This window comes from Neovison vison, chromosome 12, assembly GCF_020171115.1.
Source record: "Neovison vison isolate M4711 chromosome 12, ASM_NN_V1, whole genome shotgun sequence".
Classification (NCBI taxonomy): Eukaryota; Metazoa; Chordata; class Mammalia; order Carnivora; family Mustelidae; genus Neogale; species Neogale vison.
The window spans coordinates 19,047,047-19,191,225 of record NC_058102.1 but is presented as its reverse complement, the minus strand read 5'-3'; the positions used below and the strand labels follow the sequence as shown (position 1 = coordinate 19,191,225).

General features: G+C 38.3%; 1 protein-coding gene across 4 annotated transcripts; it reads right to left on the bottom strand.

The window, feature by feature from the left end:
* Positions 1 to 62,668: 62,668 nt before the first annotated feature.
* Positions 62,669 to 140,089, bottom strand: IGF1 (insulin like growth factor 1). Of its 4 annotated transcripts, none has more exons than XM_044227608.1 (4): positions 139,765 to 140,089; positions 134,809 to 134,965; positions 84,345 to 84,526; positions 62,669 to 69,045 (listed from the first exon to the last, which is right to left on the bottom strand). In XM_044227608.1, exons 1-4 carry the CDS (start codon positions 139,825 to 139,827, stop codon positions 68,986 to 68,988), a joined length of 462 nt encoding a protein of 153 aa, XP_044083543.1. In that variant the 5' UTR covers positions 139,828 to 140,089; the 3' UTR covers positions 62,669 to 68,985. The 4 variants fall into 4 exon arrangements, with proteins under 4 accessions (XP_044083543.1, XP_044083544.1, XP_044083541.1 ...); XM_044227609.1 differs by lacking the exon at positions 139,765 to 140,089 and adding an exon at positions 137,880 to 137,924; XM_044227606.1 differs by lacking the exon at positions 62,669 to 69,045 and adding an exon at positions 82,076 to 82,864.
* Positions 140,090 to 144,179: the final 4,090 nt, after the last annotated feature.

Sequence of the window (144,179 nt, the reverse complement as noted above, 5' to 3'; positions counted from 1 at the left end):
AGTGAGTATCAATTTCATCCCAATTGTCTTTCACTGCACCTAGATTGCTTTTGAGAGCACCTTTAGACTTGAACTTCTCATGCTCTGTTGGAACTGAAGTCAGTTCCTTTGGGGAACTGCTTCACCCTGTGTGCAAAATCTCTGAGCTTCTCCCTGTGGACAAAATCTCTGAGCCACAGGTTTGGTGTTGAGGGTATACTTTTCTGAATAACTCTCCCACTTTAGGAGCTAAGCTCTTCATGGATAGGGAGCAGTAGTCCCGGGTCTCCTTGGCTTTCCCCCTCTGATGTGGGACCTCCACATCATAATCCATGGAGAGGGCAACTGGTGTCCCAATATTCTCAGTGGCCTTGAGGTAAAACCTCCCTTTCAGGAGTGGGGTCTGGGCAGAGGAACAGAGCCCCAACTATCAACTCGAGTTTGGAAAATATGTGGCATATCTTCCATCTTCAAGGAGATGCATTTAATTTCTAGCATCAAAATCAAGGCAAAGTTGGCAAGACTGGTCTATAAAAAGAATTAGCATTCTGAGGAGTTCTTAGATTCAGGAAATGGGATCCCCAGGAGACAGGTACTAAAATTTCTGCTAATCTGGGTAACTAGGTTTTAGTGTTACATTGGAGCTGTTTCTAGGATGATCAAGACTACTCTACTCTCTTCCTCTAATAGGTACCTCTTTTTTCATAATCACAAGTAGATTATTGTTCACATCCCAGACTTCTTAGGACAATTCCAGTTGTAAAAGATTGTTGCATCCTCTTGATTTTCTTAACTTCCTACCTGCTTACTACTAGAATCCTTGTATCTTAAGCTGGAAGACTAGCTGATAGTCATAGCCCCTTATGTATTTTCCAGTATATGGCTATCTTTTATTTCATATGGATTCTGATTGTGTTAAAATGAATTTCCTTGTCCCACTATCTTGTCTCATTATGAGATGTAGAGTTCGGAAATGTCAGCCCATAGAGCTCTTCTCATCTGTCTCTACTCCCAGTTGAATAACATTGCAGAAATTGTAGCAGTACTAATTGGGAAGGGAATAAAACATCTCAGGTTGCCTTTGAAATTAACTCTGCATCAACCAAGTCAAACTTCAGAGGTTTAAAACCTGGTCTGTTCTAATATATTTTGTCCTATGACTTTGCAATTGTTTATAGATTTTTATCTGCCATTTGGCTGGTAGAATTTTTCATAGAATTCATATCATAGATGAATACTGCGTGTTTTTAGGATTATTAAAACTTGCATTTCTCAGTGGATTTTCATTAAGGTTTCCATAGTAGGGAAAGGAGGTAAAAAAAAAAAAATTAGAGATTGGTAGTTTTCTACCATGCTAATTATAAAATCTAGATTTGGATACTTTTTTATGGCAGAGATGAGAGTATTCCCAGGAGTCTTACAGTTCAGTTGAGTCATGTGGCTAATTATGGCCAGTGGGTTATGGGGTAGAAATGACATGTGTCACTTCTGAGATGAAGCTTAGAAGAGGCCACATGAAAAATCTCCAGCTCTTATTTCTTTCCCATGTTGACCAAGAAAGCCATATAAAGGAGTCTCCATTACACAATGGACTCCTGGAGTAAAGGAGAAAAGGCCCCACTGACCCAAGTGATGGGAGCTCCCTTTCAAGTATTGAGTAACAATAAAATTTTTGTTTTTTGTTTTGTTTTGTTTGTAGAAGCCAATGAGACTTTTGGGTGGTGTATTATTGCAGTTACTTTTTCTGACTAAAATGTCTTCTTTCTACATTCCAAAAGTCAATTTCCTTCAAGGAGTTGATGATAAAATAAAAATCCAGATGATCTGGTAGCTTTGAATTCAAAGTTGAATATGTTATGTATCTTTAGTAATTGAAAATGTGAAGAGTGGTGACTGAGTGTGTCAGTCGGTTAAGCATTTGACTCTTGATTTCAGCTCAGGTCATGATCTTAGGGCCCTGAAATCTAGCCCCACATCAACCTCCATGCTTAATGGGGAGTCTGCTTGAGATACTCACTCTCTCTTCCTCTTCCCCGCCTGCCACTTGGGTACTTTCTCTCTCTCTCTCAAATAAACAAACAAACAAATAAACCTTTAAAAATAGTGAACAGAGATGGCAGGAAAGTTATTCTTAAAAGGACAGGATAGTGTTTTTTTTTAACATGCCTCTTGCTATATACTAAACCTTGCTTTTTAACAAATCCAGTAGTGAGGTAAGTATGTTTATCAGAGTTTATTCTCCAAGTATAGGAGGGACCTCTTGGTTTAAGTGATGAGATTCTTTTACTTGAAAATGTTTGAGTGATTGCTTTGATTTTGCTGGCTAGTGGTTATTATTTATTGACATCTCCCTATTATGTCTAGTCAATATGTGATGAGAGATTGCATGGATAATCACAGGTATTAACCAAAATCTTTACTCCTCTCTCCATTTTTTTTTTTGTTTGTTTATTTGCCTTTTGGTGTTTATGTTTATTCTGTTTTTATTTTTTAATTTTTTTTTTAAAGATTTTATTTATTTATTTGACAGACAAAGAGCATAAGTATGCAGAAAGGCAGGCGGCGGGGGAGGGGATGCAGGCTCCCTGCTGAGCAGAGACCACCCCTCCCCCATATGGAGGTCAATCCCAGGACTCTGAGATCATGACCTGAGCCGCTTTTAACACCTCTGCCAGAAGGCTGGAAAGGAAACGAGAGAAAATTAAACTCTTTTCCTATACACTGATTGTTCTGATTTTTAAAGGGTATACCTCAAATATTTAGGAGTTCCAGGAATGTGTGAGTGTGTGTGTGAGAGAGAGAAAGAGGATTAAACATTGATTTTAAAGGTATCCACATTCTCTGAGCCTAGAAATTTAGGGTTGTTTCTTTGCTAAAAGAGTTAAATGACTGTCAGGAAACAAGAACAATGAAAAGAGCAACAAAAAAGAACATCAATTTAATATTTGCAAAATATTGACCCCACTAAATTTGAAGGAAGCTGAAATTGATAAATATGAAAGTTTTAAGAAAAATGCTGATTAATTGTATATAGAGAGACATGAAGTCTGATGGCTAGATATGTAGTCTATCTAGTGGATGGTAATGTCAGTCAATGATATGAACATGGTTGAGAGATGGGGGAGGTTTTGGGGGGTAGGTCAAGAGTTCTGTTAATATTTGTTAGCTTAAGAAGGTATAATTATAGGTGGTTATTTCATTTTAATCCTCTATTTTTTGGTCCTCTAATTTTTTTTAAAGGATGCTTTAATAGTAAAAATAAGTTAATGACCAAAGAAAATATGTAGGTTACATTCCGAGTTCTGTGTCTGGGACATCTGCTGGTTCTAAGGCTCCATCCCAGCCTGGGCTTGGCCCTATCCAAGAAGGAGGAATGTTGCTTGAGGAGCCTGGGATGAGCTTCCTGTGGTTTTTTAGATGCTTCTTGCTGAGTGGAAGGGCAGGGCATATGGCTTAGGTTGCCAAGATGGTGCTAAATACCTCCATTTGGTACAGGGTGGCTTGATGGATGGTTTTGAATTTTTTAAAATGTTTCTCAACTTGAAAATATTTCCAAGTTCCATCTTTTTCATGGGAATTTATTGAACATAAGTAAGTCAAATGTTTTTCTCATTAACTGGAGGACTTAATCATGTAGCATGACAAAAGAAAGAAAGACAGAAAAGATTCACAATTCCCAAGAGTGGGCAATTCCCTTGAAGGGGTGGATTTTTCAGTGAAGCTGTTTGTTTGGCCTGGGTTTTCTCTGAGTTTATTGTTCTCCTCTCTTTGGAGTGCAGTTGCTACCTTGAGTGTTTCTGACTACCTTCCTTAACCCTATCACTTTTTCTCAGGCTTGTGTTCAGAATACAGGGCCATCCAAGGGGCTTGTGGGACCGCCAGCAAATGCCCTTTGCCTCTCAACTCCTTTTTAGAAAGGTAAATTCTCTTACAAGGAAAAATGAAGTTATGTAAGGATAGCCTGTGTACAATGTAGACTAACTCAGTTAACTCAGGTCATAGTGATTTATGCTTTTTCGTTTGCTTGCTTGTTTCAACTGTTGCTGTTGAAAACTCTTATTGAAGAACTTAGTTATTTTCCTACTTTGGTAAATAGATTGTTTTTTTCTATGGCAAACGAGAATTGTGCTTGTGCAAAATAAGTCAATCAAAGAAAGACAATTATCATATGATTTCTCTGATATGAGGCATTTGAGAGGCAGGGTGGGGGGTTGTTCAGGGAAGCGAGGGAAAATGAAACAAGTTGGGACCAGGGAGGGAGACATAAGAGACTCTTATTCTCAGGAAACAAACTGAGTGTTGCTGGACAAGGTGGGGAGGGATAGAGTGGCTGGGTTATGGACACTGGAAACTGTGTGTGCTATGGTGAGTGCTGTGAATTGTGTAAGACTGATGATTCACAGACTGGTACCCATGAAAAAAATTATACATTATATGTTAATTAGAAAAATTTTAGATCCACAAAAAAAAAGAGTTGTGCTTGTGTCACAATGTAAATACGTAAGTGGTAGTCAATAAGTAGTGATAGGACATACACAAAACATATTTTTAAATATTTCTTCCACAAACTATTCATTTCTGTATTCCTAAATGCTTGCCATATATTGCTATTCAACTGTATAGCAATTCTGAATTCAGAATTATTTTTAGGAATGGTAGAGAATGTTAAGATTAACTATCTGATCTTGGATTGCTTATGAACCAGATGGAAAGAAGACTTGCAGTTGGGAAAATAGCTACCAATACCTGGAAAAATATGACAAGTGCCATGTGATCCAAGAAGAGAGAAGAGACTACACAAGTTCAGTAAGTATATAGTCCTGATGCACAGCATGATCTGAGAAAACTTCTTGGAAGAAATGGAATTAGACTTGAGATTTGAAATCTGAATTAGTGGACTGGACAGTGGGGAGGAAGTTTTCAGGGAAGGAAGAAGCAAAGGCATTGAGATGATAAAGTACAATACATGTTTGAGTGGGGCAGGGCAGCACTGCAATGAACAGATATTCTTGTTTGGAGCAGAAACCCTCCCACCCTGGTCACTAATCCTATTAACTGAAGGATTCATGGAATTAAAGTAGAGTAAGGTCTACTTACTCTTAGAAGGGTTCCTTACCCTTCTAAATCTGAATCAGATTTTTTTTTTTTTTTAAATGAAGTTAATCCTATCGACCAGTCATGGATGCTGTAAGGATGAAATGAGATACAAAACTAAAAAGAAGGTTCTAAGCAGGGTTCCTCACACTATATCATCCATCTTCACTCAATTCCTTGAGTTCAGCTTAATTCCAATGCCACTACACCATAAATAAATCTGCTACTCCCTTTTATAGATCATATAAATTGGACTATTAATGCATTTCTCTAGACCAATGTCTAGTCATTTTCTAGTTTAGGAGAATTTTCTTGGCATAAGTCATCTGTATGTGAAAGGATACCAATGTTACAGTTAAGAGCTTTCAATGAATAAATAACTAGTGCAGGATGACTAGAGCCTAACAGCTAATAGGGAATAATTGGAGATAAGAAAGCATTCTTTTCTTTTTGTAGTTATATCAACATCTTCTGTGATATAAATCTCCCTGTAAACAATAGGGAAAATATATGTCATTACTCTGAGGAATTCATTTAAAACCAATTGCTGTTACATTCGATCCATAGGGGAAGATGACAAAGGTCTGGGAAGAAGTGGCACCATATTATGTCTAATCTCCATGCCATATTAGAATGTTTATACCAGCTGCAGTGGTTGTGATGGGGTCGTCTACATCATTTGGTTCTTGTCCTTGTGACTCACTGTTTCTGCTGTGGGGTTAACTCCCTGCAGCGGAAAAGGGAGGAATTACTTGCCAGACCATATGGAGTATAAAAGAGCAGATTGACTGAGGTTTAGGTAGAAGCTGAAAGCACATAACTTAAGCTTCCCAAAGGATAACCTTGGAAAACTCTTTTAAATAGCATCTTCACAGAGGTGTCTAATTTTCAAGATTTATCTTGAAACCTTAAGATTCCAAAGTCAGTTTATGCAAAAACGTTGAGAGGACAAATGATACATGGGTATGTAGTTTCACTGCCATTTTTAAAGTTTCCAGTTTGGAGAATCTAGAAAAAAGAATGCTTTCCTTTGATTTGTTGTAATTCTGCCTAGACTAGGGGATCTGACCATGGCCATAGGTGCATTGGAGATTCTTGGTCTTCATCTCTGTAAACTGGGTTTCTGTAGTCCTATATTGGCCAAGCTAACATTAAAGATTGTGAATGAGCCAATGAAACTGGAAAACTGGAAATGCATATGTTTCCAAGTGGGATTAGAGAATGCTCCTCCTGGCATCTAACCCCAACAACCATAGATTTACTGATTAATGGTGGCCTTAAATCTACAGTGTACCTGGATTATATTCAGAACTATTACAGAAAATGTATCTTCTTTCTCTAACTTATTAGTGAATCAGTTATTAACTTGCTCAAACTTATTGAGCAACTACTGTGTACCACGTGTATTTTAGATGATAGGAATAGGAAAATTAACAGGACAGAGTCTTGTGGAAAGTTATAGTCTAGTGGAGATCTGTGTGTAAACAGCTATAGAGCTGTGTGATAAGTGTTATGATAAAGAAATCTGTAGTGAGTTATGGTAGCAAAGAAGAGAAAGCATTTAAATCTGCTGATGTTTGGAGGGACAGGTCAGAAAGGGTTCCGTAAAAGAGCTAATCCTATAGTAGGTCTGGTAGGATGGGTAGGAGGAGGCAGGTACTAAAGACAGATGGAAAGGCATGAGCCCATGGGTATGGATTGGAGAATAATATGTTAGGTTATTAAATGTAGTAGCCCTCACTTCTTTTAATTCCTGTAGGGTAAATAATCCAATTCACAATGAGGCAGAAATATCATCAGAGAGATCTTCAAATTAATTGGCTGATAGGTCCCAAAAGTTAATGAGGAATGAGAAAGCAGAAATAAACTTCAAGTTAGAACACAAGCAAGCAAGAGTGGAATGACTTAGGGGGTCCTTGCAGGAAACCTAGCATACGTGGAAGAGATGAACTGATTTATAAAAGGGCTATTTCAGGTCCAAGTTAAGGGAATCAACAAAGGATAGTGAAGCACCTAGGAACTAGTGACAGCAGGAAACCATTACTGCTGTGGGGTCTGAAAGGACAAGGTGAGAAAATGGTGTTATTGCAGCCCAGTGAGAGCTAAAGCCATGCGAGAGAAGAAACAGCTGTTCAAGAGCAGTGCCTGTGAAGAAACACAGCTTCTGTCAAAATTACTAAGAGGCAAGAAGGGAGCAGGGAATGAATACCCCAAACTCAGCTTCCTCTACCCTCTGATATTGGTCAAATCAGTGGCAACCAGGGGACAAGAGAGCCGAGATGACAAATTCTGTAGACACTAGCCCTTAGATTGCTTCCCAGCCTCCAATACCACTTTATGTGTTTATTTATATGTATAAATTAAAGTTGTCCCAATGACACATCATTGGATCACATTGCCCCTGGCTAGAACCAAACTGAATTCTCTGAATTCTCCCACAACAAACTTTCTGTTGCTACTATTAAAACACTAATCTCATTCTTCCTCAGGGTCTAACTGGTCATATACATGTCAATGTCCCCATTAGGTTGTTAAATTTTATAGAGAATGCTTGTGCTATACCTCCCTGAGTCCCTGTTCCTCTTTAGGACCAAGTCATTCATTTACCTAGATGCTGGAAATATTGGGGGTTCACCGCTCATAGCTGTGTTCTTCATTGGGAACTGTCCTCCTCCTAGTGGGCAGCTTGGATTCAAGGACTGGACAATGCAGAGGTACAAAAGCTTAACCCCCTTGCTTTAATTGGAACCACTCTGTAGGCCCATCCATCTCCAGAATTCCCCATGGAATTGTCAGGGCCTTTTTTTGGGGGGGACTGTGTTCAATCTTGCTTCCTGTTTGGAAGCAAAGTGTTTCATAATGTTACTCTCAGGAGCACTTCCCTGTAAATCTTCTGCAGGTAATAATTCCTTATTTACTTGTGTTTTCTTGAATCCCTACTATAGTGTTTTGCACATTCTAAGATATTAATCAAAGATGATTGTTGAATCAATGTAATGATTCAACAAACATTGAATGATTCAATGATTCTTTCACTTATTTACTGAGGAGTAATTTACATAATAAAAATTCGGTTTTATTAAGTGTACATTTGATGTGTTTTGAAAAATGTATAAAATCATGTAACCCCTGTCAAAATACAGAACCAAAATATACAAGCAAAATAAGGGTAAATTCATCACCACAATTTCTTTCATTGTTCTTTGCAGCTAATCTTTTTAACACCAAACTTCTGACAATCACTGATCTGTTTTCTGTACCTGTAGTTTGACTTTTCTAGAACATCATATAATGGAATCATATAATATTCAGTCTTTTGTATCTAGCTTTTTCACTCAGCACAATGCTTTTTATTTTTTTAAGTCATGAGGTACATATACTAAAGTTTACCTTTTTTTTTTTTTAATTTTTTATTTTTTATAAACATATATTTTTATCCCCAGGGGTACAGGTTTGTGAATCACCAGGTTTACACACTTCACAGCACTCACCAAAGCACATACCCTCCCCAATGTCCATAACCCCACCCCCCTTCTCCCAACCCCCCTCCCCCCAGCAACCCAGTTTGTTTTGTGAGATTAAGAGTCACTTATGGTTTGTCTCCCTCCCAGTCCCATCTTGTTTCATTTATTCTTCTCCTACCCACTTAAGCCCCCATGTTGCATCACCACTTCCTCATATCAGGGAGATCATATGATAGTTGTCTTTCTCCGCTTGACTTATTTCGCTAAGCATGATACGCTCTAGTTCCATCCATGTTGTCGCAAATGGCAAGATTTCATTTCTTTTGATGGCTGCATAGTATTCCATTGTGTATATATACCACATCTTCTTGATCCATTCATCTGTTGATGGACATCTAGGTTCTTTCCATAGTTTGGCTATTGTGGACGTTGCTGCTATAAACATTCGGGTGCACGTGCCCCTTTGGATCACTACGTTTGTATCTTTAGGGTAACATCAAAGGCAAGGGAAACAAGGGAAAAAATGAACTATTGGGATTTCATCAAGATCAAAAGCTTTTGCACAGCAAAGGAAACAGTTAACAAAATCAAAAGACAACTGACAGAATGGGAGAAGATATTTGCAAACGACATATCAGATAAAGGACTAGTGTCCAAAATCTATAAAGAACTTAACAAACTCAACACCCAAAGAACAAATAATCCAATCAAGAAATGGGCAGAGGACATGAACAGACATTTCTGCAAAGAAGATATCCAGATGGCCAACAGACACATGAAAAAGTGCTCCATATCACTCGGCATCAGGGAAATACAAATCAAAACCACAATGAGATATCACCTCACACCAGTCAGAATGGCTAAAATCAACAAGTCAGGAAATGACAGATGCTGGCGAGGATGTGGAGAAAGGGGAACCCTCCTACACTGTAGGTGGGAATGCAAGCTGGTGCAACCACTCTGGAAAACAGCCTGGAGGTTCCTCAAAATGTTGAAAATAAAGTTTACCTTTTATAGGTGTAAAGTTCTACATGAATTTTGAAAAACAATATAGTTATGTACCCACTGCCATAATCAAGACAGAATATTTTTATCACATCAATTATTTTATTTATGTATTTATTCATCGAAAATATGCCATATGTAAGTATAAAATGCTATCTCATTATAGATATAATTTGCATTTTCCTGAGAAATAATGATATTGAATATTTTTTCAAGTGCTTATTTGCCATTGATATTTTTTCTGTAATGAAGTCTTGGTCCAAATTTTTTGTTTACCTTACCTATTTTCAAATTGTGTAGGGGTGGCATTATTTTTCTTATTTTGCAGCTTTGAGAATTAATCTCAGAATTAATTTGTTGAACAAATTTTGACATGCTGTACTTTCATTTTAATTTAATTCAAATATTTTCTAATTCATTATTTTACTTTCATTTTTGACTTGTAGGTTATTTAGACATGTGTTGTTATTTTCCATGTTTGGAAAGGGATCTTTAGATCCCTTTTTAAAAATTTTAATTTAACTAATTAGTTAATTAATTTTATTTATTTTAATTATGTTTAGTTAGCCACTGTATAGTACATTGTTAGTTTTTGATGAAATGTTCAAAGATCCCTTTCTTCTATGGATTTCTAGTTTCATTATTATGTTTAGAGAATATTCTTTATCTTTTTTAATCCTTTTAAATTAGTTACTCTATGGCTCAGAAAATGATCTTGGTGAATGTCTATGTTTATTTGAAGAGTGTGTATTCTACTTTTGTTAGGTAGAATATTCTTTTTTTAAAAGATTTTATTTATTTATTTGAGGGAGAGAGCACAAACAGGACAGTGAGAGAACAAACTCCCTGCTGAGCAGGGAGCCCAATGCAGGGCCAATCTCAGGACACTGAGATCATGACCTGAGCCAAAGGTAGAGGCTTAACTGAGTGAGCCACCCAGGTACCCCAAGCTCTAGTATTTTCTTTCTTGGCATCCTATTTGTTCTCTTCATAGCATTCCTTAAATAGATGTTTGTTTATTTGGTTTTTGAGTTTCTCCCTTACTAGAATGTGAGCTTTATGATGGTTAATTTAGTGCTCTATCACCTGTGTCCAGCACAATGGCTAGAGTGTAGTCAGTACTCAATAGAATTAGGTTTCTTTTCACCTCAGTTTGTCTTCATTCTAACATATATCAAAGACAAGGGTGCCCCTTTTCTAATTTATACGTGTGGACTCAGAATTGAAATATGTGACATTTAAATGATGAAAAGCAGATTTCAGTCTGGTAAGTCAGGAGAGACTGGTTATGACCTCAAGAAGTCTGGCTACCCTTAACTCCATGGTGGTCCAGCTGCGAGATGCTGTAAAAACCACTAGCCTTCTCTGGACTTTTGTTGTCTTGTTTGTACAATAATACATTTAAATCTATTAAAGGAGGCCAGAAATTAAACAGATTACTTATAATCACACAATTAAACAAACATCAGAATACAAAGCAGAATAAAAATACAAATACAAAATAAAAATATAAGTGTTTAGAAATTTATCTCAATGCAAAGTGAGTTTAATAATAATATATTGCCTGGAATTCATGTCTAAATTATTGCCTTGGTAATTTTTCTAGAGGAGACAAAAATGCTTTTTTCCATAGTTTACAAAATACCATAAGAGAAAAAAATCTGAACTTATAAAGTAGATGGGGTACTGGTTTTTAAAGTGATTTATAACCAGATACTATTATTAACCTATGTCATTAAATATATTTAAAATACCTTATTGTGAAGATTTTATCTATGCAATGCTTTATAAGAACACATATCGAGAGGCATTCCCAACTTATGCATGTTTGAAGAATCAGAGCATCCCATGAACATAGCCCTGAACTCTGAAAACTTTAAAAATATAAAATACTATTCAAAAAAGAATTCTGAACTATATTTTTGAAGAGATATCTCCTTGTGGTTAAGGATTCTAAACTTTAAATCATTTTATTTCAACTTTGCTTATTTTTTGACCTATATGCATTATTTTCTTCTCTTTCAAGCCTGACACATATTTTTCACAGTTTATTTTTGCAAACAGACCATTGACTCAAAGCACTACATTTACTGATAACAGTGGATTCTTCTGAATCTTTTTATACCCTAATTGATAAAATGTCCCTTTGGTATAGAGTGCAATGCAGTTTGCTCAGGGTAGGCATGAAGAAGTCAGGATATCTGTCTTTATTCAGTTTCCTGGCCATTACACTTCATTTGGAAATAAGTTTCCTACAAGTAGTTAAATCTTTTCCTGGGGAACCACTCTTCCTTTATGTTTTCTTTATTCTTTCTTTCTTTCTTTCTTTTCCTTTCTTTCTCTCTTCTTCTTCTTCTTCTTCTTCTTCTTCTTCTTCTCATTCTTCTTCTTCCTCCTCCTCCCCTTCTTCTTCTTATCCTCCTCCTCCCCCTCCTCCTTCTGTCCTCCTCCCCCTGCCCTCCCTGGCCTTCTCCTTTTCCTCCTCCTCCTCCTTCTCCTCTCTCTTTTTTTAATTACATCATGCACATAGTTTGACATGAGATCTTGAAGGCAATGGTTTCCTGTGGCAATGGTGACTTCCCTGTCACAGGAAGGGTTTAGTTGGGTGTAGATGCATAGCCATTTGGAACCATTCTTCCATTCAAGAATAAATATTTATTAAAATACTTCCTTTGCCGGCACTGAGATACTCACTAGGAGTTCAAAGGTAGAACTGCTTGGGGTGCCTGTGTGGTGCAGTTGGTTAAGCATCCAACTCTTGGTTTCTGCTCAGGTTGTGATCTCAGGGTCTTCATATCCAGTGTTGCTCAGTGTGGAGTCTGCTTAAGATGTTCTCCCTCTCCCTCTGCCCCTCCCCACTGTGTGCTCTCTTTTTCAAGTAAGTAAGTACATCTTAAAAGAAAAAAGAAAATCATGCTCTTAAAAGGGTCCATTTTAGGTGTCAGACATACACCTTTAAATCAAGTGCTGATTATTCTAAAGGAAAATAGAGAGTTCAACTATCTACCTATTACATGGTCTAGAAGACCTTTTAAAAACACTGACTAATTTCTGAGAGTCTAAAAAGTCCCCTGCAAGCTTTCTAGAAGGATTATTAAAGAACAAAAATGAGAATGGTCTTTAAGCCCAGACAAACCTGGACTAGAAATCTGACTATACCACCTCTTAGCTTTGTGAATCTTGGGCAAGTCCCTAAACTTTCTGAAGCTCAGTTAGGTTTTTTTTTTAATATCTTTAAAAAGGGAATATTTTGAAGAGGACTAAATGGGATAATAAATAAATATAAATCCCCAGGACCAATTAGGTATGGTAGAGTGGAGGCATGTTTAATGAAATTGGAGATCGGATTTAAGCAGATACTTCAGGGTCTTCTTTTTTACTCTTTCGAGAGAGAGAGAGTTGGAAAGATGTATTAGGAAGGATGTTTTATACTAGAGAAGCAAAAGGGAAGAAAGATGTGAAGATCTAGGGGAACACTACAATGAACTGTGACAGGCAATAAACTGTACAGCCTGGACCAGCTCTGAAGGCAGTGAAGCTCAAGCAAGAGAATCTTGTATGCACACAAAGAAGATCACGACATTCAGTACATTCATCCAAGTATACGTGCCTGATGACAATTTTAAAACTGCTCTCTGTTCGCAGCCTCAGAGAACCTGTAAAAGTTAATCTCAGTAGTCTTTATTTTGGAGAGAAAGTTTAAAAAATACTTTATTGCTTTATTTATTATTTCTCACTAATGAAAGGACAGTACATTCCTGACCTAGTCTTAACTGGTTAGCAGCTAGCTTTCTGTGAGGCACTTTAGTAATAGTAATGAGTTTTGGGAGCACCTGGGTGGCTCAGTCAGTTAAGCATCTGCCTTTGGCTCAGATCATGATCCCAGGGTCCTAGGATCCAGCCTTTCATCGGGCTACCTGCTCACTGGGGAGTCTGTTTCTCCCTCTCCCTTTGCCCCACCTCCTGCTTATGCTCTCTCTCCTCCCCTCGCCCTCTCTCTCAAATAAATAAATAAATAAATAATCTTTAAAAAAATAACCCACTTTGTAGCATTGTAAGTTGCAAATGTTTTTACATGGGTGATCTCATCTTTGTCATTCCCATTTTACAGATAAGGAAATTGAGTTTCAGATATTACTTGTCTGAAGTCATGTATTTGGTATGTGTTAAAGTAGAGATGAACTCTGGTCTTTCCCATCATACTGCACATAAATGGTCCATGCCTCAGATTAGATCAGAATTTTCAATGAAATAAAATTAAAATTGGATTAATATCTGTCATTCTATTTTATATCAGTCTTAAATATGATTATATAATCTTACAAAAGATCATTTAATTTACCCCTGCTGATCAATTTCTATTCTCAGTTTTTATGTTCTACAAATATGATATTACTGAAAACTTATGGAATTTCATGAGCTAATGAGATTGGACAAACAACCCACTCAAAACTCACATATGAATGCCCCTAGGCACTTATTTAAATATAAGAACTGTATCAATAATTAATTTAAGCAACTAATATTTGCTTATTATATTATTAGTAAGTTACTTTCAAATACTCCAAAACAAATGGTTTGATATAAATTAATTCATACCATAGGGATGATCAGTTATAGAAATGTAGTGGCAAACAGCTCTAGGGAGGGACAAAGTTCTGATTTGTATTGTTTGCTGATTTCTGTTGTGTAATTATTCCTACCATAGCCAGTTTCAAGCAACAGTGTGAGGTCACAGAATGCAGTGTTGGGAAGAGATACACGCAACTGACTCACAGCTAGTATAATCCAACTCTAGCACACACCTGTGACCTTACAATTGTCTACTCAGGGCTCCAGATCCAAAACACTTCAAATGTTGCTGTTTAAATCTGCACCAGAGGGTTCAGTGATGAGTGCAAGGGATGTTGGACATAATTTCTAGTGTGTAAGTGAATGATGGTGTGCAAGCATATATCAGACTGAAAGAAGATTACATAAGCATCTCTGTCCTTGAAGGAACAAAATTGAATGATACAACAAAACCCAGAAGCCTAACATCTTTAGTATATGTTCTAGGTCGAGAATTTTGATTCTGTGCCTCCCTATTTAATCAAGTCTGTGTCACCTGATCTAATTAGAAGTTTTCCTAATTTTTGTATTCAACTCTTATTGTAAAGCTTGTTGGTATGCCTAAAAGGTAGAGAGCAGAGACTTCCTCAAGTCCATTGGAATAGTCTGTATGGCTATTTTGAAACTTGTCTGCTAATAAATATTTCTATGTAGAAAAATTTGGTCCAATATTTACTTTCACTACACTTACCACCTAGTGGTGAGGTAGGGGAAGAAGTCATAGCTTCTACTTGTCTTTTATATTGCCAAATATTGAGGCAATCAGTACTTACTAAAAGAATCTGACAGTTGTGTAGGGTCAACCCGGCATATATCAATTTTCATTATCACTGAATAGGTACTATGTTTGGGGCATTGTAGCATGATAAAGTTCTGTCTACAGAGAGCTTTTAGGTTGACTGTATCATGAATCATTTCAAAATGCAATGTTACCATTTGTATTTGTAAAGAGTGAAAACAAATTGGATGCCAACATCACACATGCCAGCAAAGAATGGTTTATTCATAATATGGGGTTGTAGTCAAGGTGAATATACAGATCCCTTCACTTTCTTATAAGATAACAAGGGCTTAAATAAAAGGTAATGCAAGTGTGTAGGTAATATTTAACTCTAGTCATTATGTGGCACCTTGGTGTAATGGGTTTAAAATATGGCCTCCAAATTTCTGACCCTCCTTCCGTCTAGATGTGGGAGGTCTGTGTCCCTTCTCCTTGAGTCATTATGATTGCTTGAGGATTATGATTGCTTGACCATTACAACATGACAGAAATATTGTTGTGCCAGTTTCTTAAATATAGTTTGGGAACTGGCACTAGATCTGGTAAAATACAGGACCAGGTTTTAACAAATTGCTTACAACCTTTGTAGAGTGAGGAAAAAGGCTCACTCTAATAAGGAGATATGTACTGGAGGAATATAAAAACGTGACCCCCACACACTACCCAATAACCAAACAATGTATAGTCTTTTGCACCAGTGAGCATTCTATTAGCCATGACTACTTGGAAAGGACTGGGCTCTGAATAGAAAACTCTGAGGGAACTAGATCTAAGGCTTGATGGTCTGTGCACCATGAGTTGGGGTTAGGAGATGTCAATAGGACATCAATAAGAGCCCATCGATCTAAAAAGATTAAACTCAAGTCCTGATTACCATTCCCTTCTGTGTGTTTCACTCACAGCCTTTCCCATTTCAGTGGAATGGAAACTCCATTCTTATTGTTGGTCAGGCCAAATCACCATAGATGACTCTTCTTCCTCTCACAAGCCCTGTCTGATCCCTAAGGAAAACCTGTTGATTCTACTTTTAAAATACATCCAGAGTGGACAAAATAGATCCGTTATCACTGTCTCCACCCTTGTGCACACATCCACTGCCTCTCACTTGGATTGTTGAAGTAGTTTCCTACTGGCTTTCAGCCCGTACCTTTGACACCCTACCTCCTCTCCATTCTATTGTTTAACACAGAAACTGGAGTAAGTCTGTTGAAAAGTCCAGTGGATGTTGAGGTGTAGATTGACAAGCAATAAACTGCACAAATTTAAAATGTAAAATTTAAGAATTTTTGATACACTTATATACCCATGAAACCATTGCCATAATCAAAATAGTAAACATATCCATCATCCCTACAAATTCCCTGTTGTCTTTGGTAAGGCTTCCTTTTCACCCTCCTCTACCCCATGCCCCAGACAACTATTGAGCTAGTTGTTTTCTGTTACTACAGATTAGTTTATATTTCCCATGATTTTATATAAATAGAATTATAGAGTATATATCTTTTTCTGGATTCTTCCACTCAACATAATTATTTTGAGATATAGCTATGTATTAATTGTTCATTTGTTTAAGTTGCTGAAGAGTATACAGTTTTATGGTTATCCATTCACCTGTTAATGGATATTTGGGTTGTTTTATCTTTTGGCTCTTATAAATAAATCTGCTATGAATGTTCATGCATAAATTCTTATATGATGCTATGATTTCATTTTTCTTAAGTAAATACCTAGGATGGAATGGCTGAGTCATATGGTAGTTGTGTGTTTAACACTTACAGAAGACTTTCCAAAGTGGTTGCACCAATTTTATGTTCCCACCACCACCCTGTGACAGTTAAACCCTCACCAACATTTTGAAAGACCATTAAAAAAATTTTTAGCCATTCTAATAAGCATGTGGTGGTACCTCATTGTGGTTTAAATTTGCATTTTTCTAACAACTAATGGTGTGAAAATCCTCTCCTGTGCTTATCTGCCATCTGTATATCTTCTTTGGTGAATGTCTGTCCAAATTTCTCAACCATTTTTTTATTATTGAGTTTCAAGAAGTTTTTAAAAATATATTCATGATAGAATTTCTTTATTGGGTATATAATTTGTAAATATTTTCTCTCAATGGCTCATATTTTCATTCTGTTAATGTTTACTATTTTTTTAAAGAGTTTTAACACATGTGAGTTATTTTACAAACTGTTTTATGCTTAAAGAGGAGGATAGAGTGGATCTGAGAAGAAAAAAGTAATAGCAAACAATTCAATGGTTTGACATTGAATGCCTTTTGTATGATTTTCTTTATTTGGAATGTATTGAGTACTTGAATTCTGGACCCAAAACAAACTTTTAGAAACACTCTCCAATTTAGGGGCACCTGGGTGGCTCGTTCAGTTAAGCGTCTCTCTTGGTTTCTGCTCATGTCATGATCTCAGGGTCGTGAGATGGTGTCCACTCCACTGAGTGTGGAGTCTGCTTGAGATTCTCTCCCTTTGCCCCTCCCCAACTTTCTCACTCTCAAATAAATCTTAAAAAAAAAAAAAGAGTCTCCAGTTTGGAGAAGACCTTATTCTCATGATTCTAACTGTATTATGTCTGGTATGAAGACATAACAAACACCCATGCATTCTATCCGTATTTCTTTGCCTATATTGTCATCTGTATCTATAACTATTTTTACTTCTAAATATGTATGTATGACTTGCAAAAAAAATCCAACTTGCATTCATATTCAACTCATGTCTTTGGTCAGACATAACCATTGGGAACACAGTTATGAACTCAGAAGTAAACTAAGTGATAACATAACATATGTCACGATACCCGTATACTTTTAGTCCACAGTAAAAACACAGATCTTCTCTTAGGCCCTTATTCAGACAATTATTTATAGAGCAAGATAGATTATAACCAGTGAGGCCACGCTGATGGTATGTGGAATAATACTTTACAATTGTGGGAAGAGAGAGAGGGAAAATACACCTCCAACAACCACAATGCATAGAAGTCTTATTTTATATAGCTACAGAAAGCCTTATAAGCACGAATTCTCCAGAGGACTTATAATAATTTATTTCCAAAATGGTTGAAATAAATTATAACTTCTTAAAAGGAATAAAGTTTTGAAGAACATATAATGAAATCATTGATAATACAAAAGGATTTATGTTATGAAAGGACCTGAGGCTATATAAAAATTGTAAGACTTACAAAAGAATGGTGTCAGAAAGCTAAATGTAGCTAAGGTAGAGAGTTTATCTTGAAAATGCTTCCCCTTTAAGTATTCTAAGTATGGAATAGAAAGATACAGTTAATTGGAAGTGAGAAACTAATACTTAGTGAATGGGTTTCTGCGTGGTGGCAGTAATTGAAAAGGGATATTTCCATGTAACTAATTACTAAGCCTCATAATATCAAAATTTTATCAAACATTTGAAATATTTGACCTAGAGAATTAAGAACAGGTAGGATCTGAAGGAAAGAAGTTTATTTCCTGTGTTGGAGCTTTTTAATGCTTAAGAGCTTAACTTTAGAAATAGCCTAATCGAGGTCTGAGTCCTAGCATGATCTCTGTGTTGGTTTCCGGAAACCCTAGGGTTCTCATCTGCAAAATGGAGCTAGAAATCCCCATCTCACGGGATAATGGTGAATATAGACATGGAAGGCAGGCAAAAGGCTTAGTACAGTACCTGGTCCAAGGTTTCAGACACTCAATAAATATGAAATATTACAATTATCATTCTCGATTCCTTAGACAGAAATTTGAAAGCAAAGAGACACTGGAAAATTCAAGCAAAGAGTATCAGCTGTTGGTCCCATAATTTGGGATTGAGGACTGAAATCAGAGTGTTTTGTTTTGTTTTTTGTTTGTTTGTTTTTTCTGTGTTGAAATCAGGTTTTATTTTCATCTGCTTTTGTTTCTTTGATTTTAGTACAAAACTTGAGGAAACCCCCCAAATAACTGACTGCTTTTTGAGGGTGTCCCTAAATGCTTTGTGGGCTCAACCTTGGTTGCTGCCATTATTCTACCTACTCCAGACAAGGATGTCCCTGAGGTTAATTTTTCTTCACAACTATACCCAGGTTGAAGACAGAGTTAAAGTATGCCCCAGGTCGCATAGCTCATTCTCTGTTCAAGAATCTTCCCTAATCCCTGGTGCCATTTGGGAATGGTTTCAAAGGCATTCCAACAGCAGAATCATGCCAGTGCACTGGTTATCAATTATTTTGTTGATCCTTTAGCAAATCCTCAAACTGATTTTTCTACCCTCCTGGGACACAAATCACAAAGCTGACCTTAACCGCTTTGGCATCCCCCTCCATTCCCAAGGCACACAAAAGAGCAATGCGGGGCTAGTGATTTACTGTTTTCCCACACAGGTCACCCTCTAGCCCAGACAGATAGAGAAGATCTGTCTTTAATGAGAGAAATGTACCATTACTTGGTCATAAATTCAACTTAATGGTAATTTTAATAGGGCAGCTTGCCCAGGCTTTGTAGAAACACAAATCAAAAATCCCAAATTCCAGGCATATCCTCCTAGAAACTCTTTTGGCAACTCTATTCGCTTTGCTTTTTAAGGAACTCCATTTCCCTAGTTATAGTCTCTAGTTGCTTAGGGTAGATTTGTACAAAGTCTAGAATCACTGTGGCAGCAGAGAGGGGAGAGGGTGGCATGCTGTTCAAATTATTTTTGCCAAGCATTAGGCCCTGACTTCTGTCGTCAAGGAGGCACAAATGAACTGACACACAGATCCTGTATACAGCCCAGGAAAAGTAGTTTGCAGTGAGTATTCACACAACTCTGTCTAAGGAAAGGTGTTTTTTTTTTTTTTTTAAGATTTTATTTATTTATTTGACAGAGAGAGATCACAAGTAGGCAGAGAGGCAGGCAGAGAGAGAGAGAGAGAGAGAGAGAGAGAGGAAAGCAGGCTCTCCGCTCAGCGGAGAGCCCGATGCGAGACTCGATCCCAGGACCCTGGGATCATGACCTGAGCTGAAGGCAGCGGCTTAACCCACTGAGCCACCCAGGCGCCCCTAAGGAAAGGTTTTATTTTGTTCAAATCCTTATGTTCTTGACCAGTTCTAAACCAACTAATAGTAGTCCTTACCAGGATTAGATTGCAGAACAAGTTTTTATCCCCAGAGTTGACTTAATTTGAGTTGCTGGGTTAGAAGTGTATATAGAGCACTGGGTATGGTGCAAAAACAAAGAATTCTGTTACGCTGAAAAGAAATTAAAAAAAAAAAGATATTGAGAGAAGTTGGTACTTAACCAACTGAACCACCCAGGCGTCCCGAGAAGTTGGTACTTATACATTGAGAAGGCTGCTCTCCCAACCCCCACTGTTTTGGAACTACAGGGAGGGTAGAAATGGGAGTGAGAGAGCAGTGGAAGCTGGACAATGAGTCAATGGGGTACAAAGGAGAGAGGACGACCTCTTTTATGTGTGCAGGTGTGACCTTGGCCTCTGTGGAAGGTCAGGAAGCTGAGAAAGTTGGACATTGTTCTCTGGAGTGGCCCTGCTCTCCCTTCTCTGTCTCAGAGTTGGTTGTGGGGGAAAATTGCTGTCAGTATACCACAATATCTTCTCTTTTGGTGTAACGAAGATGTAGGTGAACCTCAACTCAAGGTAATAATTGAGAGAAAATGGGGAATTATTTGGGGAAACAAAAACTCTTTAAAAACAGAAAAACAAATTGATCCAATGATTAATAGAAAAGTTATTGCTTTATTTTCTATAGCTGAACATTTTTTTAAAGTACTTATGTTGAGAAGAATGCCTAAAACTGATTGCTCTTTTTTGGGGGAAGAATACCCACTTCAGCAGTTGAATACTTAAAAGTGTAATTAAATGATTAAATGTGGAAAAAAATGTACATAGAACAGGTTCAGGCATAATGGTACCAGACACCTTGCCACACTTATAAGTAGACTTGAATGTATATTCTTACTTTGTGTCATATCCTGTGCTCACTTCCATTTTAACAATTAGCAGCTCCTTTTGTGCTTAATTCATGTATGCTGCCTTGGACTAAACTATGTCCTCTCAGGTGTAGGATTAAATCTGAGTATGTCTTTCTAGTTTCTAGCCCAGTACCTGCCAAGTGACAGATGTGTAGTTAACATTTGTTGAATGAACAGAAGTACGAATAATCATACCTTTCCAGTAAGGGCTGACTTTTAAGTAAGGGAGCCTGGTAAATGGCCATTTCTTTCTATTTTCAGGATGATATACTTGGCTAGGTGAGGCAATGCTATGGACGACAGAGAAAAAAACATAGCTGAGGACAACTGCCTCCCATACATAGGGTAACTGGAATCTATTAAAAACATTAGTTGGTTAATTTAAGTGAATATGTACAGATGGCCTTCTAAAGCAAGTGTGACAACTACTGAAGATCATTCAGAGTAACCAGAAATCAAAGAGCTTATCATCTTTTAATCTTTAGTACTAAGAGCCAATGTACAATGTTATCATAAACTATTTTTTCCAATAGCATAACTCTATCCAGAGAAAAGACATGAAATTCCAGCTCATTTCCTCTGATTTGGTATTATAGGTAGGTCTACTGACACTCCTCTCTTCAGTTGTAGAGAGAAGTTTAATTGGCAGTTTATTTGTATTGCTATTCATTCATCTAGCATATGGGAGGGTCAGGATTAGAGCAGGGAGGGAGGCCTGGAACACCCATGGGATGGCACGTTTGGATCCTTAATTCTCCAGGAAAAGTGATAGAGAGCTATCATTTGTACACCTTCCATTTACATAATGTTAACTTACATATGGCGATTATAGCTCAGTAAAACTAGATAAAAGGAATTCAGCGATAATGACAAAATACAGTGGCTCTCAAGCTTAGGCAAACATCAGAATCACCAGGAAGCTTTATTAAGACACAGATTGCTGGGCTCCACCTCCAGAGTTCCCAAGTCAGGGGTTCTGGGTTAGGATTCCAGAAGTTGTATTTCTAAAAAGTTCCCAAGCAGTGCAGATGATACGGGCCAACACCCGCTGATCCGAGGTAAGCCCTGATACTTACCTGATGTCTTTTTCTGCCATTATCTTGTGCAACCCCATAGGGTGATTCTATTTTTATGGTTTTGTCAGGGTAGCCTGGGGTGAAAGAAAATCAGTTTGAATTATTCTGTAGCTATTTCTTAGTGACCCAGGGCAAGTTTTTAAATGTCAGATATTTTCCTTTTGCCATTTATCCTATGTACTTATGAGCTGCCTCTCCTGCCATTTAGTTGGAGGTAAAAACAATGATAGTATCAATGAAAGCAACACATAAATGTACTGTTAGCAAAGACATGTATACATGTGAAGTATTTTACTTATGCCACTGACCTTGTGTGAATGGCTACCTGAAAGGATGAATTTAACATTAGCTCTTGGATTCTTTCTTCTTTCGTTCATCTGTTCTAATTAGGAAAATAATTGTAGTTTCAGTCTAAATGGGGAAATATCAGCCAGGTCTTTCTGTCTTCTAGATAGTTCCTGTAGTCCAGCCAAACTATCTGGTTTTCTGATTAGACAGTTTTTCTAAAGAGAAAAAAAAAATTTTTTTTCCCAACAATCATTTTTAGTTATTTTCCCATCTCATGATGAAAGGCTTATCTAAAAGCTCAAACTTCATTCAGGATTCTTCTGCACTCTTTGTCATCACCCGTCCTTCCCTGACCCAACTCACCCCTCAGACAGCCAGGGATTTAAAAATATGTTGGAAGATTTTAATGGTGTCTGCAGAGTAGAATTATATTCTTCTGTAATGTAGCATTTGGACACTGAGCAGGAAGATAATACAGTCTGTCTAGCTTTTTGTAATTAGTTTCATGATACTGTTTTAATTATGGCACAACTTAATCACTGGCTATGCACAGATTATGCCACATAGTTAAAATAATTATGGGGGTTTGATAAGATAATTCTTTGAATTCATAAAATGCTTCTTTTCCAATGGGCTCCATACTCTAAAAGGAAAGAGAGCAAGGGAGGATAGCCAACTGAAGCTAGTATTTGTCATTTCCTACACCTTGCCAGAGCTGGTTAGGGGAATATTATTCATTTATTTCAGGTCATCTTCCACCTTCCCAAAGCAACATTTTATCCAGTACTCAAAGATTCTGAAGATACTGTGAAATGATACATATCCTGTTTGCAGGTAATACGTAATACAGATTACATACCTAGTAACCGACACAAGCCTGTGTGGATGCATTAGTTCTAAATCAAGTGCTTTATTAACATAACTGATGGCTGCTGTCTTCATAAGCAGTTCTTTACTATCAGAAGAGTGCAGTCTGATCTCAGGTCTTTCTTAGAAGCACTCTACAATTTGTATGGTTTATTGAACATTCATTCGTTCACAGTAGTATGCCTCCTATGTGCCAAGTGCTATTCTAAACCCTAACAGTTATCAAGATAAGCAAAATTCCTACCCTCATGGCACTGATGTAGGGGACATTCCAGACGTAGGGGAACTGACAGTAAACAAACAATAATGACTTCAGAAATGATTAGTCCTATGAGTACAATAAATCAGGGTTAGGGAATAGAGAGTGTCTAGAGTGGGGAAATTTTAGATAGATCAGGAAATAACTTTTTAAAAAGATAGCAGTTGAACAGAGTCCTGATGATGAGAAGGAATTAAACATTTGAAGATTAGAGGAGAAGGAATTCTAGGCAGAAGGAAGAGAAAGTGTAATGGGCTGAATCTATATTGAGCTTAGTGGCTCTGGGAACAGCAGACAGAGTAGAGGGGCTGGAGCAGAGTGAGTAAAAAGGAGAGATGTTGGGGCTGAGGTAGAGGCAGAGGCCAGGTCAGAGCGCTGTGCCCAAGGGCTGCAAGTTTGAATTTTAAGCTGATAGTAGGTCTTAGAGGGTTTACATTGCCTGATTTACATTTTTTGATTTTTGATTTCTAATCTGGCTGAAGAGATTAGATTTATGAGCAAGAACTGAGATGGGAAAGATAAAGGATATAAGATTTTTTTTTAGATATTTGAATTTGAGATAGGCAGTATAACATCCATAGGTCCAAGTGGAAGAGATATATGTGGAGTCTTTCTATATACATATAGTATTTATTATCTAAGCTGGATGCAGGGCAAGTGGAGAAATGAGGTAATACAAAGGAAAAATATACATCGTTGCTCTATCCTAAAAGAGATTTTTAGAAAAAAAAATATATTTTTTTATTTGAGCATAGCTGACACACAATGTTTTATTAGCTTTAGGTGTACAACATAGAGATTCAACAAGTTTAAACATTATGTTATGCTTTTTTATGATGCTTTTAATGAGTAATAAGAAGTAACAGAGTATGACTTTAATACATTTTTTATTTATCTGTTTGATAACAAACAGAAAAATTTAGATACTCAAAAAAATCTTACCCTTCAAAGAAGCCATTTGGGAGGGCTAGCCAATTGTCCTAACATTGCTGTCATTTCTTAGAACTTTCTTGTAAAGATTGGGAGCCAATTCTAGTTTGGCTTATGCCACATGAGAAAGTCAGCGTAAATTTTCATAAAATTTTATCTCATTTTTTTTTGTTTAAAAAATAGAACTGGCTTAAAATTGACCTGCTATTATACTTGTAACATTTTTTAAAAATAAAACCAAATAATTCACCATAGGGAGATGAGTTGACATCATAGATGATTTTATTTTATTTATTTTAAAGGTTTTATTTATTTTTTTGACAGGTCATAAGTAGGCAGAGAGAGAGAGAGAGAGAGAGAGAAGCAGGCTCCCTTCCGAACAGAGAGCCGGATGCGGGGCTCGATCCCAAGACTCTCAGATCATGACCTGAGCCGAAGGAGGAGGCTTAACCCACTGGGCCACGTGGGCATGCCTCATTGATGATTTTAAGATGAATTTTCACTTGCTTTGGGGATTTTCTGAACATTTGGATATGTTTTGAGCAATGAGGGCATGAGTGGGCTATGTACACTCTGTGTATCTGTGGTATGTGATAAATTTGTGATAGCTTGGAAGGAAATGCTGTTTTGGGGGTCTGAGGCTTTAATCATTCATGAAAAAAATGTTTAATCTGCCACATGGCAAGTGGTTTTCTAGGCAGTTAAAAGGCAGTTATGAGCAATTAAAAAATAAGAAAATGCTTATTTTCAGGACTTCATCTTCGGCCCAAAAGATTAGTATGTCTTAGCCTTCAAAAATCTCACTTCTGCAAATGGATCCATTAATCAATTTATTGAAACAAAAACATTTACGTGAAGGAATAACATTTAATTTTACCTTTGCCTTCCCCATGTTTTCCTCTTCCTATCATATTTCCAGAAACCTAACTCTTAACCTCTGATTTTAAGTTTAAAGTAATCTGTGCACATATGCCAGAGATCCCCTTCAGACATGGAACACCTTGTTATTTTCTTTGTCCCTCATTTTGTTACCAGGAGATGTTCATAAATTTCTGAGGTAGGATTCTAATTTATTAATTAATTCATAGTAAGGTGTAAATGACTTAAAGCTGATTTACTATGGCCTGAATTTTTATTTTAAAAACAGAACAAGATTCAGACCAAAGAAATACATCTGTATTGATAAGTAAAGCATTTGCAAGTAGTAAAATGATATATTTCTTGGCTGAGAGTTTTCTCCATGTCTATGAAATCACAGCCTATACAGCTTACTTAAATTGGCAATCATAATCTCTAGGAACAAGAAACTTTCAGTTTCCCCTTGTTGCTACTATTTCTTTTTCTTTTTAAGAAATATTCTGTAGCTTTTTAAGAAATATTCTGTAGCCCTTCAGTGTCATATAATAAATTGGCAAGCCATCCTCATAGCTTTGCTAGAGCAATGGACCAAATTTTGCCTTGGCCTTTGTTTAGCTGGAAGGTGCCTACCCACTGAACTGGGGCTCTCCACTACCATTCCTCCTTCAGCCTTGTGCAGCATATTATTACAATCAGCTTCACTTGTTCCCAGTTCTTTCAGCATCTGTAGTGGCAGCTGGCGAATCTCCCACTTCATCAGGAAGTGCATTCAAGGGTATCCGGCTAGAAAGCTCCCCCAACAAGCATTTCTTCATATTACAAAATGAAGAAACAAGGTTTCAGTTGGAGGTATTCATATTTGGGGTCAAGTAAGGTAGAGTAAAGTTGGGGAGATCTTCCATCATCAAAATGTCTTCATCATGGGTGAGACCAAACCAGTAATAATAATAAAAGTCTGTTATTTTTTTTTTCAAATGGACTGGCATTCCTTTGACCCTGGTTTAATTAGAAAAGGGATGAGCAGACTTATGTGATTGGCACTGCCCTTGTTTGTTTTCTAAATTCTCAAAGAGAATTGTTCTCATACCATGGGTTTCCCTCAAGATCTACAGTTCCGATTACTGTGGTTCACTTTTGTGTGGAGTTTTCTGCATTTTGCCTTTGGACACCCATATTTCTCTTTATTCCAGCAATTAATAGGAAAATTCCATTGTGCCACTTGTGGTTTTGTTCTTTTTTTTTTTTCTTGAGAAAACAACCTCTATTGTCCTCCACTTGCCTTTACCTGCTGTATTCTGTACTAATGTGTAATTGCTTGTTGGAGAGGTGCTGATCATGTCAGAAAAATGTTCTGGTTAATTAGAAATTCTAGAGCTACGGTTTCAGAAGTTTAGTTCATGTGAAAATAACTATGGCCCAGAGAACTAACTTGTATATTTTCTCCCTGGGGAAGAGCTTTGGGACAACATCTCTCAAGGTCACTCACTTTTGCCTTTTAATTTTTTAGTATGCTGTGCACCTAGTAGTGAGCACTAGAGCCAGAAGTGTTGCCAGCCTTCAACACTCTTTGACAGATATTGAGATAGATGTGTCTCTAAAAGAAATACTAATTGGAGCCTGATATATATAAGGAAACTAACAATTATTGAGTACTTACTTTGTGCCCGGCAATATGCTAGGAATTTCTACAGGTATTATGTCATAAAGCCTCAATGTTCTTTTTTTTTTTTTTTCCCCAATTTATTTATTTTCAGAAAAACAGTATTCATTATTTTTTCACCACACCCAGTGCTCCATGCAAGCTGTGCCCTCTATAATACCCAGCACCTGGTACCCCAACCTCCCACCCCCCCGCCACTTCAAACCCCTCAGACTGTTTTTCAGAGTCCATAGTCTCTCATGGTTCATCTCCCCTTCCAATTTACCCAAAAGCACATACCCTCCCCAATGTCCATAACCCTACCCCCCTTCTCCCAACCCCCCTCCCCCCAGCAACCCACAGTTTGTTTCGTGAGATTAAGAGTCACTTATGGTTTGTCTCCCTCCCTATCCCATCTTGTTTCATGGATTCTTCTCCTACCCACTTAAGCCCCCATGTTGCATCACCACTTCCTCATATCAGGGAGATCATATGATAGTTGTCTTTCTCCGCTTGACTTATTTTGCTAAGCATGATACGCTTTAGTTCCATCCATGTTGTCGCAAATGGCAAGATTTCGTTTCTTTTGATGGCTGCATAGTATTCCATTGTGTATATATACCACATCTTCTTGATCCATTCATCTGTTGATGGACATCTTTCCATAGTTTGGCTATTGTGGACATTGCTGCTATAAACATTCAGGTGCACGTGCCCCTTTGGATCACTACGTTTGTATCCTTAGGGTAAATTCCCAGTAGTGCAATTGCTGGGTAAGCCTCAATGTTTTGTGTGTGTCTTAGTTGGAATATAGATTTTACTTAGGTTTTTTTTTTTTTTTGAGATTTTACTTATTTATTTGAGAAAGAGTGAGTGTGAGAGAGAAGAGAGAGAGAAGGCACAAGCAGGGGAACAGCAGGTAGAGGGGGAAGCAAGCTCTCCACTGAGCCAGGAGCCCAAAGCAGGGCTTGAAACCAGAACTCCAGGATAATGATCTGAACTGAAGGGAGACACTTAACCAACTGGGCTACTCAGCGCCCCTGATTTTACTTAGTTCTTTTTTTTTTTTTTTTTAAATCTTGTTTTTATTAATTTGGTCTGAAATGTTACCTATGTAGTTTTATACTAGAGGGAAAGTGAATTTGGTGTTCTAAAAGAACAATGGTGGTAGTAAATAATTTGGAATTAGACCTGTTTGTGAAATATATCAACTCAAACAAATTTAAATTACAGTAGGGATAGTCCATACAACCAGAGTCAAGTGAGTAATTCCAAGGATTTGGTACTATGGTAGTTATTGAGACTGTTCTTCATTATTCCCCAATAACCCCCCTGAGGAATGCCCTGTGTCCTATAACATGTTAGTAAACAGTCCTCATAGTTAGACTCTACTTTCCCACATCCTTAACATTAGGTGTGGCCATGTAACTTACTTTGGCCAATGCAATATGAACAAATTGATGAGTATCATCTTCAGGGAGAAGCCTTTAAAGCCAGTGCACAAATCACCATCTTCCCGTTCTTCAGTCATTATGATTAACAGCACTCCAAAGTGGGAGGCTCTGCCAACTGAGTTGTGAGTGAGGATAATACTAAGCCAAATTCACTACTGACCCAATACAGCATGAATGAGAAGTCACGTTGTTCTAAGACATTGAGATTTGGGGATTGTTAATGGAACACAACCTAATAATGTAGGTTTCATCCATCCAGAATGTAGAAATTCCAAAGTCCTTCCTAAATGTATCTGCTTTCCTTATCTGAGTGGTTTAACCAGAGTTTTGAATTGGCTAGCCCCTTGTGATAATGGGATAGTTTAGAGGTTAAGAGGTCTGTGCCATTAGGCTACCTCTGTTCCTGTGCTGATCCTGCTATTTTCTACCTGTAACTTGATGGAGTTACTCCAACTCTGAATCTCAGTTTCCTTATTTGGAAAATCAGACAATTAAAATTCCTACCTTATAAGACTATTGTGAGGTGAAGTAAAATATTGTATAAAAAACACTCAGCTTGGAGGATACCCTTTTAAGGTCTTAGGAGGGAGGGAAGTGGGGATTCACTAAAAATGGGCATAAAGTTTCTGTCAAGTAAGATAAATCAGCTCTAGGGTCTGCTGTACAATGTAGTGCATACCGTCAATAGGCACATATTGTACACTTAGACATTGCTAAGAGTGAATCTCACTTTAAGTGTTCTTTCTATGATAATTAAAAAATCAGTGTTAGCTATCATTCTATTATCTGATACCATTTGAGACTGGCTTTATAGATTTGATCTTCTTATAGCCTAATTGTTTGGGTGAGTGATCCTTAAAGTTCCTCACAGCTTTAAAACTCTGTGCTTGCATGAAATACCTTGCTTTCTAGTCCCCTAACTTTACTTAAAGTAGCTTTAGCTGTGGCTTAAATTTTGTGGTACATGAAGGAACAGATGCTAGCAGAGTTTCTTTGGCTTAGGAAGAAATTATCTACCAAAAAAATCAATTTATTCTGCTTCAACTTTCTCCTGTTAGTCCACTCCATCATTCTTTGAAGTTGCTCCAGAATTCTATTTAGCTTTCTAGTTGCTTGCTTCTTACTCATTCTGAAATATATTTTTATTTTTGGCCTTTGACCATGGACAACATAAACTTTTCTTTTAGTAGACTTGCTTATGTATATAGTAAATAAGTCTAGGAATATGTCGAGGAGACTTCCCCAAGAGATTATGGAGGTTTTTGGTAGTGAGTGTAGCATACTAAGATCTTCTAGAGATACTGAGGAGGAGAGAGGAGAAACATTGTTAGACACATAATGACTTTAATATTATACCAAAATATTTCATATGCACAAATTGTAGGAATATTTCTGATTTGCTATGTATATTTGCCAGTACTCGCTCTGGGAAAGAATGCAGTGTCCCCCGAAAAAGTAGTCATCATTGGCTAAAAATGTTTTGTTAAAATAAGAAAGTGCAGTCTTTAACTATTTCAGTAGTGTGTTTGGGATCAATGACTGTGCTTTGAAATGCAGATGTAGACTGTGAAGCTGTGGACACAACTGCACAAGGAAAACGGCATTGTCTAGGATGGAGGAAAAGGGCAGGACCTGTGTCAGATGTGTGCAGGTAGTGCCAAGTTTATGTGTAGAAAAGATGATGAGAGAGGAGGATGGTTGTGTTCCTGGGACAATAGCCTGAGAGTTTGGGGAACTGGAAGAGAAGGGGGCAGGAAAAGTGACCCTGGGTGTGGGGGAGGTGAGAAAACCTCAGCAGGAAGAGGGAAAAGATCAGAGAGGATGTAGAATCAAGGCAAGCTGCCGACAAAGCCCTCAGGACCAAAAGCCAGAGAGAATCCCAGTTTGTTTAGTCCAGAGACAGGAAAAAGGACATCCTCTAAAAAGACCTAGGTTAAGGGCTGGAGGGAGAAGATAGATAACAGGAAAGAACCCAGCTTCTCTGGGGACCCAAAGAGCAAAGCCTGCCCCTCCACCTCCCACTCCCTCTGTATCCCTGCCCTTGTAACAAGACAATAGCTTGAATCCGAAAGGTAGAAATGGAACAAACTGCCTGAAAGGAGAGAGAACCTGAGGCCCCCAGCCAGGGGACTGCCAGGGAAGCGCTGGCAGGAAGGCCAGCATACTAATGAAGCCGGCAGTCACAGGACATGCCAGGAAGAGCTTGTCTCATACTTTGAAAGCATTATTTTATTGAATAAGTGAGTGTGTGGAGTGGGAAGCATTGAGCTTGAGTTGAGCTTACCAGCAGCAGGGCATTCAGTTCCAACTCTAGAAGCTCAGAGCCTGCAGTTTCCTCACAGGTGGGAAAGTGCCTTGTCTGGAGTTGATGTCAAACAGGTACTCTGTGAGGGAGATGACTCCTTCCCAGAAGCTGAGTCAGATGTGAGTGGGGGTGGAGAGAAGGAGGAGGAGAGGTACCCTGTGCTGGAAAGCAAGTGCATTGCGGCAATTCCCTCTTTTCTACTGCTCTCCCTCCCCAGTTCTCAGATTAGGTGAGTACTGGGAAACTCAAATTGATAAATCCATCACCCTAAATGGCATTGTATAATTTACTGTAACATTTCCATCATCCAGTCTACATAAAGGGGTCACTGAAAATCCAAAGGAAATACAGGAAGCGTTTGGGAAATAACTAATGTTAGAAAAATTTCCAGAATCCTCTGTTGATTTGGTGTCTTGAGTCCTTAGCTCTTTTTACTTTGCAGTCTTAATGGATTCCAGTTGAATCAGATCTGATTTAACCTTAAGGGACTTTGATTCCCCTAGTTCGGGTAACTAGAGCTTTGATTTGCATCTTTTCTTCTGAGGGGTCTCAAATATTTCCTGGGAAGATAGCCTTGGGTGCTAGTACCTCGATCTCTGGTTCTCCACTTGTTAGCTATATCTTTGGGAAAGTACCTTACTTCTCTGAATTCTGTTTCCTTATATATAAAGTGAAGTACTAGCACTACCACAGGGAAGTTCTATGAATAGATTATGTGATATATTTGAAAAGTGCCAAGGTGTGTAGCATCCAGAAGGCAACCAGTAAACATTTCCCTTTTCTCAGAAGGCCAGACATCTAGTATGTCTTACTGGGGGTTTTGCTCCAGCAAAAAAGCAAGACAGCATGGTGTAAGGGTGTCAGAGGCTGCTCTGAAGAGGCAAACTTTCTCCTAAACGGATGAACAAGCATGAGTAAAGGACAATCTCATGGCCGCTTTCACCACCCTCAGCAGTAGACCTCTTGAGACTAGAGACAAGAACTTTGCTACTAGAGACAAGAGCTTAGAACTGGGTGAGCCACTCCTTCATCAGTACAACAGAGGACTGGGCTTGAGAATAGGTGAGAAGGGGTACAAGTACATGAATGTTTTATGTGAGTTATACTTATCTGAGATCAGCTTAAAGGAAGTAGGTTTTCCTTTAAGGTCTTCAAGCCTGAGGATGATATCAAATAGGATCATTTGCTAAATTTGACCTTTTAGGAGCTTGCAAGTCTTAACAGGAGATCCAGTTAGGTGTTTCCCCAACCTTCAGCCACATTACCCTAGAACCCAGTGTGCTGATCTCATGATTGCACTAACATTGTATTCCTGTTTTCGCCACAGGTTATAAAATAATTTACTAGATGTCCCACAAATGTGACCTTAATGACTTCTATGTTAGCCCTCCACCTGGGAGAGGCTGAGTACCTCCAGCCTGGCTGGGACCTCTCCAGGCCTACAAGGTTAGTGCTGACGGCTGCTGTGATTCAGAGGGTGAGCAGTGTGCGTAATGTGGAATCCTTTACCTTCTGGTGGACCTTGAAGAGTTCATACCATCTGCATGCAGGGAGCTACATTAACCAGGTTTCCTTGCCACCTCGTTTGCAGGTGGGTCTGGCCACTGTGAGGTATTGGTGGAAGTAGGACAGACCAGAGTATTTCTCCTCCTTTTTGCTTCAAATGAAGCCTCCAGCACTAGCTGCTTTTGTATGCTTGTTTATTTACGTAGTTTTCTATCAGTCAATCCCATCTTCTGTTTTCCCAGCTACTGTGGCATGTTCCCTACCACAGTTCCAAATCTCAACCACTGGCTTCAGTTCCTGGCTCTGGTAATGCCCCATCTTCCCTGGGTCCCTTCAGCCCTAGGCTGGGGGCATCTTTCTGTTCTTGCTAATAGCTGAGTTACCTTACCATCCTTCCTTGACTTCTTAGCTCTTTCATCACCTGTGTAACCAGCTCCTTTGACATTGTTTCTGTCTGTCTAAAATTCTTTTGGCATGTCTGTTTACCTTGCTAGACACCAACTGCTACACCTCCTTCAGTTAATGTTATTTTATCTTTGTGTTGGAACTGAGGCTCTCAGGCAAGGTTTGTAGTCTCCCAGGCCATACACTGGGAAACCAAGCAATGGTTCCTTGCAACAATTAGGTGCCTGTGAACATGCCCTGGGTTTCACATGCTTTGGGCTTATGACCCTCTGAGGAAGACAGGATGCTTGTCCTTTCTTAGTGAGCTACTTTATACAAACACTGGTTAAGCTTCTTGAGATTGCCCTTGTCCTTAAAAAACTTAAAAAAACTGCTCTTAGCTCATCATTCATTTTCCCCTTTTCCTTGGTTTATGTTACACACTCTGTTTTTTCTCTAGACTTTGCTACTAGAGACAAGCCTTTATATAAAACAAACACACACGCAAAAACAAGTCAGGGATGCAGAGCCTTGGGGATGCACAGATCCATTACAGTGATCAGTAGGTACATTTGATTTCCAGGGACAGCAATGACCTCAGGGCTATCATCAATATACAGTGGTGTTGGTAGTGGCAATGGTGTCTTTACCAACCAGGTTCTGTAACATGATTTTGAACATGATTACTGAATGTGTAGCATCTGAGCCTGGTTTGCTGACTTTCCTAGAGATTTTGTGAGCTACCTAACATCATTTTTTTGGTAAGTCATAAAATTGTTTCTGATACTTATAGCTAAATAAAAGATACAGAAATTGGAACCATGCACAATGTTTTCTGATCCATAAAACCCCTACATTCTGGTGTGCCCAGGTGTACTTTAACCTGTTGTATTTTCAAAATGGGTCCACAATATCTGAGTTCCATATAAAAAGTCACTAAAAGGGTTTGTGATAATTAGGTGATTGATTATGATCTGTCCTTTGAATGCCAGTATGTTTTTGACCTCAGCTGTGCCAATGTGCTGAGTGGACTCATTAGTTAAGTGGGCATGGCAGCAGGAACTAACCTACTAGTTTAATTATGTGGAATTCCCTTCACTAAGGATTTCCCAGAATCACCAACTTGTCAGCTCTAGTGACCAACCCTAACCATCTCAACTAATACCATTTCAGTCATTCATTCACATGGTGGCAGGTTCATCATTTTTTACTTCTTTTGTGGAGGCAGAAGCAGTGTGTCCTTACTAAAATAGATAATATTTGGATTTGGATTTGTTTCCCTTCCCTCCATGCTTCTGCCAAAGCCATCATCTGTAGAGACTCTGAATGCCTTGTTCACTGTCACAGTGTCTCACCCAATGTTGTTTCTCACCATAAAACTCACATTTTAGGAAAGGATGCTGATAGGCTGATGCCTATGGAAATTTGTAGTCTCACCATAAGCTCTGTCCTGGAAGCACCTGTTTTTTTTTGTTGTTGTTGTTGTTTTTGTTTTGTTTTGTTTTTTAACAGTAGAATGTTTGAGATAAGACCCAGTTACTCTGCCAACATAAAGTTAACATCTTGAAATGTTGGGGTACCATTTTAGAGGTGAGACTTACATTTACTTGTGTTTGATATGTGGTGCAGACCCTTACAGAAAATATGGATCCAGGGACCAAAGTGAGGAAATGGGAGTGCCACTTCTCATAATTACATTTAATATTATCATCATTATACTATGACTTCTGGGCAATAGTTGTATAGCAACTTTAGTACGTGAAGAAGACATTCCTCTCCCAGAGGAAAAAACAGAGACTGCCACTCTGTCATCCCAGGCTCCTTTTACCCTGAGCCAGGAAAATATAGACCATAATGTTGGCTGGGGTGACTAATGTGACTGATCCTGGATACCAAAACATTCTGATACAGTGTGGTCAGAGAGGAGTATGAATGAAATCCTGAGGAAACTCATAGGACTTCCCTGTTCAATCATAAGTTAAGGGAAGCTATTTTAACTCCCTATAAGTGAGAACCACTGAAAGCTCATATCTTTCAGGAATAAAATTTTGGGTCAGTCTGAACACTGGCCATCTGAAGAGAAAGTAAAGGGATGAGTAGTGGATGAGTAGTGGAGTGGATGAGTAAATATGGTAGACCAAATATGGTAGACCATATTTACTATGGTCTTCTTATCAGAGGAGTCATGGTTTGAGAGTAGACATGAAAAAGAATAGGAAGTAATACTCATTTTCAGGAACATAAAGGAAACCCTCTGAATATTTACTTTTGCAACAAGAATAAAATCCAAAGTTTACTCTGATTTACTGTGTGAGTTTGCCACTGCCTAACTCTCTCACTTCATTCCATTCTAACCATTGCCTGTCCTGTTAAAGCTTACCAGCGAAGTTCATTCTAGTCTCCAGGATTTGTACTAGCTGTTCCCCCAACCTGTAATGATTTCCCCCCAGATATCTACATAATCTCATCTCTCACTTTATTTGGATTTCTGCTCAAATGCCCCTCATCTGTGAAACTTTCCTTGCCCACGTTAAACTTTCCTTCCACCTCCTCATCTATGCTTTAGTTCTAATGACTATATTGCATATTAGATAGTAGACATTATCTATGTCCATTATCTATGTCTATGTATATTAGATAGTAGGCACATACATATATTTATTGTTTGTCCCTCTCCAATGGAATATGATCTCCATGAGAACAAAAACTTTTTGTTTATTATTATATCCATAAGGCCTAGAATAGTGGAGGTGTTCAGATATACACTGAATAAGTGATCTAATTAATTAATTAATTGGATAAATTATTATCTAAATTAGATAAAATGTATTACCAGATAATGGAAAGCCTTGCAAATCAGATTGTATCTCTCAAAGTTCAGACAACTTCCTAAGCATTACATAAAAGATGTTTGAGAGAGTTTTTGAAATTGCTCTGGGTCCTTTGCTATCTTCCAAGTTCTTTAGCCATTCAGAATTGTGCTGATGGCTTATTCTACTCTGAAATGCTTTTATGTATTATGTACCTATTCTTCCCAAACTACTCCCAATTCTTCCTTCCAAATCTCCCAAATGAGCATCCTCATTTCCTTTTCCAGGAAACTACTGACTTCTGTTTTTTTCCCCCAACATTTTCTTCTCAAGTGATATATCTTGATTATCTGGCAGCTGGTTCATAAAGATGGTGGGAGGGGGCCTTATATCTTTGTTATCACCCAGCATCCTGATTAATATGCCTGTTTGCTTCTGTGTATCAGCTTTTGAAGTTATTCTGAGCTTTTGTTTGGTATTTTCATTATCAGAATGTCCACACTGCTGCTCAGATGACTGTCTGTCATGAAATATAGTATGGAGTTAACTCTTTACTTTCCCATCAGGGTGGTCAAGGTGGCCTTCTCTCCACTTGCTCTGTCCACACTATACTGCAGCTTCAAGATTTGTCCAGTAATTTCTGCTCCTCTTCCATGCCTCACTGCTTTTTCCCTTTGAGCTCATTTCACATATACAGTTTCTACCTCACATTTATGACCTTAATTACATACTGTTTGGCATTTTATTTCAGTGGGGGTTCAAAATCTTTTCTGTCTCCAGACAGTTATCAGATCCCACATTCTCATTATCAAGATCTCTCTCCCACCAGTGATCATCAGTGTGGAGAATTTGCTATGCCCCACTGCTTTCTATTTGAAAACTTCTGCCTATTTCAATTGTCTCCGTTATTTTTCTCAACCAGTTTGTAACTTCTGGAATTCTTGATTGTGTCTCAATTTTCTATAGTATTCCTCCAAATAGTGACTTAACATCTGGGATAGTGCTAGGCACATAGCAAGTGCTCTTTTCAACAAAAAGTAATTGATTGATAGATTTTTTTATTGATTACTAACTGAGGGTTATACTGAAATTTAGGTGAGCCATTATATGTGTGTATACACACACATGCACACACACATACATATAATGACATGTATATTATATATATATATATATATTATGTATATATATAATATACAATGACACACATAATATATTTGAATACTTTTACCTCAATTCCAAACTTTCAGGAAGGCTGTTCTTGGATTGATGCCATGATTGCCATGATTATGTATTATGGATGGGGGTTCTACAACTCCTTGGAAAGTCCAATTTTAGTTCTGCAAACCTTACCTTCCATTTCAAGTATGGCCAAGATCGGGCACCAGGTTACCCTCAGGCCTCTTAGTCCAGCATCTGGGGAAGTGATAGTGCCATTAGAGACTGCGTTCAACAATGTGGGCAATCAATCAATCAATCAATCAATTCCTAGCTATGTAATAAAAGCCAGTAAAAACTCTGGACACTGAAGCTGAGTTTCCCCAGCTGGAAATTACTGTATTTGTACTGTCACACATTGATGCTGGGAAGGCAATGTGTCCTGAAAATGACACAAGCTTTGCATTTGGAGCTCTCTGAAACTCTGTCCTATATGAATTTTCCTTTTGTTTGTTTTAATCCCTGTAATAAGTTATGACTCTGTATATCATAGGTTTCAATGAGTTCTGTGAATATTTCTAGTGAATGATCAAAACTGAGGTGGTGTTGGGAATCCCCCAAACTTATATTTAGTGTCAGACGTGGGTGAACTTTGAGAGACTGTGCCTTGAGACTCTGCAGCTTGGCTAACTCTGGTAATGACACCCCCCATATTTCCCTCCTTTCTCAGAGTTTGATACATGACCAGAAGTATTATTTTAGCTTGAGAGAGACAGGGCTGACCTTTGCTTTTGTTTTGATTTATCTTTCCACCCCCTCAGTCTGTGATGGTTTTATTTCTACAGCCTTTCTCAGCTTCTGTTTCCATTTTCCACAATGTCCATTACCTTATACTCAAACTTGCTTGGTTCTTTACTTCACAGAGGTCGAATGGATAGGAAGAGCTTCCTCTCAGCGGGTGTAATTCACTATAGGTTCTCTAAAAGTTAGACATGGTGTTCAGGGATCTAGGGATGACCCATGCCCAGTGTTCCCCAGACTTCAAACTTTCCTCATTCCCCACCGCATAGAGACTTAGTACCACAAGGACAGGTCATCAGGTGCTTGGGGGTGCTGACTTTCCTTTGCATTAAAAACCTTTTCTGCCCATTCTCAGCACTTCCTAAATTTGCTTAGCCAGATGTTTCATAAACCTGAATGATTATAAGTATTAGTTGAGACTCTTGTTAAACTTTCAGATTCTCAGCATATCTCGTGAAGATTTTGTTTGTAGGTCTGGGCTTTGGCTTGACAGTCTGCATTATTTGAATTTAAATACTAAGTGTGTCAGTTATTCTTATGATTACTAACCATATCCATGAGTCTGGACTTCTGCTTCATATATACTTCTAACTTTCAATTACTATCCTCTGTGTTTTCCTTATCCCTGCTGGATAAGGACACAAACCTGAATCTGTTTTGTATGCCCTCTGTGTTGAAGGAGTCATGCCCTAGCCTTGGTCCTGGGCCTGGCAGTCCTCCGACCTCACCTTGTTATGGCCAACACTCCTCTTTGGCACTAGGATCTTTCCTGTTCCATATCCCAGCGTCTGTAGTCTTGCCACACATGGATGGATGGATATCAAATATGATGACCAACTCCACAAACAACTTCATTTAATTCAATAAACATTTACTGACTTGAATTATGTCCCAGGCACCGTGCTAGGTGCTGATGAGATGAAAAAAGGAAAATATTCATAGTTTAAAGACACGTAAAGAAACAGCCATAATACCGTAAGATAAATGCTTTAGCAACAGCATGTACAAAGTGCTATGGAAACTCAGATGGGGAAAGTGATTAATTCCTCCTGGGAAGGGTCAGGAAAAGTCACAGAGAAGAGTTTACATTTGGAAGGTGACTGAAAGTTCTCTTAGAAGTCAGGGTAAGGGGAAGACATTCCAAGGAGAGAGCCAATCCGAATCAAAGCCAAAGAGAGTGAGAGTGCTCTCTGTGCTCAGGAAACTTGGACTGAGTAAACTGGTGGACAAAGAGCAGTGTTTTTTCCAAGTGTGGTCCTCATGCCATCTGTACCATCATTCTCTGGGGAATATGTGGAAAATGTACATTTCAAGGCTTTTACCTCTTACTGATTTAGAATCTCAGGGGAGGAAGCTAAGCCATCTTTCTTCTTAACAATCCTCCTAGATGATTCTTGAACCAATTAATGCAGTGATTCTCTACTTCGGTATGCTATAATCACCAGGGGGCTTTACAACATATTAATGCCTGAGTCTCACCTTCAGAGAGTGTCATTTATTGGATCTTGGGTGTGGCCTGAGCATTACAGCAAGCTCCCCTGGTGATTCTAATGTGGAGAACCAGTCCACCCCACATTGAAAACCACAGCACCACAGCCATCAGATTCAAGAAGGTGAATGATGGAGATGTAAGAAGTTCATGAAGGAGTTTTGCAGAGATTGCAGAGTTTGGTTTTGATTTTACGAGTGATAAAATGGGGGTGGGGTGGGTGGCTCCTACAAGCTCACATTTTTCTTTTGGTCTCATTAAATACCAGTAGTAGGAAATAAGACCCAGTCTGGTTTGTATACACTTTTTGTTGGGGGAAGAGATGTTTTCCTGGGAGCTTGTCTATATGAAGTGGTTCAGCTATGTGTGACCGTGCTTTCCTGGTAACTGGGCACTGAGTATTCCTGTTACTTTCTTCAGAGATGCATTGGGCACCTATATGTTGCCAACTGTTGAAAAATCCCTGTCTGTATCCCAGGTGAATTCTTAGCCATGCTAAGCTTCAAGGAGGCAAGACTGCAAGGAGATTGGTAGTAGGAGATACACATTTACATAGTCTCCTTTAAGCTCAGAGGTTAGAGGTATAAACTTCAACCAAGGCCTTGAGATTAATGAATAGAAAGAAATGTGTGGATTATGGTGCCTTTGGAACACAGAGGAGAAGTTTTGGAGTAGAGCAAAATAGCATGGATGAGGGAAAGAGAGGAGATGAGGGAGAAAGTACAGGAAAACAACCAGTCACCATCCCAGGTTAAGATCCTAGGAACTTTGTGATCAACTTGATCAAGATAGAATAAAATATTTTATGGGTACAGGTGTGAAGGCAAAGGAAAGGGGGTCAGAAGTACAGGAGCTTACCTAGCAGCTAGTCAAGCAGACCTCTATGAAATCTCTTCCTCTTAGGGTCTGCTCCAATTACCCCCTTTTCTCTTCTGTATTCTCCATGCTTTCTCCTCTTCATTAACACCTCTGCTTCCTCATTACACATAGAGCTCCCAGGAACAACCAGCAAAACTTTCCTAACTCAGAAATTTTTTATTTTTTATTTTTTTTTAAGATTTTATTTATTTATTTGTCAGAAAGAGCACAAGCAGGCAGAGGCAGAGAGAGATGCAGCCTCCCCGTTGAGCAAATACCCCCATGGGAGACTCAATCCCAGGACCCTGGGATCATGACCTGAGCTGAAGGCAGCCACCTAATTGACTGAGACACCAGTCAGTGGTAGAAGTGAGACAGGCCACTTGGTGTTATATGTAAGTAATAAATCACTAAATTCTACACCTGAAGCTAGGATTACTGTATGTTAACCAACTGGAATTTAAGTAAAAACTTGAAAAACAAACCAACCAATGAGCCACATAAATAAAAGATAGACCCATGTCTTCTGACTTTCTCTCTAGGACTGTGTCTGCTTGTACTAAGCTGTTGTCACAATGGTGAATTCTTAGGTTTTGCATGCTTTGAGTGAGAAATTTTATATTCAACAATTTGGTTCCTATAGCCACTTTATAAGAAGGCTACAGCAATTAGCTCCCCATGTTTGCTAAGTCAACTGAAGAAGAAAACTACCTTGCTTAAAAATACAATTTTCTCTGGAAAGGAAATACAAATTTACAAAATAGGGAATTTCAGGCTCATATAATTTTAGGCCATATGATCAGATTTTTCATATAGTAGATTCTAGAATTACAGTTTGCCATTATCACTATTTAGAGTCCCAGAACCACTATCCTGGGACAGGGAGACACTTTTTTGATTCTGTGGTTGAGTGCAAGAAAGGACATTGTGTGATTACATTATGTGTGACCTTTGTCTTACTTTCTTTTCAAGTCTTCTGACCTTATCTGCTGCTGCTCTCACACTAGGACGTGGGAAATGAGCTCATTGCTTCTTTCACAAAACAACACAGTGGCGCCTTTGGCTATGGCTTTATGGAACTTGGGAACCTAACATAGTGTCCGACTCAGGGCCTGACACTTAGTGAGTACTCAGGTTATTTGCTGAACTGAGTTGAGATGACATTTGCAGAGTTGCACAGAATTACTTTCAGGGCAACCTTGGACAAGTCGTTTCCATTCTCCAAGTTCACTCTTTGTTCCTACAAAATAGCAGACAAGAACCAGACACTTTCTGATGTTTCTCCCCACTCAGAGATTATATATATTTTGGCATCTCTTTAAAAAAATCCCAGAAATTTGGACCAAGAGTGACTTTGAAGGTCAATTAGCCCAACCCACAGCTTGTTCAAGGCAGAGCCAGACTATTCAAAAAAAATGGAGATTTGGCAACTTTGTGGTTTGTGTAACAGTGAAAGTCAGCCAAAAGGAATAATTCAGATTAAAAATCATTTGAGGGCCAGAATTATTCTTTTTTTGCTCAATATCCATCAAGTCAATACGAAATAGTTAAGTCTCTGCTTTGGTTTTCTTCTTTGTTTTCTATGAATGTATACCTTATATACAATAAAATGCACTAATGTTAAATGTACAGCTTGGTGAATCTTTACATGTGTATCCATCCATGCAGCTACTTTCCACATCAAAATATAGAACATTTCAACACCAGGGGAAAGCTCTCTCATACTGTCTCTTAGTCTTTGTCCTCTCTCAAGGAATAGAGATCTAATTCCTACTACTACAGGCTGGTTTTGCCTAGTTTTGAACTTTACATGAATGGAATCAGAGAGTACATGCCTGTTATGTCTGACTTTTTCACTCAGCATTAAGTCTGAGATATATCCATGTTGTTTTCACATGTCAGTAAGTTGTTTTGTTTTTACTTATTATATATGAGTTGTAAGATTATATCACACTGTATGACAGTCACACAACTTAAGAATTTACCAGTGCAGAATATTAGCTACAGCTCAGGAGAAAAAAATCAGAAGACTTGGGTTCACATCTTAATTTTACCACTAAGTAGCTTTATAAACTTCTCTCTGGGCCCATTTTCCTCATTTGTAAATGAAGAGGTTGAGCTAAAGAACCGCTAGTAATTTTTCTAGCTACAAAGTTCAACAAATAGTATGAGTCACAGACTCCATAAGGAATTGGAAGATAGTCGCTATATATATCTGACTCATATTGAGAACTCATATCAAAGAACGCATATCAAGAATGTGTAAGCAAAAATGATAGATAACACAACTGAAAGCAGGAAGTATGCTTATATGCTGTGTGTGTGTGTGTGTGTGTGTGTGTGTTACTGTTGTTACGATGGAGTAGAAATTTGTTGAGTGGGGAGTCTTGAGGGTGCTATGACCATGTAATGAATATACTTAGGCACTCAGAATCATTTTGTCATCTATACGCTGCAGAAACTGATTTTTCAAAAAGTGTCCCTTTGTATTATTTTCTGTAAGGGAGGTACCATAGTTAAGTGAATGCATGAAATGTACATAAAAGGGCTTCATAGACTGTAAAACGCTCTGCAAATGAAAGGCACTGTTATTATTCTAGATATAATATGAATGCAGCTGACATCAACCTCCATTCATCCCATTTGCAGGTGTAACAACCAACAAGGGTATTTTCCTTTGTTCCTTTGCCATGGCCATGGGAGAGTTTCTGAACCCAACACACAAATAACAGCTGTGATTTTAATTGAGACTTCTGAGTGGATAAGCAAGGTGTACACTGAATGCATAGCAACAGATAGACTTTCACTTGGGCAGACACATTATTTCCTCAGACTTTGAAAAGGGAAAGTTTTAACAGACCTCTTGAAAGTTGACCCTTATTTTCCCCCCAACCTGTTCACATTTACTGTCACAGAATGCGTCATCTCTCTCCCATGCACACAGTGGGAAAACAACATTGCCATGTAGAGCAAAGAGACTTTTTTTTTTTTTTTTTTTTGCCGTGTCAGGGATATGAGAATCTGCATATGGTTCACTGTCCATTTCCCAATTAGGTTCCCTCCCTAGGCACTGGAGTTTCCTGCCCAGAGAGCCTGTCTGGGATCCTTATCATTTCAGCAGAAATAAGTCATCATGAGAGGCCCCTGCAAATCAGAATTTGCCAGAATGCTTGTGGTCTCTGCCTTGCCCTTTCTAAAAATTTTGCAACTCTATTCTTGCCTTAGAAGGGTGAGAAGTTGTCCCAACAATGTAATCAACCCAGATTGGTCAACCAAAGGGAATTTGCTTGTTCACTCATATTTGCTTTCTGTATCTTCTTGGATAAAGATATGCCCAGGGCCCTGCCCTTTGACTAGAATGACTAGCTATTGGGTGTTTCCAGTAGTGGGCATAGATGTGTTTTGGAATGTGTATTTTCTGATTAATGTTTCCCCTATCATGGACTTAGAAGCTGTATAGTCACACACACACACACACACACACACACACACACAGAGAGAGATGTAGAGTGAAAAGGGCTTCAGAGTTCGGAAAACCTGGGCTTGAATGTTGGATTTTTCACCACACCTGGATGATAAGCCTCAGTTGCCTCATCTATAAAATGGGGATGAAAATACTTTCCTCTCTCTTAGGATCCTTGTGAAGTCAAGAGAGGCAAGGCATATACTCCTTCCCAGTGAGATTTGCCTCATGGTAACTGCCTCATAAGTGGTGGATTGTTCCATAGGTTGTGCAACTGGAAGAGATTATCCAGTAGTGCAGGGAGGAGGCCAGCCCAAGTTTTGCAGTAAGTTAACCCAGACTTAGGACAAAAGTTAAGGCCCAGAGCTCTTTTCCACTCTGAAGCAAATCAGGCCATGTACAAGAATTGCTTCCACAGGTTTTGAGAGGAGGCAAAATGAAACAAAAGAAAATGAACGCATGGAGCACTGGGTGTGGTGAAAAAATAATGAATACTGTTTTTCTGAAAATAAATAAATTGGAAAAAAAAAAGAAAATGAACCAACATATTTCAATGAAACAAATTTTTAAGCTTTGATGATTCTTTTTTATGTGAGGTTTTATTTTTTATTTTATTTCATTTTTTAGTGTTCCAAGACTCATTATTTATGTACCTCAATGTTTATAGCTTTGATGATTTCTTAAATTGAGTAGACTATGGTTGATTGGCATGAAAGGGAGTTTTTTATTTTTATTTTTGTTTTTGAAATACTAACCTCTCTTAATATTTCAGCATTTCCTCCCTGTTTAGCCACAGACATCCATATTGCTTTGAGGAGAGTTAGGATTGTTAGATAAGGAAGCAAAAAGAAAGAAACTAATAAAATATGTCCGTGCAGCCTACAACAGAGGCATAGATTCGAATGCCAGAACTTTGGATTTGGAAGAGACAAGTTTTGTTGACAGAGGGAAAAAAAATCCTTGAGAATCCTAAGGAAAGTTCCTTAAGGAAACAGTCTATATAATCTATGGCATAAAATCAGGTGCCATTTAGGGGAGGGCCGTATTAGCTGTTTCAACCTTTTTTGTTGAGGACCTTTCATAAACAGCAGCCTGCATGTCACCTTTGCATGGCTCTCAGCAGAAGGGAAACCCCACAAGGTCCCGAGATTTGCTAAGATTCCATAAAAGCACCTATTTGGATATTTCTCCTTTAGCGGCCAACGACACTAACAAATAACCTCCAACACAGCCACACTTCTCAGAAGGTGGGTGGAGATGCGGAGGGTGAGCCCCTAGCACAAGTATCCTGGGTCATCGGCTATCTTCATTAGGTTTAACATTAATTTTGGGAGTTAACAGAGCACAGTGATTATGAGTATGTGCCTAATATCTTGTTTCTCTCCCCTTTTTAGATGAGGACATTTGAGAAAATTTATGAGACTCTCAACCCATTAGTGTCTTTGTCTGCCAGATGGCATAATCGCAATGTCTGCTGCATAGGTTTGCTTTGGTTAAAATGAATTTATACCAATGAAGGACTTAGTTAGAACAGTGCCTGACACATAGAAGTGTCCACTAATTATTATTTCTAGTTGTTCTTACTATCTGTATTCAGCCACACCAGAGCAAATTTTTGTGTGTGTAGTACACATCTGACAAACTGACACTTTTTTTTCTTTTACAATGACCCAGAGGTAAGTTACATTTCACTGTCTCAATTTCTACATTAGGTTTTTTGATTTTCTATTTATTTATATGTGCTTTCAAGAAACATTTATCCAGCCGCTTCTATCTGACTGCCAGGTGGTGTGCAAGGTGGTGAGGATAAAATGACATGAGAGACATATTTCCACACTTGTGTAGTTTGCGACCCCAGCTATATTTTCAAATAACTTCTTTCCCTTTATCTGATCTGGGGACACAGGACAATCTCCTGAGCATATTCCCTAGTACTGGCAATCTGGGGTCCTGCAGCAGGCCCTAAAATGCATGGTATATGGATTTAATAATGTCAGGGGAAATTTTCAGTTAATCCCTTGGACTGTGGGTACACTCAGGATTCAAAGGCCAGACCAAAATGGCATGAAGAGAAACAGAGAACTGGTAATTATCTGGTGAATTTGGGTCATGTGGAAAGCCAAACTAAATTACTTTAGCCAAGGAAAAAATGATTTTTTTTTCTCTTCACATGAATTGGTAGTTTTGGTAAGATTTTGCAAGGGTCTCCCTTCTTCTCTTTGCTTTTTATTCCACCAGGTATTTCCTAGAAACCAGCATATTGTGAGAAAGATCTGAAGACAAGGACTTTGAGGGAAAGGACAGCTGTCCATTATGGGATATTATTTAGGGAGCACTGGTCTTTTCAGTGCATATATGGAAAATCAAAGCAAGGTTTTCAGTCATACTAAGTCGGCGGTACTATCAAAAATCCATTCAACTATTAGGTGCTCTAACTTTGAACTAAATCTGACAAATGTTTTTCATTTGTGAAACAAATGTTTTGAGTTAGATGCTTTATGTTAGTTCTAAATTGTATTATTAATTTGCATTTCTAAGGCAAGAAAAGCAAATGAAGGGAACATGCTTTAATTTTTATGTTTTGAGTCATTTATCCTTTTAATAGAGATTTCAATGTATTCCCCATTCAGGAAATGGTAATGGAAATCTCCTACTTCAACATGTAATCTAGAAAATCTTGTTAAATGGTATAATGAGAATTTGTCACTTTGTCACCTAGCTGAACTTTTACAACCCTGAGACCCAAAGTGAAATGACACCTTCCCCAATTCAGATGAAATGCCCACATATTTTACTGTGTTCTTACCAAGAAAACCCTTCAGCCAAAATCCAACTAGTCCAAGTCAATTTTTAAGCAAAGTGCATAACCAGAAATTGGCACAAACATTTGTGTATCATCCTTTCCATATTCAAAAGCTGTCTGAGACTCATTTGATTAAGCATAAAAATAACTCTGTGAATATCATTAGAAAGGCTGATGAACATTCCATGGCTAGTCCCTTGAATTTGTATTCTGAAGGTGCATTATTAAGTCACTGCTAAATACTTTCTCTTGTAAAAACCTGATCATGCTCTCTAAAGCCTGAAGGAATTATTTTTATATTGAGTTTAGGAGGTTTAATTTTTCTATTTCCATTCAACAGAAAGGAAACAGCTGGTAAATTAGGGACGACCGTTACAGTTTATTTGACTACGTAATCTCCACTGGCTTCTTTGGTTAATAGAGCATCTTTATTCCAACCAGGGCCCCCTCCCTGCCAAGTCTCCTCATTAAACTGAGTTGTGATTAGAAAAGAATAAATGACATTTTATTTCATATGTGGTTCCTTCCAAGCTTCATACTCCTCTTTAAGTTTTCCTCTTACACTACTTTTCCTTGGCCTTAAGCATTTCTTCTCCCTGGCAGCTCTTCAACACAGGATGTGCAAAAGTTTTTGTCCAGTCTTATAGATTCCTACTGAATGTAGCATCTCCTTGTCCCCTCCTTGGACTCAACTGTTATCCATTCATTTATTCATTCCACAAACAAATCTTACACACAAAATGTTCTTATGTACTTTAGACTCAAGCAGTCATCTCTGAGGGTAATTTATTGGTTCAGAGATGGAAGTCTTCTTCGTTTTCTTTCTCTAATAGAGATTTGTTTCTCTATTAGGTGGGGCAGTGGTGTGTGCGCGCGCATGTGTATGTGTGTGTGCACGCACACACGTGCTTGCTTCTTTCCAGAGTCAAGAAAGACGAAAATATACCTTGCATGTGGTAGAGTGTGTTCCGTATGTGGACAGATGTTGATTGAAAAAGTATCACTTGAGAAGTTTGACTGAAAAAGTATCACTTGAGGAGTTTGTTAAAAAGGGAGATTTTAAGAGCTTAGCCTGAAGATGGAGATTTTAAGAGCTTAGCCTGAAGATGGCTTAGGAAGATCCTGAACTTACCTCCCAGAGACACAACGAATCTATAGCTAATGATTCCTTCGGAAAAGACCTGAAAACCTGCTGAACAGCATCTTCACAACAAAGGATAAAAGGACCATATCAAGTTAAGTAGGAGAGGCAGAAATGCAGCCTTGCTAAAATCCCACTTCTGGCATGATGACCCACAATTGTGAGGGATCTCACAAATATGGAGCTTATCCTTAAGGAACCAAGGATTTGTGCTCCACATCAGACATCCCAGCCCTTGGGATCTGTCCTGGAGAGACAAGTCACCAAAATATTTGGCTCTGAAAACCAATATGGTTATGTCCAGGAGAATCAGAGTGCTGTAAGGAATGAAGATTCCACTTTTAACGAGCTCACATAAAGACTCATTTAGCCTGGGACTCAGTGAAAAACCAGCAGTTTGAACAGCACCCAGACCAAGTGATAAGATTAATTTGCTAATCTTAAAACATCTATTAGAAGGACAGGAGCTTGTTAAAACTCTCTGGGGTCTGAGCCACTGGCAAATGCCATTTTTGCATTCTCCTTCTAACCTGCCAGCAGGGGATCCACCTCTGTGCTGCTCCTATGGCCCCTTCAAAGCCATACATGCAGGTCATATAGGGGATGCCCCTTGAGCACTTAGGTCTGGTGGACAAGGGAGTAGTCGTCTTTCTGGGCCCCATGGATCTGAAACAATCAGGGAGATGGTTCCCTGTGGGCTAACACTCCAAGGTACTGCACAGATAGCAGACCAAATAAAATACCCTAGTCTTCCTGTGAGAAAGGCCTATATACTCATCCTAGAGCTTCAGTCTGAGGTGCAGGCTTTAAGCTTACCACACATCTAGAGGCTCTCAAGAAACACAGCAGGGGATGCCATTTTTGTGCTCTCTCTTGACCTTACTACATGTCTCCATGACCTCCCAGAAAGGAGCTAATATACTTGTCTGGAGTCCTGATTTTTGCAACTGTTCTTGAGGGGACTTCTCCAGGTCACATGGTTTGAAGGCCAACTGGCTTTACAGTTGTAACCCCACAGGACAGTATGTATTTATATACACTAAAAGCTGCTTCCTGAAGTTCTAGCTTCCAATCAGCCTGAAATTAGGTGCTGATGAGATCCTGTCTTCTGGAACATTTGACATACCTTTAATAATAGGGTTCTATCAAGAATAAATCAGGCTTCTTAGCAATCTCAAAAGTTCAGGAGACAAGATCTAGGGCTAAGTTGAATGATAAGGTTCATCTTCTATACAAGGCTGCTCCTTCAAGACTGGGTGAGATGTTTCACCTAGTACACAAAAATAAACACAGAGTCAAGCAAAATGAGGAAACAGAGGAATATATTACACAAATAATAACAAAATAAAACTCCAGAAAAAAAACCATAGTAAAATATGAATAAGTAATTTATCTGGTAAAGAGTTCAAGTCATCATAAATATGCTCACTGAGCTAAAGAGAATGGATGAACACACTGAGAACTTCAACAAAGAGAAAGTATAAGAAGGTTTTGAAGGGGTGGGGGGTGGGAGGTTTGGGGAACCAGGTGGTGGGTACTGGGGAGGGCATGTGTTGCATGGAGCATTGGGTGTGGTGCAAAAACAATGAATACTGTTACACTGAAAAGAAAAAAAAAAAAGTACCAAACAAAAGTCATAGAGCTGATGAATACAATTATTATATAAAAAGCAATAAGAGAAAAACAACTTATCATGTACAAGGGAACCCCTGTAAAACTGTCAGCAATTTATCAGCAGAAACTTTGCAGGCTGGAAAGAAAAAACTTCCAAATAAGAATATTCTACCTGACAAAGTGATCATTCAGAATTGAAGAAGATAAGCAAAAGCTATGGAAGTTCATAACCTACTCAACTGGTCTTATAAGAAATTATACAGTAAAGGGTACAGATCAATAATTTATAAAGCTAGTATGAAGGTTAAAAGACAAAAGTAGTAAAAATAACTGTAACTATAATACTTAAGGGATATACAAAATAAGATGTAAAATGTGATATCAAAAACATAAAACATGAGGGGTTGGGGAGTAAAAATGTAGAGTTTTAGAATGTGTTCAAACTTAATACACTATCAATTTAAAATAGACATATGTATTTATATGTAAGCCTCATGGTAACAACAGAACAGAAACCTATAGTAGATACACAGAAGATAATGAGTAAGGAATCTAAACATTAACATTAGAGAAAAACCACAGGGGAAGAAAGCAAGAGGAAAAGAAAGGAACAGAAAGGAACTACAACAACTAGAAAACAATTAACAAAATGGTAGTAAGTACATACCTATAAAAATTACTTTAGGAGGGTATGTGCTTTGGTGAGTACTGTGAAGTGTGTAAACCTGGTGATTCACAGACCTGTACCGCTGGGGCTAATAATACATTATATGTTAATAAAAAAGTGTAAAAATTACTTTAAATATAAATGGGTGAAACTCTCCAATCAAGACATAGAGGGACTGAATGGAAAAAAAGACCCATATATGTGCTACCTACAAGAGACCCACTTCAGATGTAAGGACACACAGATTGAAAGTGAAGGAATGGAGAAAAGATGTTTCATGCAAATGGCAGCTGGGGTAGCTATACTTGACAAAATGACTTTAAAATAAAGAGTGTAATAGAAGACAGAGATGGACATTACAGAGTGATAAAGAGCTCATCCAATAAGTATAACATTTATAAATTTTTATGCTCTCAACTTGGGAGAACCTAAATATATAAAACAAATATTAACAGACTTAAAGGGAGAAATTTATAGTGATATAATAATAGTAGTGGACTTTTATATCCTATTTACACTGATGGATATATTACCTAGACAGAAAATCAATATCAGCCTTAAGTGACATATTAGACCAAATGGACTTAATACACACACACACACACAGAACATTTCATCCAAAAGCAGAATACACTTTCTTCTCAATTGAATATAGAACATTCTCCAGGATTGAACATATACTAGCCCACAAAATAAGTCTCAAAAGATTTAAGAAGATTGAAATCATCGCACATTATTTCTAACTACATTGGTAGGAACCTTGAAAAGAATTACAAGAATATAATGGGAAAAACCTCACAAATATGTGGAGATTAAACAACATGTTACTGAACAATCAATGGGTCAATGAAGAAATCAAAGGAGAAATGAAAATACCTTGAGACAAATGAAAATGGAAATACAAGAGGCCAAAATATATAGGATGCAACAAAAGCAGTTCTAAGAGGGAAATTTATGTTGATAAGCCCTACCTCAAGAAAAAGAAAAATCTCAGATAACCATCTAGGTATACACCTAAAGGAACTAGAAAAAGAGGAACTAATGAAGCCGAAATTTACTAAAAGGAAATGAGAAAGATCAGAGAAGAAATAAATTAAATGGAGACTAAAAAGACATTAGAAAAGATTGATGAAACTAAGTGCTGTTTCTTTGAAAAGGTAAACCAAATTGACTAATCTTTAGCTAGACTCATTAAGAAAAAAAGAGCAGAGCAAGGATTCAAATAAATAAAGTCAGAACTGAAAGAGAAGTAACAACTGATACCAAAGAAATACAAAGAATTTATAAACAAGTCTATGCTAACACATTGGACGACATAGAAAAAATGGATAAATTTCTAGAAACCTATAGTCTTCCAAGACTGAATCCTGAAAAAATAAAAAATATGAACAGACCAATTATTTGTTAGGAGATTGAATCGGTAATAAAACTATCTCCAACAAACATAAGTCCAGGACTGCACAGCTTAAGTGGTGAATTTTGGCAAACATTCAAAGAAGATTTAATATCTATCCCCCTCAAACTCTTTCAAAAGAATCGGAGAACATATCCAAACTCATTTTATATGGCCAGCATTATCCTGATACCAAAACCAGACAAAGATACCACAAAAAGAAAATTACAGGCCAATGTCCCTGATGAATATAAATGCAAAAAAAAAAAATCCCCAAAGTCAACAAAGTATTAGCAAACCAAATTCAGCAATGCATTAAAAGGATCATTCATTATGATCATGCAGGATTTATTCCAGGGATGTAAAGATGGTTCAATCAATCAGTGTGATATGCCACATTAATAGGATAAAGGATAAAAGCCATATATATGATCACCTCAGTGGATGCAGAAAAAGCGTTTGGCAAAAGTGAACATCGTTTATGATTAAAAAAAAACTTTCAATGAAATGAATATAGATTAAATGTATCTCAACATAATTAAGGTCATATATAACAAGTCCAAAGCTAACATCAAACTCAACGATGCAAAGCTGAATGGTTTTCCTTTAAGACAGGAACAAGACCAAGATGCCTTCTGTCACCACTTTTATTCAACTTAGTATTGGAAGAGTAGTCAGAACAATTAGAAAATTTTAGGGGAAAGAAATAAAAGGCATTTAAATAGAAAAGGAAGAAATAAAACTGATACTGTTTGTAGATGACATGATTTTACATACAAGTGATCCTTCAATAACATAGGGGTTAAGGATGTAGACCCTCTGAACAGCCGAACATCTGTGTATAACTTTTGACTCCATCAAAACTTCATTACTAATAGCCTACTGTTAACCAGAAGCTTTTCCAATAACATAAACAGTTGATTAGCACATATCTTGTATGTCATATTTTGTATACTGTATTCTTACAATAAAGTAAGCTAAAGAAAACATGTTATTAAGAAAATCATAGGGAAGAGAAAATGTATTTATAGTACTGTACTATATTTAGTGAAAAAAAAAATCCATGTATATGTGGACCCACACAGCTCAAACCTATTTTGTTCAAGGATCAACTCTATAGAAAACCCTAAAGTCTCTACCCAAAACTTTCAGAGCTAATAAATTCAGTAACATTGCAGGATAGAAAATCAATATAGAAAAATCTGTTGTGTTTTTACTCACTAACAACAAACTACCAGAAAGAGAAACTAAAAAAAATATTACATTTATAATCAAAACAAAAAGAATAAAATACCTAGTAATAAATTTAACTAAGGAAGTGAAAAAAACTGCACACTGAAAACTATAACACTGATAAAAGAAATTGAAGAAGACACAAATAAATGAAAAGATATTCCATGCTCATGGGTGGAATAATTAATATTGTTAAAATATCCATAATACCCAAAGCAATCTACAGATTCAATGCAATCCTTATCAAAATTCCAATGGCCTTTTCACCGAAATATAACAAATCTAAAATTTGTATGGAACCAGAAAAGATCCCCAAAAGCCAAAGCAATCTTTAGAAAGAACAAAGCTGGAGGCACCATACTCCCTGATTTCAGAATATATTACAAAACCATAATAATCAAAACAGTGTGATCTTTAGAAGTTTTGAACCAGTTTGGATAGAGCTTGTGGATTCTTATGCTCAACTAGCTTCTGCCCCACTGATATGCAGGGCTAAAGTAATAGTAGTAACTATGGAACACATTAGAGAAACACCCAAAAGGCAGAATGGGAGGGCTTGCTGGCTCGAGGTAGCTACAGGAAGGAAGGAAAGAGAAGGATCAAAGGTAACTCATTTATACCTATTGTTTCTTAGTTCATATATTTACAAAAACAAAAAGAATACTTTTCATTTAAGAAACTTTTGGAGAAGTTTTTGGAACAGCTTTAATGAAACAACACTAAACAATATTCTCCAAATAATTCTTTGATTTCAAAAAATAAATGTCTGGTAGAATGCACACTTTTTGATTGACTATAAATTTACTGAAAGTTGAATGAAAGTAAAACTTAATGCTGCTCATTTTCTCTAGAATATTTAACCTATAGTCACAGACAGGTGATCATATTGGCATATATATTTGTAATCTTCAACTTCAAATAGATCTTCTCTGCTAATACATTTCAGTACTAAGGTTGTCTTCCTACCTACCACAATAAATGTATTTTAGACCTTTTACTCCCACCTCAAACTTTGACTTCCCTCACACCCTACACTGTCCTCACTTTTTTTTTATTATATATGTTTCAGGTATATAGCATTATAATTCAACATCCATATACACTAAAAAGTGATCCCTCCAGAAAGTTTAGTTACCACACATCACCCTACGGTTGGCTGCATTTGCCCCTTTTGCCCACCTCTAACCCCTTCCCCTCTGGTAACCACTGATCTGTTCTGTGTACTTATGACTTTTGTTTATTTGTTTGGTTTGATTTGGGTTTTAGATTCCATTCCATTTGGTGAAATCATATGGTATTTGTCTTATTCTTCTGATTTATCTCATTTAGCATAATACCCTCAAGTTCCATCCATGTTGTTGTTGATGAAAACGTTTCATTCTTTTTGTGATGACCTTGAATCCTACCTACTTCACAGAAAATGTAGACATCCTCAGATGTGCACACCCCATTTTTTTCTTTTGTTACCAATGTTATAAGCCTATCTGAAGCTTCACATTTTTCCTTCCTGTTATCATTGAGGAAGTAGTCCCTCTCTTATCAAATATGACTCCTCCCACCCCCACAAGGGTCTGGATCTTATCCCTTCTCATCTTTTCAAGGACTTTGTTCCTCAAGTTTTCCCTTTCTCTCACTTTTGTCTTTGATCTTTACCTTTTTACTGGGTTCTTTCTGTTATCATACATGCCTTCTCCAGTATTTTCCATTAAAAATAACTTAGACTCACATCCCCTTTTGTCTCTGACACCTTCTTGATCAAAAGTTCTCTATACATTTTTCTTCATTTCCTCACATCTCATTGATTCTTTACCTTCACCTTAATGTGTGTTCTTTCTCTTATCTACCAATATTACTCAAGAAAAGTCATAATCTACTAATCATTTTTATCACCTTTCAATCTAGTGGAACACTTGACAGTCTCCTTGTAACATTTTGTTGACCTCACTCTGTGGCACCTCAATGTTTTTGTTCTCTTCCTATCTTTGGCATCGCAGCTTCTCAGAATCCTCTTCCTTTACCCAAACTCTGAGTAATATAGCTCCTTGGGATTTAGTCCCTGGCCCTTCATTCTTCTGCATACTCTTTCCTTAGGTGTTTTTATCCATTTTCTTGTTCTAAATGATCTTCCTTTCTTTCCTTCCCCCTTCTTCCACCCTCCTTTTCTTACATCTATCTAACTAGTCTATTGATGTGGTCTGAATATTTGTATCTGCCCAAAATTTGTATGTTGAAAACCTAATGGTCATTGTGTTGATATTAGGAGGTGGGAGCTCTGGGAGATGCTTAGGTCATGAAGGTAGAGCCTCATGGATGGGATTGGGACTTTTATAAAAAGAGACTCCATAGAGCTTCTTAACCCTTTTGTCATGTGAAGATATAATGTAAAGTCTGCAGTCCAGAAAAAATCCCTAACCCGAGCATGCTTGCACCCTGACCTCAAACTTCCAGTTTCCAGGACTGTAAGAAATTAATTTCAGTTGTTTATAAGACACCCAGTCTGTGGTATTTTGTTATAGCAACTTGAATGGATTAAGATATTTATCATCTATCTATCTCCATAGAAAAATGCATTGTTTTGTTTTCTATTGCATATATTATGTGCCACCATAGATATCATTCTAAATCTTGCTTTAGACATCTATTCATGTAGTGTATAGAGATACACCCCATTTTTAATACTAAATGATAGTGTTCATTACCTGAAAGCAATCAGAGTTATTTAATCATTTCCACACTGTTGACATTGATATTATTTACATATTTTTGCTTTAACAAATAATGCTGCATCAGATATCCTTATGCTTTCCTTTATGCACAGACTTGTCAGGGAGTCCCTAGGGTAGTGAGTTGAATTGGTGGAGGATACAGACATTTTAAATTTTAATAGTTACTGCCCACTCACCCTCCAATGAACTAGAATATACATCCACAAGCAGAATATGAGAATACCTGTTTTTCCATACTCTTGTCAATACTTGATATTAACAAACCTTAAATTTTTGTTTGAATACAGGTTTTAGGGGGATTTTATTTTGGACTAAATATGCATTAGATGGTCAAATGTGTTGCTAAGGTGAACTCCAAGGTTCTGAACTTGGTTGATTGAGTGATGGTGCCATAGACAGAAGTTCCAAACGGTAAATTCCTTACAGAGGTGGGAGCCGAGAGAGGAAAATGGGCTGAAGTCAAAGTGATGGAAGATATCCAAGTGGAAATTTCCAGTAAGCCTTAAGATGACTAAGGGATTCAGAGACTGTAGTCTCTTTCCAAATCTTCTTTTCTATTTTCCTATATAGAAAGTGTTTACTTTATGTGTTTCCCTGTGGCTCTGTTGATTACATTCTTATGTGTGGTTTGAAGCCAGAGGAACTTCAAACCTGTATTTGTTTTGGGCATGGTTGGAGTAGAGTGCTAATGAGCCCAAGGTCAAGGGTTTGATTCCCCAGAAGGGCCAGTTAGTTTCAGGGAGAAGAAAACTGTGTTCTGTGGTTCATAGACTTCACCCCTAATCTTGTCTACTTGTCTAAACTATGTAGCATTGGTCCCAAGCGGGTCCATGAGAAAGTGTGATTTGATTGTGTACAATCCATTAAAATACTGAAAGAATGGCTTCAAGTGGGTTTATCTGGGTTGCTTCTTCAAGAAATTTTGTCTGCCTTCCTCTTTGAGCTTGTGGACAGAGAACATATTTTCAGAGACAATGTTATGACCAAAAGCACATGGAACTGTATTGTTTAAGGCCACCCACATCTGTTTTTCCTCATTTATTTACTTCTCAGGTAAAAGGCAGTGTGATGATCTAAGACTGGGTTGTTCGGTGAAGTGTCTTCTTGGAAATATTTGAATATTATCAGTCTGACTTTGCGAATCAGCTTACTAATATTGCACAAATAAACCCTGGAGAGCATGAATGTACCCAAAAGACTCTCTTAGCAAACCTTTAACTGACAGATTTTCCTTATCTTATCAGGCTGCTCTAGCTTGCTGCATACTCTTACTGGGAAATAAAAGTCTACTCTCAGAATTCTTGCTAAATAGTCATACACCGATACAGCATAGAATGTCCTATGTTTAAACGAGTGACAATGTCCATAGAACAACCTTTGGAAAAACCCACAGGAGACATCTTCTACATAAGCACAGAATTGCCAGGATTTGCTGGGATAATATCTGAAGTCTGTTTTTGGATGCTGCATTTTCAAAAATCAATCCTAGAGGTTCTCAAATTGCTTTTCCAGTTGAATGATACATTCCTGGGTCCTACAGGAGCAACCCCAAAGAGGATTTGGAATAATGTTTCACACATATTGAAAGATTCAAAGTAAATCCTCACAGCTTAGGAAGGACTTGAAAATAGGTTCACTTTTCTTTCAGGGACTCTGTGTTTGCCACATCAGGGATATTTCTATTTGACATTATGGAAAATTTGAAAGGTCGAGGAGTAAGAGACCAGACCATCAAATGTAATTTAATAGATTGCCAAAAATTACAGTGATGACTTAGAAGAATATGGTGTAGAACAAATATGACTAAAAGTAAGAGGTAGAATAACAAAAGTTATATGCTGATGAATCCAGGAAAAGTGGTTAAAAAATTAGTGGAGTTTGGGTTGTACATAATGACACACAAGGGACTTAATTACTGTTTTCTTGAATGGATTATAGCGACACGAGGAATTATTTTGTTACTACTTAGGGATAGCCTGAAAATACCATATAAGTAATTAAAAATCATTATTTGGAAAGTTTGTAGCCCTGATGGCTGGGCTGGGGTGAATAAAGAGGATCGGTGACACAGCATGAAAATGCCAGATTTGAGATTTTACATTGCCTTTGTAGTGCAAGGAATTTTAGGTTCAAAGAGTACTTTTCACCTGGTTTTGCTAAGTCAGAGTAAAATTAGGGAAAAAAGTGACACTGATCACTTGGTCACTGTCAGAAAAGAATGTACACAGAAAAGAATATGACAAGGGACACCTGCGTGGTTCTGTCAGTTAAGTGCCCGACTCTTGATTTCAACACTGATCATGATCTCAGGGTTGTGAGATGAAGCCTCCTTGTGATTCTCTCTCTGCATCTCTGCTCCTCCCCCTGCTCTCTCTCTCAAAATAAGTAAATAAGTAAATAAATGAACAAATAATAATTAAAAAAGAGTGTGACAAGCCAATGGAGATGTTCTACCTTGGATATCTTAGATCTTTAATTAATTCTCTCGTAACTAATAATAACAATGGAAGTAGTGATACTGAAAGTAACTGTACAAATGTTAGGAACCACACTACACAAGAGCTGATAAGCAGACCAATGCAGAACTGCACCAGTGTTTTAATCTAGCCATAAAGAAACTAAAAAGATGAAAAGAACAAATTAATACAATGTGATGAGTTTCCCTAAAGGTTAATGTATTAAACTTCCCTTTATTCTGAGATTATATCCATGTTATTTAAATAAATTCCCTTGTAATGACATAATGATCGATGTTTCTCTAAAAGAACTCCTTATTTAGCCAAATATATTTTCCCACCGTAAGTCAATTTATAGTTTTATTTTTAGAAATTTCACTATTTTGAGAAATCTAGAAGTTTAGGGACTTGCATGATCATGTTTAATCTTCAAATAATAGGAGGTAGATTATATTGTTATTATTATTATCACTTTACAAAAGAGGCAGCAGCCTCACAGAAATTATTTTAATTTTCCAAAGCTTCCAACCAGAAGTGTCAGAACCACAACACAACTCATGTCTGCCTGATTTCAGTGCTCATGCTTCTTACCACTATGTTATTCCTTTGGGTATTAGTTAGGGTCCAATGAGGGAAACAGAAATCATTCTAGGTATGTAAACAGAGGGTATTTAACACAAGCGATGGAAGAAATGATTAGACAAATTAGAAAGGGGAGTCAACCCAGATATCAATATCAGGAATTCCCCACCATCCCTAGGACTAGAGACCCAGAGAGGAGGTGGTGTTCCCAACTGAGAAAAACTGTATGGATAGGTCTAGATTTCCTCCAGGGACAGAGTGCTGATTCTCCAGAGACAGGGTCCATGAGGGAGGAACTGCCATTGTTGCCAAAGATGCTACTTGAAGCAGAGAGAGAAAACGGGGAGGTAATACCCTGACTTCTTCCCTCCCCCTGCTCTGCTTCTTTCCTTAGTGCCTCTTATTATTAAGCAAACCGACTCAGAAACCAGAGAACACAGTGACTGGGAAATGTTCCTTATGAACATAGTCAAAGAAGGGAATGTTGGGAAATGGATAAGAGAGCAAACAGATAAATGACCAGTGTATTATAGCCTAAATATGTAATAAATTATTTCAGTGTACCTTTTACTATGGCAGTAAGGTCTAGAGATACCAGAAGGGACTTATCAGTATTAACAGTGAGTGTAAGAAAATTTATTTGGCCATAGGAGGGGGATGGGCAGGTTTCCATTTCCAAATGACCTTTAAAGCAGAGAGAGACAAAAGAAATAAAGAGAGAGTTTTGGTCTTAAGGTAACCCTGCCTTTGAGTATTTTAGGTTTTATAAGGGTGGCTAAATTAGAAGTTCTGGGTCAAATAAGGTGGCAAAGCCCAACTCTCTTATCATTTCTCCCTCTGTCATTATGTCTCCTTTCCTCTTTAGAGGAACAATCACTTTCTCTTTACTCTCTCTCTCTGTCTCTCAGAGATTTGGAGTTGGAAGGACAGTTCCATATTTGTGGAGTAGAATGATGGATTTGGCCATTGCACTTATATAGAGACTAGTCATAAATGGAGACTAGGACCTCCCCACCCCCACTCTCCAATTGCCATTTGGAGAAAGAGATTAGTATTTCCCCTGGAGGAGGCTGGGGCTAAGCCGGAGCCATTGAGCTAAATAAACAAAATAGAATTAGGAAATTATAGGACAGGTATTCCAGTTTTAACTTTCCTGTTAGTAGCCATTAGAAAGAGAAACCTCCTGGGGTGCCTGGGTGGCTCAGTTGGTTAAGTGTCTGACTCTTAGTTTTATCTCATATTGGGATCTCAGGTCATGAGGTTGAGCCCTACCTTGCTCAATGTGGAGTTTGCTTGAGATTTTCTCTCTCTTCATCTCTGTTTGCACCTCCCCCTGCTCTCTTTTTTTCTCTCTCAAATAAATAAATAAAATCTTGAGAGAGAGAGAGAGAGAGAAAGAGAGAGAGACCTCCTTTACAGGTCACATTTCGTACCTTGCTTGAGATCCAAGGTCGAATTTTACTTCTGATGTACTGTTCCAATTGTCTCAAATCCAATTTACATCTGTTTCTGTTTTTACTGATTGCTTTATTCTTTTTAGAATCATCTCATCCCATCACAGGGTGAAGGAAAGAACATTTAGAAACCAGATGTTATATTAGCCATAACCATTATCCTTTATTGGATCCCAAAGAGATTTAATCTCTATCCATAAACAGGTGAGGAAGATACCAGCTTTCAGCTCAGCTTTACACTTTAAAGATGCCTCACTAAGAAAAGGACAAAGGCTCTGCTATCCACCTGTCATTATGACCCAGGAAGGTTCATAATAGGTATGTATAGACCAGTGGTTCATTTCTATCAAACCCAAGCTCTCCTTTATGTAACAAATATTTTATGATATAGCCTCTGGTGTCCCGAAGAGAAATTTATAGATAATGCTGACATATACAATTTCAATAAAAATCAAAATGATGCCTGAACTATAATATAAAGGAGAACTAAAATGAAAACAGTTTATAATAAGAAAACATGCATTATAAGATAAAAAGGCTCAGACACAACTCTATTAGAACATGTAATGAAGTGGTCAGATGTTTACACTTAGGTGGAGAATCATGAATGTGACAGCTGCAAGTAGACTGATCTGCTCAGAGAATGGAGAGATTTAAACAGCACAATTAGCATTGTCATCAATGATGTTTTTTCTAAAATTGTGGACAATACTTGGTAAAGTTCCAAGTGAAATAAAGTACCACCTTCTTCTTAATTTACATGGTAATTGCATTCCTGAAAAATTCTGTTTATATTAAAATCACGCAGAAATACTTTGAGTTTGTAAGTAAATTAGAGTTATAGCCTAGGCCTAGGCTATATATAAGTCGATGACAAATAAGTTTGTTGTATAATAAGTTTGTTGTATAAATAAGTTTGTTGACAAATAAGTTTGTTATCTACATGAGATTTCTGAAACCCTAAACCCTGCCCAATTAAATGCCAATAATGCCTTCCTCAGTTACCATGAATGACAACCCCAAATGTCCCTACACATTTCCAAAATGTCGAGTAGGGCTAGCCTTATACCCTTTGGAACTCCTGAGAGTGGGGTAACTAAGCCCTTTCGAAGGGCAGAGATATAAGAACAGGGTCTCATGAAAATGACTTTCCAAATTTACATTTTTAATCTGTGGAAGCCATGATTCAACCATGTTCCTTCAGACCACACTGGCTTTGACAAACAGGCAAGAGAACAACACTTGGCAAGCTTCTTCATCATCAGCTTCTAGTTTTACTTATGTAGAAATGGTTTATTTTTGGACTGTAAAGACAAAAGTCATACCTCCTCACTGAGGAATTCTGAGATTGTTTTAACATCTGATATTACATACACCATGTGAAGGAATACCAAGAACTGACATTGCAGTGTGAAGGAGCCGAGAAATGGCAGCAGGTAAGGTTGGAAGCCCAGTTAGATACATGGGTTATTGAGCAAAAATGCTTATTTATCTTGATAATGTAATATTCATAAATAGTTTATCACTCAAAGGTGCAATTACCTGTATTTCTGCCTATACCATATAAAAACACATTTTAATAGGAATGTATCTGTCCTTGTGTCTGGATTGGGGCATGAAAAGGCAAAGTAGTAAAAACACAGGTTTGATGTCCTTAAACGCAGATTCAAGCCCATCCTGCCTATCTGTGACCTTTAGCAAATTATATAATGTCTTTGAATCTCCATTTCCTCACCTGTAAAATAGGGTTCATAGTAGTGCCTGACTCAGATAATTTTTATAAAGACCAGTAAGATAATAGAGGTAAACCACTTGGCATAGTGACTAACCCCTAGTAAGTACTCAGCAAATATGAATACTATTTTTATTTTATTTGTTTTGTTTTGTTTTGTTTTCCATGGGAAGGGGCAGAGGGAGAAGGAGAGAGGATCTTAAGCAGGCTCCATGTTCAGCATGAAGCCTGACATGGGCTCAATCTCACAACCTGAGATCATGACCTGAGTCGAAATCAAGAATCACATGTATAACCAACTGAGCCATCCAGTCACCCCAAATTGAATATTATTAATCAGCTGTATTAACCGTTATTGTTGGGGCGGTCATAATCACCACTCATATAGACCTTATAGGAAGGAAAAAATATTTTTTTAAAAGAGGCTGCAATTTGACTTAGATGAAAGAAGGAAGACAGAATTCCTCTTAGGGACAGAATTGCTTTTCTCTTTAGGAAAAATAATCTTTGGGGCATATTCAGTAATAAAAAGTGAGCAGGTCCTGCCCCCACTCCCATCATGGGTAAATCTGGGTTGGTCAAGATTGCTCTGCAGGAGAACAAAATAGATTTCCTTGCATGTCTTTATTTTTAGGAAGGGGGAGGGATAGAGGGACAGGGAGAGAGAGAATCTTAAGCAGGCTCCACGTCCAGTGAAGAGCCCCACCGAGCGCTTGATTTAAAAACCCTGAGATCATGCCCTGAGTTGAAACCAAGAGTTAGATGCTTAACTGCCTGAGCCACCCAAGTCACCTAACCCCCATTACTCCCTGCAAGTTCTTTCTAAGGGAGAGGATGGAGAGTTGGATAGGAAGTAATTCCAGGGACAGTTTGCTGAGGGGAGGAAGGAGGCTTACTAAAATGACAAGAGGCACATGAGCAGCCAAAATTCCTCAATGAAGTTTAGTTAATAGTGATGTTTGACATTAGCAGCCAATTTTTGTCACGTAAAGACTGCACCCAATTTAGCCTAGTGTGGCCAAAGGGAGAAAAGTATTGTCTAGGGAGAGAAGCAGTGCAGTTAGAAGCTCATGGCCATAGGCAGCAAGATGTTGAGCACAAACAGGACAAGGAGGGCTAGAGGATAAGGTTAAGGAGAGCTGCGGTAACTCTGAGGGAGTTACGGGAGTCCTGGTGAGATGCACGTGGGAAAATAATGAACTGGTATTGTTAGTAATTCCTTAAAATCAAGTACAAGTCTCCTGAGCCTTTTTTACATTCAGGTAACTTTTCAAATACTTCATGGAAGTTTTAAGAAAAGGAAAATAGGACAAAATACTTTCAAACAAGAAAGTGCTTCTTCCACCCTGTGCTTCTACAAATGCTGTTGTGAGTTTGATATTCAGCAAAGATTTAGCGAGATTTATTGAAATAAAAACTCAGGGCTAAGAGACCACATTCTTATGGAATCTCACAATATGGGTGAATATTGAATGCTACTTGTGTATTATGTGCCCTGTTTGATAGAAAATCTTTTCCCAGACCCTTTGTGTCATGGATTATAACTCACTGTTGGGTTACAGTGAGTGGGATCAGTTAATTACACCTGCTTTATTGTTAATACATATATCGTACAATTCATACATCTCTTACATAGTTTGTACAAGCTCTTTGAAACATTTATTTTTAAATATAATATGTAAATTCTATAAGATATCTCCATTCTGGTGTATGATTAGTTTTATTTTTCTGGGTAAGTTTTCTTGTTTATTTGTTGCAGTGACCTCAATTAATAAAAATGCTACGTAACAACAGAATTCTTAAGGAATGACACATTACACCAACATTGTCCAAAAGAACTAATTAATCAAACATGATTAATTTTAATGTAATTACTAAAGAAAGATATATCATTTTATTATGACGCTCTAGCCATACATTTTTCCAAATATGCTTACTTAACAGTAAATGTAAGATAATGATTCAGTTAGTTACAGTTTTAGAAATCATTAGGATTGATATTCCTCTGCCATAAATGAATAATGATTTCAAATACAGAATTAATTTAATAAAAAAAATGCTTTTGAACTAAGACAGATAACGAATGACCAATCATTATTTTCTGGTTTCAAAGTAGCAGGGAAAGATTCAGTGTCTGTAAGTGTATTTATCACACTTGGCCTGTAAGTGTGATAAAACCATATGAAGCAAAACACATGTTGTAATCCCAGTTCTCATTGTTCATTAACTCTTAGTAACAGGAGATCTAACATGGTGTTTGGGGCCTTTATGTAAACTGAATACAAGCTGCATGGTGTTTGAAAGTTTTTAATTTTTTGAATAGACATTTAATGATACACAGACACAGATAAGAGATGTGAGTAGACAGTTTAAGGTTTCAGAGTCCCTCCTGCAGTGTGTTTAGCAGCAGGTACAAGATAAATAGCCAAACAAAATCAGATTAAGGGATTAACAGAAGTGACTTTGCTCTGGGTAGGTAAATGGGGCCAGTGGGTGACTTGGAAGGGATTTTTGAGTTTTTTTATTTTTCCTATTTTTATATCAGTCCATTTTGGCCAAAAGAAAATGAATAATATTTACCTTTAGGATGCAGTAGGCCTGGGCAATTAAATAAAAGGCAGATTCTGAGGCTTGCAAAAGGTTATTCTGAAGGTGTCAGGTGATTCAATAGGGATTAAGTACGGGAAACTTTCTCCATCTAAACTCCCATTTCAATTGGGCAATAACATTTGGACTTTTGTGATCCTCTTTTAAAGTTAACAATTTTTTTTTTTTCTTCAGACCCTACCAATGACAGCTGAAGAATGGGGAGAAAGAGGGACCATGTTTAAGATCAATGTGTCATCATAAATTAGGAGGGAACATGTGAAATATATATATTTTAAAGAGGTCCCTTTAATTCCAGGGTTTAAGTTTGGTCATCCTTCCATAAAATTTTGAGGCAAATACTAAATGAATAAGCACTTGGAGGAATAGAGACAGTTTCAAAAACTCCCTGGGCCTCTGTCTTATATATGAGAGGTTTCCCCAAAAAAGTGTTGCTCTAGATAGGACTTGGTTATTTCAATTGGTATCTTTATCCTGTATCATATGCATTTTAAAGTTTCAGACAGTCCTCTCATCTCCCTTTTTTTTTTTAAATAGAAATCGCACAAATATCTATGTATCAGTTTCTAACACCTAATAGGAAAGTCTTTTAGAATATTAAAATAGCAATAAGCAAATATGTACTATAGGATTAAACACTAGCATTGAAACTAACCAAAAACAAAGAATCAACAAATTTTTCCTCTTGTTTTTAGCTCCCTCATATTCTGAACTTCATGATCATTGCAAGAGAGGGGCATAAAGAACCACAATTCTTCTATTAAAAATTTTTAAAATGAATGATACCATAATGATGGATAAATCAGATTCATCTTTTGAAAACATTGATGGGAAAGCCCAGGTGATTCGAATGAGCTTGCTCTTTTTTATGAAGAGAGCCAAACATGACCTGTCTCTAATAAATTAGTACACTCTTTAAAGATTAAAAATAGGGAAAACATTTTAAATAGTCTGATTATAGCTTCAACAAGTCAAACATACACTTCTATCTAGCCTATAGTTTTAAAGAGTCTATGTGGGTTTAACTTATCATCCCTCATTCCAATATAAAAAAAGAAGAAAGAACCAAGTCATTTTTGAACATTAAGATATTCATAAAGACTGTATAAAGTAAAAAACAGAAAAAAAACCCCAAAACAAAAATAAAAACAAAAAATCTTCACAGATTGTTAGCCATCTCTTTCAACGATTTCTCATAAATTCTTCTCTTTCCTTATCAGTAGATAACCCCCATCTCGTAAGGAAATACTTTCCAACACTTCCCAATGAGATCAGTGATTGCTTTTTATGAGAGCTACTGCTCTGAGATGTTTAGTTGAAGGGAGAGTATTGTCTATAAACCAGTAAATGCCAAAGAATGACTTAAGGGGGATGTGGCAGAAGCTATTTTTAGCAGATTTAATCTATGCATTGTTTCTCTTTGTTTTTATTTTCTCCATTGCTAAATTATCTGTTTTAGAGCAGAGAGCACAAAAATCAATAAGTAACTTTATCATGTTTTGTTCTGCCGTTTGCCTATAAGGTCCTTTTTTTTTTTTCCCCTATGTATACTCCATGCTCTTGATTGAGGTGTTCAGACTGGATAACATATTGCTAATTTTGCTGAGTTTGAGAGCCAGCAGAATAACAGAGCCTTCTGACTTTACAAAAATTCCATTTTCTGTCCCTACACTCCCAAACTCACAATTTGGTGAACAGTACTCTACTTGTGAGTGATAAAAAGTTGAAAGGTGGTGGTAACTAGACCTCATGCTATTTTATTAAGCCATCTATCTATAGAATTGTTGTTTTCATACTTTAAAAAAATATGTCTATGCTTTCTTTTTTTCTTTTATTTTCTTTTTTTCTTTTTTTTTTTCTTTTTTTTTAGTCAAGTACTTTCTTAAAGAAACAATAGCACCACAGTGGCATAGCTGGCCAAACAATAAATGGGAAAGCAAGATGTGCTACATCTTTCATTTAAGAAGTCTTCCAAGTGCATAAACTAGTAACAGAAACCCTGGAGCCACAGTGCGTGAGATGGTTTCATCTACACAAACATTGACATTCCAAGAAGGGGATGGATTCCCAAGGGAAGCCAGGCTTTTTTTTTTTTTTTCCTGGTAAGTTTTTTCAGGGAAGTGATTTCTTCTTGGTATTCCATTGCTCTCTTAAATCAAATGTGTGTGTGCACGTGCTTGTGCATGTGGTGGTTGTGTGTGGGGGTGTTGCAAGTTTTTATTTCTAGAAGAATGGATTCTGATGGAAGGATACATTTACTTTTTCAGTGGAGCCTCCTCACCTTAAAATGTTCAAAAGATACTGTGATGTTATTTGGGGAACTGGGAACCAAAATTTGATCTAGGCATTCAGTTTTGTCAGTTAAATTAGAACTAAGCCTGTAAGCTGAAAGCTCATTCTCACTGATATTTACAGCTTTTTCATAAAGCTTTTGAAATTGCCTCATTTGAAAAATCCAAAGCAAAGGTTATAAAAGTTTTGAGATATGAAATTTTAGGTGCTCCTTTCTATCGGTCCCGGGTCATTCCGCTGTAGTGTGTAGATCAACTGACTTCTGAAGTTTTACATTGATCTGTCTTCTAGTTTTGGTGCATTTAAAAATTAGATAGTGAGTTAGTATAATTAGTTAATTTTTATTCATTGATTTATAATACAGTTGGAGAGGATTATGTGTCAGAAAAAATTAAAAATAATATAGTTTTGTATATTTAAGCTTTCCTCACTAGGGTGATTTTGGCTGTGAATAGAATTATTAAATGAATCAAATAAGTCATAGATATTCTTAGAATTACTATATCCAGCTGTGTCTGGAAACCCATAGGTCTGCAGAGGATTGCATGTAAAGTGTTGCTGGGAGACAGTAATTTTAGAAGGTATACATGAAGAACAAGAAATAAAAAGCAGAATGACTGTCATTTTGGAAAGGGAGGTCCTGCATCTAAATCCACAGAACACAACGGGTCTGAAAACAGATAAAGGGCAAAATGACTTCCTGTTTCTTTTACATTTGTGTGTAGTGATTACAACATTGCTCAGCGTGCCAGAGGTGCTCAATTCAAGTAATGCTGAGGATCTGAGGGTTTAAGCACTTACTGGCTGAGCAGGGGGACCCACCACATAGGGCTTCTTTTTGCATATGTTTGAAGATCCAGGAAGTCTTAGACTTTTTCTGGTTTCTGAACCTTGAGGTGAACCAGTGGGATGAAAACTAAAGATGTTATTTTTGTTTTCCATGCACAATTTCCAAGAATAAAGAAATACAATTTGCATGAAGTAATCAGGCCTGGTTGCTTTTCACCAAAATGTTTGAAGGCAGATAAAAAGACGTGAATGATGGATGATTCATTGTTTTAATAAGAAAACCTTAGTATGTAGATGGGAAACATTTTCTAGGTCACAATGGGCCTGTCCTCACTGTTGGATTTTCCTGATATCAATTTTCAGTTAAATGGATAAGATGCATCTGCAGAGGGCCAGGGGTCACTCTGGTAAGCAGACATAAGGGAAAATTTCTAGTTCTAAAGGAAAATTTTGCCTCTCAGTTAGCAACTCTAGTCAAATATATTTTAACAAAAATTTTAAAAAATGAATATGTAAATATAGCTAAGGGTGAGAGCAAAGTTTATTAAAGAAAGTGATTATTTAGAATTAGATATTATTTCAATATTTGAAATCTTGGGCCATTTTTTTTCAGATTGCCCAAAGAGAATTTGGGAAAGAGAAAGAGAACTATATTGTTCAAAATGAATAAAGTATCCTTTATAATATTACAAGAAGTATTACTAGGTTACTAGTAACTGCCTGGAAGAGTCAGTGAGTGCTAACAGATGGCATAGTCGCTCTTTCACTGGTGGAAATCTTTTTTTTTTTTCCTTTTTCTTCTTTTCCTTTTTCTCTTTGCACTTTGTATTCACAAATCCAAGTGCAGAATTCAGAGCAAATTGTAAATCGGATATTTCTTACTCATTTTGAAAGGGTTTTGAAAGAGATGGAGCTGGCAGCTTTTAACTAGGATAGTTGAATAGTTAGCAGGATAGCTACATTGACAAGAATTAGCATGTCAGGAACATTTGGCTGATCAGTTTCCTAGCTATGCCATAAATGGGTTGTTTCTATAATTCTTTGCAACCCAGAAACTGAAGGGCTCTGCCCTTGTGCCCTTCTAGCAATCCAGGATAAAATCTGGAGCTTTATCTTTGTCATCTTCATACCACCCCTGTGAGGTAGGTAGATGGCGTTTTGCCCCCATTTTGTAGATGAGGAAACTGAGGCACAGAGAGGTGAAGTGACTTGCCCAAAGTCACTAGTGGTGAGTCTGTGACAGAGTCAGCGGATGTTTGTTCCTTCAGTGAGAAATAAAAGCCAGGACTATTAAATTCCTAGCCTTCTGTTTCTTCCACTCCTCTCTGGACTCCCCAATCAAATTTGCATTAGCAGACTTGGTGTCTTAAGTTTTTTCTTGGAAGGCATCATTGGGGAACTTTGCCTTCTTTCCCAAGTGGATGGATTTTTAGGACCCTTCCCCTTTGGGTCCTCTTCGGCTCCAGGCTTCTTTTGTTTTGCTTTCACCTTTTACCGTTTTGGCCAGACTCTTTCGTATAACAAACTACAAAATAGCACCATTGTACTAAAAAACAGAGTTTTACATACTGTTTGTGATATATCCTGTATTCTTGATATGCTAAATTTACATAGTGCTCTATATGGAAAAAATAAAAAGAGAAAAGTTACCAATCACGTTGCACACTAACTCATCATTTGAAAGAACTGTTGAGAGTTTGAGACTTTCTATGCTTAAAACATATGCCTAAAAATGATTGGCCTCAAAATTGCAACTACTTGCATTTTTTTTAGCAAGATGTGGAAAAATAAAGCTTTGTGTCTAAAATAAATGATCCAACTTATATTTGGTACAGATGCCACAGATGGAATATTTTGGGTTAAAATCTTTTGGGTGTGCTACTTGACTGCTTGTTGTTGCTCTTGAGGAGGCCAAATTTGGCAAATATAGAGATGACGAAGTGGAGGGTAGAGATAAACAAACAAGATTACCAGACACTGTAAAACAAATGGCCTGTGTTGCGTAGTAAGAAGTGCAAATTAAAAAAAAAAAAAAGAAAAAGAAAAGAATAAACCACTTAGACAAGACTGCTGAATGAATGGCTCCAGCAGCCAAGACTCAGAAACAAATTTAGTGCAACTGGATCTATACAACGCCCATGCATTTGTGGCTCTTGGGAGGCAGGGACTAAGATATATTTATATATATATTTTTCTCTATAGAACATTATTGATAAAGGATCAACAGCAATCTACCAACTCCAGGACCATTGCTGCAAGGTGCAAAGCTTTTAACAATCACTCCTAAAGACAATGCTGGAATGTTTACTTGCGTATTTCATTGGGGGGAATGCCCATCTTTTGAAATGTTATCAAACTTATTTTTTTGGTAGGTCTTCTGGTGTTTATCAGGTAACTCCTACAGAGCAAATGATCCTGCCGGTGGTATGTCATTCTTCACAAAACAGGAAAGTCTTCCTACATTCTGTAGTTCTTGTTTCCTGCACTCCCTCTACTTGCGTTCTTCAAATGTACTTCCTAAAAATAAGGGAGAAAAAGTGACATTAACTGGATGAAGTTTTATGTGCCCTCCCCATCCATTTCTAACACTGGGTCTTAACCTTTCATAGTATGCCTCATCAGTCAATCTCACAGAGAGCTTGGGCCAGTTTTTTTTTTTGTTTGTTTGTTTCTAAGAAAGACATATGTAAATAGGCCTTTAGTTTTCAGTTTAGTGAAAGTTAGGCTACTTTTATGTACCCTTGGTGTCATGGGGACTAGAGATTGTCTTATAATCACACAGAAGTGTGTTTCTATTCACCCGCCGCTATCACAGATTTGTTGACCAGAAGGAGACTCTGAAAAATCCAGAATTCTGGCCTGTGGCATCTTTTCCTACTAAGAGGGGGAAAAAAAAACCCACAACACATTCTGGGATCATCCTCTGTTGTTTTAGTGCATTTTGGGAGGTTTAATTTTTGTAAAAAGGAGACATTTTTCATTTTTTTCTTTTCTTCCTATGGAGAGAGGGAGAGTTTTAGAAGTAAAAGATTGGGATGTTTTATAATTGACTTAGAATCTGTAAATCACAGATATACTGAGCTGGGTTCAAATTCTGACTCATTCAGTTTTAGTTACGTGAACTTGTGCAAATGGCAATCTCTTGTGTCTCAATTTCAACTATTAACTAGCATAATAATAGTTCCTACCTTATAGGATTAAGAATTAAAGAATTAATACCCCAAAAGATTTATAATGGGTTTGGCACATGGTAAGCACTACATAAGTATTAACAATTTATTTTTATTATTATTAATATTATTAAATCATTCTTATTATTATTTCATCTTCATTAGAAACCATTCCTGGACTAGAAACTCTGGGTTCCTTGTTTTGGTGCTACCATTCATTTATCTGCAAGCATTGCTGTTACCATCCAAGGAATATTGAGTTTTGCTTAGAATAGAAGCCCTATATATTAGAGACCCATCTGTCTCTTCACTGTTACATCCCTGTGTCTAAAACAAAGCCTGGAATATTGCAGTTGCTCAATAAATAGCTATAGAATGAATTAAATGACTATAATTACTATCTAATAATGTCCTTATACTTTTCCTATAGTTATTATTTTATACTTGAATATATTTAAATAGAAAAGTGTATTTATACAAATAAGAAGATGTGGATTAAATACAGGAGGAAATGGTATCTGTATGCATGAACATAAGGTGCTTTTTCTCTTGGTTTTACCTCTAGCCAGGAGGCCCTTACTGGAGGACACAATGAATCATTATTGGTACAGAATGAAGTTCAAGAATCCCCAATATCGCTTTCTCCCAGACATGTTTTCATCATGACCAAAAACAAGAGTTTTCACTATGGTGTCTGGAATCTCCAAATTATTCCTTCTGGCTGAGGTAATGACATCTCAACCCAATCATTCTTAGGAACTTATAGGTCATTGTAAGGGGCTTTGGAAAAATGTTCAGACCTGAGCCTGCAGGGTGTGAGAAGCTGGGACAGAATCAACTATGGTCCCTGGAAATAATACCTACTGGCGGAGGCCCATTGGGATTTGGTAATATTTCTTACATGTATTTTTCATCTCTGCGTGAAATGTTGGAGTTATCATCAAGTTCTTCAAAAAAGCTAGTTAGTACTTTATAAGTTGATGGTTAATATCCTGTACTGACTAAATAGAAAGAAGATAGTGTTACTGTGTAAATATGTTTATTAGAGTAACTAACTCAGTGACCATTGAAAACTTGTGGGAAGAAGTTTGGCATTTGTATAGGATAGCTTGAAATGCATCTGTTTAAAATACTGGCACTTTTCCCCCAGATATCATACAATTTTACCAAGTCCACTTAACATGCATTTGTAACTATATAAAGCATCCCTGTTAAGCTACCGGTAAATTTACATTCCTAATCTTACACGTTATTCTGCATTCTTAAAGGAGTTCTCCTGAAAAATGGAAGAAAAAAAAAAATGGAGCTACAGATTTGGATCACTATTGTCTCAAACTCCTTGAAACTTTTCTGTTTAGTATGCAATGGACCCTGCAGATGGTATTTGGCTCATCAAAACCCCCAAATGGTCATTATTATGGATACCACCTCTCTAGAAAACTACTAATCAAATTAAATAACAGATCTAAAAATATGCAAATTTGATTTTGCTCTGTTTTCTCTTTCACATCCATACCAGCTTAGAAAAAGAAGTTTTTAAGTATCTGGATAATGAGCACACTAAGAGAAATGCTCAAGAATGAAATAGTAGCAAATTAAAAAAATGATCAATCTTTAATCTCCAGTCTAAATATATAAACATGGAAACTAAACTGTTTAGTCTCCAGTTTAAACATCTCTGGATTTACAGAAGAAAAAGTTCAGGTATCTTCTTTATTTCCGTCCCTCTTCAAGTTCATGAGGGCTGTAGCAAAAAGAATTGATGTTAGATTGGTCAACCATACGGATCTTATCCTTTCCCCCAACAGATTCTTCTTTTCTCTCAAAGCAGAGGTGAAGTGTCAGTCTGAGCACAGGGATCCTCTGGCGTATTTCTTCTGAGTCTGTTTCGGCCTTGCAGCAAAGCCATGGGCAGAAACTCACTTGGGCAGTGTCTGCTCCAAGTAGCATGGTTCCCATGCACACACGCGTAAGGTGGAGGCCGTTCAAACCCAGCTGGGATGTTGTCTGGTTTGCATTTGGCTCCCTTCCCAGGCTCTCACATGTGACTTCTTTGTTGCAGACAATGACAGTGACAAAACAAAAGCACTCAGAGATTTGGTCCCAGTCGCATCTGTTGCTTTGCTCATTGTCTTAATTTAATTACGCTGGCCACCCTTGACAATGGGCAGCAAGTGGAGGCATGTTAGAAGTAGCCTGAGCTGGCACCCACCTTCAGTGCACTTCTTGAGGGTTATGAAACTGTCCCACATTCAGCCAAGCAAAAACTTTTCACTTCAACAGCTTGTCCAAGACAAACAAACCAGCTGAAACTGTTTCTAGTATGCAACTAGGCAGATTTTTGAAAGGAAAACAGTAGTGAGTAAATACTGTTTCCTATTGACACCAGGGAAGGTAAGATTATTTTTAAAAAAATGTTGGTCCTTTAGCTCACTCAGGTTGATTGAGAAAATTTATCATCCTGAAGGAAACGTTAACCAACTCATCAGGGAAAAAGTTTTGGAACATCTTAATTTGTGATATACATTATACTCAGATATTTAGGAAGCTGGAAAATGCCCTGAGATATTACATGACATTCACATTCTCCTATTGTCTCTTGGCTCTTATCTTAGCTCCTGGCTTTACAAAGGAAAGCAATCCACAAACTTTTTGATTAAAAAGATCACTGAGAGCTAATAACAATGGCAGTAACACAATAACTTGATTAACATTTGCAGACACCCTGTAGCTAAGATTTGGTGACTTGCTTGAGGTCACATAAGAACAAACTGATAGACCTAGGACTAATAATTAGATAACTTATTATTTTAATAAGATAGTTCTATCTCTCAGGGCTGAGCACTATATTATATATGCTAATTGCACATATTTTTCTTATTTAATTCTCCTAGTTCTCTTGCAGATGGATACTATGTCTTGCTCATTTTACCTTTAAGGAATCTGAAGCTTAGAAAAACTAAACAGCCAATTTTTTTCTGATTCTGGAACTTACCAGTTAGCCATTCTACCATATTGTTTCCCCGAAAGATAAAACATTATCAGGTGCTTCAAGGTCCAAATATCTTTCCAACAATAATAATAATTAACAGTGTTATAAGCTTCCCATGATCCCAGATGTGGTATATTTTTGTTCAGAGGGTAAGGCAAGACTTTGAATTATGGAGAGGTACCATTCCTTACCACAAGAGTGAGCTAGGACCCATTTATATTATTATTGATAGGAATCTAGTAGCACACTATTCATTTAGCAAAAGCTAACCCTGTGGATATTATAAGCCCTTCTTTTTGCCCCACCTATCTTTATGAGATTTTGCCTGAGAAACAGTATCTAAAAGAAGGATGATAATAGTCTCTTTAAATTTCATTGAGGAAGCAGTGACATTTTCAATAGACTGTGTTTCCATCTCAACTACTCCAAACAAGTAAGTATTATATGACATAAAGTCTAATAAAAGCCTGGCACCCTGTGAGAAATGCTAGGAAAATACTGTCCAGCATGGAATATTAGCAGCCTATTGTATAGCATAAAGTCCTAACTCAGCATTGACCTTCTCCTAAAAAGGGCAAAATGGCAGAGGGGGAAGAGCAATTAACATATGTAATACAGATTTCATTTATTTATTTGACAGAGAGAGACCACACACAAAAAAAACATATATAATACAGTGGATGTACTTTAGCTATTTTGCTGGTTTGGTCTGGAGACACATGAAATTGTGGAGGACAATTTAGATGTTTCAGTATCAACTTTGATTATCTCTTTACTTCAGGGAATCACAAGTTCCAATTCCAGGAGAGTTGGGTCAGACTTTCATCTCTGGGAGCCAAAAGAGTAAGTGTCATAAGAACAACTTGGTGCTTTGAGATGTGACTTTTAAAACCAAAGGACAAATGTGCACATTTCAAGAGACTTGTGGGATATTCCTGGTGGGATAGTTGCCTCTTCAACAAAGTAAAATTTATATAGACTGAATGTAATGTCATTCTGCTTAGACTCTTTCTTTTTTTTTTTTCTGGAAATTACCTCATCCTACCTTTTCTCTGGTTATGGTGGGAATGGCCATTTTTTCCCAATAAGACCCTTTTCTCTGGCCATGGTGAATGGCCCAGAGCTGGCATCTTCTCTAATGCCAAGACTGAGTATGGTGGGGATATAAGGTAGACCCATTCCTGGAAAACACAAGATTTCTTCTATTGCCAATCTTTTGATTCAGGGTCTACCCAGTGGCTTTTCTGAGTGTTTCCTTAGACTGTACAGCAGTCCAAGACACTTCACCCAACATTATCTCTGCCTGTCCTTCTTCACTTGTGGTCAGACTTACATTGTGTTCTGATGGCTTGCCCAGACTTTCCAGTTCCTCCCCTCTTTCACAAGGGTATTTCCCCTAATAATTTCCTACTCATTTAACCCTGTCTCATCTGTTTCCCCAAAGACCTGGGCTTACATACCTAGTTTGGATCCTACCTCCCCACACAGGAATTAAGGACCTTAAGAATCATTACATTGTTCTCTCCTCTGTTTCCTCTTCTGTAAAATGAAAGGGTTGGATAAGAGCACCCACCTCATAATGTTGTTATGAGTGCAGGTGATCTCCCTTACACGTTTACCTGGCATAACTGCATGTGAGAGAGCCTACTCTTTCAAGAGCCCTTGATTTTGATCCATTCTGTGAAGTTCTTTATTAGCAACACCAGTTTGCTCAGGCTTCGGTGCTATCAGAGTCCACTCTGCCTCTATCTTTGTTAAAGCATTGATGTGTTGTAGAGTAAATTGTATGTTTGTTTCCCCACTGAAAAGTAAGACCTTGAGGGCAGGTAACATGTTTCCTTCACCTCTATATCCTCCCCAGAGGCACGGTGCTTTGAACAAACATAGCAAACCTGGAAAAGCTGGCTAAATTGTTTTAATTTTTCTATAGAAGTAGTAGAATAGAGTTTAAATAGCAACCCTTGCATGGCTTCCTACTTCCAGCTATACTCTTTATGGAGACAAATAGCACAGAGCCCCCTCCTATTTTGGGACTTACAGTTGGTGGGTTATGGTACAAGAAGTATCAGTGAAAAAATGCAGAAAAGAGAGTGCAGTGCATGGTTAACACGCTGGAGTCCATTGAGTTTAGATTCTGGTCTGGCCATTAGTTAGAGCAAGACCTTGGTAAGACATTTAGCCTTTAAACCTCTACAATGGGGATAATTTTAATATTTACCCTATATACTAATGATGAAGATTAACTGAAATAATTAACTGTAATCCTTACCACAGGCATGTGCTTAATAAATACCAGCTATTCTTACTGCCCACCGACCTTTTATAGTTACTGGTATCAAAGCATATCCCATAGGAGGGTGCTGCCTTTCCCTGGCTGAAGAAAGGGAACCTATTTACTGAGTGCTCAGGGCTCCCTTGAATGCTGGGATACGAGATGTATACTTCTCTTTTCTAGAGACTGGTGCATCCCTAGGAATCCCTAGGATTTAGGGAATTTATATTTGTCCCATAATTATTCATGGATTATCCAGATTTAGCAACTTTCTTACTCTTCAAAAGATACCACCTGACTCTACTTCAAAAATTTCTGTGATGTAAGAAATCACTACCAAAATTGTTTAAAAGCCTGGAAAAAAGAAGAAAGGAAAAAAAAAAGTGCTGAAGGGTATTTTCCCTTGTGGGCAAGAGGTATTTATGTTGCCTTTAATAGTCTTGAAGGATGTTGTAAAACACTTCAGGGTTCAGACTGCTTAGACTGTTGATTTTATGGGCAGCTTGTTTAGTTAGCTGTTTGTGTTTGTGTTACATTTTTAAATTAAAAAAAAAAAAAAAGTTTAAGCACACTATCTTCCCCAGAGGGAGTTGATTTTGGAATTGCTAAAAGGTTCAAATGTCTTGGTATTTTAAAAGTGAAACACCACATTCTAGCAATTTCACTGATATGTGCTAAAGTTTCAGCACATTTTTACCTAAAAACTAGATTTGACTATTTTTTTTCCTCAAGCCTCCAAAATGCCATACATCTGACATATAACTTACGCTGGGATATTTAAAGTAGTGTATAAAGTGATTTATATTGCTATGTTCTGAGGAGATGTGAGGCCCAGGGTTGTACCTTTTGGTACATTTCAACGCCATAGTGATGAGTTCATAGGATTGGTAGGAAAGGGTGTTGCCTTCCTCCACTCATTCTTTGTGTGTGTGACACATCTGGGCAGAACACTCAAATTCTGTGTTCTAAATTTTCCTCCTCGCTGAATTGAGAGAAATTTTGGAAGTTTGGAAGACTTGTCTGAACTTTCAGGATGAACAAAATAACACTATGACAAGTTAAAGTGATTTGCATCTGTTTGAGGTTGATGGGAGCCTTTCAGCATATAAAAGTAAACATGCATGGTGCCAGGGGAGCTTTTCCAAGACAGAAAATGGCACAAGAACAATTCATGCATGTATATAGTTTTTAGAAATCAAAATTGCTTCATTGTGCCAAAATCACTTCTGTCTCTATCCTAATATTCATTTGAAGAAGGAAATAAATGTCATTATTTACAGAAAGACCAGAACATCCAACAGTGGCCTAAGTCAACCAATATTGACAAAGTGACAGTAATAATGCTATATATTTATTAATTCATTTATGCTTTCCTTATTTTCTAGTCCTACAATGCCTCCTGGAACTATTCAAACATGCCACACTCACACCATGACATAAATATTGCATAGTTCCAAGTCTACAACAGTCAACAGAAATCCTTACCCAACCCTCAACCTGCACCTAATCTTGTACCTAATCATTTGAAATTTTTGTCTTGTCATAATTGTTATTTATAGCTGTGAAAAGAGCACATCGTATTTTCGCAGATCGCAGGGGTCTTTGAGTTGGTCTTTGATTACTTGACTTCCTGGATCTGGCCAGACAGAAAGCCCCATATAAACATTTATATATTCTACACAGAATTTTATAAAAAATTTTGGCACAAGAATCTCATCTTAGAAGAATGGGCCACTTGGTCAGTTTGGATTTGATGTAAAATCTCTTGGTCTCTCAGTGGAAACTTTGGGGTTATTTTATCAGATAGAAGAACTGCCATCATGCGTGCTTAGTCTTTCATAGGTCTTGCTTTTAACATCCCACCTTCCTATAGAAATTCTGACCTTACTAATTAGAAAAGCCATGTAGGATGGTATAAATCATTACCACTTTCTTTCCAGAGAGATAGTGATACATGCCTACTCAAATAAATGTATGTAACTTCATATGATCCGATGGGAACAGAAGTGTATGTATGCCAGAGTGAATTGAGGAAGTTAGAAGTTTACGGTTATGGAAGGGGAAAGTGGTACAAAAGGCATTGGATTGGGGCGCCTGGGTGGCTCAGTGGGTTAGGCCGCTGCCTTCGGCTCAGGTCATGATCTCAGGGTCCTGGGATCGAGTTCTGCATTGGGCTCTCTGCTCAGCGGGGAGCCTGCTTCCCTGTCTCTCTCTCTCTCTGCCTGCCTCTCTGTCTACTTGTTTAAAAAAAAAAAAAAAAGGCATTGGATTGTTTTTTCCAATATCCCCAATCTCTAATAGAAGTAGGGGTAGGGGATGCTGGAATGCAGGCTGGATGCACTGAGGCTATGATTGTGCTGGGTCAAGAATGAGACCTCAGAATTTCTAAAGTTGCAAATTGGTTCTATGTGAAAGTTTCTGTTTTCTGATCTATGGAGCCATTCTCTCTCTCTGTAGATCAGATTGGAAGTAGTTGAAAAACATGGACCTTTAGAATACTGTAGATCAGATTGGAAGTAGTTGAAAAACATGGACCTTTAGAATATACAATAGAAAGAAAAGTGACTCCTTTCTGCCCCTTCAACAATGTTCCCATTATTTCCTGAATAATATTTAATTTAGGACTAAACCTGGGCCTTTGAGAAGATAAAGGAATAATGTGATTTCTCCTGAACGATGAGTAGTTTTCACATAAGAATTTGCCTTCTCTGAAAGAAAAAGCCAAGATTCTGTATTTACCTATAATTTTGGAAAGTGATTCACTCCAAATCCCTAGTGGTTGCAACAATGCTATAACACAAAACTATATAAACACACATAAACACACACATACACATGAAGAAAGCAGAGAAAAGAATCCCTTTCTCCTCAAAACTATTTTCTGTAGTTAATTATAGATTATAAATTACCAGCAAGGACATTTAGAATTAAAATTAGTTGGATGCATTCTTTTTTCTATCAAACTACCACTTTTCAAAAGAGTTAGTTTCCTGACCAATGGGTCTTAAGACTATAACCATATTAGCTAATAAAATAAAGATAAGAATTTTCCAAATGCTTTCTAGCTCTTGTTGCTTATCTAACAATATTCCATCAGATCTGTAACTGAGCTTCTAGTATATGGTGAGGACTTTCTTGGCTGTTCACTAGAAGTACCAGGTATGGACTTACAGGTCCATTGTCCTACATCTTGCATAATTTCCCTGTTATTCTCAATTTCTATTTCTCTCTTTTTGAGTTTAAACATAAGTCAGTATTTCTAAATAATCTCTTTTGGTTGCTGGATAAAAGTGAGGTAGCACTAAGGGCATTAAAGAGTCCCATCAAAGATGAACTCCAAACATGTGGACATCAAGGATAGGTGCTCAAATTTCAGTTAGCACCCTAAGGATGGAGAAGCTGTTTTTGACCTGGAAGTTTAGTAGCCACTGAAGAACATTTGTTAACTTCACCTGCTCCTTCTTTAAAAGTGGACTTATCTTGCTTAGGTCAATAAATACTGTCACTGATTTTCATAGCAGTTAGTAGCTGGGCTTTTAATCATTTTGATGAGCATATAACCTGAGGAATTCTTCAGAAAAGAAAAGCCAAGAAATTGTATTTACCAAAAATTTTGGGAAACGATTCACCCCAAATCTCTATCCTCATAAAAGGGCATCCTGATTTGTCTAAAACAATTTATCTTCTTACTGCTACCAAAGGTGTCCACCACTTTACCTTCAAACTATCAAATTTACCCTTGGATTAAAAGTCAGCTCCCTGTTACCTATTAAATAATGAAAAAGACTTATTCCCTTCACACAGACAAGTAAGAGAATAGACCTCATCTTTTCCCATGGATGTTAATGGACTTGAGAAATTGCAAAATGTTATTACTTAAGAAAACATTATTTCCTGTTGGTGGTTGGCGGGACGGTGGTCAAGGGGTGAAGGAAGGGGATAGGGGCTCTTGGAGGACTCCTTTTTTTTTTGCTTCTTTTTCCACCCTTACATCCTAACAGCACGCACATTTGAAGCTGTATGAGGTTTTGTTTGTTTTCAAGAGATGTTTGAAAGAAGATCAAATGCTTGTGAAAGGCACTGGATCTGCAGCCCTAGAAACTGAAATGTCCCGGAAGCTGTGTGAGCCCGGAAATATCCCACATTTCTATTTATTTTGGCAATTTTACTTAAAACTAGTAAGAGCTGGAGATCATGCTACAATTAAATTTTCCTCAGGCACCATGAAATGAAAACACATATTACATTTGATTTTAACTGGTTGAGAAAAATGGTTGTTTCTGAAAGTTCATTCTGTGACCTTGAAATAAAAGTTAACGGCTCCTCACATGGGAGAGCTGAGTTTTCACTTAAGTTGGAATTATTCATAGAACTGGGGTTCTCTGGGTTGGAAGGGCTCTTAGGTCACTGAGTTCCCTTCTATCAGCTGCTTGAAGTCCCGATACCACCTCACCAAAAAGTGCTAGCAAGCTTGGCCTTGAAGGTTTTAGTGATACAAGGCTCACTTCTACTTAAAGGGATCTATTTCTTTTTCGGATGGCTCTAATTTTCAGAACTAGATAAAATAATGTTAACTAAAACTTTAATAGTGATTACTATGTGCCAGGAATCATTTTAAGCAATATAATATGTATTTGTACATAAATGCTCACATATAGATATATATAGATATTATCTCAATAAATCCTTACAACCATAGAAGGTAGATTCAAATAGCACTGTTGTTTGACAGATGAGAAAACCAAGGCACAGGTGAATGACATGATTTTCCCAAGGCCACTCAATCAGTAAGTAAGAGTCGGGAATTCAACCTGGGAAGCATGACTCTAGAGTCTGTATTCTTAACTGCTATGTTTTACTTCATCTTCAATCTTTATAATTCTCCTTCATCTTAGTACAGAGATTAGCACATTGTAGGTGCTCAATAAAAGTATTTTTTGACAATTTTATTTCAGGATCATGACTCCTTCCATCTTCTCATTAGTTTTACACACAATCATCAATTTGCACCAAGAAATGGTAGAAACAGAATTTTAAATGATGATCAGTACTCAGCCCACTTCCAAGAAAACATCCAGGAAAGCAAGAGGTATATAACGTTCACTATAAAGTACTACTCAGCCAGTTGTCACCTTTAGCAGTGGGTCCTTGAATGATTTCAGTTTAATCTCTAGAAATGCAAAGCTAGCCTGTATCAGTGCAACTCCTTTGCCCTCCTTTTTTTTTTTTTTTTTTTTTTTAACTCTGTCCATGCCTCATTGCCCTATGCAAGGATGAGAGGAATCATTTTATCTCAGCAATGATGCTTATTTTTATGGTCTTTCTCTACCATTATTCAACTGCCTGTCTCACTTAAATTTGTCCATCTATTTCATCCATCTGTCCATCCATCCACCCACCCACCACCCATCCATCTAACATTATATGCCATGTATCACTAGGTGCTTGGTATTGACTCTAGAAAGGAGGAGATAGAAGACAATAATAGGTTCTTCATGTTTACTTTCTTCATATTATTCATAAATCATATGTAGGCATTCAAGATGACTGCTTTAGAGTTGATAAAACCCCTTCCAAAAAGAAGTGTATTTTAATCCACAGTATGAGAGTTAAGCATTTTTTAACTAGAAAGTTCCATTCCTTTTTTTTCTTTTAGAGTCTCTGCCTCACTTCTTTTGAATGAAGTTTATCATAGAGTATAATTTAGAGTTTTTCCAAAACCCCGAGTCAGAATTGACATTTACCCAGTCAACAATAAAATAGGGACAAGATAATCCTCTAAAGAACCTTTCCATAGGACATGAATTGTTAATTCTTCTGTGGAACTTGAAGAACCATCTGTGTATGCAGGCTACTTTCAGGTGGTGGTCACAATAAACATTGGCTTATGCATGAGGCTGGTCTCAAAGCATGGATGTCTTAGTGAAGAACTCTGCATCTCCTGAATAAGGTGGCTGGCTAGATGGGCTAAGGCACCAGCCTACCCTTGTCTATTCAGATAGGCCAAGCTTTTGTAACCACAGCAGAAGTGGCTTAGCTCCCATCTTAGGCTGGACATGTTTCTGATTGGACTTTTCCTCCCAGGTTGAGCCTTGGGCATGGCCTTATATGTTTTGTTATATTATATTTATTATATATCCTGTGTTTTCACTGCACTATAGAGCAAAGATGATCCTGAAGTAGAAGGATTGAAGGATCAGGCAGAAAAGAGGTTCCTCTATACCATGACATCTTCAAAGTAGGTTACTTGGATGAAATGTTTCACTTCTTGGTTTAGTCATCTTCTTACACCAAGTGTCATCATTTGCTTAGTGACCACTTCCTTCCTACACCCTCTCTTAGGTCTTATAATTCACAATTTGGGTAATCTTAAGACTTTTTGTTTTATATCTGTGAAGATTCTAAGCCTACTAATTAAATCAAAAAAGCTGAAGGGGAAGATTTACAAGACCTGAATTCTATGGTTCTACTTGGCTTTTTTTTTACCTTCAGGAAAAACTATTAAGTTAAGAAGATTTCATGTGCCATCTATTTCTGCCCTGTCTTTTCCTTTTGGAATTATTTCTTAGTCCCTGTTGATTATGTGCTCTTCTCTGCTGGCCAGAAGGAGGGCAGCTTAGAACTCAAGCATGCCTTTACCCTTATATGGATCTCAGTATTCTTATCTTAAAAGTGAAGGGATTGAACCCATCAACTTCAGAAGATTTTTGTCCTAGTGTTTCCATGGAACAGAAACTTACAAGATTTCATATATGAAAACCTAGATTTGTGCATGTGTGTGTGTGTGTGCATATGGGACAGAGATAGATATACACACAGGGTTTTATAGAAGATAGGATAAGAAGGCAGTAATCAGACATCAGAAGTCTTCTGTTATGGGCCGAATTGTGTCTCTCCTTGGCCATTTATTTGTTAAAGTCCTCACTCTCATTATCTAAAACATGTCCTCTTTGGATATAGGAACTTTTAGCTTCCAGAAATGTATGAAAATATCTGTTGCTTAAGCTACCCAGTCTGTGGTACATTGTTATGGCAGCCGGAGAGATGATACAACTAACACACTTTTATATCTGATTCCAAAGTGCAAAAAAAAAAAAAAAAAAAAAAAAAAAAAAGTTCAGTGACCTTCTCTTGTAGGTTACCTCACCAGCCTCACAGGCTTTTAGGCAAATACTTTGTGCTCTTTGGCCTGAACCTGGACTTGACTAAGAATCCCAGCCTCCAATGACACTGCAGGAAAGAAAATCTGGGAACTTCTATGACACAATTCAGTCTTGCTGAGAATTTTGGGCTAATATTTAACTTTGGAGATATATGGATCTGGGCAATTCTTCTATAATAGCTTCACACAAAGTTTTAAAAATGCATATAAAAGCCTTGATTTCTATCTTAATTCTTTAACTCTTATTTAATTTTTTTTTTTTTTTTGAGGGGAATGTAGTATCTTATTTGCCTCTTTCATAATTTGTGTTCTTTTTTTCATTCTTGCCTCTGTTTTCCTTTGGACTTCCTTGGGCATTACATTTTTTTTTCCATTATCTCCATATTTGTTATCCACATTCTACAACAGGGTCCTTCGCCTTCCATCACATGCATTATCTAGCTCCACCAGGCCTACTGTTCTTCATTCCTCTATAGCACTTCCCACTTTTCTTTATCGCTGTCTGCTTCTCTCTCATCGTCCTTGCCTCTGTCTGCTTAGTCCTTCTCTCCTCCAGTTTTCTTTTTTTGCCTCTGTGTTCAGTTTCTAGCTCCAGTCTCCCTTCTCTGCTCTTTCTTCTTTCCTTTCATCTGCTGACTTGCTTCCGTCCCCACCTTCTGTTCCCCTCCTGGGCGTTTCTTTGGCCCACCTTTCCTTCTCCTCTGAGACTTCGTTTTCTTGGTGGTAGATGGGGGATGATACTGTAAACATCACAAAAATAATTGTATTGAGAACAGGTGGTTCCCTTGGTGTGATAGAGCCTTTGAGTCAGCCCAGAATGCCTGGGCTTCATGTGGTACAGGAGACAACATTGGTGCTGGAGGGATGTCAAGGCCACAGCCAAAAGACCCAAACTTCTAGAACTCTGGGACTTATCTCTGACCCCCACCCTCTCCCCAGCTAGAAATTTTGAGGTACTGGGTCACCTGGAAAGAGAAAGAATTAACCTGCCTTTGTCCCCTCAAGCACACTTCTCAAACACATTCACTTAATTTACTTCTATGATGCTTGCTCCCTGACTTACCCACTGTGTTCTCTGTGCACCAGATTGTGCCCAAGCCCTTTCCATCATTCGTGGTGGCTCCCTGGGGTCACCTCTCCACTAAGCTCCCTGGTCATCCTCCAGGCTCAGCTGCCGACCAGGAATCAGCACATGTGTCACTGTGAACTTCTTGGTTTCTCTTCTTATGCTTTCTGCACAATGCTAGTTTTGGCTCCAAAGAGTAAAACCACAGTTTTTTGTTTTTGTTTTCTGGTTTTGGTTTTTCAAACAGTGTTCCCAAGGAGACCTACTTGGACTTTACTCTCCTTACCCACCCTTCCTCACTTTCTTTTTTCTCCTTCACCTACCCCTGACTCTTCAGTTCTCATTCTTTCTACTTCAGGACTAAAATTTAAGCACTTCTCATTTTTTTACTCATTTATTCACTCTTTCAACAAAATTTATAAAGTGACTAATATGCATGAGATGATTTATGTACTTTTGATGGTATAGATAGTAGTTGTAAGGTTTCTTTGAAGTCTAGGTCATAGATAAAGACACCTACAGATATTGATCATTAGAAATTTCTAGGTATTTCTAGAGCCAAACAGAAATTTCTATGTTTAGTGGGAGTTTTCTTTAATTGAATTTGTTACTGAGTGTGAACTTCAAATAGTTCCCATTTTAACATATTTTTTTACACCTTTGCAGAATACTAGACTTGAAAAGTTACATGCTTTGTTATTAATTACAATTATGAAAGATGGTAACACTTGTCCAAGAGTTAATTTGTTCAGGATGTGCAAAGAAGTGCATGTCTATTTATTAATTCTTAAAACAGCTTGATGCAGTAGATATTATTACCCCAATTTTACTGATGAAACTAAGGTTTGGATAGGCTATGTTATTTGGCCAAGGGCTCTCAGCTGGTGACTGGTGAAGCTAGGACTTCAGTTTTGTCTGATACCAAGGCTCACATTTAGTGACTGTTCTCCACTGTCTTCTGGTATCAGATTGTCCAGAGCAGTGGGAAGGAGAATTTGCAATGTGGAAATTGCAAAGGGATGGATATCTGAGGTGAGAATGGTAATTTTTTGACCTGTAAGCCAGGAGATTGTGGGCATAATTTCTGTCTGGCCTACCCACAAGTATCCTCAATCTCTTGAGGATGGTGGATCCCTCCCCACCAGCTGGCTTACCTTCTGAGCCTTGGGCATGTCGGTGTGGCGCTGGGCACGGACAGAGCGGGCGGACTTGGCAGGCTTGAGGGGTGCGCAGTACATCTCTAGCCTCCTCAGATCACAGCTCCGGAAGCAGCACTCGTCCACAATGCCTGTCTGAGGTGCCCTCCGACTGCTTGAACCATACCCCGTGGGCTTGTCTGTGCAAATCAAACACACAGTGGCCTGGCTTTAGAGGGGAAACTGCTTTCTTCACAGTTCCACCCAGCCCCTGAAGCCTCTTCTCTTTTCATACCAGGTCCACCTACACATCTCAACCTATTCCTAAAGTTTCCCCAACAATTCCTGACCCCACAGATCCTTCTGGATTCTGATATGTCTCTGGACTCTGCCCCACACTCCTTAGCATCAACTCATGCAGCATGTACTTGATTTGTGTTAATTCTCGAGTTCTCAGAAACCTGTAGTCAATGATCTTGTCTATGCCCAAATCTAGTCTTTCCTTAAATATTCACTTAGGTTGGAGGCTGCTATGAATATTAATTAAAAGAAGATAATATTTTATGTTTTCTCTATCTTTTTAGTGAATCTGTGTAGTTTTTATACAGATGTGTTACTATTTATACAGTTTATACTGTTTATAAACTGTTTAAACTGTTTATACAGTTTTATATAGCAGGATGGCTCAAGTGTTTGCTCTTTTGCTTAACTGCTACCATTGTGACGTCAGGTCGAGTATCAAAGGAGTTTTAAGTCTGGAAAGGGCTCCTCATTTTACTCATGTGGAAACTGAGACTCATGGTGGGCAATGACTTGCTTTAAGTAATTCATGCAATAAGGGGTTGAATCAGGATTCAAACTCAGATATATTCCCTGCAGAGTTCAAGTGCTTCAGAGAGCCCAGGAAACCTGTCGTGTAACTATGGACAAGTCACTTAAGCCTCTTGGGCCCAGTTTATCCATTTGTAAAGTATATTTAATAATATCTTCATTATAAGAATTCTTTGAGGATTACATGAGATAATGAATGAAATGTGCTTAGAACATCACCTGACATAAAGCAGATCCTAAAGAAATGTTTGTTACATTCTCCGAGTACCCTTTTCCAGGATCTTATAGTCTGTGACAAAACAGCTTTAGTGTTAAGTGCATCCAGAAGCCTTGGAATTCAGAATTGATAACAGTACTAGTGTGACGGTGCTTCCTCTACTATCACCCTGGAGAGACCAGAACAATCAATTCTGTTTCTTATAAAATAACTACTACACTGAGACAGAATGAACTAAATGTCCATCTTTCATGTGATTTCTAATTACCCAGAGGGCACATCATGAATCAAATTTCTTTTGATGTTCGTAAATTAGTTAGACCTCTTTACTTGGTAAGTAGGTTTGGGTTTAGTTTTATTTTGCATTGTTTTGATTTGGACACATTTTTCCTGGCTCTAGAATTAAAAGAGAGGGCAAAACAAGCTTACATGAATTTGCCACAGGAACTGAAAGTGTACCTAAGTTCTGTGTAATCTTTTTGTTAAAGTAGAACTTCCATTAAACCAAATCATGCTTATATACCAATAGATAAAGCAGACAAAAGTGAAACTGCTGTGGCTCAGGCAAAGGTGGGGGGGACTGGAACTTGGCTTTCTCTCATCTCCCTTACTTCACTTGGGAGGCAGGGGGCCTGGTCTTCTGCATTGATATCCAGCCTTCATGGAGGAAAATTTGTGAACCACTGATCCTGAAGAATCCAATTAATCAATCTGGCATATATTCAATCTTTATTTCTGACACAGAAGACAATGTTATAGTTTAAACAAAAAGTCTTATGTTTGTGCAATAATGACACCATTCTGCAGAATGGTGTTTTGAAGGTCAAAATCCCCATGTATATTTTGAACTCCCTAGTTAGGGAAGATCAGACCCTTGGTAATGGCATGCTACCAAACTAGTTTGGCTGCCTTGCTGCTTGAAGGGCCAACCGTTCATGGCATCCTCTACAAACCCAAATGTTTTCCTGATGTTTGGCGCAGCAGTCTGGGGATGCTTCCTCCCCGTAAGGCAGGTTTATTGTCATTCTTAGTGCAGCTGAGGGTAGTAACTCAGGGAGGGTTCATTTGTGGTCTCTTTGGGTGGGGTCTGCTTTCTCACTTAGGGGCAAGCCCTGTGGGTGCCTCATGGTTGAGGGGTTTGGGAGGGACAGGCAGCTGGCCCCAATTGAAGCCTCAGTAGTGTTTTCACTTGCCATTGGAGAATCCACTAGTACAGAAGACTCTCTGGTTCTGCTCGCCAGCCGGGCTCTGGCAAGCTTAGACTTAGCCAGTCCCCTGGGCAATGTAAACAATGTTTTTTGTTTTTTGTTTTTATAATCTTTTCCTGGGACTATAAATTAGAGGAAGGACACAAATGGGCTTACATGGTTCATTGTAATCCACAAAGGACTTCTACATACTTTTTGCTAAGTGGTTATTTCAAGAGGTTGACAGGGTCAGCCAGTTAAGTGTAGCTGATACACTGGTTTTTCTCTTAGGGTGGGAAGAAGGTGACTCGGCCTACTTTGAGGTATCCCTATTGTTCACCATAGGTAATGGTTGCTCTTTGTTGAAATGATACATTTCTTAATGGGACATAATTGGGATTTTTTTGCTGTATAGTGTAGAATAGAAATTTGAAGTTTAAAGGTGGGGAAGTAAAGGTGGTTCCAAAAACCTTCAAACTTGGCTAACTCAGAAACAACTAATTGCAAAATTCATGCTTATGGAGATGGAGAGGAGTTGGGTCTGCAATTCTAGGACCCCTTTAGCATTTCTATTTCATGCATCTCTAATGTAATCTTCCTTCTGGAGGAAGACACCACCCTAAATCTTGGGTAGACAGAAAACACAATGTACTGCATATTCCCTTCTTGGAGACTATCAGTAGACATGAACCTCACCACAGGTCTATTTCCTCTTATGAAATAGAAAGTAATCATGAGCATAGCAAAATACAAAAAACAAACCAACAACAACAACAACAAAACCACAAACAAAAAAAACCAAACAAACATACCTGGGTACCTGCTTTGTCATCTTTCTTAGATGAGCTCAGAATTAAACATGGCTCAGTCTATAAAATAGCTATGCTTTTCCAGTCCATAGATGAATGAATTTAGGAACAGAAATTTAGGACTTTTTTTGTAATGCCCCATAAAAATGTTTACCTTATATCCATATCTTCTTAAAAAAATATTGTTGAAATGGTGGTATATAGTCTTGGATTTTATCATACATGTAACTGCTGGTTAACTTTAGTTACCACAGTTCTAGAAAGATGTTTTTCTTTGTTCATATATTCATCATATTCTACAACAGACTAATGGCACTTCATTGGGAATATATGAAAACAGCCAATGTTTGCCTATTGCCTTTTAAAGTTTATTTCATCCTTTGAAGTGTCCTATAAGCTTGATTTCTGGTTCTACATCAAGATATGTAACCAAAGAAATCATTTCTCAAATAATTGAGAGGCCACAGTTGAGGGTCAATGTTTTGTCCTTTATCTTCAAATGCCTCATATGACTTCTTTTGTTTCTTTAAATTGAAGTACAGCTGACATACTCTATTATATTACTTTAGGTGCACAGTGTAGTGATTCAATATTTATTTATGTTATGAAATGATCACCATGATAAATCTAGCTACTATCTGTCACCATACAAAGTTATTACAATGCTATTACCTATTCTCTGTGTTGCACATTGCATTCTTGTTTTTTGTTTATTTTATACCCCTTCCCCTCTGACTTGTTTTCTATAGCTGTTAGGCTGTTTCTGTTTTGTTTTGTTTGTTCCTTTGTGTTGTTTTTTAGATTCCGCATATAAGTGAAATTGTATGATATCTGTCTTTAGCCATCTGACTTTTTTCACTTAGTATGATACCTCTAGGTCTGTCCATCTTACGACAAATGGCAAAATTTCATTTTTTTTAATGATTGACTAATACTCCATTGTATTTTTATTCATTCATCTATTGATGGACACTTAATTGCTTCTCTATCTTGGCTATTATAAATCATGTTGCAGTGAACATAGAGGTACACATATCTTTTCAAACCAGTGTCACATTTTCTTCAGATAAATACCCAGAAGTAGAATTCCTGGATTATAGGTTCTATTTTTAATTTTTTGAGGAACCTCCATACTGTTTTCAATACTGTGGCAGGACAATTTTTTATTCCCACCACCAGTACACTCCTATTACTTTTTTTAGAGAACCAAAATTTGGTATTTGTTGCTTTGGGCTAAAACTAGAAGTATGAAACAATATGGTTCACTGGAAAGGTTGTAAAATCATTTGCTCCAATATCAATTTTGAGAAAAATAGGGACTTATTATGACACGTAAATTATAGCTGTTGTCATCATGATTAACTTTTAAATGAGATAGAATGAATTGTTCTATCCTTGCTTTTATAAACTCCTCATTAGGAACTATGTAATTCTGCTCCAGTGGGCAGTGTCAGAACTGGTAGGTGAATGGGAAACAAATATTGCCTTAGTATAAGAAGAAACTTCTAACAATTTGTACTCAAAAGTGTTAAAAAGGGGATAAACATCTTTTAAAGATAATGAACTACCCATTGTTAGAAACAGTTAAGTAAAGACTATATGAACACCTGCCAGAGATCTTAGGAACATATTCCTGTACTGTACACAGTGTATGACTGCCATGGTCCCATCTATTTCAGATTCTGTAACAAGTAAAAAGTGGAGGAGAAAACCCTTCTAGGTCAAATATTCAGTATGGTTGGAAGCTACTTACATTGTCTTCAAGAAAGAGGTTCAAATAATTTTTTAACTTAGAAAGTGAAAATATTTTTTTCCCATTTATTACTTGAGTTCCCCAAGAGGCTTAAAATATGTTTTCCTCACTTGGGACTACCAAAAAAGAAATAGAATAGAAAAACAAGAGTTCTTTTTACAAGTAGGTACATTCACAGAGTTCTGTTGTACTGACATTATGAAGTGACTATATACTCACTCCACCATTAGCATGAACAGATAACACGTATAAAATTAGACAGATTTTTTTCTTGCTGACAGAGTCTTGACATTGAAAATTTATTTATTTATTTATTTATTTAATTAGTCAGTAGTTTTGCTCCAAAGCATGCACACCAAATGTTGCTCAGCAGACAAACTGACCACCACCTAACCTAGGCTTTGACTCCATTACGTGTAGACATAACATGTAGTCACAGTGCACTGCTGTGTCTTGAAAGTAGGCGAACAGACAGAATTCCAATGGTTAAGCAGCTGGCTTCTATAATAATAGCACTTCCCTTTAAATAATGCATGGTCAGTGGAGTAATTCAATAATCTTCAGGGCAAACTTGCTAGTTACAAGGGTTTTGGGCAGAATTGTGGCATCATCAAAACCACACCAATTAGCTGAGTCTCACATTTTGTCATCGAGGCAAGCAACTTGCTTCCCTCCATCTCTGAAGGAGAAGGTGTAATGCTGAGATTAAACTGGGAGAATAATTTCTAAAACAAAGAGCTCTAGTTGTGCATTACTGGTAGAAATGATACTAACTCTTCTGGTGCTACGTATGCTTGTACTTCTTATACGTTTCTTGGAAGGCAGTTGGGATGCTGTACTGAATTTTAATTTCCTTTGAAACTTCCCCTCCTATTGAGAAAGCTTTACTTTAATTATTTAAACCCTGTCAATGGAAAGAGGAGACATTGATTTGAAGTATCAATATTTAAACAATGAAAAATGCAAACATTTTGCAAACAGGGAAATATTCTGTTCTGAAGACACAACTTACTACTATTTGGGTTCTGAGGAATAAAACTATTTTCTAGAAATTGCTAACAGGAATAGGTTCTAAAGTCAATCATATTTGGAAGGCAGAGAAAAAGAAATAAGACGATTCAAGTCGGCTGTTTCTAAAAAAATCCACAATTATGTGTTTGATGGAAAACACAAATGGAGTTATTAAGTAATAAGAAACTACTTCCATTTAACTTTGATTAACTGAAGATTGATCTCAAAATTAACTACTACAGTAAAAATCCACAGAAGCCAGAAAATTGGGTTTCTTACACCAACTATTTATCCAAAACCTCCAGACATGTTGACAATTCAGAGTAACTCAGAATGATTAATTTCTTAGGGCAATGTTTTCCCATGGGCCACCTTGTCTAATAAAAAATCATTCAGTTGACATAATTTTGCATGGTATACTCTAGGAAAGTTGGGTAAAATATGAGTAATCTTAAACTTGTCTCTATTTTAGCATTTTAATTGTTATTTTCACTGGTGGAAAAGTGAGAATTACTTCTCAATCCTTCCTACACATTTTATGGCTTCATATGGAAAACTAGACTCCTTTCATGAATTTCTAACATAAGGAAAATTGTGATAAGGCTATTTATCCAAACACAAAATGTGATACATTGATGGTTGATATTTTCTGAATTCATAGGATTGGCAATTAGCTTAAAGACTTTGGTGAGTCAGTATTTTACCTTTAAAAAATTTTTATGGAAATCACACTTGAATGAACAATTATTGAGATATATGTTATCATACGATTAGTAAAGACACAGAAAGAGGCTTTCACTTCTGTAAACTAGGTACATTATTATGCACTTAGAATAACATACATGCACACACTTACACATGTATCAGGGAGTCAAGTGACTTACCATCAGTATCAAGGCTATTGTCATACACTTTGAAATTAAGATTGTTTTTGAAGAAGTTTTTCTGCCTTATATGTTGTTAGTGGATTCTACACATTTCTGCTTTTCTACACAAGGAGCTTTCCAAGTAGGATTGACCTTTGGCATTTGCAAAAGTGAACACGGAGAAAATGTCCACTTTTCTATGAATTACCTGTCATGAACTTTTCTGGAAAACCTATCACACTTAGGCATTGATTTCATTTTGGCCTATGTTAATTTTTAACTGCCGGTGTTTGCTGGTCCCACTACTTCTCAGTTGGACGAGGTCATCTTTTCTAGGAATCTTGGCTCTACTTGACCCCTCCCCCACCCCCACCACTCAGCAACTCATTCTCAGCTACTAAATCCCCACAACCCCAAAAGACCAAAATCTTCTCGTTACCCAATCAAGTCAATGTTTGTGTATCTGTGGGTCTGAAAGGAATGAAGGAGAGATCCATGGGGCTTCCATTTTCTTTAAAAAGTCTCCTTTCTGTTGGAAGCCTCAACTCAAGGGCAGGTGTAAAAATAGTGTTACTGAGTCCGCCTCTATCTCTAAGACCAGGAAACTAAAGCACAAGGCCTAGGGACAAGAAAACTGGCGATTCAGAGCAGAAATATTACCGTTTTAGGACTCTGGAGAAATGGGCCAACAGAGTGGGAAGCAACATGATGTATTACTTTAGCCTGATACAATGCCCTGGAGGACAACTGTCTTGCCAGGACAGCACAATTTACTAGCTTAGGTCTGATTCCAAGGCTTGGAGGAGATAGATGTAGCCAACAAAATTATGTTTTGGCAAGAGAAATGCTTTGCTGGACAGAAATGTTGCCCTAAGGGAATGGTTTGGTTTATCAACGTCTAAGGTAAACGATAATCAAATGCCAAGAGGTCATTTTTATGTTTGAATGACTTCAGTTGGGCCTGCTATATAAGTTAGCTACCATTTTCTAGTTACATAGTTTCAGTTATTTAGAAAATACTGCAGGATTTGAGCATGATCTGCCTGTGACATCAGTCATACCAATGAAGGAGACAATATGTGTAATGGCTAAAAGCACAGGTTTTGGAATCAGACAGATCTGGATTCTGCCACTTATTCACTGTTCACCTTGGGCAAGGCACCAAATATTCTAAGACTCAGAAGTTATAGAAAATGGACACATGTAAAAGAGTACCTCCAAGATTAAGTGATAATGTGTGCAAAGTATCTTGTACAATGTCTGGTATGTAGTAAGGTCTGGATAAATGTTAGCTATTTTAAGCAGTATAATTACGGAGTTGAGTTGGATAACATAGCTCGCTGGGCAGGTATTGTCCTCCTCTCTTAATCTTAAAAATGTATCCTTTCCAATGTTTTGTTGAAAAAGATTCTTTGTAGATAGAGGAGGACCATTTGCCATTAAAGTAAACGAATAACCGTTCCCTTTGAAAGGATAGCCAAACTATAGTTTGTATAGATTGTTCTAAATAGTTTTAATCTAGAATAGACCCTCTGAAAATGGGTGCATCTATCAAGTCAAACAAGGCAAAGTCATATGGGCTTATCTTGAATTCTTGTTACCTTTGACTTCTCCCCAATAGCTATTCAGTGTTACCATCCCCCTCCATCCACTTCTTTGAGAAACAGTGTTGCAAGGCATGAGGTGTGAGCGGGCAAAATAGGTGGTCAGAAGTGGTTTCCCAATCACTTTCCACCAGCGTCCGTGTTTTTCTCCTCTCTCTTCACTTCATGCCTCAGCTCTTTCTTTCCTCTTCTTTTCTGAATCTTCTCCTCTCTTCCTACTGACAACCACTGATGTTTTTACTTACTGATGAATTCTAAGACAATTTCTATGCAGACTTCCCAGTAGCCTAGGAATTAGAGTTTAGTTCCTTCCCTGGAATGACTGAAAACTAGGGCTACCTCCCCTACCAACCTCACTTTGGGAATAAGCAGTCACCAAGTACTGTGTCACCAGGCCCACTTAGTCACTACTCCATCTTGGACCCATGCCGGAATAAGATAAAAATAGACAACAAAGAGAAAGAATACAAAGGGATGTTGAGGAATTATGTATATGGACTTCACTTATCTCATTTTTTTGAGAAAGACTATGACGGAAATTGTAAGATGAGTCTGGCTCCAACCTGGAGATTGTAGCCATGCTACCAACTTTATCTCTTCTACTTGCATTGTTATTGTTCGTTTATTCTTTCAAATGTGGTAAGAGAGGCCTTGTAGGCAAAACATAAGGCACTGGTGAATAGAGGGTAACACCCTTCTCTCTGGTGCCACAGAAAGATGAATCAGCCAAAAGAGTATTGAAACACATTCTCTTTATTTTTAGTTTCACTCTAAAGTCTATCATTTCTCTTTTCTTTGCAACTTGGCTCCTGCTCTGCGTTCTCAGGGGCCCTGTTCCCTGTCAGTCTCCCCACTCAGGCCTCTGTGTTTTGCTCAGGGCACATCTGGAGATTTTCCCAGGGGTGGGTGTGACACAGTCAGGATGGCAGGTGAAGGGGTGACAGCTGCCAGGGCAGTCTGGCGTGTCTGAAGGGAGAGTGTTGGGAGGGGGAGGCCCCGTAAGGAGAGGCACTGGGCCTGCCTCAGGGAGTGAGCTGCTGGAAGGCCGCCTCCACAGCAGCAGACACAGTTCTCGGCATTATTGTAGAGAAGGAACAGCCCGAGTCAGCGACAGATTGAACACGGGGAGTGAAGGAGGAGGAGGGAGGGAAGGAGAAGGTGGCCAGGGTGTTACATGATATAAATAACCACATGGCGTGCAGTTTAGTGCCAGTTGGGTTGTGTGTGATGTCCCTTTCATGCCGGTGTGTTACCAGCGCTGTTCCTGAATTGAAAGGTCCTGGGAAGTGTTTCTGTAGCACCTACAAGAGTGTCATATGCAGAGAGGGAAGAAGAAGAAGGCCATGTGGTATATTGAAAACAACATTGGATTTTAGCCCCAGATCCTTGGTGCAAATTCACAGGTCACCTCAACTCTCTGAGATCCAATTTTCTCATGTTGACCACCAAAGTACTGGAGAGCATCAAGCACTCCTAACAACATGTCCATAAGGATTATCTGGCTGGTTATGCTACCCACTTTTTAATCAATAATGTTCATATGGCATATCAGTGTTTCTCCTTAATCATTGGGAAATATATTGTGAAGAGAAGTTGGATGAGACAATCAGGAATTTCCTCTCTGTCAGGTTTAAATTTACATGAAATAAATTTTAGGAAGGAAAGAGTTTAAGAAAAGCAAGGATCAGTGTTGGATTTGATGGAAGAAAATAGGGAATGTCTAATAGGGAGGCAGGCTTGAGTAAGAGGAGGGGACAAGACCATGTATGGGGATTGAAGAAGCCAGTTCAAGGAGGATACAGGTGTGAATTAGAAAGAGGGTAATAGGGGGAGTCATTTATTGGGGCTGTTGAAACTGCAGAGAGAATCAAACTACATTGTGTAAACCAGGGTTCTGATGGCTTAGAGGAATAGGTGAGGGATGGCCTTCACTTGTGTGGGCACTTGGAAATGAAAATTAGTGTGAAATTGTGGGCACAGTCTTTTACCATTACTTTTTACAAAGCTGCATCTTCAAAAAATGAATAAGCAGACAAGCCCTGGGAGGGTTGCTAATACTGTTGGCCAGAATGCTAAACTTGTAGCCCTCAGAATGGCTACACCTTTATTTCACTGGTTTTCTTGGTGTCTGTGTATGGTATATGAATCCTCTGCGAGATAATTCAGTTCCTTCCAGGGGAACACATGCATAGTTTCCCGGGAAAATTCCAGCTACAACCATATGCTGTCTCATCTCTGATAGGGTGAATGGGCTTCCAGACAGGTCATCATCTCTACAATTGGTACCCAACATCTGCCCAGCAGATAAAATTAGAAGATGACCACGATAAACATGGTTTTTCAAACATCACCTCCTTTTTTGGTAAACTAAACTAATGTTAAGGTTACTAAAAATTTAAAATCTGTACAAGGAGTTCTCAAGTTGTAGTATTATTTATCAAAATACCAAGCAGGTATGCAGATTAGACTGAACAGTTCATTTAGAGTTATTATATTATTTCAGGAACTTTCAGGTAAATTCTGGACTCATGAGACCATCTTTTATTTCTTTTCTTTCAATGGAATTTTGCTGCTATAATTTTTCTCCCTTTTCTCTTAATATTTGATTATTTAAACATGACCAATAGACTTGAAAGGCTTTCCTCAAATTATTGTATTTTAGAATTTCATACATCTTTGGACATCATAGCAAACTTAAGGTCAACTAAAGAGATTTCTTAGCAATCTGGCAATCACTAAGCCTGTAAGCTTTTAACCACCCACTCATCCTAATCTTCTTCCCCCAAATATTATTTTTCTGAATTGAAGAAGTAAATTATGAATAAGGAGAAGGATACATGTGGTTAAGTTGTGGCTTGTGTCCACGATAAATATTGTTCTTAATTTAATTTCATCTAAGACCGATAGCATGCCTACCTCTTTAAAACTTACGAATGTTATTTAGCAAATATTATTCTCAACTAAGAAATATCTCTGATTTTCTTACTTATTTTACTAAATTCAGCAAAGAAAAATACTTTCATCTTTGATATTCAAAATCACAAAAGAGAAACCAAACTCCTTTCTTTTTATTTTTTTCCTCACATAGTCAAACATGCTGTGAATGACCACATTGCTCCGCTCTGGGATTCCACTGAGGCAGTGGCCTCTTGGCCTTCTATCCAGTCACTCATTTCCATGAATTTACTTTCTGAGAACTAGAGACAGTTGCCCCAGAAGTTGTTTTTCACTTTATCCATGATTGGGGAATTCATTAGCCTCATTGGGAACAAGTAACCTGAGGACTAATGTGTAATATTGGGACAGGATATTGCTTGTGGGACATTTTATTTCCTTTAACACTTGCCTTCTGTCTGCTCTCTTTGGCTCAGATCTGGGTTTGGGAAGGTGGCATGGAGGCACTGCTTATACTAATACTTAAGCAAATTAACTTTGTCTTAACTCCCGCAGGAAGTGAGGGCCCAAGTGAGGGCTAACAGATCTCTCCTGATGCATAGTCTTTTAGCAGGGCAGTCTCAATTTTCTCTTCCCAGCTTTCCAGAAAGTATATTCTTCCCTGTTACCCCACACCAAGTCTCTCAAATCCATGAGAAAGGAGAATATCAAGTCCATTGACTTCTTGCTAGCTATGGTCTCCATAATCTCCAATATGTCAATTGGATGCGTATTTGTATAAAAATTGCATATAGAAGCCCTCAGTTTGATAAGAAGAAATGATCCTCAAGGTCTTGTAGCAAGTTCTATGTACTTGGGGTGAGAGGAGAGAAGTAAAGCTCTTTGAATGAGTTGTAAGGGTTCTGATAAGAGAATGTGGAGAGAGCTGCATACATCCTCATTTCTAAACTCAGAGGTCATGTCATTGATGAGGACTTCTTAAAGAAAAGAATGATAGGAAAAACGGGGCTGTTGGCCTAGAAACATTTTAATTAATTCTAAAGACTTGCTGACATTTATTTTTCTTTTCAAACAACTTCTTGTTTTCCTCTTCTCCTCCTCCTCCTTTGCTCTGGTTCAAGATGATACTCTGGTAAAGGTCACTTGTGAAGTCCTAGTCTTTACATATCTTCTCACTGAACCAGTGCTCCCACAGTCCACTGAGATTTGCCCTTGGCAGACATTTCCCGGAGTTAGACTGTGAATCGTCATAAATTCCTTGCATTCTTCACAACATCTGTGCCTTCTTTTGCCACATCTTTTTTCCTGGTACTCAACAGGCCACAAATTACCCTGGACTTCTCTTTTCAGGCTGTTGATGTCTTAACACTCTCCTTTCAAACCAAATTCCTCTCTTGTCCTTGGCTGTTGCTCTTGGCTTCCCAGACTTCCCATCTCCCTCATCTGGGTTAGTCATCTGCGGCATCACCAACAGTGTCTCTTTCCTTAGCCTTCTATCTGGCCTGAAATTATGCATTTCTTCAAATGTCAGAGTTACTGTGCTCAACCACGCTACCTGGTTGGATGCTTAGTTAAACTCCCTAACATGATTTAAACACTCTAGTGCAGACAGTACCTCCCTGCAGCAAGAACACTTGATAAGACTCAAACCCAGAGGATACTGGTTAGCCAGTGGAAGAGAAAGAACTATAATAAGACCCAAAGATACAATCAAATGAGGTTGCAAACTTTTCCAATAAACACAAGTTTCTCTTGAGAGTGAAAGGCAACATTTCATTCATTATTTTGTTGATTTTATATTTAAACTTATTTCTTTGACATTTAGAACAATGGGGGCCTTTGCAATAAAAACATTACCTATAGCTTCCTTTCGTTGAGTGCTTTGTATTAAACGACTATAGTAAATAGTATTTTTCCTATTTTTTTTTCATTTATATCCTACAGTACTACATGGAGTAGGCATTATTACTATATCCATTTTATGTATGAGGAAACTGATGCTTGGTAAGGTTAAGTAACTTGACCCAAATCATACAGTTAGAAAGTTGCAGAGCCAGTTCCCTTCAACTGAGGACACCTTGAAAATGGGAGAAATCCCTGGTGAGGAAAAACTCTGAAGTTGTAACTGTTACTGGGATTCTCAAAGACATGTAATGCTAATAGCCATGAAGGATGTGGGGGAGGCCATCTATGTCAGCCAACCCCATGGTTTGAGCATGTGCTGTGGACAGTTTTACACTAGGTATTCTAGACAGTGTCAGAAGGAATGGCATGCATGGCCTCAGCCCTTGAGAGAGAAGTCTATGCAATCCTGCAGTTTGGGGTACAGCTGGGTATGGGATGCTCACATCTCACCCCATACACTGTGATTCTTTCCAGTTCCAGATGGGGCAGCAGCCGGACCATCTTGTTTCCAATTCTTTTGAATTACCAATGTTATAACAACTTCGGGAGAAATTGAAATAAAGAAATTTTACCCATTATCTTGATATCCCAACAAATAATATTATCTTCACTTAAACATTTTTTCTAGTTCTCATCCAGGTGCACACATCATTTTGACATAGCTATAGACACAGCCTAAATTTAATGCAATATTGTTTTCTTTGCTTAACATTATATTATAAGCATTTTACACATTGCTACATAATCTTCATAATTATAATTTTAAAGCAGCAGAATGTTTTATTGAGTGGATTTTTCAACATTTAGCTCTTTAACCGTTTTCCTGTTACTAGACATTTAGGCTATTTCCAGTTTTATCATTATTTTAACTAATCTAGCATTATTTTTGTGTACACATCTTTTTACTGTTTGAGATCATTTGTAAGATCAGATTCTCAGCTGGGATGCCTGGGGGAGGACTCAGTCAGGTAAGTGGCTGCCTTAAGTGGCTCAGTTCATGGTCCCAGGGTCCAGGGATCAAGTCCCTCCTCAGTCTCCTTGCTTGCTCAACGGGGAGCCTGCTTTTCCCTCTGTCTGCAGCTCCCCCTGCTTGTGCATGGGCACTCTCTCTGACAAATAAATAAATAAAATCTTTTAAAAATAAAGAATAAATTCCCAGGAGTGGAATCATTAAGTCTCAAAGGATATGGTCAGACAACCCAATTTTGATGAAAGACCTTGATTTTTGCATAAAGACGCAAAGGAAAGACCAAAGGACTAAAACAGAGAATTATATCCAGATATTTTCCCAGGATTAGAAAAGACACAACCAAGGTGGAGCACAAACAGGAATCTTACCTGCATCCCATGAATTAGAATAAAAGAACCAATTTCTGTTTTCAATTACTGGTACAGTTTCCTCTGAAGGAAACATGGGGTGTAACCAAGACTTAGGCTTGGCATCCAAAAATTTGCTAAGTAGAAATAAAACCAGGAAAAATGAAATTGATGACAAGAGACCCTGGTTCTCAACTTTCAAAATTACCAAGTACCTATGAGGTTTCTTCTCTAAGGTGGGGAGAGTGGGACTTCAAGAAGGCCAGACAACATCATGCCCCAGTGTATGGAGCAGGGGAATTTGTATTGTAAATAACAAAAGTCTCTGTTCCTGTTCTCCTTCTGAACCCAAGTTCTACATGGAATACCAGGCTCTTGCCTCACCCACTTTTGGGGAGTAGTATCCCTGACCATTGTCCTCCCCATCTAACCCCAAATATGGCAAACTATATCTGTCTTTCTTCTCCCACATTATTCTTTTCCGGCTTATTATCATTTGATCACAGATGTTTATGGAGCACCAAATATGTTCCAGATACTGCTCTCAGTACTGAGGATAAGTCAACAAAACAGATAAAAATGGGGTAACAGGTCACTATTCCCTTAATAATCCTGATTATTGCGATAGCCTGGAAGGAGAATGTGTGCAGGGATGCTGAAATCAACAGTTCAATGACAGTTGCCCAGATCAACTGAAGTCTGAGTCTAGCAATAGGAGTTTCCTTCAGACCCTTGTGAAAATTCCTGTCTGAAGACTTCATTTCCACCAACCTCTCTGAAGGTGTGAAATAGATTACTTTATACATCATAACCAGCATTTAACTACCTATTTAGACTTTATTTTCTGTTTTATGAAGACTGACACATTTTCCCAACTTGTTTTGAAGCATCTTAAGAGCAGAAACTGTGTCTCATATTTCTGTGTCTAGAAGGACAGCACTGGGCACTAATGAGGCACTTCATAAAGGCTTATTGATTAGTGGATTGGTAAGTCAAATGCACAAACAGTATGCATAGAGGTGCAATATGAAGGCATTTTTATCTTGGTCAGAAGAAATCCAACATCAAGACTAGACTCTGTGTCTCTGTTTATTTTAACTAATGTGGCAGTAAATACCTTCATTGAAATAGCTTTCTACTTCCTCAGATCATTTACGAAAATAAATCATATTAGTAAGGGCAATGACAATAGTATGTAGCTCTCTCAAGTTGTGATGAGGTAAGGCACAAAGGGAGCTTGGAACAGTGAGCAGCACAGAGCAAACATGAAATGTCTCCTCTCATCACCATCCTTAGCATCACTACTCATGGATTAGTTGTGAGGCTGTGCAGGGAAGTTAGAGCTGTAGAACCCGTTTGCCTGAATTCAGATGCTGGCTCCACCATTTCTAACTATGGGGGCCTGGATAAGGTACTTAACATCTCAATCCTCATCCACAAAAGGGGATACAAATAGTACCCACCTCAAAGGTTATTTGATGATTGCATGAGTAAACATTTACCAAATATTAGTTATAATTATTCAGCAAAAAGTCAATGAATGGTCATTATGCTGTCTGGACTCAGGGTTCAGAATACTGATGAGGACAAAGGAGACGCAGTCCCTGCCTGCACCCCGCCCCCCTTCTCCTACTCCCCAGGAGCCTGCAGTTCATAATACACTTCAGCATTATTGATTTGTATAGTTAACTCTAGAGCTAACTGCATAGAGTGCCTTGCAGTTCAGGAATCACATTCACACACATTCTGTCCTTCAGCCATTTCAGCAACCCTACAAGACAGAGTTGGGAGCTACAAAATGGGAATAACTCCCATTCCCATTTTGTAGATGAGAAAACTGAGAGTTCAAGTGACTTAGGAATCTGGAAGTTCCTTGGATTTCAGATAGTAAAATTCCCCTTCCCACCCACCACCTCACCCCACGATTTGTCTCTACTAATCTCCATACAAGGATGGATTTCAGTATAAAACTGCCTGGGTTCTTGAAGCATCCGGTGTGCAACCAGGAGGTGGGCAGATGCACAATGATGTACATCAAGGCTTCTTCCACTTGAGCCTACATCAGTATCTTCTGGAGGGCTGGTTAAAACATCACTGGCCCCCAGTGAAAACATAGCTGGCCCCAGAAACTCCTCAGAGTTTCTGTTACAGTAGGTCTGAGGTGGTGCCTGAGAATGTGCATTTCCATGATTTAGTAGAACACTAGCAAGAAGGAAAGGGCCAATGAGGACGGAGTTCTGGGAAAGACCTCTTACACATGAAAAACTCCAGAAATGTTTGATATCTCTTTTGATAATTGCCTAATAAAAATATCCATATGTTAGTCTGGTAGCAGGACCAGTTTTATTGCAAGAAGGAAAAAAAAAATAACCCTCAAAATAAGAAACTAAACTGAAACGAAAAACACATGTTGACCTTTTCCCCTTCCCTGCATTTTTTATTTGCACAGTCTGTGTCATTCGGACTTCCAGCTAGCACCTGAAGACAAGCCAGGTCGCAAGGAAGGAAATTAGAGCCTTAACAAATTCCCCGATCACATGGAAAGCTAGAAACACAGGGACGTCCTCTAATATTGAAAGCCACCTTTTCTAAGTACCAGGTTCAATTTATTTTTAGGTTTTCAAAATTATCAGGTGGGTATTCAAGGCAATCTGCTCAATTGTAAATCTTACTTCAGAAGACAGACTTCCTAAGGACCCAAATCTACCTTTTCTATGACTTCACCCTTTACAACCACCCAGGGTAATGCAGAGAAGCCAAAAAGATGGGGTGGGGTTTGGGCACACCTTCAGGACCACATCATCAAAACCTCCTTTCATGGATCATTCAAAACTCACGGCAAAGGAGAGTGAAAGGGAAGTATGCCACTGATGATTGCCTATGGAATCAAGGTGGTTATATAAACCAGAGGACATTCAGTTTTGTAAAAAAGAAAAAATCATGATTTGTTATTTGTCAGTCAGGCTACACATAATCATCACAATTTCTCAAGCAAGTATCAGGATCAATCCTGGTGAGGAAACAGGGTTAATTAATCTAACTGCCTTCATACAGAAGTGGCAGGGAGAGGGCAAATGCTGCTCTATTTCTTTTCCAAGCCCTTCTCATGAGAGTGTGTGTGAGGCTCCCATAGCTCTAAATCAAACGGTACCCTGCAGGCAGGAAATCCATATTGGGAGCATGGGGAGGAAAGCAGGAGCCACTGCTGGCTTGGCAGTTATAACCCTCCTCCAGGTCCCTGTTTCCATTTCCCTTTTAAAGAAGAAGTTGAGTTTTTAATAATTCCCTTTTTAGTCACTTCCTTCTTATTGCCTTGCTAGGTCATTTCAGTGCACGCCTTCTTCACGGATCTATTTCTGGAAAAGATCAGAAGGAAAATGATCTCATTCACTAATTGGGAAGCCAACTGGGTATCCCCAGGGTTGGTTGGTACTTCTTTGTTGGGGGGGGGTGTCTCCCAACTCTCCCTGGCTGTTTCTCAGGCAGCAGCCACCGCAGGACCCTCTGGGGAGGCGACCACAGGCACACAGATAATTAGCATCCTTTGCGTACTGAGCACTCCACCAAGGCTGAATGAGCCTGGGAAGAGGTAGAATAACCAGTTTCAAGAAATCCACAGGCTAATAAAAAATATGAACCGAGAGGTCAGTATGATCTGAGAGCAGAAACTTAGAACTTTAACGTTGAACAGATCCTTAGAAATCTTCTAGTCCATGCATGCATTTTTGTAGAACTGTGATCCCTCCGCATGAGTGTAATTATGTATGTTTGCATATTTTCCTGGAAAGAGGAAATTCAAGACACTCAAAAGACTCTCAAAATGCCCCATGGTCTGTAGAAACAAGAGAAGTACAGGCCCAGGGTCATGGAAAAGCTCATTTTTACCCCTGTCATACCATTCAGAAACATGCGAGGCTAGCCTGCATACTGGGTGCTTATGATTTAGAATCATATCCTTAAAGCCAAACCCAGTGTCAAAAGTCATCAAAGGATCTAAGACATCTCCTAAGCCCAGCATTCATCACAAAATATTCTTTCACAGATTTCATGCCAAAGCTTAGGCAACAGCTGTAAACATCCCATTTGAGAGAGTCCTAAAGTTCATCAACCTATTCAAGGCTATGAGAGACCCTGCAGTGAAGAAATTTATGGGATGGTATTGAAGTCCACTCTCTCTATACCTAAGGGACCACTGGATCCTTGTTTTCCAGGAATGTCTATTAACTTCCTATGTAACTAAGGCATCTATATCCTGAAATTCATTTACCGCTCCTTTTGATTAAAGATCATGAATAATAGAAATGTAAATAATTGGAAATGTAAATAATTACTAAGGAACAGTGCATTATCCACCATTAACATCACAGAAACAGTTATTTCTGTGTCTGAGAGAAGAGGCCATGAGGAGGGTTTGGTTTGCTAAAGAGGATTGGTTCAGAATACCAGAACCCTGCTAAGTTGCAAGGTCTTCAGAGCTCCCTTCTTGGGGATGTCTCTCCTGTCTATCCCATCTAAGACAGCCACCACTATGATGTCTATCATCCCATTGTTTCTTTTAGAACACTTATCAAGACTTGACATATTTGTCGACTTGTACTTTGTCTCCCTCTTCCTCTAGTTCCCTTAGAATGTGAGATCCACAAAATAAAAAGCCTTATATGTCCTCTTCACTGTCATAGTCCCTATACCCACCACAGGTTTGCAGAGTGAGTACTTCATGAATACATTTTGTATACATTGTATGTATATGTTACTGGGTGGATAAAGAAGTTACGATTTATCCATCACTGTATTCTCAGTGCCTATCATTGGTGCTTGAAAAGATGTTTGTTGAATAGAAGACTGGAGAAGGGTGGTCTGCAATGCTTTTCATGCTCAAACCATGCTTGTGGGTTTTAGGAGAAAATTGAGACTCCTTTTTCAATGAAATAATAGATTAGAATGCTTTCAGATTGAACTAAGCCTGGAAAAGATCTTCAAATATTAGAAGGAAGGATTAGAATTTAAATTGACCTTTAACAACGTAGAAAGGGGGAGGTCATTAAAAGCAGGAAGATGTTTAAAATGGATAAAAATGCACTCCAACTGGCAGAAACAAGTACTAAAGGTAAATAGCTATGGGCCCCAAGTCAGCGGCAAAGTACTACAACAAAATTGTAATATGAGGCAGGCGTATGTTGAGAATTATGAAATGAAAGCCTAGAGAGTAATCCTTCTACAAAACTTGGCATTGCTGAGGTTTTAATTAGAGTGGGAACTCAGATTTCATCCTCCTATTTTAGGACTCATTTGGAGAAGCTGGAAAGAATCCAGCTAGGAGTAAAAAGAAAAAAAAAAAGAAAAGAAAAAAGGAAAGGAAAAGAAAAAAAGAACAAAAAGAACAAAAAAGATTAACGGGATGGAAAATGGAGTTAAGATTTAGCTCCCCCAACCCCCGACCCCCACTGCCGAAAGCTAATAGTTGACTTATTTACCACTGTCAGTTATAAGAAGTGTTATTTTCACACGGAGTATTGTTCCTCATCTCCACTGAGGACTAGACAAGGGCAAACAGACTAGTGCTATACTGAAAGTGTTTCCACTTAAATACCAGGAAGAATTTCTTGATTGTAAAGGGGAAACATGCTGACCCAGGGCGCTGTGGGAAGCTGCCCTGGAGATCTTTAAATGTAGGATGACAACCATCTGCCTTGGAAGGCTAAGACAGAAACAGGGGACTGGACCTAAGGACCTCTTGGACTTCCTTCCATCTTTGATTTTGTGTTCAGAATCACAGCCACTAAGCACCCCCATTCTACAGTAATCCTTCATTCCCATCATAAGACAGACCCCGCACTGTCAAAATCCGAATGGTTTCCCCTGGGAGGAGCTCGATTGTTCTCTTCTGAATGGGAAGGAAACTGATAGTGTTGCTTCAGCTGCTTCCCCTCTCCAGCCCCCACAGAGAGAGGCCAGTTCTTGTCCTGATGGGCCTCCCCAAATACTGGAATGGGCCCGCTCTCCATCTTGTGTGGGATTAGAAAATGTGGATCCAGTTGAAGACAGCTGAATCAAGGAACATCAGAGCTGCAAGGCATTTCAGAGCTAATTCAGACCAATCTCCTTGCTACTCAACTGAGAAAACGGATATCTTGAAAAATTAAATGACTGTCTCCATGTTACATAGCCATTTCTTTCTATATGGGACTAAAATCCAGCCCCTCCAACTCCTTTTTCTACACTGTCTCCTCACTATCTATGTTTGTACTTCAGTTGGAAAGAAAATTTTTCATGAGGTAAAATCTCTAAAAACATACCATTGGTAGCTGAATGGTAGCTGAAAAAAATGAGCAAGGAAGAACAGAAATTCTACTAGTAGGTTATAGTTACCTGGCATCACTGTCCAGCATGAGTGAACAAGAATAGGTCACACAGGGTCTCTAGAAGGTCAATTTCCCCATATGTAAGTGAGGCATTTGGACCAGGAACATTTTAGGGCTTATTCCAAATGTAGTTTAATCCAAATCAAAAATGTTTTGAATTCTATAATTCTAAATTTTAGAAAAATAATGACTAAAAACTCGGTTTCCAGTCTAAAGGAATGAGTTTTTTGGGAGATCATTTGTAATGTAACTGGACGATGCTCAGTTCTTTTGAGACTCCAAAATGACAATTTTATTTCTTCCTTCTTATTAAAAAAAAACATTAAAAATTAAATATTGGGGTGGGGGGGTCATGATTTGGTTATCATGTGTACAGAAACTTCCAAACCTATTTCCTTGGGCTGCTGTCTCTCTGAGCTTTGGACCAGCACTAGTAATGAGCCACGGGAATTGTCTCCTGAATGCACCATTATGATTCAGTATCTCTAAAACCAAAGTCAACATCTTTGCCATTGATTAAAGTCAACTGAAGTAAAATCTTCCTTTGGACTTGTCCATGTCTGCACCACCATCCTCCTGCTTATCCAGACTCAAAAGTAAACAATTACTTTTGTTTACTTGCTCTTCCTTTCCCCCTTTATCCAGGTATGCAATATATTGTATCAAGTCTTATTTATCCTAGCTTATTTATCATTGCAGAATTTTGCTTCTGCAAAATTCCAGGCACTCATGACTCTCCTGGCTCTAGTTTTTTCTTACCCTTGGTTCATCTTTTGAAGGGCTAGAGCAAAGAGGGCAGGTGATGGAAAAAGGCAGTTTCAGGAGTCAAGAGTGACAAATAGAAGTAGGAAATACTGGGGAAGCAAACTGTGGAGTCAACTAAGGAAAATCTGGTGCCCCAAATATTCAGAGCTATTGGGCATGGAATGTGGAAAGGGGTTACAAGCCATTTTATGTAGATAGTGGATAAACGTATGACCCAAGAAGACCAGAAAACCTGGGGGCATCTGGTTTATACATGTACTACCTCATTTAATTATTACAACAATCCTATGAGATGAACACCATTATTATCCTCATCTCAGAGTTGAAAACACCAAGACTTAGAAAAGTCTAATAATATTTCTCAAGATAACCCAGTTATTAAGTGGCCAAGCCAGGATTTAAACTCATGTCTGCCCAAGTACCAAATCACTCAACTACAGTACTTTTCAATCAGAATATCAACTTCCTGACTAGATAGAACACAATGGGAGGAACTTAGTGCATCTTAGAGCATCTTCTAAGAGGAACTTAGTAGGGAAGAGTGGAAAAAAAAGCCAAGTATACCTCTTAACCCATTTACTTGATACGCCATAGTGAGCAGTGCCAAAGCAGTGTATATATTTTTTTACCCTTTTCCAGAGTGACTTTCCACAGTAGTTTGCTTGACCTGATAAACAGAGTGAAATGGCAATGAATACTCTTTGTATTCTAAAAAGCCTACTATCCCCTCCATCATTTTTGAGTACTGCTGATTCTAATTATCATCTCTTACAGTGCTTAGAAGTTTATTTATTGCGTTTGTCTTGTTTGACACCATCCAACAAAGACAGAAAGAAAAGGACAACTAAGGATAAAGATACTCTCTTGAGCAGTCATTCATATGCTCTAACACATCTGGCTAAAGCATAGGATGTGAAATTATTCAAGAAACATGACCACCAGGAGATTTATTAATGTTGTCATGCCCAACTTGGTCTAAAGCTTGGAACACAGCAGATCGGGATCTCATATGTGAGCCGAATGATAATAATAATATTAATAATGATGATAAATGTTGACTGAGCATCTACTCTGTGTCAGACACTGTGCTATGCATCACCAGTCATCCTACATCATCCTATAAGAACCTAAGAGGGAGGTATTGTTCCCATGTTTGCTAGCATGGGAAAAGGTTCAGAGATCACAGAGCTGACGAAGTGATGCTGCCAGATTCGGCACCTGCATCTGGCTGACGTAAGAACCACCTTTGCTTTTTGCAGGGTATATGTGAGCATCTATGTGGTATGACTTAAAGATTTCTGGGATGGTCCTTCTGGCAGGGATTTCTTTTCATTGTCCAATATCCATTCTCCCTCCTTCCATGATAATGGAAATATTCATTTTCATCTCATTATATTTCCCGGCCTCCCTTGAAGCTATGTGTGATCATTTGCTCAAATTCTAGACAGTGAAATATAAATGAAAGTTTCACAATACAGCTTCTGGGATCCTTCCTAAAAAGACAAACAGCGTGTATCCTTTTCTTCTTAAAAATCTTCCAGCTGGAAGGAGTGTTGTTCTAAGATACTCCAGCAGGTATCTTGGGCCATGCAGATGAGGGTCACACTTGTAAGCATGGTGAAACAGAAAATTAGAAGGAACCTTGATACCTGAGCTGCTCTGGTCAGCTGATAGTTCAGCAGCTCTGAACTATGTATCTTGGGGCTTGTATGTGAGAGAGAAATGAACTTCCATGTTGGCTAAGTCAAGGTAACCATGGAACTGTTACTTGCACAGAGTCTTAATAACTACTTCTTTAAAGAGCAAAGTTTATTGAAGGTCACTGGCTTATTATTAGAGCCTCAAATGACCCCTTTATGGCTTTGTCCCATTGGATTAGGATATATTTATACAGAGCTTCTGGGAAGGAAGGTAACAGATCATTCAGGGTGCATGAATGGAGTAGGAAGAAGTATAAAATAGGCAAGCCTGACAGTCCTATAATTCTGTGGCAGGGTTTACCAGGTGCTGCTACAGAGGGTGCAGTGGGGGAAGGGGTCAGGATGAAAGAGGCAGAAGAGAGTTAGGGCCTCCCTTGCACTTGACATTATGGAAGAGGCCCAATTTATACTTTGTCTACTTAACAGTTTAGTTCAGGGACTGTTCTTTTCTAAGAAATTCACCCAGATCTGTGATTACACAGAGCAAAAGTTCAGGTTACATCAGTATTGGACTAACGGTGATGATGACACCTTTGTATCAGCAATACTAGGCTGAAACAGGAGAGTGAGGGTCACATAATAAAGCATTCTCCCAATGCTGCCCTAACTTCACAGGGAAATGGAGTAGCCTTTCCATGAGCAGTTGTTCATGGACTCATTCACTCATAAATTCATTCAACAAATTATGGATTAATTATTAAGAGAATATTAAGGAAATTTAAATCTATGGTGACAAAATAATTTCTTTTTTAAATTTTTTATCAGCAGGAAATATGTGTATTATTTGTAATAGTATTGGCCTTATTTTTTGTTAACATATAATGTATTATTTGTTTCAGGGGTACAGGTCAGTGAATCATCAGTCTTACACAATTTGTAGCATTCACCATAGCACAAACCCTCCCTAATGTCTGAGAATAATTTCTAATCAGGATAGTCTTCCTATAGAACTAAGACGGAATTCAGTTTTAAAACAAGTCACTTTAAAAATCAAACACAACTTTTTGTTACCTGCCATTTTTAAGATGCACCATCTTAAGTGTTGTAGGGTATGTGAAAATAGTTGGGTAATGCAAAACCCTTGCTTTCGAGGAGTTTATGACCCAGCAGGGGATGGGATAACCCATTAATAACCATAATAAAAAGTAGAATAAGTCTAAGTGTCTGAGCAGGTACAAGATACCATAGAGGTTCTAAAGAATCCTGCTGAATAACTGAGGCATGACCTCTCTTCTTAAGAGATGACCATATCATGGGTTGGTATAACACCCCATTGCTATGCTTTTCTGTTTGTAAACCAGGGTGGGGTAGTAAAGTTGGGGGCTTTCAGCAGAGTCCTTCTGTCAAGATGTTGAAGAGCAGAGGGATTTTATGAGTTTGAAGGTTTTTTGCAAATTTATAATTCTATAGTCCTTCTATCTCCACTTTAAAAAAATATTTTATTTATTTATTTGAAAGAGAGAGAGAGAGAGTGCGCACAAGCAGAGGAGGAGGGGCAGAGGGAGAAGGAGAAGCAGACTCCTGAGCAGAGAGCCTGATGTGGGGCTCAATCCCAGGACCTCAAGATCATGACCTGAGACAAAGTTAGGTTCTTCACTGACTGAGCCACCCAGGTACCCCCTCTATCTCCATTCTTGACAGAAACTCTTACCTTATGGTCTACCAAGAGTTTCTAAGTCCTGTCATATTTCTAAGTCTTGTCACTATGGTAAAAATGAAGCACAGACATGGGTAGGCACAGGGACCTCTGAGGGACTACACCTTATGGGTTCTCCTTTTCATCTCCAGTCAATGTAAGGCAGAGAGAAGGGAGAGGGAGAGAGAGAGAGAGCAAAAGGAGATATTCAGCCACATTAAATGAGAACTCCCAAAAGCATTTAGTAAAGTGATAACTTTTTCTGAGCTGAGAAAACCCATCCAGAGTGTATCTGTTTTACAAGTGTGGACTTTCACATAGTAGATTCTCTAAAGAGGAAGCACTCTTTTCCAGGGCTTTTATATTATTTCCCTATCACTCTTTCCCTAGCTGAATTTCATGCTTTTCTTGCCCAATTCACTCATTTGCTGCTTAAAGCTAAAAATCTCCTTACTTCTACACAACTCTCATAGAAATTGCTCCATTACAGAGTAAAAGAGCAACACAAAGAGCTAAGTGAACTATTTTGGCTGTGATAGGAACCGTATTTGCCTTTTGGCACTGCTTTCTGACTTTCTTTGTGAAGTCTCTCTTGCTCTGATGGCCCCAGCAGCTTTCTGCATGAACAGAAACACAGACACCAGGCAATGCTCCACTTGGAGACAAATGGACACCCAATAGCTCTGGGACTAAATTAGACCTGATAAAACACTGCTTTTCTGGACTTCTCAATCTCTTTTCACCTCCCATTTGAAGGCCAGGGTTTTCAACCCAGAATTTTGAACCATCTTCTTTAGAGATTATGATTTTTACTCTATGTTGGCAAATACAGATAAAGGACACATTGGCTCTTCTTTCAGGTTTATTTGGTTTACTTAAACAAGTTCTCTCCTATTCTTGATTTTATTTTCTCAAGTTCTACATGCTGTTTATCAGTATCCTATCCTACTATCTATGCAACTAATTTTGATCCATTCTTTCCGTTCTAATAAGACTCCAATAACACCTTGTGTAGATTTTTGGAAGAGAAGTCTTTGGTCTTTTCTCCTAAAATTCTGTTAATTAGGGGATTTGGAGTCTAGGGATACAGAATCACAAAGGTTTAGTCTTGAGTGAAGCTTCAGATGATCTTGTATAGCAGGTTAGTCTGTGACAGTGTCAGAGAACAAAGAAAAGGATTTTGGAAAACCAGAAAGTCTACTGGTAAGAAAAATAAAGTCAAAATGCATATTCTAATATTTCAAGTGAGTCAGTTTCATATCTAATTTGATATGATTTGATCAATGGTTCTCTACGTTAAATCTGGCTTGTCTATTCCCAGAACTCTTCTAGGTAAATCATTTGGTTCCTAGAATGGGATTGAGTTCATCAATGAAGTTGAATCAAAACCTGTGACTTCCTTATAGATTCAATCAAGGACCAGAGACCATTGCTCTCCCTTGCACAAGGCACTTGGATATTTATCAAACAAGTAATGTGAGACTTACCCAGTGTTTCCTACCATTCTCTATTTTGTTTGTTTACACAGAATAGGTAATAAATTTACACAGAATAGGTAAATAAATAAACAAATGGTTTCTTTTACTTAACACCTCAGGAACTGTGGGCTCTCCCAGGACAAGAGACTCCAGTGTACATGGAATATCCTAGTATGTATAGTAAAACAGAGGAGAACAATGAGTCTGATTCCTGATAGAAGCAAACTGGTCATGAAATTTAAGCTGCCTCCTTTGATTGTCTGGGATAAGGAGAGGAAAGAGCAGGAACCCGAACTAACCCTGACATCGAGGCTTCTTTGCCACAAGACATCTAAACCAATGCCTGTAACAGTGGGTGTGCAACAATGCCTGCTATAGAGGGTAACAGTAATAAGAGAGGGTAAGGAGAAGAAGATGGGAGAATGATTAGAAAAAATATTCTAATGATTAGGAAGAAAAGAAATCTTGGGCACTGTGCTGTATAGTTCTCCCCCCAGACAAATGCAGGGCATAAGGGTCTCACCATTCCTTGTTCACCCTTAACCTTGGACCTTAGAAGCTTTCTGGTTCAACTCTAAGTGCCTCAGGCAGGAAAAGTGTCAGTTTGGTTCAGCTCTAAATTCTCAATACCTGCTTGGGATATAATAGATGCTCAGTAAATAACTGTGCACTCATCCGTCACATTTCAGCACTCAACTTTGCACATCTCAATTTGTTAGTGCTAGCCTTGACAATTAGATAATTGTAGGCCATTCCACATGCTTGTCTGACATCCTTCCAAAGGCATCACACTGTGCTTGCTTGTTATTATTGACTCTTTGAACTTAGAGGTAACTCATGACAAACATTAAAAGGATATGTTTTTAAAAAGATAAGACTTTCTCTTCCTATTGGGTAACCCCACCTATGGGAGAAAGAAATCCTCCAGGCTAGAAAAGAGCTGGATGGAAGAGGGAAAGATTGCGACTGGAATCTGTCTGAGCAACCTGGCCCTCAGATGTATCTAAGCAGCAAAGCAATTTAAGGACGTGACCATAAAAAGAAAACAGCACCTGCCTTGCTGAGCAGTCTAATCTGGAAATTGCTGGGTTAGCAACACGTTGCACCCTGTGAAAGCTTGTGACTTCAATGTGAAAAAACAGAGGTTTTAATTAAATTGGGTGTTTTTGAGTCTCCCACAGGGAGTTGGGATTTGGGGGTTGAGAAACCGAGAACTTCATTAGAATAAAGGGAGCCTTCTCAGAAATCCTGGAACCCCATAGCCCTTGGTGAGATACTTTATCCACACGTGGCCATGTTTAAAGCACTGTTAGAGTTAGCATTCTTTTGCAGCCAAGCAGGGTAACCCTGGAATGGTGTTCTTGGTCTGTGGTCTAGGATTGTCCACATTGTGCTTTTCCAAATGGATTTTGATGGGCTGTAGGATTTCAGAAGTGGAAGTGTTCCCTGTAGGACCCAAGATTTCTTAGTCTTTTGTTGTTGTTGTTGTCTTGAGTTTGGAAAGATGATACAAATGGGGTATGGTGGGATTAGGGAACATTTCTCCAAGCTTCAGCGAGTAGACTTTGATATTCAATTCAGCTATGTTAATTGAGCACTTTGTTTCTTTCCATTTTTTTAAATAAGATTTTATTTATTTATTTGACTGAGAGATCACAAGTAGGCAGAGAGGCAGGCAGAGGGAGAGGGAAGCAGGCTCCCCACTGAACAGACAGCCCGATGCGGGGCTCGATCCCAGGACGCTGAGATCATGACCTGAGCTGAAGGCAGCGGCTTAACCCACTGAGCCACCCAGGTGCCCCAATGAAGCTCTTTCTACATGAAAGCACTATCCCAGGGTCTGAGGGTATAAAATGGGATATGAAGACAAGTCTGACCTATAGAAGTTTGTAAATGAGCACGTATTTAACTCTAATATAAGTAAGATTGGAAAACTTACTGTAAATTCAAACAAAGAAGAACTTGGAGTAGGGAAAGATAAATTCTTCCAACTCAGTGGAGTTGGAAGAGATCTCACTAAAGAAGGAATATATGAGCTTGCCCTTAGAGATTACCTCATATTTCCTCAGCTAGGGAAGAGGGGATGGAAGAAAAAGCAAAGAATAAAAGCATGCTATGGGCAGTATGCTAAAAGGCTATCAGGTACAATGGATGCTGGGGGCAGCTGCCTGAATTAAAACCATGGTTTTGTTCCACTTAGAAGCTATGTGTCTTTATACACATTATACCCTTCTCTATGCCTCAGTAGTCTCACTTTATTTTATTTTATTTTTTGAAATATTTTATTTATTTATTTGACAGACAAGTAGATCACAAGTAGGCAGGCAGAGAGAGAGAGAGAGGAGCAAGCAGGCTCCCTGCAGAGCAGAGAGCCTGATGTGGGGCTCGTTCCCAGGACCCTGGGATCATGACCTGAGCCGAAGGCAGAGGCTTGAACCCACTGAGCCACCCGGGCACCCAGTAGTCTCACTTTAAAGTGAAGATTCTGGTAGTATACACTTCACAGTTTTGTTGTGAGGATTTAAAGAACAAATACATATTAGTGCTTAGAATAGTAGCAAGCATATAATAAATGCTTAGAAAGTTCTAGTTATTATTATTCTTCAATATGAATGTTTCTCTAACCTATCTTTTTGGGCTTATTTTACACTATTCTCCACAAGCATGCTGCCCCAACAACTGGCTGGATGGCTTATGCATGTGCAAAGATGCCCTGTATTTTGCTGTTCATGGCTTTTCCACTAAGTTGTTTTCTCTACCTAGAATTTCTCCATCTATCAAAATCCTATCTATTCAAAGCCTCTCTTAAACACCAGATGTACGTTCTAGACAAATGTTAGTATCCTTATTTCACTTCACAGGCATCATGGTAAATTTTCAGAAACTTCCTTTCTGAAACTTCCCATTAACCAAGTTACTACTGACCTTCTGGAGTGATTCATGAGGTCTGAGGAATGTGAGGGTTTTCCCTTCCTTTTCCCTAGGGGGAGGGAAGGGCAGATTCATCTATCTGTTGTTTCTAGATTTCCCTGAAAGATGACAGCAACACAAAAGGAACAAGGTAAACCTGGTCTCTTGAAAGTGCTAATGTTTTACCTAACCCAACCTGGAGGCCATTGCCACATTTGTGAAGAAGACAGGACTCAGAGAGAGCTCTTCGTGAAGTTCCCAAGAACATTCTGAATCAGCCTATTTTAGAATGGAGAAGGGTCTCATCTCCTCAATTTTGAAAAGTGTATCATAGATCAAGCTAAAGGAGTGATCCAAGGGGAGGAGGATGGAAGATTCCCCATCAAAGAGTCAGCAGGTTCAATGGCCAACACTGGAGTGAGAGTTTGGCTGTTGGAGAGAATCCTAAATACTTGACTGGGAATGCAAGACTGAGTGGGAAGAAGCCTTTCCTATTTTCTGTTTACCTATCTGTCTGGGAACAAATGCATGATCTCAGTCTCATGTTTTCACATCCAACTGTGTCAGAGTCCACCATAAGGCAGTGCTCAGTAGAGAAGTTCAGGCCTAAACATGCAAGGCCTGGAGGTTTGTTCACATTCAGCTCTCTCAAACCTGGAGAATTTTGGCTCAGTGTGGGGGAAGGGAATGAGAAAAAGAGAGGACATGGCCCCAGCCACCCACTGTGGCATTCCTGGGTTTTGATTAAAGAAGAAAATATTGGCTCTGACATTCTCGATTTGCAAGATCCAAATGCATTTTGACTTTTTAGAAGAAACAAGGGTTCAGGTTTCGCGGGAATGATCCTGCTCAGAACTTCTGACTCAAAACCTAAGGCTGCTCGGCTTCTTAGTAGTTGAATGCACAGCAAGTGCAGTTAGCAAAGTGACATTGCAATGGCTGTGAGTTGCACAACAGCATGATGTCAGCCTTCTGATGAGAGCTGGGCTGTTGAGCAATGCCACTTGGAAGAGAGAGGTCACACACAGAAACCTGTCCAACAGTTCTAAGAATTTTATATCTTTAAAAATATTCAATATATTTCTCTATGTGTTGGGGCCCAGGCTTTCCAAATCCCTGATTAGTGTTTTTCCAGAAATCTCCCTTGAATCTTGGGTCAGGAAGTGAGTTTCCAGTTGACAAGTTAAGCTCATTTTAAAATATCCTGCAGTGAAATCAGGATAAGGCATTTATTTATTTTTTATTAAAAAAAATTTTTTTAAAGTTTTTAATTTTTTTATAAACATAAAATGTATTATTAGCCCCAGGGGTACAGGTCTGTGAATCGCCAGGTTTACACACAGGATAAGGCATTTAAAGTGGAGGGAGGAATTTCCCAGAAAGATCCCTGCTCATTGCACCTGCCCTCTCCTCCCAATTACTCTCACCTACAGTCTCTTTCTTAATGCTGAGTCTTGGATAGTTGAAATCAAGAGTCTCCAAGAGGCAAGGTAGTTTAGACTTAGGTAAGGTTTACCATTCTCTCATCCTAGCAGGCAAGAGACATGCATTCGATTGCATTCTATCATGCCTGGTATAGCAGCACCCTGCTGCTCCATCCACAAAAACCACGTCCCAGGATGAACCTAGAAGACGGCTTGAATGGGAAGCTGCCACTTCTCTTTCTGGCCCTGGGAAGAGATGAGTCATGGACATGAGCAGAGGACAAGGAGTTGGCTAACCAGACCTAAAGAGTTGGGATCCTTCTAGATATTGCTCCATATAGAATGAAAGGAAAATAGCTGCATATCTGACAAGTGCTCAGTAGCAACAGCCTATGGGATATGACCCTTTGTCTATAGATCTTTTACTTTGGCCCTTCAGTCATTATTCTAATATTTGTTTGCTAAGGACCTACAATTTGGTAAAGAGTCTCCTTCATGAAAAGGCAAACTTTTGTGATAGGGTATGGTGACCATCTTGGGAGACTCCAAGAAGAGTTTTACCTCTTTTGAATTCCTAACACTGATATTCAATTTATTCAATTTTTCCATTTAAAAAGTGCTCTGTGTGTGTGTGTGTGTGTGTGTATTCTAATCTAGAAGATAAAGAGAGATCCTGAGGAAGTGATGAAGTATGAATAAATGTACTTCAAAGACTAAAAGTGGATTCTAAACACAAATGTCTTCATTTAGGGAAAATTAGAGAAAATACCCCAGGGAGGAAAAGGTATCAAATCTAACAGTTAGCATGTAATAATATTTTGTCAGGAGTTTTTCCCTCATTTCAGTTCAACTACAGACTTTCAGCTAGAACTAATCTTCTAATCAAAAGGGAACAAATCTATTTATAATTGACATAAATGATAGTCCTATTTATAGTTCTCTTTGGTGTTCCATGTTTCTCTGTGGGAGATTTTCCCTGAAACAAAAGCCTACTTTTTGAAGCAACTGTGTTCCAGAGACAGCCTTGATCATTTCTGTTGCCCGAGAGATATATTTAATTAACCTCTTATCCCTACTCATGGGATGGTGGAATATGGGAAGCACTGTCCAATAATACAGCTATTCCTACTTTTCCCCTTGTATTTCCAGCAAAAAGGGATACATGACCCAAAAAGGAATGGCTGTCCCAACCTTTGGAGAAAGGGGCCTGAATGTCATTTTGGCTAACCCAATTGCAACTTTAGAACGTATTTTGCCTAGCACTCCATCAATTCAAACAACACCTCATTCAAGTTATCTCTAGAAACCTAGGCCTTAATTACTTAGAAACTATGGAATGACTCCAGAGGTATTATTTTGCCTGATACTCACAACCCCCCCCCTTTTGGAGGCAGAACAGTTTTGATAGTACCGTTTACAAAAAAAAAAATTACCTAAAGGCACTCAGCTTATAAGTATCAAAGTCTTCTCAGGGTTTTAAGGTCTCCTCACCTCATAATCAGAATCTCTTTTGATACCTAACATTGTCCCTTTGGTTAAAAAACATATCATATATATAAAAATATGTTTATATAAATATTTTTATATAAAAATATGTATTTCAAATATACCCAGATATGCACAGTTAGATTTATGTTTAATCTGGAAAAATATCTGTTTTGAGGACTCCTTGTGCTGAAAGAAAAGGAATCAATGCTGCGCTTGTTCTCTATGTCAGACCATGTCTGGACAGGAAATACAGAGAATCAGATGCAAAGGGAACCTCATGACTCCAGGTAGAATTTAGATACATCATTGAGATTGAGTCGGAAAGATTAGCCTGGCAAATTCACAGAGGGAGGGTTTTTTTTTTTTTTCACGTACTTCCCATCAACTCAAAGTCAAAGCAGCTTGTTTGCCCAGTATTTCTTGCCTCTCTCAAGGAACAGAGCACATCCATACCTCTACCTAGTTAAGGACCCAGGCAGACAGAAGGTATATGAAGGTGACAAATTCCACTTCCTTTTAAACATCAATGGAAAACCTCACAAGACTATACATATAGAGAGAAGAATGAAAATTCTCAATATTCATTTGGAAATTTAGTAAGCATGTTTTGACATCTGCCATGTCCAAGAGGAATAGAAAAAAAAAAAAGAATGTCATTTTTATATTTTATTATTTATTTTAATGCTTTCGGTTTACCTTGATGATAATTTCTACACATGGGTAAATGTTGCATTCTTAACCAGACTGAAGTAACTTAAGGCAGGCTTTTATGTTATATCTGGAGAACATGGTGTGTGCTTGTTAATATATTAGTTGTCCCCACTTTCATTCTTGTTTTAGCTTTTTCTTGATTTCTAGTACCATCCTGGGTACATATTAGTCCATAAAACACTGCCTAATTGAATTCTATTTTAGAAGAGTGGCTTTCTGCCTTTTAGTTCATATTTTACAACTGGTCATTCTGATCAAAATCTGTTAAGTTAGATCCATTTCTGGAGCCACTAAGTTCTTTTTTTTTTTTTAGATTTTGTTTATCTATTTGACAGAGAGAGAGATCACAAGCAGGCAGGCAGAGAACTAGAGAGCAGGCAGGGGAAGCAGGCTCCCTGCCGAGCAGAGAGACTGATGTAGAGCTCGATCCCAGGACCCTGAGATCATGACCCCAGCAGAAGGCAGAGGCTTAACCCTCTGAGCCACCCAGGCACCCCTGGAGCCACTAAGTTCTGACTCTATAACCTTGAAACTTGTTGATGGGCTCTTCCTTCTGCCAGGGCAAACAGGAATGAGAGTGCCTTTCTGAGTGTTCAGTAACTCTGGAAATGGATATCTTCGAATGCAGTGTGCAAAGTTCTTTCCCTTTCATTTTTTTCAAGGGTATTTGTGCTCTACCTGGCACTGGCTAAACTCACTGTTTCAGCACCGCCCCCCCCCCCCAAAAAAAGACTGACTCCTGTAATTCTAACAAAGTTAAGCCTACTAAAGGGTTTGCTGATGCTCCTTGTGAGACATGCAATAGGGATTTAATCAGAAGATCACAGCCAGCTTCCAACAGAAAGGATCATGTTCTATTTACCTAAATTCCCTCAGTAGTTTCCTTTAGATACAGCATTTCTCACTCTCTATTTGAAAATGCTTCAGAGTCCATGGGGACTTTCCAACTCAGCCATGTCTGCATTTCAAATGAGTTACTACCTTATTATGGGCACACACTACCAATCTAGGCCTGGGAGGCTAAAGAAAAATGGATAGCTTAATTAATTCCATGCAGAAAAGGACTGTGTTGTGTACAAGGGAGTATGTGGGATTTTACAGAAGATTAATAAAACAGTCGTCACTTTTGAGGAGCTTATAGCCAACCAGATGGTATAAAGCATGAACACTCACCAAAAAAACACAATATAGAATAGATTTTAAGTGTTGTAAGAGTAATAGTATTGTTATTCAGAAGAAAGAGAGTTGATATCTGGTAGAATTTTTTTTTTTCAGATTTTTATTTACTTATTTGACAGAGATCACAAGGAGGCAGAGAGGCAGGCAGAGAGAGGAAGGGAAGCAGGTTCCCTGCTGAGCGCAGAGCCCATGTGGGCCTTGATCCCCGGACCCTGGGACCATGACCTGAGCTGAAGGCAGAGGCTTTTAACCCCCAGAGCCACCCAGGTGCCCTGGTAGAAGATTTTCCAGAAGAGGTGACATTTGAAAGAAAAAAAAGAAAGAAAACCCAGGAAAATAATATATATGGTAGGAAATCATTTAGGTTAGATGTTGGAATATGTAGGGAGCACTTGTAAACTCAAATGCCTATAACAGCCAAGCAAATCCTGTAAAGGAGTCAGTGGGCCACACTAATGCAATAGAGAGTGGTGAAGATTTTGGTACTAATGTAGATGTAAGAGACATAATTCAAAGTTTTGTAAAAACACTGCATTTGCCAAAATAAATACTTCTGAAGATTGGATGCAATTTACAGACTGCCAGTTTTTGAGCTTTGCTGTAAGGAAATGTTAGAAAATAGAGTTGAAAAGTTAGAGGTTTTATATAAAATGCCTTACTATCAAATTGTGGAATTTGGATTCAATTTATTTAGCCATGGATGGTCCCTGAAGTTGTTTAGAAAAGGAATAAAGTGATTAGAACTGTGCTTTAGAAAGATTAATTTCATGGGTGGGATGGCTGGTGTCAAGCAATATTGGACACAGAGCGATCATTGAGGAGGCTGTTGCAATAGTTTTGGTGAGTGATGAGGAGGACCTAAATAGTGATGGGAATGGAAGGAAGGACACATGTGTAATCTTCCAGTGAATTGGTAACAGCTGTTCTGGATCTTGGTGCAAAACAAACTACAATGCTACAACTCACTTTGTCTGAAGAGTTGAGTTTGACAGTCTCCATTGTCCTAAACACTTGGAGTGATTGCGTAACTTGTCCATTGAGTTGGCTGGGAAACTGGTCTTTCCTTCCTTACAAGGTCACTGTCCAAAAGCTCACTTACTCTTGAAGAAATATCCCTCTGATAGCCTCTAAATTATTGAATGTTCAGTTTTTCATACTTGGGCTCCTCCTTCACCAGGAAGACTTGATCATACTTTAAATTTTATCTGTGCTATACCCTTGCTATGTTTGAGGAGAAAAATGAAACACTTTAAAAGAAAAGTTTATGGAATCAGCAGTGGCTAGTCTAATGTGTGGGTGATAGTACAAAGGCAATAAATGAGTGTTGTGTTGAATAAAGAAGAAAGGAGTGTGGTTAATATCCAAAGAGATCTTGTGTATTTGGGGAAGGGGTGGCACAGGTCCATGTATGCTGAGGCCCCATGGGTATGTAGATGAATAAAGCAAGCTTGTAAGGCACTGTGGTGGGCTAAAGGGGCATATATCCCACCTAAAAACCTCTAGCTAATAGCAGCTACTCAGGAATGCTGATTAGTACCACTAGATCACCTAACTTGCCAAAAATCTTTCGGTTTTTATAATTCCAAAATTTAGAAAGTGTATATGTTGGTGCAAACAAAACATGTTTGTGGCCTAGATTCAGGTAGAGTGGGAATAGGGCATAATTTTGTGATATCTGCTTTAAAGTAACTCTGTGAGGGTAGTAGGTATCTTTACTCATGCCTTTCATCATTAATGTTTTGCTAACAAGAGGGAACTCAATGGATGGTGTAGGTTCGAAAAATATAGGGGAGGAAGAATTCTATCTGATCCAAGCTTGGGGTTCATGATTGATATTTAATGGGTTCTCACATACAAATGAGAAATCTCTTTGAAGGCATGACTTTATCCTCTCTATTAGCACAGAAAAGGTGCCCAGTAAATGCTATTAATTATATTATTATAATTATATAATTATAATAATTACATTATTACATTATTGATTAATAGATTAATGCCATAATTTTACTTCCATACACTTTACTAAAGCTCTGAATAAAAATAATAAAAGAAGAATTCTAGTAAAGAAACAATAATAGCTCTATGTCCAGTTGGATTTCTTAAATGATTTTAGAGATTTCCATGAAATAACAGTAAAAGTTAGTTTTGGAAAAGGTTCTAGAGAGTGCCTGGTCAACATTCTTTCAGTGGGTAGAGTGCTGAGGAGTAAGGGACGTTGCATTAAAATGCTGAGGATTAAGTCTAAATAAATTAAATATATAATTGTCCAGTACTACCAATTGAATTGATTGAATTGATTATAATCAGGAGGTGGCAGATACTTAAAATTTAAGGAAATGTATATGAAAAAATTCTGAAAACTATATCTATGACTTACTTTTTTCCCTCTGGAGAATTGTGAAAAGAGATCATAGTGACCCCATTTCAGAAGTGGAATGTCATGGTTCAACTTAATATTATTGTTCCAATGGAAACAGGTTTTGTGACTCATGGGACTATTCACCAAATTTACCAAGTTATTTAGTAGTAAACCTCTGGGTAAACCCAAGATACCCAAAGTCCCTCATTCAAAGCCCTCCCTCTTTTTTTCTCGTGTCATTCAAGGAAAAGAAGTTATAAACTGGACCTCTCTCACTTTTACCTGCCTTACTGTGGGATGAGGTCTTTCTGAACAAGCACGTCCTTTAGATATCTGGACTTTCATTAATGGGTTCAGTCTGGGGAACTTGTCTAGTTCCAGAAAGGGTCTAGTGAGGGCTTTCAACTGGGAGCCAGCTGCAGTTTTAAAGTTTACCCTTTATGTTCCAATAGGAGACAGAAACCCAGTTTTCTTAGCTCAAAACAATTTCTTTTAAATTCCAATAGCAAACCTAATGGAACTAATCAACTCAGAGTCATAAGAAATAATATTAGAACCTGGCTAAACATGACAAAGGAAGCAATTTGATATGAGTAAAACACACATTTGTCCACTCAATGCAATTAGAAATATTTTTTTTAAGGACTCTTGCTTGGCTGTTCTTATAAAATGTAACTATTGAAAAAGAAGCTGGCAAGATCTAAAGGACTGGATCTCAGTTCCTGGCCCCAGTGATGGGTTTGGAAATTGCAGCTACAGCAATTAGGAGTTCCAATTTCCAGTTCACAGAAGGTCAGCCCTTGGGGTTCTCCTTGGAGCAGTTCTATACTTCCTCCCAGGAAAGTCTCTACCAACGTGAAGGAATTGGGGACTTGATATGGTTGAATCGGCATATATATATATTGTTAATGATCACAAACATGTTTGGCTCCAACACTTTTCAAATCTTCAGTGGAAGTTCAGCCCTGACTAGCTTGTGTTCTCTTTTCTAACAGATGAGTCACCTACCAACATGTACCTGTTATTTTCTGTGATTCCCTAGACCAGGGCTCCTCAAATCCTGATGTGCATATGAATCCTCTGGCATCTGGTTTAAAATGCAGATTTTGTTTTAATTAGTCTGGAGTAGAGCCCCTGATTTTGTGTTTCCAACAAGCTATCAGGTTGCTTGAGTAGCAAGGCTGTAGTCTTCATACACTAAACTGTATTTTTACTACGTAATATGTGTGACCTTAGAACATTGGTTAATCAAACCAAACTTTCCTATCATAAACAAGAGACTACTTCTTGCCACTTTCGATGGTCTTCAATAACGTTTGGTTTCTTCTAAGAAAATTCTCTGTTCTTTATTATTGCCATTTTGTTGTTGTTGTTGGAGGAGGATATTGAAATCATTTATATTGACTGAAATAAATTACCTGATGGATGTCAGTGATCAGTGCCTACTTTAGAACCAGCCAGAAGTAAGTTCTTCTGTGTCTATAGCTTACACAGCATAGTGTTTTCATGCAATGTTACTAAACCCTGGTCTGGTTTCTCTGGTAAGGGAGATTTCCATAATTGCATGCAAAGCACTAGTAATCTACAGAAATGCCAGCCAGATTTGTGGCACTAATACCTTTTACAAGTCTTATGATTCTAATAACTCAGGGCCCACAGACTGTCTATCTTAAGGTAAGCCTGAAATGATGCTTATTGTATGAGTATGTCATTGATCTCAGAATCTATCCCTAAATATCTGTTCCATAGTGGGAGGCAAGAATCAGCTGAAAAGAAGGAATCTTTGGAAAGCCAAAAACATCTCTACATCAAATTGAGAGAGTGGAATTATAAGGTGAATGCAGTTAACTGGCAGTCACATCTATGTCGAAAACATAATCATCCCTTTAATAAGGAACATTTGCTGTGCTTGACAAACTCACAGTGAAATGGCTGGATCCATAGGAAGGAACATGCTGAAAATGGTTTCAATATGATCCTGTTTTTTCACTCAATAACCATTGATTGAGGGTGTCCAGCCAAAAACAATGAGAAAATGAGCCAACAATAGTCTTAGCCTTTGACCATATTAGATATAGTTGCAGCTGAAATTTGTTATATGTTTCAGTCATAACAAAGCACCCATATGGAACAAATATTGGCAGTATGGCAGCTGATGAAACTAGGAAAAATTAGACAAATTATCAATCGCTCACTCCCAAATTACCCCAAAAAGAAATTAGATCGATTTTCAGTAGCTTTGCTTTCAAATTTCTTCATTCCATGAGTCACCACTACCTTCTGCCAAACTAAATATGTCTATGAACGGCTGGAAACTTTAATGGAAAGAAACATAAAACTCAGAATACGTAGGAAAATTTAAGCTTCTTCATGGAAGACCTTCATGGAAGGCTAGCAAGTCAGGAATGTGTGGAGACAGAAATAATGCATTGACAATACCTTTTGTTTTGGGTGGCTTTTGAGTTAACAAGCAATACAAAATGCATAAACTAGGCAACCAACTGACATGACTTGAAATTAAAGTTATCTCTAAAAAGAAATGAACTCTTTACTATTTTCTTTAACATTTCTAATCCGTCAAACTACTAGAATCTATGAAAACCCATTAGTCCTACAGTAAGGTTGATAAGATTTGGAATAAAGAGACTTGATGATGTTATCCAATGGGTGACAAAAGTTGGGAAAAAAAAAGTTTTCTGATTGGTTAAGGGCTCAGATTTTCAAACACTGTTCTAATGCACTATAACAGAAGTGACTGACTGACAGTAATCCTGAGTTGCTAGTGCTACCTTTATGTGAGTTATCAAGGTTAAGTTTACAGTGTAGTCCTGTGCAAAAACCCTAGATTAAGTGAGGTGACTAAATTGCCGTTCTGGCTTTCCCACCAGTGTGCTTTGTGACCTCATACCTATTATTTTATTTTCTGGATCTTGCTTCCTTCTGGGAAGTGAGAGCACTGAACCAGATTGCTCTATATGGTTCTTTCTAGATCTCCAATTCTTCAATTATGCAGTGGCAAATAAAAAATTACTTATTCTCAGAGGGCTTGTGCTTGTATATTTCTGTTATACTTGTATTGGGGGTTTATTTGCCAGAGATGGACCATTTGTTATGTGCCTTCCCTTGACAACCATCACTCCTTTTAGTATGAATATCTCAGATGAAACAGAGAGGAACTGAGGGGAGGTTCTGTTTTCAAAGCCACTTCCACAGATGGAACTTCTTTGTGAAGGCTCTTCTGGTAGACCTTGAAAATTCTCTGTTGACTAGAATTAGCTTACTGTTGAGCTAGCAGAAATTTTTACCAGGGCAATAGTGAAGGGGTCCCAGGAAATGATATCTCAGATAAGCTTTTTTATCCTATACCTTAAATCTCAGATCCTTAATGGTGGCAGTAACAAGTGGAAAGTCCTTGGGATATATTCTGGGGACTGGTAGAAGGAAATAGTGGAATGATTTTGTCAACATCAAATCAAACAGTTTTATTAAGTGTCCAACACCAGATGCTGTGGAGGACAGAAACAACAACAACAACAACAACAACTTAATTTTTCTGAAAGAGCTCAAAATAGAGAGAATGAAAATTCATGGTAGCAGTGACCAGTATTTGATTGTGAGGTTCAAAAGTGTCTTTGCTAAGTCAAATATTATGTTTCTGAGAGCTGCTGGATGTGAAGCCTCTGAAACAGAAGAACCACCTGCCACATGGTCACTGGGCCATATGGTGATAAAACTCATAATCTTTATTTCATCAAAGACATGCCCAGACAAAAAAATTCAGTTGTCCTAAGTCAGCCTAAGATAAGGAAGGAGTTACACTCAGCAACCTGAGAGTGCAGAGATACTTTTCTGGTTAGTGAATACATTCCCTCTGCTGAACACTGCATTTGAGGGTGAGCAGGAATCAGCAATAGCTTGGGAGAATGGAAATCTCTGACTTGGGAGAATGGAAATCTTTTGCCTACATGTGAAACCTCAGTGACTACCTAACCACCTTGAGGAGACAGAATCTTTAAGCAAGCTTAGTGTGGTAAAGTGATAAGCTCTGCCTTTTTTTTCCTGCTTCCTGCATTGAGGACATGAGTAGTAATACTGGGTGAACATTCTGAAAATCCGTTAACTCTTGGGCCATCTAAATGCAAAGTGATATCTTAAAAGAAGATACCAATATAATTTTCTTTCTGATTAATAAAGTTGAGGTGGTACACTGCCAAATTAACTTTTCTAAATTATAATTATTGCAGAACACTTGAACTGATGGGTCAATACCATTAATAATTGAAGTTGAACCACTGAAATAATTCGTGGTGATGATTAGAGGGACAAGGTAAAGCACTCATCTCATTCAATTAATGGTAGCATATTTGGATGGCCTCTTAGGTTTTCAAAGCCCTTCTATAGTTGAACCTCAAAGCAAGGTGTAATATTTTAGTTCCCACTTTACTAATGAGGAGAATGTAAGAACCAAGAATATTAAGTAACTGCGCCAAGGGGAAGAAATGCTATTAAGTAGGGGAACTGGGTGAGACTTAAATGTGGAACTTCAGTTTCCTATGCAATACTTCATTGATCTTTCTGTTTTCTGCTGGGACTGTTTCTGGGCAATAAAATGCCTCTGATGATATTTAGATCGGAAAGACAGAAAGAAAGAGAAAGATTGTGGCCACCATATTTGAGCCAGGCTTTTTCACTTATGGGACATTGACAGCTATTTATTATATGACTAAGAAGGAAAATGCCATAAATATTGAGGTCATAGATAATGATCTCCTTTTTCATTTGCTCCAGTGGTCATTATCATATTTCTTTTTTTTTTTCATTATAATTCTAAGCACAAAGTTTTGCTTTATACCATTTCTACCTTCCTTTACTGCTGTTACTAAAATAAATGAGTTTCATAGCTATAACACAAAATGGAGTGCCTAAAATACCTTCTACATAGCCTATAGGAAGAGTTTTTTTAATTTCAGAAAAAACTTTTCAAAGCCACAGTGAATGTTCTCACTGTTTAATCTGGGCAATGGAACATAAACTCCTTATTCACCAGTGACTGATAATTATCTTTTCTGTTTCTTTCACTCATGGCTTTCCCATCCCTCTAGTTGCTTCTCTTCTGGAGACCTCTAGTCCAGTAGTTCTCAACTAGGGGTGATTCCACACCCCTACCTTGGGAGGATCAGGCAATGTTGAGATGCTTTTGATTGTCATGACTCAGAGGAAGGATACTAGCATCCAGAGGGTAGTAGCCAAGTCTGGTGCTAAACATTCACAATGCACAGAAGAACTCCCCTCCCCCAGTAAAAAGTTACCTGGCCCAAAATGTCAATAGTGTTGAGATTGAGATACTGTTGCCCATGACACTGCTAGGGAGGTGACTGGGGAGTACAAGAATAAAATAGGATTTAAAAACATGCCCCTTAGTCTCACAAAGGGGCTAGAGCTGGGGGCAGTGGAAGGAGAAGTGAGGAGGCCAAAATCTATAGTGTCCTCAAATCAGTTTAATCCAGAATTCTAACTCTTGGTGCTCCTTTCCCCAGTTTCATAGATAATCAGGAGTTGTTGGCTGCATGTGCGTTGGCTCAATGCAGACTTTCTTAATCACTTGCCTCTGATGAAAGAGCCATTTCATCAGGGTAAATGGCACAGAGGCAGTACCATCTTCCCAGCAATATTCACAGAATTGACTCTATGACTAACCCAATTTCAAAGTTTAAAAAGACCATTCCAATAATCTTTTAATATCTCATAAAGACCACAGATTAAAGAAGAAAGGCTGAAGAGATTCATAGAGCGTTTGCCTGGAAGTCTGCAAAAAAATCAGGTGTAAATTTCTTTTGGCCTGGGGCCGTCAGAGAAATCTCCAGAAAAAAAGCTGATCCAACAACTCGTCAGACTGTTTCAGATTTTCCAGGAGCACAGCTTTGCTAAGTCATTCCAAAGCAGCTCTACCCAAGTTGACATTGGAGAGAGTGACCAAAGAGTCAGAATAATATAATATACAATAATAGTCTAAATTATGACCTTAAGTGGACTTGGAATGCCTAAAGCACATCTGAAGATTTTGTGTAATGTGTAAGAAACAGGCAAGGAATTACTTTAATTTGTGCAAATTTCTACACCAAGGGAAAGTGTTAAACTTAAGTTTCAGGTGAGTTTACTGGAATGAGAGAGCCACCAAGATCTATATTCATTTCGGTGAGCCTGATTGGAGGCCTGTCCCAGCCCATTTTAATATACTGGGTAACTCTGACATAGGCACGGTTCATTGCTGCCAAAAGACAAACACCACATTGGAATCAGAAAAGAGAATCAATAGTACCTTTTTCTATTTCTGCCACTAAGTAACAGTGTGACCTTGGACATGTCACCTCTCTATGAGTTTCATTCTTGATGTATGACTATTTTTCAAGGGGTTCCAACTTTGTAGCAGTCTTTAATTTTACTTCCTTTGAATAATCAGGTATTTTTAAGAAGCAGGGACTTGAGAGATATATACTTAATCAATAATCAGGTCCTTGGGTGTCTTTCCAGATGCTGAAGCATGGCTTTTCTTTTTTTTCTTTCCTTTCCTTTTTTTTTTTTTTTTGGCATGGAAACCCTATCCTGTAGTATGCCTGAGCATTAAATGCAAAAGGTTTTAATTTAAAAGAGTGTGTGGTCTCTACGGGTTGCACAATTTTTCTTTGTGTCCATGCTGCTGCTGATCAAATATTGCAAAGCCATTAATTACCCTAGGACAAATGCAAAGGGCCACATGCAAAATTTCTGGCCAATTGTATAAAGCAATATGCCAGATATAAAGTAAGTGAAGGGTTTTTCTTGGTATTTAAGGTTCAGTGAAAAAGTAAGAGGGGCAGCTATGCCAAGAATGAAAAGCCAGAGCTTGCCAAGTGCTTCTTTAAGTGGCTTTAGCCAATGTGAGACTAAACAATGCATTAAATGGCCTACAACTTAACTGCAGTTAAGGAATCACACGTCAAATAACAGCTCTTTGCTGTTTTAAACATGATATCACATATAGATAAAGACAAACAAAATGCTGTGTTGTCATCTTCTTAGTCTAACAGCTAATAAGGCCTGAAGATTTGAACTTTCCAGGCAACCAAAAATAATTATTTGTGATGTAAGAGCTTGCTGATGTTTCCGAGAGAGGTGTAGGATGGAACTCTGCCTGGGCAGCAGCTCTGGGCAAGAGCAATTTTTTTGCCACCATTGTTGTCAAAGACATCCAGCTTCATGAAAGAGCAAAGGCTTTGTAGCCCATTATTGAGAACAATGAGAAGTCTACTTGAGAGAGATCTTGTACTTGTTTTCAGTGTCTGATTTTTTTGTTATAGACTGTGAAATGGGAAGGAAGTTTGCTAGAGGGGTGAGGTCGGCTCTTCACAGAGGCCCCAAGGAAGGCTGGCATGGTATGTGATGTCTGGAAAACGCCTATGGTAGCCCAGGGAATTTGAAAAATAGAGAAGACAGTCTTGACTGTCTTCTGGATCCAAAGTGCCTAACTCACTAGCCACTTAAGAAACAATACATCCAAAACCAACAGTGTCAAACAGCTGGTTGAATGGTATCTGCACAGGTGAAAGCCTGACATCTAAACCCCAGGCTGTCTCATAACTCCTCCCATAGTCAAGCTGGAGAAGTCTCTTCCTGCTTGGCACACTATCTGGATTATGGCACCTTGTGATCACCTCTTCTTTACCACTCTCTTCCATAAGCCCAGAGAAAGATTCCCAGTCCAAACAAACAGCCCTTTTTCAGTTGGTCTTTGAGAAAAAACAATAGAACTAAGAGCTGCAAGAAATGACGCACGTGACGTTTACTAGCAGAGAAGGATGAAAATGTGAAGTTGTCCAGAAGAAGAGTTCCCCCGGATTGTACTGCATATCCTGGTGCTCACAGGTGAGCTGCAGTATTTACCCTGAGTAGGGTCCAGTCTCTTGAACAGCAACAGCCCCTAATCAAAGATTTTCTTGGGCACCCTGAAGATATTCAATCAGTATTTCCTAAATTTTCTGGAAGATAAAATGTAGGGTCATCACATGAGTATCTCCCTCATGCCTCTTTTCAAAGAAGTGCTCAGAATCAACTGTGTTACTCTCTCTCAGAAAAGGATAGGATTTTTGGAAGCATCTCCCTAAGCCATAACATTTTGGGTCTCTGAACAATGTAAATGGCCAAATGAACATGCTTCTTGGAGACAAGAGACCTTGACTTTTGTTCTAGATCTGTCCAGTGAGGTAAATAACAAAATCTCAGTGTCTCATAATTCTAATTTGTCCAAGGAAGCAATAATTCTTCCCTTCCAGAGATAAAACCAAAGTGAGAGAGCTGATACAAGCGGATTTTGAAAAAGTAAATATACTAGTCAAATACAAGACATTCTTCTTTCTATTGATATTGCTATTACTACTAATAATAGGTTTTATCAGCTACCCCTAAGGAGAGAAAATGAGTGTCTAACTAATTGGGCTGTTCAGATACCTCAACCTTTGCAATAGACTCTGCAACTGACCCCACAAGAAAGTAAATAAGTATGGCTAACATGTGTATGGTGCTTACTGTGTGCCAGGCAGTATTCTAAGTTAATATGCCCTAATACATCAATTCCTTTAATCCTAACACCAGTTCTATGAGGTAAGCCCCATTTTACAGATGAGGAATTGAGGAACAAAAAGGTTAAGTAATTTGCTCAAGGCCACCCACCAAGTAAACTAGAATTCAAACTCTGAATTCTTGGCAGTAGAGACCATGCTCTTGGTCCTGAACCCTTCACTCCTCTGCTTCTTATAATTCTCCATCAGGGAGATAGTCTTAAAGAATATTAAAATGTCAGAAAAATGCAAATTATCTTCTAATTTCTCACAGAAACGATCACTTTTTAAGTGGTCCTTTGTTTGCATAGACTGGTCCTCTTGGGCATATTTAAAGAGTAGTAGCAAGCATTTAGCATTAATACAAAAAACTCCTTACTTTTCTTTAAGAATATCTGTGGCCTAGTAACTTAGTGGTGCTAATGAGGGCAGGGCCATAAGGTCAAACCGCACATGTGCCAAATAATTTCAAAGAGAAAAGCTTTTCCACAGCCAGAGACTGTACCCTTAATTTTGACCAGCTGTCATATAAATGCATGGCTGGCCATCTAAGGGGTACCAAGCCATGGAATACAAATGGTGTGGCTCAACCCCAGCCCCACTCAAAGCAATGCTGATGGTGTATATCTTTGAATGTCCTGAACTATATACTCCCTTCTTTATTTGGAAAGGCTGTTTCAGTAGGACTGGCAAAAGGAAGTTGGTCAAGATTTATAAGCCTATAGATTCTTATTTGCCCCTTCTGGTTTAATAAAGGGCAACTAAAAACTGACCTACTCCCTTGTTCTCACATCCAAGAAAGTGAGAAAATGTAAAGACGAGAACTGTCAGCTGGTCGTTCCTCACAAAGAAACACAGCAATCTGCTTGCTTGCATGAGGCATGTGCTCCTTTGGTTAGATGACCTTCGTGTATTTGGTCATGTCTGAACTTCTGTTCCATTCCCGAGGGGTTGAAATCCAGCTTAAAACAAAATAAAGCGAAACAAAGAAGCTGGCTATTCTTTCTTTAAGTACTGGAATCTTATATCTTTGGCGGCAAACAGAAACTCTTTAGGGAAGATAAAGAACACTAAAAGTTCTTTGGCCACTACTTAAATTTAAGGTTCGACTTTCCTGAATAGGACCAAATCCTTGCTCATTATAACCTGGTCTCTGAGTCTGTTAAAATTAGAAGAAGTCATTTGCTTTAACAAAATTCCCTTGTTTTATGGACAAGGACATTTTGACCCAGGAAGTTTAAATGCCTGCCAAAGTCATACAGCTAATGAGTGACAGGTCTGGGAGCAGTTTTCTGAGCACTATATTTCAAATGAAAGAAGCCTGAGTTAATAATAATACCTAGATCTAGGAAGGTTATTACAATCAATAACCATGAATTTCGTTGCAAAGTTTCACTTAAACTCTATAAAGCAGTATGTTTTAACACATGAAGAATGGCCTTATTTTATTCAGACCTGTTCTTAATAACTATGCATTGGAAGCATGTTTTACAAAACCTATAAATCTGGAATAGCTGAAAGAATATCCAACTTTCTTTTCTCATTGATTTACTTCTCCTTTTTCCCAGACCACTGAGGTAAAGTATATACAGTTTATTTAAGGGACTGTTTATAGACTCTTAAAACTAAAAAGGACCCCAGAAACTTCCTTTCTTTTGGTTGCTCTTAATTGAAACCATCCAAGATGGTTGGTTGTCTGTCAAATTTTTAAGTATCTCCAAAGAGAGAAATTCCACAAGCCCCTAAAGTACATGTTAAAATGTTTAATCACCATGACTGTCAAAAAATTATATCTATGGCAAGCTTAACTTCTTCTTTTTCACTTGAAGCTCTGTTCCTCTTGCTATGTTTCATGCAAAATGAGGTTATAACAAGGCCCCCTCTATGAGGGCTCCGTCAATCTGGCGAGATAATAGCTAGCTCTTTCCCAATGTGCTACTTCATTACGCCACCATTTTTCTCACAGGACTGTGAGAGCACAAGACTGGCTGATACCTTCTCTTACTATGATGCATAGGGAAGAATTAGTAATTAGCTCTTCATTGGAACTTTCATTTTGTAAAATGTCTGGGGAAGCTGCGTTAATTATAGAGGAACTGTTCTACTTATGCTAGAAAAATTGTTCACAAAACAGATAATCTAGAAGGTTGCCTCCACTATGTTGTAGTGGAACTTGTGCTTATAGAGAAATATGAGCTCATTCACACACTGGGTCAGTCTATACAAAGTAAACACTTTTTTTTTTTTTTTAAATTCAGAACTGTTCTGTTTCTAATAGGTTAAAAAAACTCCCCTTGTTAAATATTCTGACCTGACAAAAACAATAATATTGAGGCAATTTTCTTTTAGATATTTGGATTTTAAATGAAGATCAGAAACTTCTTTCCATTCTTAAAAAAAGAAAATGACAACAAAACTATATTTTCAAAATGATTTGAAGCAGCTCAAAATAAAAGTCACAACCACAATAAAACTTTGAAAGTAAGGGTAAAAACAATGAAAAGAGTCAACTGACAGGGAATAGAGGTGAAGAACACTGCTTTCCTCTAAAAAGTATCTCAAAGACCCATAAATGCTTAGAGCTGACTTCTCCACAAACACTAAATCTCAGGGGACAAAAAGGAAACTCAATAAAATTTGTTGACAACAGTTAATGCTTGTTAGAATAATTGGCTCAGACACAAAACAGACCATCAATGTAGGCTTACGGATTATGACCAAAATGCAGACTCTAAGTCATTGTTAGTATCCACCATATTCAGCTGAATAAAAGAAAAACAATTTTATCCAACCCCTGGGTAAATAGGAGGCAGGAATTATCCAAAGTACGTGACAAACTTAATTCTTTATGGTTCTGAAGACTAAGATTCCAAATAAGTAATTCCATTCCATTCAACTGGATTCAGTTGGATACAATTTAATTCAAGCTTGTCAGTTCAGTGATCAAGATGAGATGAGACTCTACTATCTCAGCCAGGGATTGAGCTAGATACTGGGATTCCATGGTAAATAAACAGTCTATGGCATCAAGAAGCCCATTGAGAGTGTAGATCCTGGTTAGGTGATTTCAAATGGGACAAAATATTCAGGAAAAGGGTAAAGAACCATAATCTATTCTCCTATGATTATTTTTCTCTTATGACACTTGAAAATACTTAGGTGTATTTTTTTAATCTCCTAACTAGGCTATGAGTTCTTTGAAAGCAAAGTCAATTTCTCATTCATTTCTAGACATATCACTCATGCCTAGTACAATGTCTGACATGTAGCAGATGCTACATTGATGTTTTGAATTAAAAAACTTAAAGGGGTTAACTTCTTTTGGACAGAAAGGATTGTCCAATTCACTAGAAAGTTAAAAAAGAATAATTTTGGTCTATGTCAGACAAATAAAATATGTTAAGTCATGGAATTCTATAAGGCAGAATTTGTGAAACAGTCTCAGTGACAATACTGACAACAATCACAACAGTCTATGAAACCATTTTCGATCCAATGTCATACTCTGAACATCAAAAGCTGCTGAATATAACCTTTCCCTTTCAAGTTATTAGAATGGAATCGAAAAATATTTGCTAAAATTTAGTCATTGTAGTAACAATAAAAGAACCTTTTTGGTGCCTTGAAATCGGTTTTCATCCTAGTTGTCCAATACTTTTAACCATCTGTGTGCACATATATCAGGATTATATGGTTACTTGAGACCAAATCATTATTTACATTCCCATTTTTCATTATCTAATGCAAACATCACAGGCACAGAATGATCCAGTTTTCTTGCACTCTACATGGAAATCCTGGAACACATCAAGTTGAACAAGACAATTCATCCTGGCACATAACAGAAGACAATTGTGGGCTTGGCAGTTACCTTGATCCTTGGATCAAAGGAAATTGCAAAAACAGATTATCAAGGCAAAAAAAAATCCTCTCGGACATAATATGTGAGAATTACTCATTCATTTTTTATATGTGGATCAGTAGCAGCAAAGTAAAGAATAATGACATCTCATCATTGGGTGATGTTGATGTAACACATTTGCCTTTCATTGTATATTTCAAAGGTACAAGAAGTCTGCTATTTGAAAAGTACTCACCCAATGAACTTATTCATCAACCCTACAATAGAGAACTGGATAGAATTTCTTTATTGCCAGAAAAATAAATGAATTCACTCTATTAAAGCATTAGTTGGAAACAGAGAAGGGTGTTTACCCATTCAGGTAGCACTTCTCATTCTCTGTCACTAGTTGTTTAAAGACTATTTGTTGCCAAATCTATGGTGAGTACAAATCATCAGTCCCCCATTGGCTTCTCCCTTCCCATCTCCCCGACTCATCCCAGACTGCTCTATACAGCCCCCCCCCACACATACTCACACTTGTGCATACACTGCACATACACACAGGCACACACCACCTTCCCTGGGAAGAAGATGAGAAAGACTTGAAGTGTGTGAGTCATCAGAGGAGCTATTCAAAGCTTAGTGGGCAACTGAGGTAAGCTGTCTACACTCGAGTGATAATGAACCTCTAAGAATGATTCATGCTCACTGAGGACCTGAACATCAGTTTCCTGGAACTCTCTAAAATTCTAAATAATTATATAGAATGAGCAATTGGCTTTAAATCTTTCACAGTCCTATACAATAAGGACAATAAGATATATTATACAATAAGATGGATGCCTCTGAGGTAGATTCTGTAAGTGCTCATTTCCCCCAGGCAACATTGGCTTATGTTTGTGTTTATTACTTGCAAACATTGACTGTGCTGTCTATTTTTTATTGACTGTCAGCTTTTTAATCACCTGAGACCTACTTATGGGATAAGTAACCCCACACTTGTCAGAAACCCTTTTCCAGATGGAGATATCACAGGAGAGTCCCAGAGAAAAGGAAGGCAATAACAAAACATCAAGGTCAATTTGCATAGAGGACAAATTAATATGGCATTTCACTTTGCATTTAGAGAGTGGCTCTGTTTTTGCAAATGTGCCTTTGAGCAAAGTTCACCTTCTGTCCCTGGTGCTTTCATATTGCATGGTGACATCTGGGATTTGCCCCTTAATTCTTTTTCCCAGTCCACCTTACTATTTTACTCTGAATTACCTAGCACTTAAAACAGGCCTCGATGTTTCCATATGTTTATATGGGCATCCACAGATCACAAGAACAAAAACTTCAATTCCCCAGGGTCATTCTGTCCCCTTCCTTTTACTGAAAGGAAAAGAATAGTGAGGGTAGAGTACAATAATTTTGGGAAAGCTCGGCAAGAAGCAGTTAAAAGACAAACTGCTAAGGAGGAAAATTCCATCCTAAAGCTGCAAAACCTGCCACAGCCCCGCTGACACACTAGGCTTAGTTTAAGGTGAGGAATCTCAGAGGCAGAGGACGGCAGCCAGCCATGGGCAGTCACTCAGTTATTCACACACTCCCTGCGGTTGTAAATCCACAGAGCAGTGAGAGGGGGGGCTACTTACTGAAATAAAAACCCCTGTCTCCACACACGAACTGAAGAGCATCCACCAGTTCAGCCCCACAGAGCGTCTCTGGTCCAGCTGTCGCGGAGCTGGTGAAGGTGAGCAAGCACAGGGCCAGGTAGAAGAGATGAGAAGAGGACATGATGTGCAACTTTACCTGCCAAAAGAATAGAAGGATGGTCATGTTTGCTCCTTGGTCCCTGCAAGGGCAGTGGGGGTGAGACAAAGGTAAATCAGCCCTAGCATTCCATTATTGCCATAAGTTAGAATTACCCTGCACAGAATTGTAACAAAGTGCAAGACAGACCACAGGGTGGTGGAGACTGAGCATGGTTTGGCATCAAACAGCCTGTGTTTAACCCCCTCGCCACTCTGGACTTCACTGAACCTCTTCTTTACAAGTTCCATTGCAATTCAATGAGATAAAATAGCTAGAAACATTTACTATATAAGTGGAAAATGCTATTATCACAGTAGAATTCTATAGCACTCAGAGATCCTGATAAACCTTTTGAATTATCAAAGGTTAAACTATGCTCATTCCAGATTTGGGGCCAAATACATTTTATTAATTTAAATTCTCTAAAGATTGTTGTCCACAGATGGCATAGGCATTCATTATGGACCAGAATATTAAGTTAACTAGAACAGCATTTTCCAGCTACTGATTAAAGATAATTTACTGTGGATAAAAAAGTCATTGCAAAAATGTTATATGTCATTATAGGTTTTTTTTTTTAATTTTTTATTTTTTTAGATTTTATTTATCTATTCGTCAGAGAGAGCACAAGCGGGCAGAGTGACAGGCAGAGGCAGAGAGAGAAGCAGGCTCTGTCTTGGACAAGGAGCCCGATGCGGAACTCGATCCCGGGACCCTGGGATCATGACCTCAACCGAAGGCAGCGGCTTAACCAACTGAGCCACCCAGGCATCCCTACAGGGTTTTGTTTTTGTTTTTGTTTTCACTTAATCAGAGAGAGAAAGAGAGAAACAGAGACAGAGAGGAAGACAGATATTCCCCTTACCTGGGGAATATCAACAGTTAACAAAACTGCAAGTGGAAGGGAAAACAAAACAAAACAAAACAAAAAACCAGAAACAGGAAAAAATTAGGAATGAATTTAGGAATGAAATTGGCTCATGCTAAGTAGACCCTACATCTTCTGTATTCTAAAGCCTTCTGTGTCAAGTAAAATATCAAATCAACATATGCGGAGAGATTGCCTTCCATGAATAAGGCATTGGGCTCAAAACCTGCAAAAGATTTTTTTTTTTCCTGTCACAGGAATTCTGACTTTATGTCTTAGAGGGACTTATGTGTCTCTGTAACCATTTTATAGCATAATATACTGAGGGACCCCCATAATAGCCAAATAACAGTCTGGCTGAAGGCAGAATTTCTGTGGCTCAGGGCTTCATCCTCTCTCAAAGTAGTAGAAACAAGGTTAAGGTCGCTAAGGTGATCACTAACTTTTCCATATCGCTCCTTGTGGCACAAAGATGTGGCTTCTTCCAGGAAGCCTCCCAGGGTGAGTAGCTTCACTTCCCTTAGATGCATTTATTTTCAGTGGTCTTAGAAGAATCATTGGCCGGATGAAAGCAAGGGACCGTATCAAAAGGGTCATGGAGTTACGCTGGAAGCGATCATTATAAAAAGAGGATTTCTGAACCTCACAGTAGTGGCAGGCCCATTCAACTCCAACACTTTTGGTGAAACAGACTCAGTCATTTGCCTTCCTGGCCCTCCATGATCTCAGAACCTAATGGCTCTCTACATCAGTGGCAGAGTTTGCTCCATCATTTTAATTAAGATTTCCATTTTTGTGGCCAGAACTTCAGCTCAGCAACTGGAGAAAAAAAAAAACTTTAAATCCTTGACTCTCGTTAACACAACATAAATACTTAGTTAATGCTTGTAAAACAGTTTAAGATGAAAAGTGCCCTCCATTTGCAAACTATCATAAATAATGGACATAAAATAGAAGAGGAGGTAAAATCTCAACTGAACACTTCTTCCATTTTCTCAATAGGACCTCTGCATGGAAACCCTCTATCCCCACAGAGCCAAAGTCACCAAGACTGATAGAAACAGATTCTCATCCAATCTGCATTTTTTTTTTTTTTTTTTTTAGTCATAAAATAATTGGTGGGGGTTTTCCCCTTCAGTATTTCCAGTGGAAATCGAAACAGTTCCAACCTGTCTGGATTTCATTGCCTTTTTCAAAAGAGCAAACTCCGAATTGATCTTATAGAACATACCCCACACTCTGGCAATGGGCCAGTTCTAGAATGCATGCTATTCTGCCAATCTTATTTCTCCATCCCTCCCTTCTTTGTTGAGTTTATAGTAATGCTGAAGGCCAAGCACCTGTAACTGTAGATGGCTTGAAGTTCTTCTGTTCTCATGAAATCCATGGAAAGAGGTAGCCTTAGTGAATTAAGAACTCCGTGAGATATCAGAACTATATTTTACATAGTTATTTCTGGCATAACACATGTAAGTTCTCACATATAGACCACTGGCACTTCAAAATATAGATTTATTTTTTATAATTTTTTTCTTTTTTCTTTTTCTTTTTCTATTTTGCTGAGTTATGTTGGTAGATTAAATATTAGCACTTACAGTTCTAGGATAAGAGAAAACCTCCACTGCATTTTCCTTTAGTTCAGGGAACAGTCCAGCACACCCACAGAGAACCAGAGAATTTTATCACATTATGTTCCCCCCAAAGAAAGCAATAACAAACTTGCTTAGGGGTTAAAAGTTTGAAACAAGTGGCCCCATATGTCCGTTCTTTTCTTGTTCGTCTATTTTGCCAGGCACAAAAGAAACAAAGAGAGAGAAAGGAAAGATAGAGAGAGAAAAGAAGGAAGAACCAGAAGGAGAAGAGAGAAAAAAAGAAAAAAAGAATTCAGAGCACTGTTTCTCAAAAATCATTCACAAATTCAAAATTTAAGAGACCTTTCTTTTTTATCTTAAGTAAATGGAATATCAATTGATTCCAGATGTCTGGGTTACAATGAAAATGCCCAGCAAAATTTAAGGGCAATAGTCATAAGAAAATACTCACTGTAGGTGTAACCATTTTTTGTGTGTTCCAGATCTTTTACAGCAGGTCAGGGTGGGTATTATGAAGCTGATGTGAATAGAAAACTGAGGACTTAAAAACATGTGCTGCTTTGTGGGTGGGGTTTGTGAAAGCATCTAGTTACATTTGGAGACCCAGGCAGGTATGCCATTAGCCTGGGTAAACTGCCTTTTGTCCATTCAAACAATGAACAAATTGCACAGCTGGGATTTGAGTCCATCTTCCCCCTCCAACCCCCCCCCCCCCCTTTTACCCCTGACCCCACCCACCCATCCCCTGCCAGCTCAAGGCACCAATTTGCATTGTGTGCCTATTGTAGCTGCTCGGAACAGGGATCCCAAGCTCCAGTCTTCTGCCTTACCCTTTTCCCTCTGAACCAAAACACTTACAAATATCTTGAGACTTACAGTACAATCAGCTTGTGAGTTCTGCCTCTAGGCAAGACACCTTTACTTAATTGAATTACATTTGAAGGACCATGCAGCTCCCTTAAGCTACTTCTTGTTCCAGGTACAGGGGAAAAGCAACAACATTGCTAGTACTATTTCTGAAACGTTCATTTGGAGACAGTTTTCCAAACTTGTAATCAATGCAGAGATAACACTCAACAACACCTTTTATGATCACCTAAGTAGTGAGACAAAAACCTGAGCTGTCAGACCACATATATATATTATATATATAGCATAGTATATAGTGTATAGAGAGAATTCATTTCTTTTAAAAAGCAAGATAGTCAGCATGTGTCTTGGCAACTGGAAGGTAGCAGAATCAGGTACCCCACAAAGATGTAGTCTTAACTCCTAAGCCACTTACTTGACTAAGAAAAATCCTAGTGGTGGAGTATTTGAAAGCAGCGAATGAATGCTGTACTAAGTGGCAAGGACGTTTTATGAATTGAGCTCTTAGGCAATTGCACTGAGGAGCCAGTGACAGCGGCTTAAAAATGCTTGCAAACTGGAAAAACACAAGTCTTGAAGGATATAATTTTGCTGAGAATGGAAACTTGAACTAGGGCCAGTGATTGGAAACGAGAAGTTGGCATTAACAGCGGCAGCCAAATTTACCTAAAGAGACTTTATAACACCGAGTATAAAAATCAGAGTTTTACAACACAAAATCCCAAGTCCAAACTTCACCTATGAAAGTCCCCTTCCAAAGAGAAAACTTAAACATGCAGTTGCTAGAAAGTTTCCGCTTTCCATATATACAACATGCATTTGTTTAAATCATACAAATATGCAGGATCAGCAAGAGTTGTCAAGTTCTGTTTCAGAAGAGCATATTAAACTTCGCTGTAACTTTGACTCTCTGGGCAGAAGTGCAGAGAGTTCTGGGACCTTAGCTCCAAAGATCATATTTAAAAGCTTTAACATCACCTAAAAGGTAACTCTTCATATGTAGCATGCTTGTAATAAAAAGTCCTGACAACTTAAAACACACACACACACACACACACACACATACACACACACACATGCATACACATGAACACAATCTTAAAAATAAAACATCTGCACCTGCAAAAAAAAAATCTAAAAGTTCATATCCATGCTCTATAGCCCTTAACCATAGTCAGGATTTAAAGGAATCGTCTATAATGATACCACAGAAGCCCTGCAGAAGTGGAGGATTTAGCATAAGTACCTTGCAATAGTTTCTACTCATACAGATATCTGTGTAAAAGCATCCATCTCCCGGAGCTAGTTTTTCAGATCCCACAGAATTACATATTCAGCAATTTATAAATAACTCCCAGTTCCGAAACAATGAAAATTCTAAAGTGAATAACATTTCTAGGCAGAAGCAAACAGTACACAATTTAAAGAAAATTCCCCAATGACTTCAAAGAGTAAGAAATATTTACCTTCAAGAAATCACAAAAGCAGCACTTAAATAATTGGTTTGGAAGACTGCTGATTTTTCCCATTGCTTCTGAAGTGCAAAGTCTGGAAATGAATTGGTTAGCAGGAATAATGAGGCAAAAAGAAATCCAGAGAGATGGGAGATGTTGAGAGCAATGTCACATTTCAATTTTGAGGACTTTATTCCATTGCGCAGGCTCTATCTGCTCTGAATTTAGCAGTGACAGTGAGATTTAGCAAACAGAAGAGGGATTTAGAGAAAATCCTCACATTTATCTACAAAACACAGACACTGTAGACAGGAAACAGCTGGGGGAACATTTGCCTTCTCTCTCTCTCCCTCTTCTGGCAAAGTTATCGAGTAAGGACTTTTTTGGGCATGGTGACAAATAACATCATACCTTTGCATTTTAAAACTAGAGCACAGAAGCATTTTTTTCCCTTAAAAGAATGTGTGTTAGTGACAGGGTTAGCAGACATTAATATACTGATGCTGCCATAGAAAATAAGGATCTGTTCTCTGATTAACTTTCTACTGGGCATGGAGACAACACATCTGCTAATACACCTTACCGGTATTAAAAGAACATACAATGGAGGATGGGCAAACAATTTAATATTCCAGGGCAAATGCAAAATTAAAAAACAGAAATGAAGAAAAAACCATCTCAAGCAAACCTCACAATTTTAACCCTGAAACGACTGGGATAAAGTAGGTTGGAAGACAGCACTGGGGTGACCCCTTGTCCTAGTTGCCAAGCAAGGGGAATGATCTCATTTCCTAGAACCTAGAAAAGGGGCAGGCAGCATTGCAGTTGGCTCCCTTTAGGACACTGTCTCATGCTTTTTGCCCGTGACAGGGCAAAGACTTTGCTAAGCTATAAAGCCAATTGAAAAAAATAAAATCTTTTTTTTCCTTTCTCTACTAGGCTTCCTATCACCAGTGTCGCCCCTGCCCCCGCCACCCTGCCCCCGCCCCACCAAGGGGAAGGGCACCTGAGGGGCAAACTTCTTTTCCATTACTCATATTTTTCTGCATAACTCAAACCTGTGTGTGTGTGTGTGTGTGTGTGTGTTTTCTTTCTCCAATTTTTGTGTATTCTAAATAACACCAGCTGGCTAGCAATACCCTCTCAAGGGTTATGATGTCATTCAAATCCCTCAACTGGATGAGTGGCCGGCAACATGGTCCAAACCAGCTGTTTTGCTATTTATAATGTATACTTGCCTTTGCCATTGAGAATCAAGTTCTGATCTTTTATCAATACAGTTTGTACCAATTGCTCTTTGGTTTTGTGAGATAGTAGATAAGAAAGTGGATTATGAAATAAGGTTGCAAAAGCCCAGATCAGACATATGACACTTTCCCTAGATGTCTATCCAAGCTTGGTTTCCCAGGGTTGGTGGAAATAACCTGGACCTTGCATTTCTCTCTCGTGATTCTCAGGGGACTTGATGAGACTGACGCAACAAATGAAAACAGAGGCTGCTGGATACCCTAGTCTACACCTTTATGGTGTCCTGTGGCCGGAAAATTGTTTGCAGAGGTGAGTGCCCTCAAAGGAAAACCTGGTTGGTTTTGAAAGGGAGCTGGGGCTGGTCAGGTCTTCTGTGTAGTTAGTAACTTACGGCAATGTTTACCTTCCAAAAAGAAGAATTAAAAATCTGGAGTTATGCTGTTTGATGGTGCATCCAATTCAGCATCATTTAGTGGGTGTCTGCTCTGTGCCCAACACTTACATCACAGTCAAAGCCCTGCAAGGGCTTTCAGCTGAGGGGCAGAGCCAGAAAGGAAAATGTCACTGGCGTGTGGTAGGTATGTACTCTTTTAAAAATATGAACACTGCACATGAAAGGGAATAAGAAATTCTCTAGAAAGACAGGGAAGTGAAACTCTTTGGGCAATCCAGAATGACGGATGTGTCACGAGAGGGTTTGGGGTACATGGTTGGGAAGTTTTGGTGGATATGATTTCATCCGAAGCCTATGCACATAAGCATCTTCAAGAGGTGGCTTGGTAGGGAGCCACAGGTATGTGGGCACTTCCTGTCCTTAAATAATAGTCCAAATCTTCCCTTAATGAGCTCCTCTTCGTGAAGTTAATTTATGACTTGATTTACCAAAAATCTTTTCTGCAGCCTTTGTGGATCATGCCCTTTGTGAAAAACAAAGTCCATCCTTTCGTGGACTCTAATGACGTAGATTGTGTTAAACCAAAGAACTGTACCTATTGCCCCAGTAGAAAGAAACACACTTTCCCAAGTGTGTTGGCTGGAGTCTTGGTGCTGGGAGCCTTGCTTGACCGCTGTGCATCTTCACAGGTGAAGGCCAGGAGGTTCCTGTTGCAGTTTTCACATATTTTAATCTCTCCAAGATGTCCTAGAAGCTCACTGCATTTCTCCAAGGCTGTCACCCAGTCTGATGTACTCTCTTGGTATGCACTGTGCACAGATCACCTTATCCCCAACCGTTTCATGTGAAAGGCTGTTTGGGATACAGAACACATATTGTTCCCTCAGACATTTTGCTCCTGAGATATCGACACACTGACTCACAGTCTCTTGGTTTTATAACCCCAATTACCCTTAAAGGATAATTGGGTTTTAATTTATGTCCCAGTTTTTATGCCACAATCAAAGAAAACTGAAATTTCAGTGAGTCGTAATTATCATCAGCTGTGCTGTGGAAACATTCCGATGTGAGCTCTCAGGTTCCAATAGGAAAAGCAATTTCCTGAAGTGATTATTGTAGACTTCGATATGGAGAATGGTCTGTATTTCTGGGTAGGGTGAGCCGGTGACAGAGCAGGGCAATAATTCCTACAGACATAGCCATTTTCTTTGCTAATTCCGGGAGTCAGTCTGAACGGGAAAGGGGCAATAAATGTGCCACATGATTACCTTTTAATAACTGAGAGCTGTAGCTGTTTAGGAGAAAAAGAAATGAAATGTATCTATTACTAGACAGTCCAAGGTGGTAGTAAATCTAATCCGAGAAAAAGTTCAGGTCATGCGGTCCCACTGGGAGAAAAACATACAGGGTCATTCTAAAATTACTGGATCATTATGTAGTCTCCTGCCCAGAACAATCTGACAGGTATGGGAATTGTGTACCACCAAAATAGCTAACTGCAAGGATGCGTTCATCATGAAAATATCCACTCCTGGAAATTCAGAGATTCACAGTTTCACCTTTTGCATGTGTAATGCCTGTGGGATATAAATAACTCTCCCCGAAAGCCAGCTTCTTGAGTAGTGTATTTGCATAAAGCTGCAGCCTCAGAAGACTTCTGACACCTCTGTTAAAGAAAAAAAGAAAGAAAGAGAGAGAGAGAAAGAAAGAAAGAAAGAAAGAGGGAAGAAAGTTGTTCATCTCTTGAAAGAACAGGCTGATTGAGATTCACAGAAAGGGGTGGGCAAGGCCCAGCCTTCACTCTTTTTGCTGAAGCCCTGTTCCCAGACGTCCCAATGTCAACTTCAGAGGAGGTCATCCAAAAGGCAATTTCAGATCTATGGGCAACAGGGTGTATATACTAACAATTTATTTCATTAATGTCTTTGCTGACTCCCAAGAAAAGCTCAGGGTGGATATTTAGCGGGAAGGGGACTTTGGGATCAGATAAATGGTGAGGTCTAAGGTTCTAGGGCCATCCACGAGGCAAAGAATTAGGGAACTCCTGGTTGTATGTCTTGGATTACGATTTGTAAGGACAGTTGGTCTGGGAGTGTATTCTGCAGCATTCGAAATCAAGGCCTTGTTAAGTCAGAATGTAAAATTCAGAGAAAAAGGACGGACCTCAAAAATACAACGTGCTGCTGACAGGGGCACCGATGTCAGCTCGGAAAGATCTCATAAAGAGCTCTGTTGTTCCTCAGAAAGATCTTTAGCTCAAAGGAGCTGCTTTAAATCCTTAGAGGAGCATTTTCCCCACAGCTAGGGAAAACGGTAATAGGGAGAAGAAATCTTCTCACTAAATAAATCAGTGCTTTCTTTTCAACATTAAACTTGGATCTTATTTCTTCAAAAATGTCAAAAGGGCAAATGCTGAAAACAGTCAGAAGCAAAACTGTTGTGGTTTGGGGAGTGAAAGAATTCTTCGTAATGGCAGACAAGGAAGGAGTCACTGCATGGGTCGAGGATGGTTTAGTGGAGTGAGAGAACCTGAGGGCTCGCCACAAATACCCCAAGTTGAACAGAAAGTGGGGAAAGGAGACACCAATTCCAAAGTTCAGGGGTAGTACCTCCATACGCACTTTCTTTCGAAATCGAAAAAATGTGCGCGCCGCCTAGTGGCCTGTGGGGAAACTGCCACGGCAATCTTCAGGGTTAATGTGTGTATGGGAAGAATGGGGTGTTTTGAAAAACTTTGGATTCAAATGTACTTTAAGATGCACTGATGTTTAATCTTCTCATCTGT

What these genes read in the sequence shown, in the direction of transcription:
- IGF1 (XM_044227606.1), bottom strand. Translation starts at nt 139,827, where the DNA reads ATGGGAAAAATCAGCAGTCTTCCAAACCAATTATTTAAGTGCTGCTTT. An exon ending in GCTTTTGTGATTTCTTGAAG is followed by an intron (nt 134,966 to 139,764) that starts GTAAATATTTCT and finishes TTCTTTTGGCAG; the next exon opens with GTAAAGTTGCACATCATGTC. An exon ending in ACATGCCCAAGGCTCAGAAG is followed by an intron (nt 82,865 to 84,344) that starts GTAAGCCAGCTG and finishes TGATGTTTACAG; the next exon opens with TATCATCCCCCATCTACCAC.